The sequence below is a fragment of the Dasypus novemcinctus genome, chromosome 2, assembly GCF_030445035.2.
Source record: "Dasypus novemcinctus isolate mDasNov1 chromosome 2, mDasNov1.1.hap2, whole genome shotgun sequence".
In the NCBI taxonomy this organism is placed as follows: domain Eukaryota; kingdom Metazoa; phylum Chordata; class Mammalia; order Cingulata; family Dasypodidae; genus Dasypus; species Dasypus novemcinctus.
The window spans coordinates 86,757,359-86,901,537 of record NC_080674.1 but is presented as its reverse complement, the minus strand read 5'-3'; the positions used below and the strand labels follow the sequence as shown (position 1 = coordinate 86,901,537).

General features: G+C 34.7%; 1 pseudogene; it reads left to right on the top strand.

The window, feature by feature from the left end:
- The first annotated feature begins 58,258 nt into the window (after positions 1-58,258).
- LOC101439373 (dihydrofolate reductase pseudogene) lies at positions 58,259-58,817 on the top strand (annotated as a pseudogene).
- Positions 58,818-144,179: the final 85,362 nt, after the last annotated feature.

Sequence of the window (144,179 nt, the reverse complement as noted above, 5' to 3'; positions counted from 1 at the left end):
TAATCAAGAAACACCCTTTACTCTCAGAACAATAGACCCTCATAAGATTTCTAAATTACTGGAGAAAAGTCTGTTTGTTTTTCATCTTTTCACTTTTTTTTTTTTAATATTTTTTCACTTTCTCAGTGAATACATTTTTTGCAGTCACACTGTCCCTACTTTTCCCTCTGTAATTTAGGTGATTAGGTTAAGATAGCTTGTATTTTTAGTAAATATGTATCTGAGTCAACAGAATGAGTCCACATCCAGACCTGATACAGATTACAGCTGATAACCTACCATTAAGAGAATGCAGCTTATCAACCAGGAATCCTGGATTTCAAGCATGATGACTAGAGACAATAAAGGAAACTTTTGGTAGTTGCCGAGAATGTTTATTAATAATCCAGACACATAACAAGATTGTATGTCCCTGCCCTTCTGTGAAAGAAATGTGACTATCTGCCTTGATTTGATCAATGTAATGAGAGTGGAAGTGATGAATAACACTTCCAGGTGGAATTTTCAAGAGCTGTCAGCTTGGATGCCTGACTAACTTTGATCTGAGGTTTACAGAAATTTAAGTAAAATATCCAAGTCCAAACAATCTGTTACAATGCAGAGATGGGAACTGAACAGTTGAATCTCTTCAAAGTAAAAGTGTGTGCTCTTAACCACATTATTACAATAAAAAAATTTTGATAAATACAAGGAAAGGCAATTCACAGAGGCATTACTATAGTTGATCCAAAAGATATAAAATATTTATTTCAGTCAAAGCAAAGACACATGAAAAATAACACTATCACTCTAATGGCTATATTATATTGATAAAGATTACATGTTCACAAACACATGCCATGCACACAAAGTGCAATATTCAAGATAATTCTATGAAATGGGCAGTCATGTATATAGTGTTACATTGTATACATGTTCTAGAAGTAATATTGCAGTATTTACTCAATATCATAATAATGTGCATTCCCTCAGCTCCAGCAATAGAATTTCAAGTAAGTTATCATAAGCAGATATTTTAACAAGCACACAAAATTAGTATATATGGATATATAAAATGCATTGTCACTTCCAATCATTTTATAGGCCAATGCAATTCATATGGTCATGTCAAAATTCTTATAAAGAATGCAATGCCATCAAATGCATGAAAGGAGAATAAATGGAATATGCCGAAATGCCTTCCACAGACTGTCCCTCTATCACCAAATATTCAATACACGTTTTTCTTTTTTGAGTCATGCTTTTAAAATTACGGGATTCCTTTGTTTTCTTGCTTCTAAACCCTCAAATTAGATTGGTTAACTTGAACCTATAAAGTTCTTATGGAAAGCCATTGATTTAATTTCTTTCCCCTCATTTGACTTATCCAATTGAAAGAATTTATTCAGTGTCATAGCCATAGATGTGGGCCTATGCTTTCAGGCATATTATCATTTATTCAGAGTTTTTAAAAATGGATACAACAGTTTACCTCTTAATTTGACCATTGCATTGAGCACTGGTGACTGACAGCATTTCTCAAATTTACCTCTTTCTGAATGGTGTCTAAAATAAATAATTTTTCCAACATTTTTAATGCCATGAATTTTTGGAATCACTCTAATTCCTTTCATTTCTGCTTGCAAAGTAAATGATTATTTTCTGATTCCATCTGTTTCATATCATTTCTATCACATTTAACAAACAATATTCTATTTTCAAATTTTTGAATAGATCTAGACATTTAAGAAGAAAATTATCTGTTGCATAATTAATATATTGCTCAATCCAAGACACTTACTGGGACTCTACTGAGATAACATATTTGCTGTCCGAATTATGGTAGATGAAAGATTTTACAAAGTACTTAAGTAGTATATAACCAAGATCACCATTTTTCTAGCTTCCAAAGATAGCTTCTTCATTCTCTGAAATGACTGCTAATACAATGCCAAGTATTTTGCCTTTATGTGATGGTAGCACGCACCTTATATATACTATATTTTTTATCAGAGAAAATTAGCTAATTTATTTTTCAGTTAAAATCTTCAAACACACATATTTGCTAAACTGACTCAAGAAGAAATAAAAGACCCCAGCATAACAATAACAATTAAAGAGAATGAGTTGTCATCAAAAATCTACCCACAAAATACTTCCAGGGTGAGATGCCTCACTTGTGAAATTTAACAAACATTCAAAAAATTGCGATCAAACTCTCCAAAAATCAAAGAGGACGGAATACTTCTTAACTTGTTGCATGAGGCCAGCATCACTCTAATATCAAAGCCAGATAAAGATATCACAAGAAAATAAAATTGCAGACCAATATCCCCTTAAGAATATTAATGAAAATATAGTCCACAAAATACTAACAAACAAATACAACAGCACAGTAAAAGGACCACAACCAAGTGGATCTATCCCACAAATGCAAGGGTTGTTCAATATGTGAAAGTCAATTAAGGTAACATACCGCATTAATGGAATGAGGGTTTAAAAAAAAATTATCATCTCAATTGATGCACATCTAGCATTTGATCTAATCAAGCGCATTCAAGAAACTAGGAATGGAAGTAAACTTTCTCACAAATAAAGAGTACATGTGAAAACCTGACCAGTAATATGATACTCAGTGGTGAAAAGCACTAGGATCAGGAACAAGACAAGAATTGCATTCGCTAGTGCTATTCAGTACCATACTGGAAGTTCTAGCCAGAGCTATTAGGCAGAAAAAGAAATAGAAGGCATCCAAATTGGAAAAGAAGAAGTATGACTTCCCCTATTTCTGCATGACATGATCCCATATATGGAACATCCATCCCAAAGCATCTATAAGAAAGTTACCAGCATGAATAAATGTTTCAGCAAAGTGTCAAAGTACAAGATGAAACATGCCCAAATCAGTTCAGTTTCTATACACCAGCAAAGAATGATCAAGAAAGGATCCATGAAAACAATTCTATTTAAACTAGCAACTAAAATAATCAAATATATAAGAATAAAGTTAACCATGCAAATAAAAGACTTGCATACTGAAAACTCCAAATCATTGCTGGAAAAAAAGTAAAGTAGATTAAAATAAATGTATTCTGTATTCATGGATTGGAAGACTAAATATTGCTAAGATGGCAATATTATCCAAAGTGATTTGCAAATTGAACAACATCCCAATCCAAATTCTAACAGCCTTCATTGCAGAAATCAATAAGCCAGTCGTCAAATTCATATAAAGTAAAAAGAATTCCCAGTAGCCAAAAACATCTTGAAAAAGAACTACCTTGGAGAACTCACATTTCCTGATTTCAAAACTTATTACAAAGTTATATTAACCAAAACAGTGTGGAATGGCACAAAGACAGACATACAGATTAGGAGAATTAAATTGAGAGTTCAAAAATAAACCCATGAGGTCTATGGATAACTGATTTTTAATAAGGTACCTTATCCACCTAATGGTGAAAGAATAGTTTCTTTAACAAATGGTCTGGTAAAAAATTGGATAACCACATGCAACAAAAGAAAGTACATGCCTTCCTCACACGGTATACCAAAAATTAATTCAAAATGTTTCAAAAACCTTCATATAAGAACTAAAGCTATAAAATTCCTATAAGAAAACATAGGAGAATATCCTCAATACTTTGTATTAGGTAATTGATTCTTTGACTTTTAAAAAAAAGTATGAAACAATAGAAAAAAATAGATAAATTGGACTTCATTGAATTAAAAAAATTTTTGTGCATCAAGGACATTGTCAAAAAATTGAAAAGATAAGCTTCAGAATGGGAGAACATAGTTTGAAACCACATATGTGAGAAGGGTTTAATATCCAGAATATGTAAAGAACTGCTACAACTCAACAACAAAAAGAAAACAACCCCATTAAAAATGAGCCATGGTCTTAAATAGACATTTCTCCAAAGAAGATGTACAAATAGACAATTACGTACATAAAAAGATCTTCAATACCACTAACCATTAGGGAATGCAAATCCAAACCACAATGAGATATTAATTCATACCTATTCAAATGGCTATTAAAAAAAAACAAACAAACAGAAAATAACAAGTGTTAAAGTGGATGCAGAGGAAAAGGATCTCTTGCGCATTGTTGGGTTGGTGGGAGTGTAAAATGATCCTGTCATGTTGGAAAACAGTTGCAAGTTTCTTCAGAAAGTTAATTGCAGAATTACTCTATGACTTGGCAATCCTTGTTATAGGTATATACCCTAAAGAATTGAAAGCAGGTACTCAGATGTCCATACACATATTTCAGAGAAGCATTATTCACATTAACCAAAAAGTGGAAATAACCCAATTGTACATCAATGGATGAATGGATTAAAAAGTGTAGAATATACATACTATGGAACATTATTCAGCCATAAAAAAAAAAATGGAGTTCTGATATAAGCTACAGCATGAATGAACCTTGAATTTTTCATGTTGAATGAAATAAGCCAGGCACAAAAGGACAAATATTATGTGACCTCATTTATATAAAATAAGCAGACTATGCAAATTCATAGAGACAGAAAGTAGATTGCAAGGTACCAAGGACAGGCATGGGTGAAGAATGAGGAATTAATTTTTAATGGGTACAGAGTATCTGTTTGGGTTAATGGAAAAGTTTTGGTAATGGATTGTCATGATGGTAGCATAACATTGTGAATTCAATTAGCACCACTGAACTCTATCCTTCAAAGTGATTAAAATGGAAAAATGTTACATTGTGCATGTGCTACCACATGAATGTATTTTTTTAAAAAAGAAAACACCCAAATAATTATGGCTTAATGCGAAATAAGTTCATTTCTTTCATATGGTGCTTATCCATCATGGATTGGCAACAGAGCTCTGTCCTGTTGATGGAGGACACATCTGGCACAGGGGCTTTTGTGATCACTGGAACATGGGGACTGAAACATGATAATTCAAAAACTTCCTTCTAACAGAAAATTACATGCATCATTTTGTTTGCATTTCATTGACAAAACAAGTCATATGACCACAGATAACTTTAAGGGCTTAGGAAAGGCAATACTGCCATTTTCCCCATAATCCCCATCCCCACACAGAAAAAGAGCTGTAAATATCAATAACTAATTATGTTGAGTCTTAGGAAATCTACTGCACTTTCCCCTTGGAAAGAATAAACCTACATCTTTGCATTAATCTTTCTTAGTGCAAACCATTGTTTAGCCTTTATTTTACCAGTTTTATTTTTACAATAGATTTCCCCAACCAAGTTAAAAATCATTAAGACATGTATGCATTTTTTCTGCTTCAGATATATGGAAGAAGATAAGTCATATTTCTGAAGTTTATATCTGGCTTCCAATGATAGTTTTCTCACTGCTTGCTGCCTAATTGCTAAGCCAATTTAATTTGTCTATAATATTGTTAAAAATGTCAAGCAGATCATTATAAACATCTCAGTATCTATGTCCTAGTACTGTGAATCATATTTAACTTTACTATTTTCATTAATTTTTCTAGCCTCTAATATTTCCCCTGTAAACTGGTTGAAATGGAAAGGTAATAGGAATGTAAGTACCTTTGCATCCTCAAGATGTGCCTCCCTGAATTAGCCTTTTTATTTTAGAGTGTACACAAACACTAATTTTCCTTTTGCTTCATCTGAAGAAATTTCAGTAGGAAATGGAGTTTAGAGACAAAAAATTGGGTGTGGTTCACAAGCAAATGGACGTGGAGCAGAAAGAAGAGAATGGAAGCCAAAAGGAATATTTAAAAAGTGAGAAAAATGCTTAACTACTGAACTGAAATCAGAGGTGAACTGTTGAATTGTGAGCTCCTCTAGCCCATTCCCCAATATCTCTAGAGGTGTTAGAATGAGGGCTCAAGCTAAATTATCTGAAATTCAAAGGATATATTCTAACTTATCTAGATCATATTTATCTCTTCTCTTCTACAAAAATTGAATTCTACCATATAAGTTATTTGAAACTAGTGATAAAAATAAATTTATTTGTAGATTCATATAATCATGATAGTACAATAACTTTAGATATTATACTTCCTAAGTACCTCATTGGAACAAGTGAATTGTCCATATTTCCTGAGTTAATTAATTGAAAGGACAGGATGTAGCAATACTGGAAATTATTAGCAGGTTATATTGACTCTGAGGTTCTTAAAGTGTGATTATGTTTTTAAATCTCCTTTGTATTTACACAACATTGACTACATAATCATTGCTCAAAAAACACTTGACTATATAAATAAACTAATAAATGATCTATTTATAGTTAACATTCTGGAAATGGTATCTTAACATCAAGCCAGGGGTTTTAGGTCCTTTAATAAGCCAGGCACTTGGGGTCAGGAACATACTCCTGCACTTGACCTTGCAATGACTCTAGAAAAAATTGCCACTACCAGCATCGTAACAGGTCCTATGTGGATAGCAAATTACAGAAATTTCATTTGGTATCCCCTTCCCACATATTTTGAATTGGTCGGATGAAGCCTGATAAAAAGGAATAAATCCTAAATTTTCTGGGAAAATGGAAGATGAAGATGTTGTCTTGTAATAGTGCTGGAATTAATGCTTAGCAAAATCAGATATTACTAAATAGTCTGTATTCTGATTTTTTTTCTGAATTCTGGACTAAATTTCTATCGACTCAGTCAACCTTTGGTCTCAGATATGAGAGAGGTAGTTATGCATAAACGACAACTTTGAATGTAAAGGAATGTTCTTTCCCTTTCTGCAAATAGGACAACCCTATAAGTTGATTCCTAGTATATTAAAAAGGAAGAACAGATCCCATTAGGTTCTAAATGAATACCTGTTTTTCTCATAAGCATGTTTTATTAATCTTCTAAAGAGTGTTTCATTTCCATTGAAAAAACATTGAGTTTAATGTTACTTCAAAAGGAATTTTTAAAATATCAAACTACATGTATTGGTTTTAAGAAACTTTCAAAAACAAACTGAATTTCTCAAATGTTTGTGTTAAAAAAAGTGGCTAACAAGAAGACATTACCTTATATTACCAAATATATTTTTATTTGCCATTTATGAGAACATTTGATGACCTGTGTATAAAATTCTTTGGACAAGGAATGGCTACATTAAAAATATAGTTACATGTATAGATTTAGGTCATTTTTCCCACAAAGAACACTAAATTTTAAAATTGAAAATATATTTCTAATATAAATTTAAATGTAATTTTAAAATATATGGAGTATATACTCTGAATTGGTGTTTTCCCAAAGAGATATTTTAAAGAACACCCCTGTCAATTCTTAAAGACAAAACCTGGGGAAATTTTGAGAATTTTCTGTTTTATTGGGAAAAATAAATTTTTCTGTGTTCTTGTGGTGCCATAAATCCTTCCCCATAAGCTGAGTCACTTCAAATATAATGTTTCTACTTGCATTGTAATTTAATATGGTTTAGTACCAGTATACCATCCTTTTTTATTGAGTTGCTGCAGGCCACAAAGTGATGAACCCAAAATAATTTAAAGAAAATTTGAAACTTAGATGAATTTTGGGCATCCTACTTTCTGAAAGTTGTCAGAGATATATTATTTTTTTCTATGCCCTTTTCTCTGTAATGAACAATAATCCTTTCAAATAGTTCCTACCCCCGGAGAGGGTAAGCCTCATAAGTTTAAATCAGAAGTTTTATTATAGTTTTTTCTCCCCTTAGAGCCGATCTCTTCTCCATGATTGTTTATATCAGCACTTTGCTCCTCAAGCTATTTCATTTTGTTGTTGTTATTGCTCTTAAGATAGTATTGCCATTTTTTCAATAAATATTCTGATTTAGCCCATACTTAGCTTCCTATTTCCTGCTTGGCTATTATTTTTTTTTGGAAACCCAAATGAAAATAAATTCTCATTATTCTATGTTCATTTATATGGTGCTATGTCTTAATAAAAAATTACAAAACTGTTATCTGGGTAGTAAGTTGCTATGTGGTGCCTCATGGAAACACAATGACAGAACAACCCAAACTTTTAGCAAATGACCCCTTCATTACTTAGACAGGACAAAGGGTCTAAAAGAGCAGGAAAGAGATCCCATTGTGGCCGGTCCAGTGGTGGCTAACTGCACTGCTTGGGTCTGGGACAGTGGATGGCAGCTCCACACACCCCATATCATGTAGAAGGAGAGAGACAAGTCTGCACTACTACCAGAAGGTGAGGTATTTATTTAACTCCAGGAGGAAAGATTCCTGCCCACAGAGAGTTCCCACCCTGATAAGAAGCTGTGTCTGTTTCTTCCCAGTTTCTAGTTTAAGGTAAGGATAGGCTGTTCCATTATACCTAAAGTCTCCCCTGGACTGTTCCATTATACCTAAAGTCTCCCCTGACTGTGAAATAGCCAGTAGGTAAGAATGTGACTTCACCAGCATCATTGCAAATAAGACACTTATCAAGACCATCTATATGAGATGATTCCACATATTCCAAAGATATGAAATATTCTATTTATTCTCCTGAATGTGTGGAATTTGAGAGAAGACAGCATAACTTTTGATATGAGATACAGTCTTATATCAAAGCAAGACAATCTAACTTTTGGTAATATGAATAATCTGGAATCAGAGATTGGTAGTACAGTATATTTTCCAATGTGTAAATCCTCCTACTATGGTCATTTTCAAGTTTCCAATGTGAAGTTACTGAATGAGTAATTGTGATGAGATGTACATAATCTACTCTCTTGAGTAAGTACCAGCCAATTCCAGCAAATCACTCTTTCCTTCCCTCCCACTCATTCCCCTAGCTTGCTGCCCAAGAATTAGTTTTATAATCATATAACTTATACCTTTCTGAATTCCCTAATTAAAATCAAATTACTTACAGTCATTTAAACTTTTAATAAATATTGATATGCTATCTACTAAGTTATGTGCTAACATAATATTTCTGTCCCTAAGGAGCTCACAAAAATACTTAAATAAGTAGATACTAATTATATGGAAAAATAAACAAGTACTAACAAAATGTATTAGAAAGGTAAAGAACTCCTTCCACAAGAAATTTTATGCAATCAACAAAGTTTAACATGCATAGATCTTAAGTATATAGTTTGATAAGTTTTGACAAATATATAAATCTATACAATGATGTAATTGACAACCCTGTGAGGACATAAAAGGTCCCATCCATTCAGGAAGTTTCTTATGTTCCTTCTCAGAAATACTGGTCACCTTCTTGAAGAAATCACTGCTATGATATTTAAAACAAGTGATTAGTTCGCCTGTTATCTAAAGAGTCTCATAAATGCAACCATAGAATAAATACATACTCTTTGAGTCCGGCTTCTGGCAAAATATTTTTGAAATTCATCCGTATTGTTGAGTGTATCTGCAACTCATTTTTAAAATCAACATATTGCCTAGTTTTTTTTCTTTCTTAGATCTGTTATCTCGTCATAGAATATTTGATTTATTTCCAGGTCAGGCTAATAGTAATATAATGCATCTATGTACATTTATAGAAAACCCATTTTCCATATATGTTTTTTATTATTTTGGTATAAATTCCCAGGAATAGAATTATTGGGTCATAGGGTAGGATTGATACATATTAGCTTTGTTAAAAAATGTCAAGCTACCACACCCTGCTGCAATGAGTTAGATGCCACACCCACCACAACAAGCTAGATGCTGCACCCTGCCACAATGAGCAGATACCTAAATGACTAAATGCCACAAGCCAGCAGACATTACAGCCAGTGAGGAGCAGATGTGGCTCAGGTTCCATGTGGGAGGTTCCAGGTTTGGTTCCTGATTCCTCCTGGAGAAGGCGAGCAAACAGTGTGCAGACAGATGAGGGAACCATCTGGGAATGGGCAAGGGGGCTAAATTAAAAAATAAAACAACTGTCAAGCAAGTTGCCAGATTTGTTGTCTCATTTTTCATTCCATACTGTGGTTATTTGGAGCTATATACCCTACAAAACATGATATTATACTTAATCCATCCCTGTGGGTGGAAACTCATTGTAAGTAGGACCTTTTGATAAGGTTACTTCAATTAAGAGCAATCAAGATAGAACTTAATCCTATTACTGAAGTCCTTCTTAAACAAAATGAAATTCAAACATAGGAAGGAAGTCATGGGAAGCAAGAAGATGAAAGTCAGCAGAACCCAGAAAAGAAGGGAGAGACCAGAAACAGCTGCCATATGCATTCCTATGTGACAGAGGAGCCAAGGTCCATGCATCACTGGCAGCCACCTCCAGATTGTCACAGTTTTCTCAGAGAAAGCATTGCTTGATAATGCCTTGATTTGGACTTTTCCTAGCCTCAAATATGCAAACCAGTAACTTACCATTATTTAAGCCAAGCCATTGCATGATACATGCTTTGGCAATGGGGACACTAAAACACACCAACTTGCCAACATTGGTGTCACCAGTCTTTTTTATAACTAGCCATGCTGGCAGGCCTGTAATGGTTTCACACTTTAGTTTTAATTTTCATTTCCATAATGACTAATGGTGCCAAACACCATCTTGTTTGCTAAGGCTGCTATAACAAATACCATACACTGGCTGGGTTAAACAATAGGAATTTGTTGGTTCACAGTTTAGAGAATACAAGTCCAAAATCGAAGTGTTAGCAAGACCATGCTTTCGTCAATGTTTGTAGCATTGATGATGGCTTTCTGGCATCTACAGTCCTTATAATTTTTTAAATTAAAAAATGGATTAAATAGAGATCCTATCCTGAAGGAATTTCTAGTCTTTTGGAGGCATAAGTCAATACACAGATAATTAATATTACACTGCTACAATAGATGAAGCATAGGCAATGGAGAGAGTTCTCTAGCCAAACCCTGAAGAGTAGACAGAGATTTCACTCTTCAGTGAAAAGGGTGAAAAAACTCAAGAGGCAGAAAAATGCTTCAAATGCAGCTTCAAATGCTGCCAAAGGATGGAAGAGAATTGAGAAATGACATATGCTTCAATATAATGTTAAGGAAATTAATTTGGAATAGGTTTAAGAAGTGACTTGGACATAAAACTTCCATTTCCAGCAGTAACCCTGAAAGGGCTTTTTTTCTCAAATACAATCAAAGACTACAAAAATTAAAACAAGATAATATTTTAAGTATTTCCTGGCTTATGAGGAAATATTCAAAGGGAGGGGAAGAGGAAAGTGTGCTGTAATAAGGAACAAAGGGTAATTTTCTTTTGTTTCTCTTGCTCCAGGCAGAAGGTAAAAAGAAAAGAAAAAACCAAACCAAACCAGATAGTCCAATCAATAGGAGCTCAAAAGTAAATATTATCAAGCATATAAAGGAACTAACTGCCATTAGAGAGCCAGCAGAAAAATAAATAAAACAATAGATTTTCTCCTCTGAGTATTTCAGGCACTCAAATTTTTATGCATTTGGTTATAGAAAGCCTATATATGAAAATATTAATAGATTAAAGCATGAATAAAATGAGGAAAGTAGAAAGTACTATCAAAATTGGAAGACAGATTAAATCAGTATCTAAACTAAATTTTTAGAAATGAAAATATATTCACTGAAATTAACTTTGGATAAATGAAATAGAACATTAGATACAGCTTAAGATAGAATTAGTAAATTGAAAAATTGACATAAGGAATATGTATAAAGCAGCTTATAGAAATAAGGAGGTTCAAAATATGTTGAGACATACAAGAAAGAATATGAAAATACATCTACCTGTAATGTCAAAAGGAGATATTGTAAAAACTAAGGAGATGGAAATATTTGAAGAGAAGGTGGTTAAATATTTTCCAGAACAATTTTCATGAATCCTCAGTTTTATTAAATAAGACACACACCAGTCAAAATATATCAAAAGAAATTCACAGTTAGACACACCGTAGAATATAAAATTAAATCTTAAAGTATGTAGAGAAAAATATAATTCAAATATATTTCAAATATAATTCAAAAATTGAGCTTTGACCTATTATCACTCCTCTTAAACAATGGAAATCAGAAGACATTGCAATGATAGCTATGTAACTAGTGAAAATCTATTATTTTTTAAAAAGCAGTATAGATATTTTTGGATAAATGGAGGATGGAGAAAAGGGAAAATAATTAATTGTCATTTGAGATTTTAAAGCACAGGAAAGAGATGAAAGCCTAGCATACCATATGGATAAAGCAGGCCTAAGAGTAGGTTTTGTTTGTTAAATGGTTAATTTGCTTATAGAAGCAGTGAAAGAGAATTAATGAAGCTGTTTAAGTAAAAGTAGGTGTAACTGGGGTCAAGGGTTAATGAAATAATCAGTTATAAGATCTACATTAAGGATTTGAAATTACATTTTCTTTTTAGAAGGGCAGAGCTTTGACCATGAAGATGAGTGGAGCAGTGTTTATCAAATTTCATCTGAATAATTTCAGGGGTTTATGGATGTAATATTCAGTAGTCCATAAGTTATATAAGAATTGGTATTTTATTTGTGCATTCTCAGTTTTGTATTTTCATTTGATAATAGCCTATAACTTTTATTTCCCAATATTCAAGATAATTTGACACTCACTGGCATTCATAAACTACATTTTCCACTTTGTTGAATATCTTCCCAACTGATATCTTGGGGTTACTAGAACAGATCCTTGTAAATTTGGATTTTTTTCAGTGTCTGTACTTCACTCAAGTTTGAAAAACACTTGGATAAAATGTTGTCTTAAGATGGACAAGAGAGGCAGGGCAAGATGGCATCTGAGTAAGTACACCATCGTGTACTGCAGGTTTCTAACACTGAACTCGAGGGTCATGGGAAGGTAAATCCCTTCCCCCTAGGGGTAAGGGCCTCAGTGCTCCCTGAAAACTGCCAGTCACATAGCAGCATTCCCAAGCCCTGTGTTCTTCAAATGTGTGAACCTCAAGCCCATATTTCCTGAACTCCCGCAACCCACATTTCACAGACCTACATCCCCCAAGTCCACATTCTCCTGGGCCTCTGTTTCCCAAGCCCAACACTATCGGAAATCTGGGATTGCCCTATCCCTCTGGTCCCCGACTAATTCTGAGAGTTAGTGGGAAGAGGGGCCCAAGGAGTGCAGGTTAAATTTTCTGGTCCCCCCATTTTATTGAGTTTGGAGGAGCATATCAGCTGACTTGGGAAGAGCCTAGGAAGAAAGGAGAAGTGAATATGATGCAACAGCCTGAGTTACCTAAATGTCCTGGGATAGGAAACTTGGTCTGGGAGAAGGTGGAGTCAGAAAATTAACAGGACCCCCTGTAACACACCTAAGGGAGAGGGACAGTAGGACATGCTTTGCAGGCTTCCAATAACTTATTTAGGGTTCCTGGCAAGGGGTGTGTGCTCACCCTCAAGAAATTTCTGTGTGTAATGATTTTGGCTACCAATGCTATCTCCTTCCCTTTACATCATTCTACCCTCCATCAATTGTTTCTCTTATATTCCACCTCTCTTTGTTTAGCCCCAAATTTTCCTGACTTTTTATCTCTAATACCTCTATTCTGTTTTCTATCTTTTATTCAGTCTTTATATTATTGTCCTTTCTTTTCTCTTTCCTTCCTCCTTACCACATTGGCCATTTAACTCATACTATATTCCTTCCCATATTCAGTTTACTATCTCACTATAGATATTTCTTTTTTTTTTTTTTGCTGTTATAACGCTACACAGTTTACATGAGTTCAGTGTCCATTCTGCTAATGTCACATGGTATTTCTGCTAACATTCACTGTAAATATTACTATTATATTTTTCTTTTCTTAACCCTTTTGCTTTCTCTGGCCCTAATATTTTCCTTCAAGGGAACTTAGCCAACAACAAGGAAATAAAATAAGAAGAACAAAGTGACAGAATGAAGACTTAATATGAAAACAAAAACAACTAATTAAACCTCAAGACAAAGAAGCTAATCAACTGAATAAACCCAACAAGATAAAATGATGACAAGACAACAAAAAACAAAACAAAACAGCAGACCATACCAAAAATCAGGAAAACATGGCCCAATCCAATGAACAAACTAAAAACCAGGAAGAGGAGTGGAACATCAAACAACTAATTAAAGCTCTCAAAACATATATCATGGACCAAATTTAATGAAGTGAAGGAAGAGATTAACCATTTTAAGAAAACACTTGGAGAGCATACAGAAAATTGTGATCATGCACAAAAAGATAACAGATATGATGGGGGACTAACAGCAAATACAAAAAATAAAAAATACACTCTCAGCAAATAACAGCAGATGTAAAGAGGCAGAGGAAATAATTAATGATGTGGAAGAGAGTACATCTGAAATCAAATAGATAGTAGAATTGACCCATAAAAAGATAGAAAAAATCCAGCAAGGACTTAGGGACTTGAATGACAACACAAAATGCACAAACATATGCATTATAGGCATCCCAGAAGGGAAAGAGAAGGGATAGGGAACAGAAGGGGTGTTGGAAGAAATAATGGCTGAAAACTTCCCAAACCTATTGAGGAAGATGTATGTACATGTCCAGGAAGCACAACACACTCCAGACAGCATAAATCCCAACAGACCTACCACAAGACATGTACTTGTCAAATTATCCGATCACAAGACAAAGAGAAAATACTAAAAGCAGCAAGAGAAAAGAGAACCATCACATACACGGGAGGCTCCATAAGATTAAGTGCTGATTTCTCATCTCAAACCATGGAGGCAAAAAGGCAGTGGTATGACATAGTCAAAGTACTAAAAGAAAAGAATTTCTGACTAAGAACCCTCTATCCAGCAAAGCTAGCATTCAAAAATGATTGAGAGTTCAAAATATTCACAGATAAACAGAAACTAAGAGTGTATGCCAACAAGAAACCTGCCCTTCAAGAAATACTAAAGGGAGTTCTGCAGGGGGAAAGAAAAAATCAGGAGAGACAGAGTTGGAGGAGTATGAAAGAACAACTAAAACAATCAAAAGAGGGGAAAAAAATCAAGCAACATATGACAAACAAATCCAAAGGAATTATGACTAATATAAGTAATTCTTTGAAAGTAATAACACTGAATGTCAATGGATTAAACTCACCTGTTAAGAGAAAGAGATTGGAAGACTGGATAAGGAAATATGGCCCATCTATATGCGGTCTACAAGAAACACATCTTAGTGATCGAAAGTGAATGGGTGGAAAACAATCTTACAGGCAAACAATACCCAAAAAAGGGCAGGAGTAGCTATGTTAATATCAGACAAAATAGACTTTAAATGCAAAACGATTGTGAGAGACAAAGATGGACACTACATATAAATGAAAGGGATAATCTTTCAAGAAGAAAGAACAGTTATAAACATTTATGCCCCTAACAAGGGCACCTCCAACTACATGAGGCAAACACTGGAAAAACTAAGGGAAGGAATAGATGCCTCTACAATTATAGTGCAGGACTTTAACACACCGTTATCACCATTGGACAGAACATCTCAAGAGAGAATCAATAAAGAAACAAAGACTTTGAGCAATATATTAGAGTATCTGGACCTAATAGGCATATACAGAACATTACACCCAAATACAATAGGATATAGATTCTTCTCAAGTGCACAAAGATCATTCTCCAAGGTAGACCATATGCAAGGCCACAAAGAAAGTCTCAATGAATTCAGGAAGATTGAAATCATACAAAGTAATTTCTCTGACCACAGTGCAAAGAAGTTGGAAATCTGCAAGGGCCAGAGACCCAGATTTGGCACCAAGATATGGAAGTTAAACAAAACTCTATTAGAAAAACAGTGGGTCAAGGAGGAAATTTCAAAAGAAATCAATAACTACATTGAAACTAATGAAAATGATAACACAACATATCAAAACTTATGGAATGCAGAAAAACCTATCCTGAGAGGGAAATTCACAACCATAAATTCATATATCAAAAAAGAAGAACGAGCAAAAATTGAAGAAATTAACTGCACAATTGGAGGAATTTGTAAAAAAAGCAATGAACTATCCCCAAAGAAAGAAAAAAATAACAAAGATCAGAGCAGAACTAAATGAGATAGAAAATAAGAGCACTTGAAAAAATAAACAAAACAAAGAGCTGGCTCTTTGAGAAGATCAATAAAATTGACAAACCCTTAGCTAAACTAACAAAGGAAAAAGAGAGAAGATGCAAATACACAAAATAAGAAATAAGAAAGGGGATATCACCACTGACCTCACTGAAATAAAGACTATCATAAGAGGATACCTTGAAAAGCTATATTCCAACAAGAAAGACAATTTAGCACAAATGGACAAATTCCTAGAAATACATAAGCAGCCTACATTGATGAAAGAAGAAATCAATGATCTAAACAAACCAATCACCAGTAAAGAGATAGTCATTAAAAACCTCCCAGATAAGAAGAGCCCTGGGCCAGATGGCTTCAAAGGTGTGTTCTACCAAACATTCCAGAAAAAACTAACACCAGTCTTGCTTAAACTCTTCCAAACAATTGAAATAGAAGGAAAATTACCTAACTCATTTTATGATGCCAACATTACCCTAATATCAAAGCCAAACAAAGACACCACAAGAAGTGAAAATTACATATCAGTCTGTCTAATGAAACTAGATGTGAAAAGCCTCAAGAAAATACTTGTTAATCATATTCAACAATGCATTAAATGAAAAATACACCACTACCAAGTGGGTTTCATTCCTGGTATGCAAGGATGGTTCAACATAAGAAAATCAGTTAATGTAATACACCACATAAAAAGATTGAAGGAAAAAAATTACATGATCGTATCTATACATGCAGGAAAAGCATTTGAAAAAATACAGCACCCTTTCCTGATAAAAACCCTGAAAGGGTAGGAATAGAAGGAAACTTTCTGCATATGATAAAGGGCATATGAGAAAAACCCACAGTTAATATCATTTACAACAGTGAAATCCTAAAATATTTCCCTCTAAGATCAGGAACAAAACAAGGATGCCCACTATTACCCCTTCTATTTAACATCATGTTAGAAGTACTTGTTCAAGCACTGAGGCAAGAACCAGATATAAAATGGATCCGAGTAGGAAAGGAAGAAGTCAAAATTTCGCTATTTGCAGATGACATGATCCTATACATAGTAATCCCTGAGAAGTCTACAACAAAGCTTCTAGAACTTATAAATGAGCTCAGTAAACTTGCAAGCTATATGATCAATGCACAAAAATCAGTAGCATTTCTTTACACTGATGATGAGCAATCTGAGGAAATCAAGAAACAAATACCATTTACAATAGTAAATTAAAAAATCAAATACCTACGAATAAATTTAACTACAGATGCAAATGACTTATACACAGAAAACTACACAATGCAGTTCAAGGAAATCAAAGAAGACCTAACTAAATGGAAGAATATTCCCTGTTCATAGATAGGAAGACTAAATATTATTAAGATGTCTCTCCTACTAAAACTGATCTACAATTTCAATGCAATCCAAATAAAAATCAACACACCATTTTTTAATGAACTAGATAAACTAATTATGAAATTTATTTGGAAAGGAAAGAGGCCCCAAATTCCCAAAGACATATTGAAAAAGAAAAATGAAATTGGAGTAAGCTCACTACCTGACTTCAAACCATACTACAAAGGTACGGTAGTGAAAATGGAATAGTATTAGCACAAGGATAGACACACTGACCAATGGTACCAAATTGAGAGTTCTGATATAGATCCTCATATATACAGTCATCTGATATTCGACAAGACCACCAAGCCCACTCAACTGGGAAAGAAAGGCCTCTTTAATAAAAGGTGCCTAGAGAATTTGATATCCATATGCAAATGACGGAAAGAGGATTACCATCTCACACCTTACACATGTAGGAAACGATTAGATGGAAGCATAGGGATACCTTTGAGTGGGGCTTTGTGGGCTGGAGGAGGGCTAGTTTTGGGAGGGATGGGGTAACAGTTGAATATGGGAGATGGTCAGGTATATGGCTGAACCTATAACGTTGAGAAAACTGTTTAGAAAATATAATAAGTAAGGATTACCTGTTTAAGGTTCTTAAGGGGGGTTATCTGGTACAGAGGCAGGCTTCCAGGGAATACATGAGTGCTCATTTTGTCATAGTGTGTTATATCATTGGGTGGAGACCCTTACAATAAGTGTGAAGGTGTACCCATATCCTGGGGAGACCTGATGTTCTCAAAAAATGGGAATTGTGGTTCTTGAGAGAATCAGGGGCTCCCAATGGGTTAGGGCAGTCTAGTATGTCATGCCCTCAGCATTGTTGCAAGTATCTCTAAATCTGGTCCCTCAAGTAGTGAAGATTGATTATCACTGTGGGCCCTGAGGGGAGGGGGATAGAGGTATAGAATAGATGGAAGCAGGGCAATTGGGGGGCAATGAAATTGTCCCACAAGACCATGTAATGATGGATATAGGACTTGTTAATGTACACCAAAAGTTTACAAAAGTCTATAAGCTAAAATGTAAACCATTATGTAAAACATAATGAAACTAAAAATTTAAAAATGTGTACAGTCTAAAATGTAAACCATAATGTAAACCAAAAATAGAACCATGTTTTATTAGCTATGTTTCAAAACCTATACATCAGTTGCAGCAAATATAACATGACCATGTAAAAAGTTTTTGCTGGGGAAAGGGGAAAAGGGTTTGATGTTGGATATATTGGAGTCCCCTATATTGTATATGTTAATTACTGTGATCTAAAACTTTTTTGAAGACAAAACTGAAAATTAGAAAAAAGAAAAAAGAAAGGATGTAGACACTGAGGAAGAAATGAAAGAAAGTGCCTTGCCACTGCACATACAAGGCTACACCTATTACAGTGATGAAAGGCAAAATGTTAAAAACATAGATTTATAATATTTTTCATTTTTTAATGCAACAATTTACTTTTAATTTATTTTAGTACTTCTAAATTAGTATATAGTCTATTTCTAACCTTTAAACCCATCACTATAATTCAATTTCCTATTAATTGAATTTGGCAATATATTAGGCTTCATTGTTGAAGAAGTATCAGACCACAGATAGTTTCAACTATGGCAAAGGAGCAACACTGGTATTGGGTGCTATTGATGGGGGCACAAATGTGTGTGTGTGGGGGGGAGTTCTCCAGAGCATGTATATAGGGGGCATAAAAATGTTCTGATATATATTTTTATAGTAGTTACAATTATAAATGTCAACTGAGGGATGGCTGAGTTCTTACCCAGGGGTGCTCTGTCACATTCCCCAATGGAGCAACAATAATCTCCCAAGTACAATGACCCCTTGATACTAATGACTATGCTTATGAGCCTGTGTGCCTGAAATATAAACTAGGCCTAGAGCTGCAGGGTGCCTAAGACTTATCTCCTGAGAGCCTTCATGTTGCTCAAATGTGGCCATTCTCTAAGCCAAACTCAGCACGAAATGCATTACCTTCCCACCAGCATGGGACATGACTCCTGGGGATGTTCCTCCCTGGTGCCAAGGAATTACTACCAATCACTAGCTGGTGATGCAACTAGAAAGAGACCTTGAATAAAAGGGTCAACTCAGACCAGCAGAATATCTCAGCCTACATGTAGGATCATGTGTTAAAAACTGTTTTTTTTGATCCTGAATAAAAGGGAGAAATGGCAAAGACAAACAAGTATATATGGCTAAGAGTTTTCAAAAAATAGTAAGGAGGTCATCAGAAGGGTTGTGCTCATGCACGCCTCAGCTGAATCCCAGAAAAAGCCAAAGTAGATACAACCCTAGGGTATTTGTTTTCCTGAAGGCTATGGAGACCCACAGAGTATATGGTTATGGCAAATGGATTTGGAGTTCTGTGCCGTGTCATTGGGCCCTACTTTGGAATTTGTGCTCCTGAATGTGATGGAGCTGAACTCAGATGTGACCTTTCCACATATGCCTCTTCTGTCTCTTTTACTGAATCTGTGGTTGGCCCTAGGGATGGTGTATACTCAGGGCACTTGAATCTCTGGACTGCCCATGTGCCAGCTAGGCCCTGAGCCTCAGCAGAGTTGCAACTCCTACTCTCTGGTTCATTGGAGTTACCCAGGTCAGCTAACAGGGAGGTGAAAATGGTCAACCACCATACCAGGGAATCAAGAGTGCTTACAACTGCAAGAAGAATTGCATCCATCATCCATGTGGATCTAAGCTCCCTGTTGATCTAGAGGTGGAGTGGACATCACCATCCCAGGGTCCACAGAATGGAGGAATGAAATGTGGATTAGAGTGGACTTACTGATATTCCACTACAAAACTATTGTGACTAGGAATAGAAGAAATCATATCACTGAGGTGGAGAACGTGGCCACAGTAGTTGCTGAAGGCAGGGAGAGGGAAGAAGAGATGTGATGTGGGAACATTTTTGGGACTGTGATTTGTCCTAAATGATATTGCAGGGTCAGATGCTGGACTTTATATATCCTGCCATAAACCACTGAATGTACTGGGGGAGAATGTGAATTACAGGGTAAACTATTATCCATGTGGTACAGCAGTGCTCCAAAATGTGTTCACCGAATGTGTTGAGTGTGCCACAATGATGAGGGAGGTTGTTGGTGTGGGAGGATTGGGGTGGGGAGGTGGGGGATATATGGGAACCTCTTATATTTTTTTTTTTTTTTTTTTTTAAAGATTTATTTATTTATTTAATCCCCCCCCCTGGTTGTCTGTTCTTGGTGTCTGTTTGCTGCGTCTTGTTTCTTTTGTCCGCTTCTGTTGTCGTCAGCGGCACGGGAAGTGTGGACGGCGCCATTCCTGGGCAGGCTGCTCTTTCTTTTCACGCTGGGCAGCTTTCCTCACGGGCGCACTCCTTGCGCATGGGGCTCCCCCACGCGGGGGACACCCTTGCGTGGCACGGCACTCCTTGCGCGCATCAGCGCTGCGCATGGCCAGCTCCACACGGGTCAAGGAGGCCCGGGGTTTGAACCGCGGACCTCCCATATGGTAGACGGACGCCCTAACCACTGGACCAAAGTCCGTTTCCCATCTCTTATATTTTTTAATGTAACATTTTTTGAGATGTATATACCTTCAAAATATACAATTTACAAAAATGATGGGGGTATAGAGTGGGGAGTGGATTATATGGGAACCTCATGTTCTTTTAATGTAACGTTCTTTGTGATCTAAATTTAATTTTAAAAAATTGTAAAAATTTTAAAAAAGATGGATAATAACCAGGCAATTTTGAAGGTACACCTCAAATCACACAGCATAACTCTTTAGTGGAATTAAAATTGCATAAGGCCATAGTATTATTACTCAGCAGTATTATTCAGCACAGGAAAATGGAGAAGACAAATATTGTGGTTTTCCAAGATTTTCTGGTTAACAAAGGACATTTCTCAGAATATCCAGAATGTGGGAAAATATAAATGCTTGTGAAAAAATATGGCACTTCCCAAGAGATTAAAAAAACTGGAAACACTCAAAGATTTTTTTCTTTTACACAAAGGCAATAAGCAGGATCAGAGCAATTCAAGGAGAGTATGTAAATTCCCAAAATTAACCAAATGATTCAGCTCAGACCATCTCATCCGAAATCTGACTCCCAACTGACCACAAAGTATCCAATTCTGAAGCAAAAATATTCCATTTCATTGTGGTCTTATTTCTCAAATCTTTTATTCTTTTTTAAGTTGTTTTTATATATTTCTCAATCTTATAGCCATCTAAGTACTGTCTACTCCCTCCAAAGACATTTTAACAATATCACTCACTTCCCAAACTGGAACAATTTAGAGTCATCACAAATTGTCACAAATGGCATCATCATTCATTCAATTATTCATGCCAGAAAATGTGATAGCCTTAATTTCCTTCCCACATCATCATTCAATTCATCAAAATTCATTGATTTTCCTATCTCTAAAATGTATCTAAAATCTCTCAGTGTACTTCAATTTCTACTACTTCTATCCAAGCAGAGAAGTTCAAAATATCTCATGTTGACTGCTCTAACAGCCTCCCCTCACCTACTCTTTGGGATCTCAAATACATACTCCACAGAGCACTGAACATGCCATTAAATGTACATTAGGTAATGTTAATGACTCCACTAAAATCTTTAACAGCTTTTTTTGCAATTAAAAAGTGAGGTCTCCTTACCATGCCTCACCAAGTCATGCCATAATTTGGCCTGCACCTAATTTTTAACATAATTTTCCATGATTGTCTTCCCCAAGTGCTATGTTTGAGCTCAACTAATCATTAAATTATTCAATCATATCAAAAATTTTCCAGGCACAGGGCCAATATACATATTCCTTCTTCTGCCTGAAATAATCCACTTCCATTCTGCACGGTTGGTGACTTCTCAACCATTCACTTAAATGTTTACTTTTCTGGCAGATTTTCTCTAATAACCACCTTATCTTATTAGGTGTTATACCATCCTGTAATTTGCTCTACCTCATCCCATAATTTCATTCCATTATTGCAATTTTAAATACTTTATTTTTCTCGAATTTTTCTCCTTGATTGGAATACAAAATTAATGACAATAGCATCCATTTCTTCCTTATTTATATGATATTCTTACATCACACAGTTTCAGGTAAATAATAGGATCTTAAATATTGTTGACTGCTGAGTAAAATGAGATATTAGAAAGGACATTTTTCTGATTATATCCACCTCTGATGAAATAAAAGGAACTTAGTTTGGGGAGAAATTTTAAAGGTCATTCAGTCAAATATCTGACTTTACTGAGACTCCTCTGACAGTTCCACATTCAGATTTTGCTTAAATGACTTACCATAAGATTAGCAGAGACGTCTTTCTGTGCATATACAAAGACAGGAGAAAAGAAGAAACACTATTCTTCTCCCCATGAAGAAAATAGTATTTTTTCAAAGTTAAATAATAAGACCAAAAAAAAAAAAGGTTGGCTACAGGGGTCAGTGGTTTGTCTGCTTCTTTCCTAATGCTGCTATTTCAAATGCCTCGGGGAACAGGAGCATAAGAATATATAGGAGCAATATTTCCAATCACAGCTACCAGGACAATGGTCACTTACTGGCACTTAACTACGATTCATTCCTCTAGTGATATGAAGTGTATGTCTTTATACATTTTACCATTAGTCAAAAGCATAGGTTGTACCTTTTCCAAGTGAGAAAAATTCTGTCTCCTGGATTTGGCCCATGACACCATGAATTCTAACCCCTAGTTAGAATATGTTCGCACATTTTTTTTTTTTATTTCTTTGGAAAAAATTTCTTTAGTTCTGAATTATAAAAATGTTTATGTATTATACCTAGTATGTTCATTGTTAAATTTACTGTTGTCTGAGTTTGTCAGGGCTGCTATAACAAATACCATAAAACTGGGTGGCTTAGACAACAGAAATTTACTAGCTCACAGTTTGGAGGCTAGAAGCCCAAAATCAAAGTATCAGCAGGTTATGCCTTCTCCCTGAATTCTTTAGTGTTATGGTGGTGACTTGCTGGCAATCAATCTCTGCCTCTGTCATATGGCAATCTGTCTTTTTGGTTCCACCCTGTGATTTTCTTTACCTGTGCCCAATTTCCCTTGTTTCTGAGGACTCCATTCATGCTGGATTATGGCCAATCCTGTTTCAGTTTGGTGTCATCCAACTAGCGCTTTTGAAAATTCTAATTACAAATGAGTCTGTACCCACAAGACCAAGGTTTAGGACTTCAGTGTGTGTTTGTGGGGAACATAATTCAGTATACCACAACTATCATTAATTGTAATGTGATTTTTTGTAATTGTCATTTCATATAACATTGATTCATATAACATTGACTGTCAATTTGAACAATTTTTTATGTCAATAACAATACTCTAAAACCAGTGAAATTGATATTTCATGTGGTATGAGCATAAATTTGACATACTTCCTAAGATGTTTGACTAATCCAGGACTTACATGATAATAATTTTATTAAACCTGGAAATGAATATCATTAGGCTCTTTTCTATTATCTGTGTCAGAATAGATGCTTTATCTTTTAGATTCTGAAAGTTTTTGTTCTTGAATTTATAATTACTCTTGACACATCTATCTCTAAATGTTAGAAAATGAAGAGGCTGGATTTTTTTAAAAGTACTCCATTCTATAATAACATAAATCCTTCCAAAACATTTCTTTGACTTTCTGGTTATAATTTTTTTTAAATACAATGCTGGTTTTTCTCATTATTTTATGTCAGGATGTCCTCATACTGTCTTTTTTGCCTTACTTTTCTTCAAAAATAGCATTTATTAAGTATTTGTACCAGATACTAAAAAATTCAAATGCCGAACCTATTAAATTTAAATTTAATTTTTTTCAAGTGTTAAAAGAATACTAATCAGATACATTTGTCTGTTCTAATCATGGCTGTTTATCTGATGCCCAAACACCTGGCTAATTTACAAGCATTACAAAAATTTTTTTAGAAATACAGTGATTGCTTTACTTTCCTGGGTTGCTCAAGCAAATATCATTAAATCGCTTTGGTTAAACAATGAGAATTTATTCACTCACAATTTGACACTAGCAAAAAGTCCAAATCAAGGAATCATCAAGGTGATGCTTTCTTCTAAAGATTATACTGTTCTGGTACGGGAGTGGCAACTCTTGCTCCATAGCTTGTCACACGGCAAGGTACATGTTTGCATCTCCTGGTCTTTCCATTCTCCTCCGGGTTTGGTTGATGTTCAGATTCTTGCCTCCTATGGCGCTCTCTGTCTGTCTGAATTTCACTCTGCTTATAAAGGACCCACACCTATTCCGAAGTAACTTCATCAAAAGTTCCTACTTACAATGGGTTAATACCCACAAGAATGGATTAAGTTTAGGAACATGTTCCTCTGGGGTGCATATAGCTTCAAACCAACACAGCGACTAAAGAAAAACAAAATGACTGCTGAATGAATAACTATGATGAAGAAAACTTTTAATGAGAATACATATAAATGTGTGCATGTGTCTGAGAATCTTTATATATGTGATTAATGAAGGGAAAGATTGAATATCAAAATAAGAAAAATTCATGGTACAGCTGGAGGTTTGTTCATCTTGTTCTATTTTGTGTTTTTAAATTTTAAAATATGTCAGAAATAGTGTGCCTTGGCTAAAACAAAAGGTTGTTTGTTTTTTATCATTTGGGCATATGGATTTTTGGAATGCATATTATTGCATGCAAAAAATCTCTACTTCAGTGCTATTATCCACAGAAAGTATTCTCTAATTCATTTGAATGCATCAAGGCTAACAATTTTATAATGTAGTTGCTTTTTGAAATATTTATACCATTAACATTTTTAATTATATAATTGCGCATGTTTGCTTTTAAAGAAACAGCAAAAGAGACTTTCTGTAAAACATGTTTAAAATGTTCTATAAAATTTTATCAGAATAGTAAAACATCTACTTTTTTATATGCTTTATATCAGTTAATTCCTATTAATAACCACAGAAATATCAATGTTGATGAGATATGTAAATCAAAATATTTTGTTAAAAATAAAAGCCATCTTTGTAAAGGAATGATAATGTATTCCTGTCTTATTTATCCCATTTCTAGAATTTGTTTTGTGAGAGTTGTGGTTCCTAAGATAATGTCAAATTAAGTGAACATGTCAATATTTATGTCAGTTTCCACTACCACTTAATTAGGGATAGTCTAAAACTGAAAACTCAAATACAATAGTTTATGATATCTATCGTCATAAGAACATAGACAATTGCCATTCCCAGCTCTCCTGAACTTTTCATAGGATAATTTCTAGTGCTAAAAGATGAAGCTGTGGACTGCATTCACAGTGTTTATTTTATTCAGGGGAAGGGGACACTGCTTATGTGCTCAGGAACAAATATGATTTCCTTTTTTGAGATAAACTAATATCAAAAATTGTATTCATGTTAAGTGGCTCTGAACTATCTATCATTGTGTGATGCTTCTTTATTATTTTTAATTAGTATCAGGTAGAAGGAAGAAAGGGAAGAAGGGAGGAAAAAAAGAGAAAACAGAGAAGAAAGAAAATCTCAAAGAAATATATGTTTTGTAACTCATTCATTTCTTTCTAATTGTCAAGTGTTTCTAATGAGAAGGAAATCTTGGTTGTGCACTAAAAAGATAATCTTCCTAAGGCTGCTGCTAGAGAAAGCCTCATTTGGTGGTGAAGATATCAACTTTGTCATATGGAAATCTGCCTGTACACAGTACTATGAATACATTTGGCCAATATTAGTGCCATTAGGCTTGTTAGAAATCATACAGCATTAAATAGCAATGGACTAGTTATACATAGGCTTAACATTATAAAACATGGCCATTTGAGCCTTTATTATACAATGAACTCTAGAAATTTAATTTTAAATTAATAGATACATGCTTCTTACCCTATTGGCTATTGTGAATTAAAAGCCATGCAAATGATAAAATTCCTCTGATATAGAAATGGAAATAACTCTATGATAGCTATGTGAATATATAAAAAGTTATTTTTGTTTTTTCTTCAATGAATCTCTGGTGGGAAAACAATCTGGATGTGGAGGGTATAGTCTAGAATGCCTGGAGTATGAAGAATCAAACATGTTCATTAGTAGCATTACTAAATACACAGATTATATTTGCAGGGATTTTTTTAAAAATCTCATTTCTGGTAGTGATTGACTAAATATTTTGAAAACACCCTCCTATGAGAAGAACTAGAAGAGCTTTCTGTATGTTTTGAATATTTACTTAAATAGATCAGAAAGCTAATATGACAGCAAATAACTTTGCAGCTTAGCTATAAAAGGAAAGTCCAGGAAAGTAAGCTATTTGGGGCTTCATTTCCCCCCAGCAGGGAATGTTCCAAGTGAAAAAATGAAACTTACATCTTCAGATTGCATAAAAAATACAAATCTATACTGTTTAAAGGTGGCGTATTTTAAATATTAGTACACAGATAGGTTGAAATTAAAAGAGAAGAAAAAAATTACTGTACTGTTCCCCAGAAACACAACAATGTAGTTATAATACTATCAGACAAAGAATGTGCTAAGACAAGAAGCATTGCTAGAGATAAAGAGGCTGATTTCATAATGGTAAAAGGAACAATTTATCAGGAGGATACTCTAAATATGTACATGCTCTAAATATGTACATAATATCGCTTTGAATACAGAAAACAAAAATTCAAAAATAACAAAGGAGAAATAGAGAAATCACAAACAAAACAGAAAATTTAATATACCTTTCTCATTAGCTACTAGTGAAACAAACAAAATAAGAACAGTGAAGATGAGAAAAACTTGACTAACTGACAGGTGTAAAATATTATATCCAAAATTGAAATTAAAAAAAATATATACTAGGAACATTTTACAAAAATAAAACAAACAAAAGCAACCATATGCTAGGCAATAAAGAAAGCCTCAAAAGTATTTAAATATTTAAAATAATTCAATATACATTCTTGACCAAAATATAGCATGGCTGAAAATTAGGAATGAAAACAGTAACTAGAAAATCCAAATACTTGCAATTAAAAATACAATATAAAAAATTATTAAGATGAATTTGGAAACTATTTTAAACTGAATAATAATGAAGAAATGACTCATGAGAAGTGTGAGATAAAGCTGAATCAATTTGTACAATAAAAATTACAACCTTAAAATGTCTTTATTAGGAAAGACAAAAGACTGGAAATAATTTCCCTAATTTCCATTTCAAAAAGCCCAATAAAATAACTGCAAATCAACATCAAAGAAAGTAGAAACAAATGATAAAGATAGGAGACAAAAATCACTGAATATAGGAAAAAATATATAAAATAGAAAAGAATCAAAAGCAAACAGTTGATTTTATTAGATAAATAGAACTAATCAACTCAGACTTATAAGGAAAAAAGAAAGTAAAAGTTACCAATATAAGAAATGAAGAAGGGGACAACAGTGTAGGTCCCTTGGATATCAAAAAGAGAAAGAAGATAAAATTTGATACAGTAATGTGTATTAAATGGATATATCTTTCAGAAACACAAAAACAAATTCTGACAAAATGACAAAATATAAATAGGGAAATGTTTATCCTACAAATGAATGGAAAACCTTCCCATAAAGAAAACGTCTAGGCTCATATGTCTTTATTGGCAAAATTTTTTCCCCAAATATTTAAGAAAAGAAATAAAACACAGCTATTGTATGAGGAAACAATTTCTAGCTCATTTTATGAATCCAGCATAACTTCCACTTCAGTAATTAATGTAAACAATACAAAATGGAAAAATTTCAGAGCAATTTCCAGATTATTTAATAAGCTGGACATGGTAGTCTGTTGCATTCATGAATCCTGTCTTACTTTGCCAAAGCTTACCAGAAATCACTTTTACAATAGGAATTTTATTAGGGGAAAATCTTACAGTTCTAAAGTCCTGAAATGTCCACACCAAGGCACCATCAGAAATGCCTTCTCACCATCTTTCTCTGCTAGCAGATCTGTAGCCCTATCATGTGGTAAGGCAAGAAAGACGACCAATCTATGCTAGCAAGGCCGACCATCTCCTAGAAAACTCATTTGTGGGCAATCAGGCATATAGCTTGTCTCACCCTGGATGTCCTCTCTCAGTCTTGGCTGCTCTGAACTCTCCTTGAGTTCAGCTATGGGAGATCAGGCATAGGGCAGGGCTCATTTTCTCAGCCTTGAGCTGAATGATGTGCCCAGTCCCTTGTGGACCTTTGTGCTCAGCTGATTTGAGACTCTGGGACCTCTCTCAGACTCTCTAGGCTTCTCTGTCTTTCTGCGGTCCTCTTTCTCACATGGTAGGATCAAAAATGGAAGAGCTCCCTCTTCTGTGTGTCTTTCTCTCTGAGTATTCTCACTGATTATGATACCCAACAAGAGGGCAGAGACCCAACCTGAGTCAAGCTTCAGTGAAGCAGTCCAATCAAAGCGATCAAATCAAGTGAACTAATCAAGATCTCATAACAATCTAATGTAATCAATGGGTCTCACACCCACAGGAATGGATTCACTCAAAAATGTAATATTTTCTGGGATTCACAAAAGAATGTGAAACTATCACAGATCCCAGTGAACTATAGCTCCCAGTATCCATGCTCACATGGAATCTCATTTCCTTGGCTCTGTTTTGGATCTGCAATGCAATTTGGCCAATACAATGTGGTGAAATAATGTACTGCAAGTTCTAGGCCTAAGCTTCAAAAATGTCTGAAAACTTTGTTTTTACATTTTTTTAGGAGCCTTGGTCACTACCGAAGAAATCCATTCATTGTGCTTTAGTGACCACATGAAAAAACTATAGTTGACAGGGAGAGGTTCTGTGAGTACATGGATTTAGCTGGCCCATTACCCAGCTAAGTCTAGCCCCCACCAACTGATTAGATAACAGTTAATAGAGAGCTCTCCAACCAGACCAGCAGAAAACCTACCCATCCCAGAAACAAGTATTTTGAGGAAATTATGTGGTGGTTTAAAACTCATAAGCTTTGCGGTGATTTGTCAGATAACCTAGAATAATTAAAACAATAGGATGTATTCTATATGAAAACTTCTGCTCTTAGACATGTGGCCAACAGAAATGAGTAAATAGGTCACTAAATTACATACACTTGAATATTTCTAGCACTATTTTTTATAATAAACAAAAAACATAAAAAGCCCAAATATCCATTAACAATAGAAAGGATAATACATTTTGGTATATTTAAATAATGGAACAACACTGTACCACAATGCAAATGGACAATTTATAGTTACATCCAACAATTTGAATGACTTTCACAAATATAATGTTTTAGCAATTGAAACCAGACACAAAAGCGTGTTGAATTATTCCATTGACATAAAGTAAAAACACAGACAAATCTAAACTAACTACACTATAAGAAGTCAGAATAGTGACTGTCCTGGGCAAAAGAGAATGGATAGTAGAAAGGCAGGGAGTTCTGGGGTGCTAGTCCTGTTTTTGTACCAGTTCTGGTTTTGGGTGCTGATAAAAAGAGTGTGTTTGGTTAGAGAAAATTCATTGAGCTGTACACTTGTGTGCAATTTTCTTTTTTTATTTCAAGAAAAAAATAAAAATTTATGTGACATATAAATTGCCAAGAATAAGAAAGATACTCTTAAAGAACAATGTGGAAAATGTACTCTATCAAATAAGAAGACTTATAATAGAACTCTAATAATTAACTGTGGTGTTAGTGAAGCAATAGAAAAATAAACAAGGAAATAAAAGAGAATCAAGAAATAGACCTACCCATATAGGGATATTTGATTTATGAGCAAAATGTGCAGTGAGGAAAAGCATAGTCCCTTCATTAAACGGAGCTGTTTCAATTGGCTATACCCTGGGAAAATTATAACCTGACCCTTTATGCCTTATATTTAATCACTTCAAAATTGATTAAAAATCAGAATGTTAAAGTAAAAATAAAATATACTGAAGAGAATATTTTCTTTATTTTCAGATTGGGAAATATGTTTTAAACAGGATACAGAATGAATAAAATAAGAATAAAATCATTCATTGAAATTTCATTGAAATTTCATTGAAATTATGAACATGTGAAATGTGAAAATGCATTTGTAGCATATGTATAAGAAATGTCTCAGATCCATAATTAAAAAAATAAAAACCTCTATGGATTAATTTTAAAAAGACAAATTAATAGAACATGGAAAAGAGACAGGAACATGACTAACAATAGAAATTATTCAAATGAAGAATAGTAAATAAATGGAACTCTATTTCACCAGTTATCGAGAAAATGCAAATTAAAATCACAAGAGATTGCTATATATCTATCAGAGTGACTAAACCAGTTTGGTGTCTTGGAGTCATGTAACCCAGAAAAACACATTCTTAAACTTACTGCATTTACAATCTCTATGAATTCTTGTACATAAGACATTTTGATGGGGTTTCTTCATTTTAGGTGTGGCCCAGCTGAATCAGTGCATGTCTTAATCTTAAAACTGAAGAGACAGTCACAAAGACACTGCCAGAAGATGAAAGTCAATGAAATCCAGAAGAGTAAAGAGAAGCCAGGAGAGGCTGCCATGTGCATTGCTGTGTAATAGAAATGCCAAAGACCAAGGACCACTAGCATTAAGCCTCAGAATGCCACAGCCTTCTGGGAGAAAGCTTCATCTTGATGATGTGATTTTGGACATCTATCCTCAAGACCGTAAGCCAATAAATTCCCATTTTTAAGCCAACCCATTGCATGGTACTTGTTTTGGCAGCTAGGAAACTAAAACAACCTAAATTCATTCATATAAACAGTTTGGGAAAAAATGGTAATAGCTACTAAAATTTAAATTTAAATACCTTAAGACTTAATTATATCATATGTAGAAATTCATCCATATGCACTTAAAGACTTGTAGAAGAAGTTCATATCATATTGGAAATTGGAAATAACTCAAATATATAAGATCAAAAAATTGAACATATAAATTATATACATATGCATACATATATAGCTATCATTACTCTTATATAAAATAAATATTAGATTTATAATTGTGTAACACAGTAAGAATGAACAACTACAAGTGTGAGCCCAATCATGGATGACTCTACAAAACAATAATAAAAGAAAGTAGGCACAAAAATACAAAAGAAGATATAAGGAAAGATTCAATTTACTTAAAGTTTGAAGACAATTATGGTGTGTTAATCATTTTAGAATTCAGCTTTCCTTGAAGGGAGAAGGGGGAAGCAAAAAGGAGTGTTTCTGGAGATTTGTGAATATTTATTGCATAGATGTTTGATTTATGCTAATTCAGTAAACCTAATTTATACTTACTTTTTTTATGTCTATCTTTTACTATACTCAGAAAGTAAAGAAAAATCTGGGTTACAATCAATATTATCAATTCTGCTGCAAAACTTCTCTTTTGTCAGAGTATGATTTAATAATGTGGTGCCTATGTCCCTCTTGATACAATTTAAAAAGCCTCTAATAGCGAAAAAACAAAAGAGAAATTTAACCAGCTCCTTCTAAGCAAAACAATTTTAAATGAATTTACCCTTGTTTTACACAATCAAGCTAGTTTAAGAGCAGAAAAACTAGAATGTGCACATTTTTAAATGCTATATAATTCCACTTATGCATCAGCTTTCATACACTGTTAATTATAAATAAAACATCTTTTGACAAATTTAGTAATAACTATGGCAGTTACTCATTATAAATCCCAAACAGAAGAATTATCATTTCCTTTGTAAAATCTCTTTAAAGTCACTGCATTGGGAATTCTAAGATCATCCTGGTTTCTTTGCTGTAGCATATTGGTTATGTATTTAGCACAGATAAGTCCACGACTCTTTGCAATAAATAAAACCATAAGCACTTAAACTTTTGGGAATTGAGATTCTAAAGCAATTAAAATAGAAATAAATATGTGCAGCATATGAACAAAAGGTCTAGGGAGACTTCTTTAGAAAGCCATTATTGTCATTGGAATACAAAAATCTGAATCAGTATCTGCCCATGTGTAAACCCCATTCTGATCATTATGGACTATTTGAAAGCTATGTTAACCAGACTCTTTAAAAAAGAAAACAGAATGCTAATGTTACATGGATTCTTAATGAAATAATCTTTTGATTATGAAGGTTCTAGCTGGTTGACTCAGCTGAAATATGAGAAATGAGAAAGAAAATGATAGAAATTGAAAAATCATATCAAAGTAGTTTTTTTATCTAGTAATCTGAAAGAACGAATGTGATTTTTCACAATACATCCTCACCAGAATCCTGTTTTTCCTTACGTTTGCTTTGCCCAATCTCATTGATATATACCATTTCCTCATATCTGAATGGAATGTATATAAAAATCATGTTAACTAAATTAATGGCTCTGGATGCTGCGAAAGAGGGAGTGCATTAAGTGTGTAAACATATTGTGATATCCTTCTCCTTCTCTGAGTTACAGTACTAGACACTAATTAATAATCATAGGGAATACTGTCCTTTCAGGTTCCACTTTCCACAAAATGGACAAATAAATTAAAGGAAGGGCTAGTTCAGGAGATTTAGAAGACATAAGACAAGCTGACCATGGTTCAAACCTATGTCCTGTATGTTTTATATTATGTTTCCCCTTCCTTCCTTCCTTCCTTCCTTCCTTCCTTCCTTCCTTCCTTCCTTCCTTCCTTCCTTCCTTCCTTCCTTCCTTCCTTCCTTCCTTCCTTCCTTCCTTCCTTCCTTCCTTCCTTCCTTCCTTCCTTCCTTCCTTCCTTCTTTCTTTTCTCTCTATCTCTCTCTATCTCTCGCTCTTTTACTATTGTCATCTTGTAGCTTCAGTAACATACTTTCACAGACATACACACATACCTGTACACTGGGACCCTGTTTTCCCTTTCTTAAGTTATTAAAGGTTCCTTGATAAATGTTTATCTGCATGAAAAAGGGCACGTGTAAGTTAGTCAGAACTGGGGTCAAATAAGAATTTTGAAAAATAAGCTACAAATGGTGTGAGAAGTTGAGGAAGTTCATACAACTTGACTTTTATATAAAGAAAAGAAGGTAAATATATTTTTTACTTAGATAAAAAAGGACAAAAAATTTTAAGGAGTCTGTTTATTCAAGTTTTATGGAACTTGGAATCATCTATAAATGAATTATAGAGGTCTCCTTTATTTTGCAGTCAGCCAGGGAGCCATTTAATTTTATAGTTTTCTCCCTCAAGGTGGTAAAGCTCACAGGGCACCTTATAATTCAATTACATTGTAAGTACCCCTAGGAATTTTAACTACATAAGACAGATGAGCTTAAGTCTTGAATTTCTATGAGATCTTCTTTAATAAACGTGCATTTAGGTTTTGAGTCCAACTTTCCCCTTGAACAAAAGAAGAGATATGAATGATGGTTAAGCAAACCATTTTATGGTTCTTTTTCCAAGACTCTGAGGGAGTCTTTCCTCAGCTGACCCCACAAAAATTTTGGCAATCCTATTAAAGGCAGTTTCATCTATAATATATTTAAAAAGGAGGAAAACTGAGATGTCCTCTGGAAATTTCCAATTCTCAAACTTTTCATTTATTTATCCCTTCATAAACTAATAATATGCCACTGTCCGTATCAAAAAAATCCAAGAAAAAATATTATCAGAACAAACAGGTGACAGCCAGTACAATGTTATTAGAGAAAATAGTGTTCCCTCTCTCCTGTTTCCCTTTATATAAAGAACCTAATCTATTATGCAAACTGATTTCAAACCAAGCAAAAAAAAAAAATATATATATATATATCATTTTTTCCTACTGTGTTTGACAGAGTACTAGTTTTAATTGTCTCAGAATAAAGAAAATGAATTTAGAAAAACTCTATTCCACATTTAACTCTTTTTCTTCATAATGAAATTACTATATTAAAGGTTCTGAGGATTGCAGTAAAGAAATCTATTTACCTCTTTAACTCATTATCTCTCAAAATTATTTACCACAGAACTCTGTTTTTTTTAAGTACTACTTAAACAACAACTAAACATATTTTGCTTGATAGAGTTAGGATTTGACAAAATAGTTATCTTTTGAGAGAACATTTTTACTGTAAAATACTCATAAACAATTGATCACTTTATAATTTTGTATATAATAATCATACATGTCTTTCCTTTAAACACATATATTTACAAACTGTAGGTGTTCTTATGGTGAATTATGATTTAGTTCTTGTTGCCTGTATTAACTGATTTAGTCATTCAAGGCATGCAGTTATTAACCATGGCAGGCATTGTAGATGAAATAATAATAAATGAAATAATTGTTTCATTTATTGAATATTTTCTATTTACTTTATATGAATATCCAATTTCATCCCAAATATTGATCTGTGACATCAAACAATTATTGTCTTCATTTCCCTGATCACACTACCAATACAAAGGTTAAGCAATTTGCCCAATATCACATCATTATACTTAGCTGGATTTGAACCTGGCCAGTCTGGTTCCATAGTCTGTGCTTCTAACAACACTGTGCAATAGAAACTAGAATACACAAATAAATAAGATAGCCTCCCTTTTAAAAGTTTAAAATCCAGTGAGAGAGCCATGTTTCTAAACAGACATGAGGAAATACATGAACAATAACCGTTAAAGTGAAATGAGAAATAAAAATAATTGGCAAATTATGAGTTAGAGAAAGTGAGAAGTTCCCTGTTAGATATATCAGCCTACAGTGATAGGGGTTGTGGCAATTTGAAATTATCTTATGAATCCCCAGAAGAGAAATATTATGTTTATAAACTAATCTTTTCCTTTGGGTGTGATACCCTTTGATTGCATTAAGTTCAGCTGAGGAACCATTGATTAGATTACTTAATAAGATGGATTTAGAGCTTTTGATTGCATTACCTTAGTAAGGCATGGCCCAGGTGGAGTCTCTGCCCCCTTGCTGGGGCTGATGTAAACAGAAACATGGAGAGAGCCTCAAATAGAAAAAGAGAAAACTCTGATATTTTGGATTCTGCCATGTGATAAAAAGGAGATGTAAAACAGCTGAGGCCACAGGGAGAGATGAGCCATTTACCTGATAACTTACAGCTGAATTTGAGAAGAGAGCAGAATAGCTGAGACTGATAAAGGAGGCTTGGAAAGAAACAAGCTGTGTCAGGAGAGAGGGAACTACAGGATGGCTTAAGCACCAAGCCTCAAGAGATCAAGGCCATCAAACAACTCAAGAGGAAAGAGTTACCCCAGAGGGAAAGGTTGAAATCTGGGCCATGAGAGGTGGCTGGCTATCTTGCTTCACCATGTGGCAACACATCAGGATCAACAGTACCTGACTTTAGTGAGAAAGCATCTCTGATGGTGCCTCAGTTTGGACTTTTCATGGACTTGGAACTGCAAACTTTTACCTCAAATAAATCCCCTTAGTAAAAGCCAACAGATTTCTTATACTCTGCATTGGCAGCCCTTTGACAAACTAAAACAGGGATCAACATACACATTAGCTCAGGAAAGAAGTTAGGGTGAAAATATAACTAAGAAGTAGACAGAATTTAATTTCAAATCAAAATTATGTAAAGCAAGACAATTCTATGAATAAAGATAAATCCTGGTGAAAATTAACAATTACCTTATGATATTAAGAATTAGTGGATATTTTTTTTGTTAAAGCTCTCAATGAGCAGGAAACAATCAATTATTTCATATTATTATCATAATATAACTAAGTTAATGGGAAGCAATATAAATAATAAAATAAATATATTTTCAAAATCCTACAATGGCTTTGGCATGCCTTTTTATTTAATTCACTTTGAAAAATTTAATTCTTCACTTGGACAAATGTAAATTATAAAACAAGGGACCAGAATTTCTTATCAGTGTAAGACTATTTACAATGTGATCCGATCCTCTCTCTGTTAAGGATCAGTTCAAGAACAATGAACTATCATCTCAATGGTCACAGAGCAACTGCCAGAATGAAGAGAACTGAATTCTCAGGACTTTCAACACACTAAAGCAGTTGCTGCATAAAATATTTTTATTGGGTACAAAGTCACTTAGAGAGAATTGTTAATGAAGGTCATATTTTACCACAAAAGGCAATATAAATTCAAATCTTTTCTAAACTCCCCTATTAACTTTATAAAAATAGACTAAAGTTTTAAAAATTAGCAAGCGTGCGATGTTAGCAATTTGATTTAATAGCTCATTTTATTATACTTTAAGCTCTGAGTTGAGCTTTTTCTCTACTCTTACAGAATATTACTTTAAGTTCATCTAAAAACTGGCATTTGTACATTTGAAAGTGTTTCAGTGTTATGGAGGAGATACTGTGTATGCGTATCACTAATTCGATACAATTTTTTGACCACATGGTCATTAATGCAGTTTATTTTAAGTTTTCTTAAGTAATCTTTCCATTTCCTAAAATATGATATTGACCATTCAATTCTGATGCTTCAGACAATAGTTCTCTGCAGTGTGTATTTCCTACACTGAAAAAATACTAGTGTGTGTATTTATTGAAAACTATGCCTTCTACTATTAGTAGAGAAGAACCAGTATTTCCACCGTATTTCTTTTAATTTTTCTGGAATAACTCCCCCTCCCTCCCAATTAAGCTCCTTTTAAATTAATGCATGTAAGTTGTCCTTTTTTTTGTGGGTATAGTTTAGTGTCCAATATTTACAGAGCATCCCTTAAATTTTGAATTTTAAAATAGCATTCCAGTGTTTCTTGTTTTACATTGTTGAGTCTAAATATATAGTTTACATGATCCTTATCTTGTCATCCATTACATTACTCCCTACAATGTATATTTATAGAATCAGAATTCAAATTTGAATATTTCAGAATGGCTAAAAAAGAAATCCAGTGAATTTTATTAAGTGGTAATGGTGGTGAGAAAAATAACTTTTTGAAATGTATTATATTAGCAGTAGTAGTTCTTTGGGCAACTATGTTTAAAGATGAGTGTGGAATTTGTGAATACAGACTCATGTTATCGATGAGGATGTGGTGTTTTTCTTGGTAATGTATGTGATCTTCTGTGGACCAGAAATAAAGGATACTTTACTAGAAATAAAGAGAAGAAAACTGCCACATCAAAAATATAAGTTCCATCTATTTCACCATTTCTTATAGTTCATAGAAAATTTGTATGTAGAAAAAAAACCAGCTAGATAACAAAAAAGTACATTGACACTATGAGGTGTTTTTATTCAATAAAGATTACAATACTTTCAGAATGGCAAAATTCAAAACAATAAGATTATTTCCCACAAAAATAAAATACTATTAAAAAATATACTCAATGGATTGTGATTTCTGAATTCCAAGGCAAATAATCTGTTCACAGTAAATTAGACTTTGGCAGGTTTATCACTTTTTTAGTATGTAGACATGCAGGAAGAAAGTACAGGATGTTTCGGTTTAAAAAGTGTTCTGCTTTAGAATCGGTATTTATAAATTCATTGTAAACTAGCAAATTATCTGGTTCAGCTATATAATTGCATAAGTGAAAAAACTGACACCAAGAGATAGAAATGAATTGATTGTTCAGGGCTAAGTAACAGCAGTAGGTGTCATAGCCCTTAGACAAGTGTCAGTTTTAGTGTGCTGTGCTGCTGCTGTTTGTTTTTCTGAGGCCTTGAGCCTATGTAACACAACAAATGAGTTTTTAGAACAGTTAAACAGAAGAGAGACACCACTGACTTGGGGAATTTATCATTCTGCTGAAATGATCAAAAAGGAAGATTTCCTTTTTCACAGCATGTGGGAAATGGATTAGAGAGGATGGTACCAACAGAAGGGGCTGTTTTACCAGTAGATTGGAGTCATTCTCCATTAAAGACAAAATGCACTCGAAATTTTCTGCAGTGGATTCAGCACAAAATTTAGTCAGAAGACCCCCTCCAGTTATTTTTTTTCAACACCCAGAAATCAGCATGGCTTATGCTTCATAGCATCTGTAAATACTTAGGGGTTTTCTGAAGAGTAAAAAAAAATGATCATGGTGTTAGAAGCCTGTGAAGGGCTATATTCAGAAAAGGTGAGTCTCCTACTGTGCAAGGAAAGACATCTTGCTGTGTGAGCCTCCTTATGGCAGCACTTCAATTTTAAAGCAATCTATATATGTTAAGATACAGTTTCCTTATTTATCACAAATTACCTAAATTAAATCAATCACTAACACAGAATAATAAAATTGGTATATAGAAGCATTTTACATATTTATATATAAAAAACCATTTTTATGCATAGTAGAGTGTTTTGATTTTTTTTAGTATCTCGTGAGAAAGAGCGCTAGAGTCTGAGAAACCTACAGTGACAAACATTTGTTTATTTTTTGGAATAAATCTTGTCAGGCATTAACAGTCTTCTATGAACTGAATTAATTTTTTATGCTCCAGTACCACTTTTGCCAAATCAATTGCTTGACATTAAAAAGACTTGCTTATCTACAGAAATGATTTCTATAAGGGAAAAAAGAGATTATCCTATATTTTCTGTGAAAATGTGAGATTCCTGCACTTTTAAAAAATACTTGCCACAGTTTTGTAATTTAATCTGATTATATCCATAACTCTATAATAATCCACAAATGTTTCTGACAGTATGAATAGCTACTTATTTCATTGCACAGGTATGGAATATGAACCTAATTTGTAACTTGGAATTTGAGGATAAAACAAATAGTATTTGATCAAGGGAAATACTCTGAATTCTGAAGGAAATCTTTGTCAATCAATGAATAATATTATATGTAACATTCATTGATAATAAATTTTTTAAAAAATATCCTGATGATTTCAAAAACTAATTAGGCTTAAATGAACCCTGCGAGAGAGACTAGACTTGTCCCAGCCTATAGCCAATATTGGTAGAAACTGGGACCACAGAGCCTTGGAAGAGGAGGAAGACTGAGGCCTCTCAGACATCACCCACCATCTTGCATCAACATGTAACAACAGACTCTGGGTGAGAAGGTGCCCCTTATGGTACCTCGAGTTGGACTCTTTAAGGCCTTGTGACTGTAAGCTTCTACCCCAAATAAATACCCTTTGTAAAAGCCAAAGGAAAAAAAAAAAGCAAAACAAAAATTTAGGCTTGAGATATAACAAATAAATTATTCAACTCATCTTTATATAAATGTGTGAATAGTATCAGTTGTTATGAATCATTATCTTTTAATAATAGTTCAAATAAAAGTTCAGTACTAACATCTAGTATTACCTCATATGAAAACCTCTTGAAATCCTTATTTAAAAATAAATTATGACAAAATATATAGTGGCCTGTATCCATCATTGCAACATTACACAAGACAATTCCAATGTCCCAAAAATGCCCCATATAATACCTATTTTTCCATCTCCCTCCCCTCAGAAACTCAGAACCTCCAGTGGCCACGGCCTCCACATCAATGATAAAGTTCCTCCATTGCTAGAATAATAAGACTATAGTAGAATAATAGTAAGTCTACTTTAGTCTATGGTTCACTTCCGAATCCTGAGGATTTGGGGAGATGAGAACCACTCTGCTTCTGGGGCTGATGGATGGAACTCTGTTGTTTGCAGTTGCAAACTCTCTGTTCCTTGGGATGGACATTGTCCATCATCACCACCTTGTTAGTTGTCCTGAGTGAGTTCAATGAACTGGCAGTAGGTGTTGCAAGTGTGCCCAGTTGGCACATCGACACACCAAAGATTTAAGTCTCTTGGACATACACCTATCAAGTATAGTAATAAATAGAGGTTCAAATAGAAGGGGCAAAAGAGTCATGTGTAGGAAAACCACAAATGAGTTCAACTCTGTCATACTGGGGATCATAAATTCCAAGGTAAGGCCCACTGTCAGGGTGCCAATCTCCTGAGCTGTCTGCCCTGCCTATAGTGTCTGGATGTCTCTACAGCCCTCAGGAGCTCTGTTATTTGAGGAAATCTTTGCTGTGGCATTCAATGAGATACTTCTGAGACTTTCATAAGCATAACTTCTGGAATGACCTCCCAACTCACTTTGAAATATCATAGTCATAAAAAATGCATTTGTATTTACCATTTCCTCTTATGGTCAAGGTCTTCTTCCAGGTACATTGCTGGTTGGTGCTTAGTAGTAATATCTCAGTGCAAGGGAGGCTCGTTCCCTGGAGTCATGTACCAGACCTGGGGGAACATGATGAGCTTGGCTTAGAGAGAGGCCGCATTTGGGCAACAAGGAGGCATTCAGGAGGCAACTTTAAGGCACCCTGTAATACAAGGCTAAGTTTCAATTTCAAAAGAAAAGGTTCATAAGTACAATCATTAATAACAAGGGCTTGGCACAATGGTCCATCCTCCTTCACTAGTACTGCCTCTGTACTTGGGGAATTCTTGCTGTCCCATTAAAGAATGAAACAGAACTCCCCAGGATGGAAATCCAATATTCTTTTGTTTACTGTGTGGATCTCCACACATTGTGCCAATGCCCTATGAACAGTTTAATACATTCATGTCCGTAGAGGCTTGTCCCAGATGAACCCCCTTGCATGCATGCCCCTATCATTGACACCCCATGCCAATGTTCCTCCCCTGCCAAACTAGGGACCTTCTGTGATCCAAAACTTCTCCAAAGATGAAACAAAGAAGTAATCAAATAAAAATAAGAAAATGACATCATAATAATAGTTTCAAAAATAACATGTAAAATACAAAAAAATTAAATAAAAATTTTAAGTAAGAGAAAAATAAAACTTTTTTAGACAATATGTCTTTCACTGCTCTCAGATCTGTTGTCTTGTATGTACAGTGAGATTTTCTTCAATGTATTCCCCCAAGGTCTTATTTTTTTTCCATTTTATCATCAGAGAAGCTTTAGATTACAGAAAAGTCATGTAGAGAATAAAGGGGTTTCCCATATACCTTATTCCCCCCCCCCTTTTCCTCTCTCCCTTATTAATACCATTTTACATGAAGATTGTACATTTGTTATAATTGATGTACAAATATTGAAGCCTTGCTACTGACTATGGTCAATGGTTTACCTTATGATTTGGATTTTGGAGTGTATACTTTTATAAATTTTGATGAAATTTAAAATAGCCTGATTCATTATTGCGAGATCATGGAGAAAAATTCTAATGCCCTAAAAAAACCCTATGTTCCATCTATTCTATTCTCCCCTCCACTCAGGGGACCTATAGTAACCACTAAGTTTTACTTTTTGAAGAATAAGATTCATAGTTAGTTTCAACAATACTGAGGGTTTGACATATTTGTCTGTTTTCTTTTATTAGGGACTGCCTATTTTCTTGGGATACCCTTGCCTCTCTATCTGAGAACATAGCATGACTCCTAAGAGTGGGAGATTAATGCTTTTCAGTTTGGTGTGTGGGTCTCCACCCACTGATATAACACATTATGACAAGATGAACACTTACAAATTCCATAGAAGGCTGCCCCAGGTGCACTCTGTCATGTATGTACTTCCCGATATCCAACACCTTACTCCAGTAATCCTCTGCTACAATATTTGCCAAAAGAACATCCCAATGTTGTAGTTTTAACCTCAAACCTGCAAATCTCCAGAGTTCACCTGCTCCACCCCCAGTTCCATGGAGAGTCCAACTCAAACATCCCCACCCTACACACCTCACGGAACAGCACTGCTGAAACCAACAGCATCACTGCACCACTGTCACAACCATCTGCTACACAAATAAACCCTTCCACTTTATCAAAGATTTTGCCCATATGGACATTGGCTCACAATCCTCTACTCCCTTTCTGTCTCCTGAAAACCTGTGTCCCAGACTCTAGCTCTGTGAGTCCACTCAATTTGCTCACCTCACATCAGTGAGGTCATATAATATTTCTCCTTCAGTGCCTGGCTTACTTCACTCAACATAAGATCTTCAAGATTCATCTATCTTATTCTGTGTGTTAATACTGCATTTCTTCTTACAGCTGATTAATAGTTCATGGTAAGTATAAATAAGAGTTTGATTTTCCATTCATCTGTTGATGGATATTTGTGTTGCTTCAAACTTTTTGCAATAGTGAGTAATGCCACTATGAATATTGGTGCACATATATCTGTCAATGTTCCTGCTTCAATTCTTCTGGATATATACCCAGCAGTTGGATTGCTGGATCATATGGCAGGTCTATAGTTAGCTTCCTGAGGAAACACAAAACTGTCCTCTACAAAGGTTGCACCATTCTACATTCCCACCAGCACTGGGTAAGTGTTCCCTTTCCTCCACATTCTCTCCAACACTTGTAGTTCTCTGTTTTTTTAAAAGCCACCAGTCTAATTGGTATAAGATGATATCTCATTGTAGTTTTGATTTGCATTTCCCTAATAGTTAGTGATGTTGATCATCTTTTCATGTGCTTTAGAGCCATTTGTATTTCTTCACTGGAGAAGTGTCTACTTAAATCACATGTTCTTTTTTTAAATAAATTGATTTTTATTTTTGAGGTGTAGGATTTCTTTTTATATACTGGATATTTGACCCCTATTGGATAGATGGTTAATATTTTCTCCCATTGAGTAGAATACCTTTTCACTTTCTTCACAAACTCCTTTGAAGTGCAAAAGTTTTTAGTTTTGAGGAGGTCCCATTTATCTCTTTTTTTATTGGTTATAAAGTTTTTTTATTGGTTGTAAAGTTTATGAAACCATTTCCTACTACAAGATCTTGTAAATGGTTCCCTATCATATATTCCAGAAGATTTTTGGTCTTGGCTCATATATTTAGACCTGATCATCTTGAGTTAATTTTTGTATAGAGCGAGAGATGTTGATACTTCCACATTCTTTTGGATATGGATATCCAATTCTCCAAGCACAATTTGCTCAAGAGGCCATTCTCTCCCAGTGTAGTGGGCTTGGTAGCCTTGTCAAATATCAATTAACCATATATGTGAGGATTTATATCAGAACTCTCAGTTCTGTTCCATTGGTCAGTATGTCTATTGTTGTGCCAACAACATGCAGTTTTGACCACTATAGCTTTGTAGTATGTTTTAAAGTTAGGAAGTGTGATGTTTCCAATTTCTTTTTCTTTCTCAATATATCTTTGGCTATTTAGTGCCCCTTGCCATTCCAAATAAATTTCATACTTAGCTTTTCTAAAAATAGGAAAAAAATGCTGTGGTAATTTTTATTGGGATTGCATTAAATCTGTAAATCAGTTTGGGTAGAATAGATATCTTGATGATGTTTAATTTTCCTATCCATGAGCAGAGAATATTCTTCCATTTATGTAGGTCTTCTTTGTTTTCCTTTAACAATGTCGTGTAGTTTTCTGAGTTCAAGTCCTTTATATCTTTAAGTTTATTCCTAGGAATTTGATTCTTTTTGTTGCTATTGTAAATGGAATTTTTTTCCTTGATTTTTTCCTCAGATTTTTTCATAATTCATGTACAGAAACGTTACTGATTTTTGCTGCTTAATCTTATATCCTATCACTTTACTGAACTCATTTATAATATCTAGAAGCTTTTTTGTAGATTTCTCAGGGCTTTCCATGTATAGTATCATGCCAACAGCAAATAGTGAAATATTTACTTCTTCCTTTACAATTTGGATGCTTTTTATATCTTTTTCTTGCCTAAGTGCTTAAGCAAATACTTCAAACACAATGTAAGAGTGATGCCAGTGGGCATCCTTGACTTTGTTCCAGATTTTAGAGGGAAAGTTTTTAGGATTTCACCATTAAATATTATGTCCACTGTGGTTGTTCATATTAATACATTCCCTTTATCATGTTTAGGGAGTTTCCTTCTATTCCTATATCTTGAAGTGTTTTTATCAGGAATGGGTGCTATATTTTGTCAAATGCTTTATCTGCATCAATACAGAAGACCATGTGATTTTGTTCTTCGATCTGTTAATGTGGTATATTAAATTGATTGATTTTCTTATGTTGAACCATGCTTGCATAAAAGGGATGAAATCCACTTGGTCATGGTGTATAACTCATTTGATGTGTTGTTGAATATGATTAGCAAGTATTTTCTTGGAGATTTTAATATCTAGTTTCATTAGAGAGATTGGTCTATAGTTTTCCTTTCTTGTGGCATCTTTGTGTGCCTTTGGTATTAAGGTGATATTGGCATCACAGAATGAGTTAGGCAATGTTTGCCACAATTCTAATATTTGGAAAAGTTTAGGCAGTATTGGTATTAGTTCTTTCTGGACTGTTTGGCAGAATTCATCTGTGAAGCCATTTGGGTCCGGACTCTTCTTAGTTGGGAGGTTTTTGATGATTAATCCAATCTCATGACTTGTAATTGGTCTGTTGAGTTCATCAGTTTCTTTCTTTGTAAATGTAAGCTGCTTGTGTGTTTCTAGGAATTTGTCCATTTCATCTAAGTTTTCTATCTTTTAAGTATACAATTTTTCTAAGTATCCCCTTATGATACTCTTTATTTCTGAGGCATCAGTGATGCTCTTCCCTTCCTTGTTTCTTATTTTATGTATTTGCATATACTCTTTTTTTCTTTGTTAGTCTAGCTAAGGGTTTGTCAATTACATGAAACTTCTTAACAAAACAGCTTTTGGTCTGTTAATTTTTTCTAGTGCTTTCTTGTTTTCAATTTCATTTAGCTCTGATCTAATCTTTGTTATTTCCTTCTTTCTACTTGCTTTGGGATTAATTTGTTACTCTTTTCCTAATTTCTCTAAGTGTGCAGTTAGGTCTTTGGTTTTAGCTCTTTTTTCTTTTGGAAAATAGGAATTTATGGCTATAAATTTACCTCTCAGCACTGCTTTTGCTGCATTCCTTAAGTTTTGATGTTGTATTGGCATTTTCATTCATTTTAGTGTAGTTACAGATTTCTTTTGCAATTTCCTCCTTGACTCGCACATTGACTAAGAGTGTGTTGTTTAACTTCCATATCTTTGCACCAAATCTGTTTTTGTTTGTTTGTTTCTTACTGATTTTCCACTTCATTCCATTGTGATCAGAGAAATTACTTTGTATAATTTCAATCTTTCTGAATTCATTGAGTTGTTCTGTGACATAACATTTACTCTATCCTGGAGAATGATCTCTGTGCATTATAGAAGAGTGTACATCCTGCTGGATTTGGATGTAATGTTCTGTACATGTCTACTAGGTCTAGATCTCTAATGTATTATTCAAGCTCTCTGTTTCTTTTTTGATGCTCTGTCAAGATGTTCTGTCTAATGGTGATAATTTTGTGTTAATGTCCCTCACTGTAACTGTAGAGGTATTTATTTTTCTTTTTAGGTTTTCCAATGTTTGCCTCATGTATGTTGAGGTGCCATTGTTAGGTGCCTGAATGTTTATGATTGTTCTTTCTTCTTGATAGATTTACCCCTTTCATTAGTATATATTGACCTTTTTTGTTTCTTACAATAGTTTTGCACTTAAAGTCTATTTTGTCTGATATTAATATAATTACTCTTTTCCTTTTTTGGTTGTTGTTTGCATATAAAATTGTTTTCCAACCATTCACTTTCAACCTCCTTGTGTCCCTGGGTCTTGGATGAGTTTCTTGTAGACAGCATGCAGATGGGTCATATTTCTCTATCCATTCTGCCAATCTGTGTCTCTTGATTGGAGAGTTTAACCCATTAACATTCAATGTCATTATGCCAAGGAATTATTTACATTAGTCATAGTTTCTTTAATTTATGTATGTCATTTTTTGTTCTTATTTCTCTTTTTATCTTTTTTAGTTTTCTTACCAATAACCTTCTTTCCTACCTTCTCCTTCAACACCTTCTCTCCTGATTTTTCTTTTCAAGCAACAGAACTCCCTTTAGTAATTCTTGAAGGGCAGGTTTCTTGTTGACAAACTCCTCGATATCTGTTTATCTTTGAATATTTTGAACTCTCCCTCATTTTTAATGACACCTTTGCTGGATGGAGAATTCTTGACTGGAAGATTTTCTTTTAGCACCTTAACTATGCCATACCACTGCCTTCTTGCCTCCATGGTTTCAGATGAGAAATCAGCACTTAATCTTATCAGGCTTCCCTTGTATGTGATGGCTCTGTTTTCTCTTGCTGCATTCAGTATTCTCTTTGTCTTGAGCAATGGACAATTTGACAAGTATGTGTCTTGGGGAAGACATGTTAGGATTTATACTCTTTGGGATGTGCTGCAATTCCTGGACATGTCATACATGTCTCTGAAAATAGGTGGGAAATTTTCAGCCATTATTTCTTCCAACACTCCTTCTGCTCCCTTTCCCTTCTTTTCTCCCTCTGGAATGCCTATAATGTGTATATTTGCGTGTATCCTATTGTCATTCTAATCCCTAAGTCCCTGCTGGATTTTATTCTTTTTATCTTTCTGTTCTACTATCTGTTTGATTTCAGATATACTGTCTTCAACATCACTAATTCTTTCTTCTGCTGGTCTATATCTATTTTTTGTGCCTCAGGTGTATTTTTGATTTCTTATATTGTGCCTTTCACCACCATCATATCTGTTATCTTTTTATGTATGTTTACAATTTCTTCAGTATGTTCCCCCAGTGTCTTCTTAATATCCTTTACCTCTTCTTTCACTTCATTAAGTTGATTCATGATATCTGTTTGGATATCCTTAACCAGTTGTTCCACATTGTGCATCGCCTTCTGCTTTTTAGTTGGTTCATTAGACTGGGCCATGTCTTCCTGTTTCTTAGTATAACTTGAAATTTTTTTTTGTTGATGTCTAGGAATCTGTTTATCTTGATGTACTTATTTGGTTGTTTAACTTCTCTTTCTCCTCTGGCATTTTAATTTGTTGTGTGTGTGTGTGTGTATGTGTGTATGTGGTAAGCTTCCTTTTTGACACTCGGTTTCTCTTGTTCTATATCATTGCAGTTGTCTGTGCTCCCTTAGAAAAATTTAGGACCAGAGAAAAGGAAAGAAATAAGAAGAGAAAAAGAATAATTGTAATAATACCAATAATTTTTAAAATGTAGAAGAGGAACCATACAACAGCTAGGAAAATAAATTAGCAATATGAATTTAAAAAATCAAAGAAAGTATAAAAGAATAAGGATAAAAAAGGTGGAATATAAAAAATGAAACATGGGGGCATTTTCGGGACTTGGAGTTGTCCTAAATGATATTGCAGGGACAGATGCTGTACATTATATATCCTGCATAATAACCCACTGAATGTAATGGAGGAGAGTGTAAACTACAATGTAAACTATTATCCATGTGGTACAGCAGTCCTCCAAAATGTATTCACCAAATGCAATGAATATGCCACAATGATAAAAGAAGTTGTTGATGTGGCAGGAGTGGGGCAGTGTGGGGTATATGAAACCTCTTATATTTTTTAATGTAACATTTTTTGTGATCTATGTATCTTCAAAAAAAATACAATTAAAAAATGATTGGGTAGGGGTGGGGAGTGGGGTATATGGGAACATTCTATGTTTTTCAATGTAATGTTTTGTGTGATCTATTAACTTTAAAAAAAGATAATTAAGAAATAAAATAAAATTTAAAAAGATATAATAAAAACTGAAACAAGGAATAAAATAGAAAAAAAATAGAATGAATTAAAAAGTTAGAGTGATTGATGAGAAGAGAGGAAGATAAAGAAAAAAATGATTTAAAAAGGCCAAAGAGAGGTAAAATGAAAAAAAAAACAACAGAAAACAGAAGATAGAAAAATGAAGAAAAGAAAAGAAATAAAGTATGTAGAAAAAATCAGTAAAAGAAAAAGAAAGGAAAGAAAAGGGAAAGACAACAAACAAGAAACAACAACAAAAACCCAGGAAAAACAGCCTTCTCTCTCAAGCTGCTAAGGAGCTGCTCAGGCTGCCATTGCTCATCAATCAATCACCCTTGATCTACTTCTGCAGGTGATGTACCAGGTTTAGTAAATAAAATAAAGGGGAAAAAAAGGAACCAATAAAAATAAAAGAATAAAAAATAACAGATCCAAGAAAACGTAAAACAAGAAAAATTCTATCTATATATTTCCTGTCTTAAGGTACCAGTTGGGAGCCCGATAACCTGGCAAATCACTCTCTAGCTCTCTAGATCCCTTCTCTAAGGAGACCCAGGAGCCAAACCAGGGACCTTGTGTACTCAAGGAGGGAATTCCTTCACTGATCTACCCTCGCTCCACAGCTTAAGCAGGCTTCAGAAAGCTTATCTAGCTCTATCCACCCCCTTTCCCTCAGGTGGTTTGTTTCTTTTTCCCAAGCCAGGCTGTTTAGGCACCTGTCTCTGCCCTCTCTCTTTCATAGTTCCTCTCTCTCCCAGGCTGGCTGGGTGTGATAGCCTGTGTGATCAGATCTCCCCTCCCCTCTCCCTGTGGCTGTTTCAGTGCCAGTGGGTTGGAGACACTCCAAGATTCAAATGGGGCTCAGCAGGCCAAACTCACCAAAAAGAAACCGCTCTTCACCCTCCATCAGACGCCTTGTCCTCCTGGAGAACACTCTGTTCCATTCCATTGGTTGCAGTGAGTTAGGGCCTTTATCTAGGCTATTTGCCTTGCTGGTGGAATATATGTGCCATTTCCAGCCACAGGGGCATGTAACTCGCGGTTTTACTTTGGCTTCTTTATCTATCTAGTTTCCTCCTGAATGATGCAGAACACTTAATTGTTCTATATATCTCCAAAGCAGCTCCCTCAGATAGGTTTTTGCCCTTTCTCCATTCTTTTTTGTGAGGCAATTGGACTCAGCCTACTTACCTCAATACCATTTTCTCAGAAGTTCTCAAAGTATTTTTAACTCAAAGATAAACAACCATCAAATTATGAAGTTTGATTGCTAGATTTTTATCTCCTTTTTTTTGGTCACATTTCTATACACTATACCAATCCTTAATAACACAAACTAAAGATTTCTTAAAAATAGCATTCTGGTTTAATAAAAATTCTTCCTATTTTCTATACACTGTACCTTTGAAATTATAAAAAAAAGTGGAAGAATGAAATTATTTAGAAAATTATGTTACAGAATAAAATATGTATTTAATTGAATGAAATTGATCAATTGTCACTATTTCAAAGAATATCATATATTAGTTTAATTACCTTTTATAGATTTTTAGTTTTATGCATGTAACAATTTTTGGTATCATTTAAAAAGTCTCAATTATATTGTGAAAACTGTTGGGACTATTGTCTTTGTTATTCATTTAGAGTTGTTATTAATATGATTGCTTTCAATTCCTTCTCTGTTACTTCAAATGTCTGGAGGAATAATCAAATTTTCAAATTATTAAGATCTAATATATCATATTTATTTTTGCTTGTGTAATATGTATTTTGAGCCAAAATGGTTATTCCTGTGTATGGCCCATTACAACTGCTACATTATAATCATGCTGGTCAGTTTTTATATTTGAAAAATATTGTGATTTTCATCTAATCATTGGCTACCTTGTATTAATGCAACACAAAATACATTTAAGTAATTACAGACTTTAAAATGTTCTTTGGTTTAAATAGATATTCTTAATTTAGATTGTGTAATTTGTTATAGATATCTCAAAGTGAACTCCTATATAAAATGACATGGTTGACAAAGGACGAGTTCAAAGCTCTTTTACTGTACAACTGTGGGGTTTGGAGACTTCAAAGACCAATTTGCTCCATTTCTTTTGCCAAGAGTCTGTTTCTTTTCTGGACTAGCCCTCAAGTTTCCCATAGGTATCAGGAGTCTAAAGAGAAGATGGGTAGTAAAGAGAAGATCACATGCCCGAGGAGACTTTTTCATTGACTTAAAATGTATCAATGACTGTGAGTAAGCCTATCCACAAAGGAGAGGAAAGATTCTATATTGTGATCAGCACTTTAACAGCCTTAAAATATGTGCTCAGCAGCCTAACATGACCTGGGTTTCCCATTCTGGGTGTGGAGAAAATGACCCATGTTTCCACTCACAGTCAAATATGAGGATGATTGTTCAAGGAATGATGCTGATATTTTCTAGGCCTTGCAAATTGACAGTTTATGGCTTACTCTGTGAGAAATCAAAGAATGTCACCTTGGAGAATAACAAGTAATAAGTTGTCATTGGTTCAACAAATATGATGTAATGACACGTCTATGTATTTTTTTTAATGTAAACATCAAAAATCATACAAAAAGGGGGACCTTTGGGGTCATAAAAATTTCTGTAATGAGATTGTGGAGATGGTTGTACAACATTGTGAATGTAATTAATGCCATCGAACTGCACACTTTAAAATGGTTAAAATGGTAGATTTTATATTTGTGTGTATTTTACTACTATAAAAATAATGAAAAAAGGTGGAAAAAGTGGAACAGTTTCTAGTGTATCATAGAAGTGGTTCTCCTTATGGCAACTATCAAGACCTGGATAAGAATGCATAGGACATGAGAATATAAAGAACACAGATATTTGTATAAAAAATTTTAAGCTAATTGTGCTCCCTTTTTACTAACTTTTAACAAAAATATTTGTTCTACTTGAATAGGTTCTAATTTTATACAAACTTTACTTGCTTAATTACTTTTGCTTCTCAAGTTATTTTTCTAAATAATTTACTAGCAGTTTGGAAAACATGCTGTTCAGAATTGTTTTGACATATGTAGACAGAAAAAGTGATGCCGAAAATATCAAACAAATGCCTTTGGTTGGGACATTCATCCTTAAACAGCTGTTAATACAACTGGTATTGTAATAGCATAGAATGCAAACAAACAAGTTTCTCACTTTTGAACCCCACTTCTCTTGAAACACAAAATACATAACAAGTCAGATGAGCCTTGGTCTAAATTCCTAAGAAAGTTTTGCCCAGGCTAACCAAGAGCTTACTTGGAACAAAGAAAACTCCCTGCTGAAAACTGTGTCCTAGATTTATCACTTGAAAAGCTTGCTGTTTGTCTTATGCTTTAATTCAGTATTATTGTTTTGCTTTTTGACCATCTCAAATGACAGCTTTCAAAAACCATAAGTACTGTTATTCCTTACACATTACTAAAGGACCATTATCTCTGTTGAGTTCTTTGGAAAACAACTACATTATATTCACTGACTTTTCACTCTTATAGCTATAGGTTGTACTTTTGTCCTATGTTAGCTATAGAACTAATTCTTTCCCTCTTTCTCTCTCTTACCCACTACTTAAACACGTTTAGAAATTCCACCTTCATTTTTCTTAGAAAATACATAGAATAAATTTCTATCCAAATTCTTTTATTTTCTCTAAGGCTGTACCCAAATCAGAGGCATGCCTTTTGGATTCTTCTGTGACCCCATCATTCACAGTGAATATATTCAGGGAAGGTGTTTTGTGAAGCAAGTAGATAGAACTGAAATGAAAATGTCTCCCCAGCTGTCATCACAGGGTAATTGACAGGAACAACTTTTTTATTTTAATGTAGAAAATTGGATTCAACAATATATCATTTTAAAGTTGTATAAATTTTATTTTTTAAGATTCATTAATTCTCTTGTCTAAATAATAAACCCTGATTTATTGGATTTATTAGATGCAGTTAGATTTTCATATAGTTTTCAAAATTATCTATATTTGGTATGCTATTTTAACCCTCATTTCCTAAATACCCAATATCTGAATATAGTTTTGTGACCAACATTGATCACCCCAGTGTGGTGTCCAACTGAATTGACCCAAATAATTCCTCACCAAATTAATAACCAAAGGGTGCTAATGATTTTTATATTTAAACATTAAAATAACAAGTACTCACTTCACATTCCATTTCCTTTTTTCATTAAACAGAAACCTAAGCAAGCAGAATCATGTTCATTCATTAATTTAAAAAATGCTTAAAGCATTACTTTCCTATATTCCAAATGAGTTCCTATCTTCTGGGTGTCATAGCAAAGGAAAATAATATTTTAGTGCTTGGAACTATTGGCTCAGGCAACCAGATCTGACCTATCATTTATAATTAGAAAACAAGACCCTGAAGACAATGGTATGGATTCAGTGATGTCATCAGCAAACTATTTCATCTGCCATTTGGGTCTTAGGGTTATCATATGTTTAGTGTCATCCAACCCTATACCAAGGGAAAGAAATATGTGCATAACTCAAATTCTTATTTATTCTGAACTAGACTCCTAGGAGTTCAGAAGAAATATTTTGTTCCTACTTTACATGATGCTCATTTGAGTAGGATAGAGCTGAAGAGAGCCAGGGGAGTGGAGAAACTAAAAATTGACATAGAATAGGTTCTGACCTCAAAGCAACAAAGGAATGTGGGTTTTCTGGGGCTTGGCAAAGGAAAGCCAGAGAATAATCAATACATTGAAGCAGGGACTGGGAAAGGAAGAATCCCAAGGAGCCCAGAGACTAAGAGTCAATCTGAGATAAGGATTGATAGACTTTAATCAAGAATCTAAGAAGAAGGGAATATAAGAAAAGCCAACAACTGATACCCTACTTAATATAAAAGACTGAAAGCTTTCCCTCTAAGATCAGGAACAAGAAAAGGATGTCCGCTGTCACCACTGCTATTCAAAATTGTACAGGAAATTCTTACTGGAACCATTAGGCAATAAAAAGAAATAAAAAGCATTCAAATTTGAAAGGAAGGAGTCAAATGTTCTCTGTATGCAGATAATATGATTTTACATACAGAAAATCTTGAAAAACCCACAAAAAGTCTCTTTAAGCTAATAAATGAATTTAGGAAAGTTTTGGGGTACAAGATGAACAACCAAAATCAGTAATATTTCTCTACACAAGGAATAAACAATAGGAAGAAGAAATCAAGAAAAAAATTCCATTAACAGTAACAATTAAAAGAATAAAAGACATAGGAATATTATTAGATTAATGAAAATGCTCTAATATTGATAGAAGTGATGAAAGCAAAACTCTATGATTATACCAAATGCCACTGATTACACACTTTGGGTGGATAGTATTATCATGAATATGTATCAGTAAAATTTATTTTAAAAAGAGAAATAAATAAATAGGAATAAATCTAAGTATGTAAGGGAATTTTACACAGAAAACTACAAAACATTGCTAAAAAGTTAAGAACACCTATATAAATGGAGACATTCTCATGCTTATGGACTGGAAGACTTAATATCATTAAGGTAAAATACTACCCAAAACAATTTAAAAATTCAATGTAATCCCAATCAAAATTCTAAAAACTTTCTTTGCAGACATGGAAAAGGCAATCATCAAATTCATACAAAAAGGTAAGAGGATCCAAATAGCTAAAGCCATCTTGAAAAAAGAGAATGAAATTAGACGACCCACAGTCCCAATCTTAAAACTTATTACAAAGCTACTGCAATAAAAATAGCTTGATACTGGCTTGATACTTGATATAGAGACCAACAGAATAAAATGGAGCACTCAGAAATCAACCCTTACTTTTATGGTCAACTGATTTTTCATAAGGTGGCAAAGACCACTCGATAGGGGAAAAACAGTCTCGTCAACAAATGGTGCTGGGCAACCAGATCTCCATTTGGAAGAAAAAGAGGACTCATACCTCACCCCTTATACCATACACAAAACTCAACTCAAAATGGATCAAAGATCTTAATATAAGAGCTAGAACTATCAAACTCTTTCAAGAAGACTAAGGGAAGCATCTTCAGGATTTTACGTTAAGCAATGGTTTCTTAAATTTTACAACCAAAGCACCAGTAAGAAAAGAAAATATAGATAAATGGAGATCTTATCAAAATTAAAAACTTTTTTCCCACAGAAGAGTTGATCATAAAAGAAAAAAGGAGGAAATGTTTGGAAACCATATACCCAATAAAGGATTAACATCCAGAATATATAGAGAAATCCTTCAACTTAACAGAAATGAAAAAAAAAACACACACAATTAAAAAATGAGCAAAGACTTAGATAGTTCTCTAAAAAAGATAGACAAATGGCTAGAAAGCATATGAAAAGATGTTCGACATCAATAGCCGTCAGGGAAATGCAAATCAAGACCACAACAAGATACCATTTCAGACCCATTGGATTGGCTGCTATTAAAAAAATTGAAAATGATATGTATTGGAGAGGATGAGGAGAAACAGGAACACTCATTCATTGCTGATGTGCAATGTCAAATGGTGTAGTTGCTGTGGAAGACAGTTTGGTTCTTCCTCAGAGAGCTAAGTATAAAACTACCATTTGACCTGGCAATCCCAGTACTAGGTAATACCCAAAAGAATTGAAAACAGGGACTAGAATAGATATTTGCATATTGATGTTCATAGCAGCATTATTCACAATTGTCCAAAGATGGAAACAATCTGTTAATCACCTTCAACTGATGAATGTTATTCAGCCATAAATAGGAATGAAGTCCTGATGCATGGCACAACATGGATGAGCCTTGAAGACATCATGTTGAGTGAAGTAAGCCAGACACAAAAGGAAAAACATTCTCATGGTTTCACTGATTTGAAACAATTGGAATAAACTAAATCATAGACTCAGAATCTGGAATATTGGTTTCCATAGAATCGGGTGAGGATAGGGAGTGAGCAGTGGAGGCTTAAAACGTACAGGGTTTGTGCTCTCTCATGTGCTCTCTCACCTCAGGACCCTGACTCTGCTACTTTCTACCCCATTTGGATCACTACGTAAGTAAACCTGGGTATTTATAATCTATAAGGGGAAACAGTAGTCTGTAAATCAGCCTGCTTTATCACTTTTCAACCACTTCCTTTCTACTTGGGACCCCTGATCTGTTATTTTCTCCCACTTCTTGTCCTTTCCTGCCTGAATAAATTACTGGCCTAACTCACTCCGCCCCCCCCCCCAAAAAAAAAAGTACAGGGCTCCTATTTGGAATTATGGAAATGTTTTGGTATGGATGGGAGCACAACACAATGTAGCACAACATTGAGAATACAGTTAACAGCGCTGAAACATATATCTGAATATGATTAACAGGGGAAATGTTAGATTTTATGTATGGTAACAGAATAATACTTTTAAAAACAATCTTTGGAACTTCACTACATAAACAGTGTACCCTAAGTTAAACTACGGGCTTTAAGTAATAGTATAATTATAAAAATATGCTTTTATTAATTGTAATAAATGTTCCACACCAATGCAAGTTGGTGGAGTGGGGTAGTATATGAGAATTCTGTATCTTATGCATGATTGTTCTGTAAACCTACAACTTCTTTAATGAAGGAAAAATAGAAATTTAAAAATAAAGAGAATTTAGGAAGAGTAAATAGGGAGTAATGCAGCCTTTGTCAAACTCAATATTTTACTCTTTAGGTGTATTTAAAATGTATTTATTGTGTAGTATATTTAATTTTCATATTTTCCTTGAAAATGGGAAAAAGTTATGACATTCTTTGAATTCCAATTCCTGATACAAGCTCTCACCAAGATTAAATTTTAGTGAGGAAAGATAGTCAAAAAGCAAATATAATACATTAAATAAATAGATGGTTATGTAAGTCTTATGGAGAAAATTAAAGCAGAAAAGGAGAAGCAGAAGGCCAAGATGAGGTGGGGGAGAGTAGTTAAATTTCAAATAGGGTAATCAAAGTAGGCTTCACTGTGAAGTTGACATTTGAGCAAATACCTGAAAGAACTGATGAAAAGAGCCATTATAATATATGAGAGAAGGGTAATACAAAATTCCTGCAGTAAGCACAAACCTGGGGTGTGTGAGTAATAGCAAAGAAATCAGCATGTGTAAAATGAGGGGAGTTGGAGGGTAGGAGATGGAGCAGTTAGCAAGCAAACAGCTCCTGAAATACATGTAAGACCATTAATGAGGGCTTAGCCTTTTAATGCGAGATAGGAAGACAATTTAGAGATTTATGTGGAGAATTTTAAGCCAATTCAGGGAAATATTTTTAATATTTTTGTAAGTTTCTGTATTTGACAATTTCTCTTCAGTCTGCTTGATGATTTTAAAAATGTATCAAAATTGTGATCTTAGTAACACACATAAAGCAAATTAGCAGGATAAAAACAGAGAAATATTATAATTTATTTTATTCTTACTTCATGCTTTTCTTATTCTTTTGAATTAATTAAAATTATGTTTGATACTTTAAACTCATCTTCTAGGACTGAATTTTATCATTTTAATGCAATATAGGATTATTGTGTTAGAATGCATACTAATTTTTTGACAAAGGTTGTTGAGTTTCAAAACCTTGCCATAAACTACTACCTATGTGAGTTAGGACAAGTCTATGAGCATCTCTATTTCTTATTTCCTCATCTGGCAAATGGTGATAATATTAGTTTTATGAAGCCACTATACTTCTCATACCAAAATCTGACAATAACAAGGAAAAAAACAGAAAAAAATTGTGAAGCATTCAGACCAATATCACTCATGGACATCAGTACAGAATTCATAAACAAAATGTGAATAGACTGGGTACAGTAAAATGCTATAAAGATACCATATCAAAATTAAATGAGAGGTATTCCAGAAATGCAAGGTTGGTTAATATTTGAAAATCTTCCAATGTAATTCAATACTGTATTATAAGTCTTAGCCAATATAATAAAGGAAAAAATGAAAGATATACATATTGAAAAGAACATAATAAAATTGTCCCTAGTCATAGATAGCATAATTGCATAGACAGAATATCCTAAGGAATCTGAAAAATAATTCTCAGAACAAATAATTGAACTTAATATTTCTCAGAGTATAAGAATAATATAAATATTCAATTGTTTTCCAATACAGAAACTTTTTGGAGAAATATTTAAAATATTTGGAAAGTGTTTAAAAAACAGAAAAATCATACAATACTTTGAGATATAAAAAACATGTTAAGAATTCTGCAATAAAAATATAAAACTTGGTGACAGTAATTTTAGAAGACTTAAACAGGAAGATATATTAGGTGTTTGGGTTGGAAAACTACAAATATTTATGATGTCAGTTCTCCCCAAATTTACCAAAATACTCAAAACAATCCCAAACAAAATCCCAATAATTATTTTTGTAGAAATTAACAAGCTGCTTCTAACTATACATGAAAAGGTAAGATTGTTAGACAACCTTGAAAAGAAAGAATAAAGTTGGAGGCTTCATACTACCTGATTTGAAAACTTAGAATAACACTGTAGTAATCAAAACATTGGCATAAGAATGACACTGGTATAGAAAAGAAATTCAGATGTAAACCCATATACATGCAATAAATTGATTATTGACAATTGGCTGAAAGCAATTCAGTAGGAGAAAGGAAAGTCTTTTCAATAAATGGTGCTGGAGCAATTATATATTTTTTATGGAACCAAAATGAACAAAGTCTACCATCTCACATCACAGCCAACATTACTCATAAGTGAAATGTAAAATCTAAAACTATACAGATTTTAGAAGAAAACATTAAAGAATGTCATCCCAACATTGGCTTAAAGACAGAAAAGCCATGTAGCATAAAAGAAAAAACTAATAGTAAATTGAGTTTCATCAAAAGTAAAACTGCTGCTTATCAAAATGCACCATTAAGAAAGTGAAAACACAAACCACAGACTGGAAAAACAATCTGCCCTTTATATATATCAGACAAATGATTCATATGCAGAATACATAAAGAACCCACAAATATCAATAGTAAAATACCAAAGAATATTAAAAAAAATTTGTGTAAAATGGTGAATAGGCACTTGGTTAAAGAAGATATCATTTTGGTAGACAAAATAATGACGCTCCCCACAGATGCCCAAGTCCTCATCCCTGGAACCTATTAATATGTTCCTTTACTTGACTAAAGGAACATTGTGGGTGTGAGTAAATTAATGACTTTAATGAGAAGATTATAGTTAATTATCTGGGTGGGCCCAATATAATCTCGAGGTTCTTTTAAGTGAAGAAGGGAAGCAAGAGGGTCAGTATCAGAGTGAGAGAGAGACTGAGAAAAGCTATGCTACTGACAGTTTTCGCGCCAGCTTGACCGAGGGTCTGGTGGGACAAGCTAGCTCGGAAGAATTTGCTGCTGCTGTCATGGTTCGCCCGCTAAACGGCATTGTCACCCAGTCCCAGAACATGGGTATAGGCAAAAAAGGAGACCTGCCCTGGACCCTGCTCAGTAATGAATTCAAGTATTTCCAAAAAAATGACCACAATCTCTTAGTAGAAGGTAAACAAAATTTGGCGGTGATGAGTAGAAAGACCTGGTTCTCCATTCCCAGGAAAAAATCGACCTTTAATGGACAGAATTAATATAGCTTTCAGCAGAGAATTCAAGGAACCCCCACAAGGAGCTCGTTTTCTTGCCAAAAGTCTGGATGATGCTTTAAAACTTGTTGAGCAACCAGAATTACCAAGTAAAGTAGACATGATTTGGATACGGGAGGAAGTTCTGTTTATAAGGAAGCCATGAATCAGCCAGGCCATATTAGACTGTTTGTGATCATGCAGGAATTTGAATATAACTCATTTTTTTCCAGAAATTGATCTAGAGAAATACAAACTTCTCCCAGAATACCCAGGTGTTCTTTCTGATGTCCAGGAGGAGAAAGGCATTAAGTACAAATTTGAAGTGTATGAAAAGAATGATTAATGTGAAGATATATTTTTTCCTTAATTGTTGCCTTTCCCCTCCAAAAAACTATGTATTTTAATTAGAAAAAAAGGCTTTTGTTGACTTTAGATCTTTAACAGTTTCTATGCAATCTTTTTACTCTCCATTATTCTTTTTTTGAATAAAATTTTATTGAAGTGTATCATTCATAGATGAACAATGAATGTGTGGTAAAGGTTGTGAATTTGCAGGACAGGTATGCATATCATCATGCAGGGCTCCCATTCATCACGCCACCACCAACACCTTGCATTGTTGTGAAGCTTTTGTTACAAACTATAACTCGTGTCTTGCCTTTGGTTTGTTTTTCCCCAAAACTACCTTTGGTAGTTTGATATTATTTACAAATTCCAAAAAGATATTATGTGTATAAACTGGTCTGTTCCTCTGGGCTTGATACCGTTAGATTGTATTAAATTCACCCAAGATGCCTTTGATTTAATTATATTAAAATTAGGGCTTTGATTCAACCACGTCATTAGGGTGACTCAGTGTGAGCCCCTGACCCATTTGTGGGCTATATAAAGGGACACGTAACCAAGGAGATGCACAGAAGTAGATACACAGGAGAACACAGAAATAGACAGGAAAGAGGAGAGAACTTAGCTCTGATGCTGGATGTCTTTCATCATTGACAAAAGGGATATTGCAGGTGTGATTAAATTAAGGACTTTAAAATGTGGAGATTATACTAAATGCATCAGCACATATGTGTAAAAAACTACTGATGTCCAGCCAAAAAACATACAAAAAGAATTAGAATGAACAATTAATGCCATTAAAAACAGAGCCTGTTTTGATCAAGCCTGAGTCAAAAAAAGAAAAGTAAAAACCTTATAATTCATGAAACTTCAGAGTACCCTAAGAATTTTGTTCTATTGAAGTGAAAAGTTACTCCTAGGTCAAACAATGCTCTCTTCCCACCTAACAAAGTTTAAAGCAAACCCAAATCACATGATTTCCAAGTAACTTGTCAACATTCTGAAGCAAAGAGCAAAAATATTATAGGAATTTAAAAATAAATACTATCCCCAAAGGGTAGTGCTAACAATGCCAGACAACAAATAAAAAAATTACTGGACATGCCCCAAAACAAAAAAAAATATGGTCATAATGAGAAAAGTCAACCAATCAATATTGACCCATATATATAATAGATAATATGTTCAGTAAGGTGGAGGAACGAATGATCTTGTTAAGTAGAGACAAAGAAGCCATGAAAAATCCAAACTGAAATTCTAGAGGAGAAAACTACAATAAATGACCTGAAAAGTACACTAGATGGAATTAATGGCAAATTACACATTACACAAGGAAAAATTAGCAAATTTGAAGTCATACCAATTGTACTGCCAAAAATAAAACACAATAAAAAAGAGAGAGAATAAATTATTAGAAAATTAACAAACTAGGAGACAACATCAAATGTCATTGGAATCCCTAAGGTGAGAAGAAACAGGGATTCAAAAATTTTTTTCAAAAAATAATAGCCAAATTATTTCAATAATTTATGAAAACTAAAAAACCACAAAGCCAAGAAAATTAACCAACCAAAAGAACAAGAAACATGAGGAAAACTACACCAAGACACATCAAAATAAAATTGCTCAAAAGCAGTGATATATAGAAAAACATAAAAGCAGTCAGAAGAAAAAAGACATGTAAATTAAACAGAAACAAAGATAAGAGTGCATCACTCACTGGAAACAATACAAGCAAAATACAATGGAGAAATATCTTTAAAACAGTAAAAGAATAAAATCTGTATGTCTATAATTCTTGACTCAGGAAAATTATATTTCAAACATGAGGATGAGATAAAGCTGTTTTTCAGATGTTTAAGATCTAAAAGAAAACCATGCTAGCAGATATATAGAGAGGAAATGTTAAAAGAAGTACTTCAAACAGAATGAAAATGATATTAGATGGAAATCTGATTCAAAACAAAGAAATGGTAAGCAACAGAAATGGTAATGACAGGGATAAATATAGTTTTTAAAAAATTATTATCTAAAGCATTCAAATGATAATTCATTGTCTAAAGCAAAAAAAATTATTATGGGTTTATACCTTATATAAAATTAAAATGCTTGACAAAAATAGCACAAAGTCCAGGAAGAAATTGAAGCATACTATTATAAGACTCTTTCTGTGAAATAATATAGTTTTGGTTCCTGATATATTGTGAATATGGTAAAGATGCATATTATACACCCTAAAGAAAGCCACTAAACCAAACAATGAGTTACAATTAATGTTTTAGTTCTTTCTTCCTGCATAAAATCTTACTCCAAACTTAGTAGTTGTATACATACATTGTCTATTAGCTCACAGTTTCCTTGGGTCATGAGTGCTTGGCATGGATCCTCTTCACATGATCTCATAAGACTTCAGTGAAGGTGTTGTCAGAGTCTGTATTTTCATCTGAACGCTCATATGGTTGTTGGCAGGATTCATTTCCTCATATATATACAACTCATATAGACATCTATATACAAATGCAAACAATACGCATATAGCAAAATCTGATTGAACTACAAAGAGAAATAGATAAATCCGTCATTATGGTCAGAGATTTCAATACATCTCTCTCAATAACTGATAGAAAAAGTTGGCAAAAGATCAGTAAGATTGTAGAAGACTTGAAAGTGCTATTAAATAATTTTATCTAATTGGCATTTGTAAATATATTAATAGAACACTCCACACAACAACAGCAGAAAACATATTCTTTTTTTTTTATCCCCCTCTGAGATGGCTCCCTCATCTGTCTGCTCATCTTCTTTAGGAGACACTAGGAACCAAACCCAGGACTTTCCACTTGGAGGCAAGTGCCCAACCACTTGAGCAACTTCCACTCCTACATATTCTTTACTTTTTAAAAAAAATTTATTATTTATTTTTATTTATTTCTCTCTCTGTTCCCCTCTCCCCCTCCAGTTGTCTGCTCTCTCTGTCCATTTGCTGTGTGTCTGTTTGTATTCTTGTTAGTGGCCCTGGGAATTTGTGTCTCTTTTTGTTGCATCATCTTGCTATGTCAGCTCTCCATGTGTGTGGTGCCACTCCTGGGCAGGCTGCACTTTTTTCATGCTGGGTGGCTCTCCTTATGGGGTGCACTTCTTGAGCATGGGCATCCCCCACGTGGCACAGCACTCCTTGTGTGCATCAGCACTGTGCAAGGGCCAGCTCATCATAGGGGTCAGAAGGCCCTGAGTTTGAACCCTGGACCTCCCATGTGGCAGGCAGACACTCTATCCATTGAGCAAAATCCACTTCTCCATATTCTTTTAAATAGCAAACTGAACATTTTCCAAGACAGGCCATATTCTGAGGCATGAAACAATGTAAAGGAATTTAAGTAATGCACACATAGTTTTCTCTGAAGGTAATGAAATTAAATTAGAAATCAATAAAGCATAAAACACAAATTGCCAATATGAAGAATGAAACAAGTGTTTCATAAAAACAGAGCTTCAAAAATTGAAAATACCAACAGAAAAAAGAGAGACATATCCATAATCAGTTTCAAATTAAAACATTTTATATTTGGTAAATATAGCATGCTTCCAATAAGAACATACAAAACCACAAGAATTGTCAATAAGAATTAAGAAGATTTCAACACTAAAATAAATGTGAACAAATTGATGTTTTTAGAAAACAACATCCAACAACAGAGGAACACACATTCTTTAAAGTGAGCATGGACTTTTCAACAAAGCAGACTATAAGGTGGGCCTTAAAGGTCTCAATAAATTTCAAAAAGCAACTGATATATTGCAGAGTATGTGTTTCCTGGTAAATTAGAAGTAAGTAATCAATAACAAGTTATCTAGAAAAATATACAAGTTTTTGAAAATCAACTGATACACACCTAAATATCCCTTATGTTAAAACAACTATCACAAGGGAAATTATTTTGAGTGGAACATTAATGAAAATACATATATTATATTTTGGGAGGCAGAAAAGAAAAAATCTTTCAAAGGAAATTTTTAGATTTAAGTGCTTATGTAAGCAAATAAGAAAAATTAAAAAGAAATTTTCAGGGTCCATATTAAAAATTAATAAAGAAAAAATTTAAAACAAAGTAAACAGAATGAATAGAAGATTTTTTTTTAGTGACCCAATAACTGGACACCATCCATGGACAGGAAAATGGAAAATATTTTTTTCTATACCTATACAATAATGGTGATGTCCACTCCACCTCTAGATCAAGAGAGGGCTTAGATTTTACATGGATGATGGATGCAATTCCTCTGCTTGTAGTTGTTGGCATTCTTGATTCCCTGGTGTGGAGGTTGACCATCTTCAACTTCCTGGTAGCTGACCTGGGTAAGTCCAATGAACTAGAGACTAGAAGTCACAACTCTGCTGTGTTTCAGGGCCTAGCTGGCACATGGACAGTCCAGAGATTCAAGTCCCATAAGTATGCACCATCCCTAGCACCAAATACAGGTTCAGTAAAAGTGGCAGAAGAGGCATGTGTAGAAAGGTCACATCTGAGTCCAGCTCCATCACATTCAGGAGCACAAATTCCAAAGTAGGGCCCTTTGACATGGCACAAAGCTCCAACTCCATCTGCTGTGACAATATGCCCTGTGGATCTCCATAGCCTTCAGGAGAACCAGCACCTAGTGATGTAGCTACTTTAGTTTTCTCTGGGGTCCTGCTGTGCATAAACTTGACCCCTCTGATGACCTCCTCTTTTTGGAAGACTCTTAGGCATAAAAATTCATTTGTCTTTGCCATTTCCCCCTTTTATTCAAAGTTAAAAAGCAGTTTTTAACACTTGACCCAACATGTAGGCTGAGATATTCTGCTGGTCAGAATTGACCCTTTTATTCAAGATCCCTTTCTAGTTGCATCACCAGCTAGTGATTGGTAGTAATCCCTCAACACCAGGGAGGATCATCCCCAGGAGTCATGTTCCATGCTGGTAGGAAGGTAATGCATTTCATGCTGAGTTTGGCTTAGAGAGTGGCCACATTTGAGCAACACGAAGGCTCTCAGGAGATAAGTCTCAGGCACCCTGCAGCTCTAGGCCTAGTTTATATTTCAGGCACACAATGAAATATAACTATCAAATATCAAATATCAAGTATCAAATATCAAGTCATCAGTATCAAGTATAGTCATCAGTATCAAGGGGTCATTATTGGACCATCCATCCTTGTTGGTCTTTGCCATTACACTTGGGAGACTATTGTTGCTCCATTGGGGAATGTGACAGAGCTCCCCTGAGTAGGAATTCAGCCATCCCTCAGTTGACATTTATAACTGTAACTATTATAAAAATATCCAAAATATATCAGAACATTTTTATGTCTCCTATATACATGCTCTGGAGAATTCCTCCCCTCCACACTTTTGTGCCTACATCAATAACACCCAACACCAGTGTCGCTCCCTTGCCATAGTTGAACCTCTCTGTGGTCCAAAACTTCTTCAACAATGAAATCTAATATATTGCCAAATTCAATTAATAGGAAATTGAATTATAGTGATGGGTTTAAAGGTTAGAAATAGAATACATAATAATTTAGAAATAATAAAATAAAATAAAAATAAATTGGTGTATTAATAAAATGAAAAATATTATATAGCTTTGTTTCAAATATTTTGCCTTTCATCACTGTAATAGGTGTTGCTCTGTGTGTACAGTGGCAAGGCACTTGCTTTCATTTCTTCCTCAGTGTCTACATTCTTTTATTTTCTAATTTTTAGGTTTTGTCTTCAAAAAAGTTTTGAATCACAGTAATTCACAATACAGGGGACTCCCATATATCCAACATCAAACCTTTTTCACCTTTCACCAGCAATGGTCTCTTTACATGTTCATGTTATATTTGCTGCATCTGATGTACAGATTTTGAAACATAGCTATCAGACATGGTTCCATTTTGGTTTACATTATGGTTTATATTTTAGACTGCACAAATTTCTAAATTTTTAGCTTCCTTATGTTTTATATTATGGTTTACATTTTAGCTTATAGACTTTTATACACTTTTGGTGTAAGTTAACATGTCCTATATCCATCATTGCATGATCTTGTGGGGCAATTCTATTGCCCCCCAGTTGCCCTGCTTTCATCTATTCTATACCTTTCTCCCCCTCCTCTCAGGGCCGACAGTGAAAATCAATCTTCACTACTTGAGGGACCAGATTTATAGATACTGTATCAATGTCGAGGGCTGTATATACTAGACTGCCCTAACTAATTGGGAGCCACTGATTCTCTTGAGAGACCCAATTCCCTCTATTTAGGAACATCAGGTCTCCCCAAGATGTGGGTACACCTTCACACTTATTGTATGGGTCTCCACCCAAGGATATAAAACATTATGACAAAATGAACACTCATACACTCCATAGAAGCTTGCCCCTGTACCAGATGCACCCCCTTAAGCACCTTAAACATGTAATCCTTCCTTATTACATTTTCTAAAGAGATTTCTCAACATTATTGTTTCAAACATATACCTAACATTCTCTCATATTCAACTGTTCTCCCCGTCCCTCCCCCAGTTCCTTGGGCCATCTGACCTATCCTCCCAAACTTAGACCCTCTCAAGCCCACAAAGCCCTACCCAAATGTAACCCTAAGCCCCCATCTTATCCCTTCCCTGTACAAATACTTACCTCCAACTTATTATAAACTTCACTCATGAAGGCATCAGCTTGCAGCCTTCCTCTCCTCTTCAAATTCCTTTGTGGCTATTTTCTAGTCTCTAGCTCTCTGAGACAGCTTGGTTTGCTTGTTTCATATCACAGAGGTCATGTAATATTTGTCCTTCAATGTCCGTCTTGCTTCACTCAACATAAGGTCCACAAGATTCATCCATGTTATCACATGTGCTTGTACTGTATTCTTTCTTATAGCTGAGTAGTATTCCATTGTATGTATATTCCACATTTTATTTATCCATTCATCTATTAATTGGCATTTGGGTTGATTCCAACTTTTACAATAGTGAATAATGCTGCTATGAACATTGGTGTGCATATATAAGTTTGTGTCCTTATCTTCAGTTCTTCTGGGTATATACCCAGCAGTGGAATTCCTGGGTCATATGGCAAATATATACCTATCTTTTTGAGAAACCACCAAATTGTCCTCCAGAATGGCTGGATTCTTCTGCATTCCCACCAGCAGTGGATGAGTGTTCCCATTCCTCCACATTTTCTCAGCACTTGTAGTCTTCTGTTTTTTTGATAGCTGCCAGTCTTATGGGAGTAAGATGGTATCTCATTATGGTTTTGATTTGCATTTCCCTAATAGCTAGTGATTTTGAGCATTTTTTTCATGTGCTCTTTAGCCATTTGTATTTCTTCTTTGGAATAGCATCTGTTCAAATTGTTTCCAATTTTTTAAATGGGTTGTTGTCTGTCCTTTTTTTTTTTTTTTTTTTGGAGATACATGGAGAATATAAGTCTCCTATCATATATATGGTTACCAAATATCTTCTCCCATTGAGTAGGCTAACTTTTTATTTTCCTGACAAACTCCTTTGAAGTGCAAAAGGCTTTAATTTTGACGAAGTCCGATTTATCTATTAGTTCTTCTGCTCGTGCTTTGGGTGTGAAGTTCATAAAGCCATTTCCTATCACAAGGTCCTGTAGCTGCTTCCCTATATTGTTTTCCAAGGTCTTTACGGTCTTGGTTCTTACATTTAGGTCTTTGATCCATCTTGAGTTGATTTTTGTATATGGTGTGAGATGGTACTTCTTTTTCGTATTTTTGCATATGGATATCCAATTCTCTAGGCACCACTTGTTGAAGAGGATATTCTCTCCCAGTTGAGTGGGCTTGGTGGCCTTGTTGAATATCAGATGAGTGTATATATAAGGATCTATATCAGAACTCTCAATTCAGTTCCATTGGTCAGTGTGTCTTTCCTTTGTGCCAATACCATGCCGTTTTCACTACTGTAGCTTTGCAGTATGGTTTGAAGTCAAGTAGAGTGATTTCTCCAATTTCATTTTTCTTTTTCAATATGTCTTTGGCTATTCAGGGTCTCTTTCCTGTCCAAATAAATTTTATAGTTAGATTTTCTAGTTCATGAAAAAATGCTGTATTGATTTTTATTGGGATTGCACTGAATGTGTAGAGCAGTTTTGGAAGGATAGACATTTTAATAATATTTAGTCTTCCTATCCATGAACAGAGAATATTCTTCCATTTATTTAGGTCCTCTTTGACTTTCTTGAACAGTGTTGTGTAGTTTTCTGTATATAAGTCTTTTATCTTTAGTTAAATTTATTCCTAGGCATTTAATTTTTTAAATTTACTATTGTAAGTGGTTTTTGTTTCTTGATTTCCTCCTCAGATTGCTCATTATCAGTGTACAGGAATGCTACTGATTTTTGTGCATTGATCTTGTACTCTGCAAGTTTACTGAACTCATTTATAAATTCTAGAAGCTTTGTTGTAGACTTATCAGGGTTTTCTATGTATAGGCTCATGTCATCTGCAAATACTGAAATTTTGACTTCTTCCTTTCTTACTTAGATCCCTTTTGTATCTGGTTCTTGCCTCAGTACTCAAGCAAGTTCTTCTAACACAATGTTAAATAGTAAGGGGAGATAGTGTGCATCCTTGTCTTGTTCCTGATCTTAGAGGGAAAGATTTTAGGATTTCACCATTGTAAATGATGTTATCTGTGGGTATTTCAAACATACCCTTCATCATGTTCAGAAAGTTTCCTTCTATTCTGATCTTTTGCAGTGTTTTTATCAAGAAAGTGCTGTATTTTATCAAATGCTTTTTCTGCATCAAAAGATATGATCATGTGATATTTTTCCTTCAATCTGTTTATGTGGTGTATTACATTAATTGATTTTCTTATGTTGAACCATCCTTACATGCCAGGAATGAAACCCACTGGGTCAAGGTGTATAATTCATTTAATGTGTTGTTGAATATGATTAGCAAGTATTTTGTTGAGAATTTTCTTGTAGGGAGCCACCCGCTGTGAGACCTACTTACAGCCTCCCACAACATGGCGGATCTCACAACATGGCGGAGTTCACAAATCTGCCAGGTCATTTCCTTATTCTTCCTCCCTGCTTCTTTGTTCTCCCCTTCCCGCTACAACTCAGGTGACCACAGCAATACGCATGTGCGAGGCACGAAACTCCGCAGGTTTGGCGCAAACACTCAGCCAATCCCCAACTTGGATGCCTGTCACCTGTGAGACTAGCCTATCACCTGTGGACACGTTCCCTTCCCTCAGTATATATTCCCATGTATTACCCCCAATAAACGAGGCTTGATCAGAATCCTGTCTTGCCTCCATTCTTTCTCGTCCCCTGCCCCCACTTCTTCCCACAGGCCTCTGGACTCCGCCCCCGCCGGTTCGGTCATTTTCTCATCAAGATTCATTAGGGAGAATAGTCTTTAATTTTCCCTTCTTCTGGTGTCTTTGTTTGGCTTTGGTATTAGGGTAATGTTGGCATCATAAAATGCGTTAGGCAATGTTCCTTCTATTTTGATTTTTCAGAAGAGTTTAAGCAAGACTGGTATTAATTCTTTCTGAAATGATTGGTAGAATTCACCTGTCAAGCCATTTGGCCCAGGGATCTTCTTATTTGGGAAGTTTTAAATGAGTGATTCTATCTCTTTACTTAAAATTGGATGTTGAGGTCATCAATTTCTTCTTTCATCAGTGTAGACTGCTTGTGTGTTGCTAGGAATTTGTCCATTTCTGCTAAATTGTCTGTCATATTGGAATATAGTTTGTCAAAGTATCCTCTTATTATAGTCTTATTTCAGTGGGGTCAGTGGTGATATTCCCTTTCTCAGTTCTTGTTTGTGTATTTGCATCTTCTCTCTTTTTTCTTTGTTAGTCTAGCTAAGGGTTTGTCAATTTTATTGATATTCTCAAAGAATTAATTCTGTTTATTTTTTTGAGTACTTTCTTATTTTTTGTTTCATTTAGTTCTGCTCTGATCTTTGTTATTTTTTTCTTTCTTCTTTTTTGGGGGTTAGTTTGTTGTTTTCTACTAATTCCTCCAATTGTGCAGTTAGTTCTTCAATTTTAGCTCTTTCTCTTTTTTAAATGTATGAATTTATGGCTATGAATTTCTCTCTTGGTATAGCCTTTGCTACATCCTGTAAGTTTTGGTATGTTGTGTTATCATGTTCATTAGTCTCAAGGTAGTTATTGACTTCTGTTGAGATTTCCTCCTTGGCCCACTGTTTTTCTAAGAGTGTGCTTTTTAGCTTCCATATCTTGGTGCCAAATCTGGGTCTCTGGCCCTTACAGATTTCCAGCTTCATTGCACTGTGGTCAGAGAAATTATTTTGTATGATTTATTTTATCCAATATTAATATAGCTACACTTACCCTTTTTGGGTTATTGTTTGCCTATAAAATTATTTTCCAGTCATTCACATTCAATCTCCTTAAATAACTGAGTCTAAGATGTGTTTCTCATAGACAGCAAATAGATGGGTCATATTTCCTTATCCAATCTTCCAATCTTTGTCTCTTACAAGGTGAGTTTTATCCATTAACATTCAGTGTTATTACTTTCAAGGAATTACTTATATTAGCCATATTTCCTTTGGATTTGTGTTTGTCAAATGTTGTCTGATTTTTTTTTCTCTTTTGATTGTTTTAGTTGATCTTACGTTCTCCTCTAACTCTATTCACCTGTTTTTTTCTTTCCTCCTACAGAACTCCCTTTAGTATTTCCTGAAAGGCAGGTTTCTTGTTGGCATATTCTGTCAGTTTCTGCTTATCTGTGAATATTTTGAACTGTCAATCATTTTTGAATGCTAACTTTGCTGGATAGAGTATTCTTGGTTGGGAATTCTTTTCTTTTAGTACCTTGACTATGTCATACAACTGCCATCTTGCCTCCATGGTTTCAGATGAGAAATCAGCACTTAATCTTATGGAGCCTCCCTTGTATGTGATGGTTCTCTTTTTTCTTGCTGCTTTTAGTATTTTCTCTTTGTCTTGTGCACTGGGTAATTTAACAAGTACATGTCTTGGCATAGGCCTGTTGGGATTTATGCTATTTGGGGTGTGTTGTGCTTTGTGGAGATGTACATGCATCTTTTTCAAAAGGTTTGGGAAGTGTTCAGCCATTATTTCATCCAACACCCCTTCTGTTCCCTTTCCCTTTTCTTTCCTTTCTGGGATGCCTATAATGCATATGTTTGTGCATTTTGTGTTGTCATTCAAGTCCCTAAGTCCCTGCTGGATTTTTTCTATCTTTTTATGGGTCAGTTCTTCTATCTGTTTGATTTCAGATGTACTGTCTTCCACATCACTAATTCTTTTCTCTGCCTCTTCACATCTGCTGTTATTTGCTGACAGTGTATCTTTGATTTCTTGAATTTTGCTGCTCATCCCCATCATACCTGTTATCTTTTTGTGTGGGATCACAATTTTCTGTATGCTATCCAAGTGTTTTCTTAATATGCTTAATCTCTTCCTTTCCTTCATTGAATTGGTTCATAATACATGTTTTGAGAGCTTTAATTATTTGTTCAGTGTTCCACTTCTCTTCCTGGTTTTTAGTCTGTTCATTGGATTGGGCCATGTTTTCCTGATTATTGGTATGGTCTGTAGTTTTTTGTTGCTGTTTGGTCATCATTTTATCATTTTGGGTTTATTCAGTAGATTAGCTTCTTCATCTTGGGGTTTAATTAGTTGTTTTTGTTTTTATTTTAAGTCTTCTCTTTGTCACTTTGTTCTTATTCTATTTCCTTGTTCTTGACTAAGTTCCCTTGAAGGAAAATATTAGGTCCAGAGAAAGCAAAAGGGATAAGAAGATAAAATATAATAGTAACATTGATAGTGAATGTTAGCAGAAGAACCATGTGAAATCTGAGAGAATGGATATTGAACTCTTCTAATCTGTATATAGTTATAACTGTAAAAAAGTAGAATACCTATAGTGAGATAGTAAACTAAATATGGGGAGGAATATAGTATGAATTAAAAGGCCAGTGTGGTCAGGAGAGAGGGAAAGAGAAAAGAAAAGACAGTGATATAAAGAGTGAATAAAAGAAAACAGACTAGAGGTATTAGAGATAAAATGTCAGGATTATGGGGGCTAAATAAAGAGATGAGGAATGTAAGAGAAATAATAAATGATGGAGGATAGAATGATGTAAAGGAAAGGGATAGTGTTGGTAACCAAAATCAGTACACACAGAAAAGAGGAAATTGGGGATGAAGAAGCACAGCAAATAAGAAATGTTGACTGCAGCACCTAATATAAAAATTGAAAAAAGAAGAAATGAAAGAAAGGGAAAAAGAAAGGAAAAAAAGGCAAGCAAGAAAAAGAGAAAGGAAAAAAAGAAAAAAGGGCTGTAGGGGAATAGAGAGGAAGAAATAACAAGAAAAAAAATAACATAAAAGACCAGACAAGGCCTCAGGCCAGGATCCTCTTTGCAATTGAATAAACTGCTTAGGAGGCTCACCTTCCCCCTTTCTCCCTTCCTCACTTCTCTCTCACCCAGGCCAGCAGGAAGGCTGTGTGAGGGCTCCTACAGGAAATTCAAATGGTCCCCTGGTGAACCAACTCTCCTCAAAAATAATGTCTCTAAATTTCTTGAGAGAGAGCATTCACCCCTTGCCAAGAACCCTAAATATGATATTGGAAGCCTGCAAATCACATCCTACTATCCCTTTTCCTTAGGTGTGTTACAGGGGGTTAGTTAATTTTCTGACTCCACCTTCTCCCAGACCAAGTTCCCAATCGCATGGCGTTTAGGTAACTTGGGCTCTCTCAGCAGATTCTCCTCTCCTTTCTTCCTAGGCTCTCCTCACATCAGTTTATATGACCTTCCAAATTCAATAAAAGGGGGGGACCAGAAAATTTAACCTGCATTCCTTGGGCACCTCTGCACCTCCCACCTAAACCCTCCTATTCCCAGAGATAGGCTGCGAGTGGAGGGGTAGGGCAATGCCGGATTTCTGGGAGTGCTGGGCTCAGGAAACAGAGCCCCAGGACAATGTGGACTCAGGGTATGTAGGTCTGTGAAATGTGGGTTGCAGAGGTTCAGGGAACATGGGCTTGGGGTTCATGCTTTTTGGGAACATGGGCCTTGGGATGTTGCCGCACAACCGGCAGCTCTCCAAGAGCGCTACGCCCTCAGTTCTAGGGGGAAGAGATTTACTTTCCTGTGGCTTCCAACTTTAGTGTTAGAAACCTGCAGATCTACCTTGAGCAAGCACTAATTCTGCTGCAGTCTCTCCAGATCGATGTCCAGACACCTTCTGCCCTGTAGGTTCCCAAGACAGCCCACTCTGACAGAATTCCATCACCACACAGCTGGTCCTTCACACGAGAGGTGACTACAGTGCACTTACTCAGATGCCATCTTGCCCCACCTCCTCTGTAATATATGAATTATTTTATATGAATTTTAAGAACAAAACTTGAAATTGATCTCTGGTGATGAAAATCATTAACAATGTCTTCTTTTGGGATCGAGGACAAAGTGAAGTGGGAATATGGGAGCTCCCTTGGAGAGAAATATTCTACATGTTAATTAGGTTGTTGTTAACTTGTGTGTCTACATTTATCAAGACTTCTTAAATTATAGAATTAAAATGTCTTTATTCCCAACATCATGGTACTGGCATAAAGATAGACAGGTTGACCAATGGAAATGAATCAAGAACTTAAAAATTGACCCTCACATCTACAGTCAAGTGATTTTTGACAAGGTTCTCACGCCCTCTCAGCTGGACCAGAACAGTCTATTCAACAAATGGTTCTGAGAGAGATGGTCATTCATATCCAAAAGAAAGAAAGAGAACCCCTATCTCAAACCTTATATGAAAATTAACTCAGAATGGATCAAGGGCTTAAATATAAAAGTAACAACAATATAACTCCTAGAAAAAATGTAGGAAAACATCTTCAGATTTTGTGGTAGGTGGTAGTCTCTTAAACCTCACCCCCAAAGCATAAGCAACAAAAGAAAAAGTAGAAAATGGGAATACCTCAAAATTAAACACTTTTGCACCTCAAAGGACTTTGTCAAAAGTGTGAAAAGGCAAACAACTTAATGGGACAAAATCTGGAAAGCATATATCTGATAAGGGTTTGATGTTCATGGTACATAAAGAGAAAACTAAAACTAAACAATAAAAAGACAAAGAATCTGATTTTATGGGCAAAAGACTTGAATAGACAGTTATCTAAAGAAGAAATACAAATGGCAAAAAAAAACACATGAAAAAAATATTCAACATCACCAGCAATTAGGGAAATGCAAATCAAAACTATGAGATATCGTTTCATACCTATTAGAACAGCCACTATAAACTGTCAGAAAAATACAAGTGTTGGAGAGGATATGGAGAAATAGGAACACTATTCACTGTTGGTGGGAATTTTAAATGGTACTGTCACAATGTAGGACTGTTTGGCAGTTATTCCTAAGGAAGTTGAATATAGACTTGCTGTGTGACCTGGCAATATGACTATGAGATAAATGCCCAGAAGAACTGAGAGCAAGGACATGAACAGACATCTGCATGCCAATGATCATAAGGGCATTATTCACAATTTCCAAAAGATGGAAACAACCCAGGTGTCCAACAACCGATGGATGGATAAAAAATTGTGCTTTAAATACACATGAAATATTATGCAGTTGTAAGAAGAAATGAAGTCCTGAAGCATACGACAACATGGATGAAACTCAAGGACATTATGTTGAGTGAAGCAAGCCAGACAGAAAAGGGCAAAAACCATATGATTGCCCTATTATGAACAAAATATATATTGTAAGCTCATGGAGTTAGTAATTAGCATATAGGTCACCAAAAAATAGAATGAGGGTAGAGAATGTAAACCTGAGGGTTAATCTGTGTAGAATTGGTAAAAAGGTTGTTTGTAAATCATTGGGAATGAGTATAAATGATGAAACCACATCATAATGTTCATAACTAGCAGAGATACTATATGAGTATGAGAGTAGTTGAAAGAGAAAGTCTAAGGACATGTATACTATTAGATGGAAAGCTAAAAAAGGCAACATAACATAGTATAATAGTGAAACTTCACTTGAAATATGAATATGGGTAATATTGCATTTATAAGATGGGCTTTTACAAAATAAAAATACAAATAACCTATAAAGATGGAAACAGAATAACAGTTATGTACAGCAGGGAAAGTACAAAGAGATTGAGAGGTGATGAGTTGTTTATTTGTCTATTTTTTTGTTCTATTATTATTGGAATAATGAAAATGCTCTTATAATGATTAATTGATAAATTAACAGCTATGTGATTATACCAAATATCATTGCTTGTACACTTTGGATGGATTTATGCTTTTTAAATATGTTTTAACAAAATCGATTTGTCAAAAAAAGTCTTTGTTTAAATTTCACCTCAGTAAGATAATTTATATTAGTTTACTTTAAATAATGATTATGTTAAATGAGTGGTCTGAAGTCAACCTCTATAGAATCATTATTTTATATATTTGTCATTATTAATATTTCAATCAATGTTTTCAAACTCTCTATAAAATATTAGTAGATCTTTATTAGTGAAGCAACTGCCTGACTAGCTATACCAAAATAACTTTTGGGAATCAAAAGTGGGTCTTAGTAAAGAAATCAGGAGTGCTCATTTTAAATGTTCTAAAGAATTTAATTTTATTTATTTATTGGCCTTAATAGCTCTCTCTCTCTGCGTCTTTCTCTCTCAGGAAAGTGAACTGATCACTAGATCGTCAGTGATACAGCACAAAGCCCTTAACTCATTTAATTAGCTGTGGGATTCATTCATTCACTCATTTACTCAATTAAAAAAAACATTTGGTTTCCTATTATGTTACTGGCCTTGTTCAGGTACCCCAGACATACTGATATGCAAAATAAGAATATATCGTTGTGGTATCATCTTTAATCTGGATGAAATAAGTACAGTAAATCCTTAAAAGAGTAAATCTTTCTAAAGCTGAGACTTAAAGATAATAATATAGCAGATTTTTCTTGTTTATTAAAGCCTCCATGAGGACTAGATGAAATTATATATATAAATAATATTTTGTAACTTGAAACATAAAATATTAGATATATGTACATATTTGTGTTTCATCAAGTAAACCACTTGCTACTAATGTAGCATAAGTCTGAAGTGGTATGTAACAGGTTTTGCTACAGATTTCCTGTTACTCATTTCTAAAGGGATTTCGAAGTCTATTTGGGCTGTTGCACCAGCAGAAATAATATCACAGTTTATATTTATGAATGAGACGCTGAGTATATGTGCCTATCAGTCAAGATTGTGGTATCCCTTTATCTGCTCAGTCTGAATAAATTTCCTGTATTTTCATAGGATGGCAGCAACAAGAAGAAACAAACACTGAAGAAATTATGACTATTTTATAAGTTTTTCTCCATCAAACATGTTTACTATTCACAAATCTAGGTTTTTCTGCATAAGGAATATATGAATATACATTGTTTGCTATATGTATATTGGTGGCAGTAGCAAAGGTATATATGTGCACCTTTTTAAGTAGCTAAGGATAGTTAGTATAAGTACCCCCTAAAAATATCAATTTCCCTTTAAAAATATTTAACTTTTCAGGGAAAAAACAAACAAACATCAAAGAATGGAGTCAGACCATTTTTTTAAAACATGAGATCTGGAAAAAATAGAGTATGAAACTTAAAATTAGGAGATTTCAGTCTCTATTTGCAAATCTGTCCTTGGTATAATTATCTATGTCTTTTGCTGTTGTATTAAGACCTATAGATAAAAGCATTTTTAATAATTAATTTTTTTTTATTTTAAAGACGCTTTAGATTACATAATGTTACATAAAAGAATATAAGGGATTCCCATAAGCCCCACTCTCTCACCCTTCCACACATTCCCACATTAACAACATCCTTCATTAGTGTGGTACATTTTTTATAATTGATGAATCCATATTGAAGCATTGTACTAACCATGGACTAGTTTACATCATATCTTACATTTTGTCCCTTGCAATATAGTATGTTATGACAAAATATACAATGGTGTGTATCTACCACTGCAATGTCATGCAGGACAAAGTTAATGCCCTAAATATGCCCCCATATTACCCCTATTCTTTCCTCCATCATCCCTCAAAACCACTGGTGGTCATGGACTTTACATCAATTATAAGAGTTCTTTCATTGCTAGAATAATAATAACTCTATAGTAGACTAATAATGTCTGCTTAGTCCATTGCTCAATCCCCAATCTTGAGGATTTTGGGGTGGTGATGCCCACTCTGTTTCTAACTGAGAGGGGTCTTAGATCCCATGGCTCAGATAGATGGGGCTATCTTGCTTACAGTTACAGACACTCCCCTTTCCTTGGGATGTGTGTTGTCCATCATCATTTCCTTGTTAGTTGTCCAGAGTGAGTCCAATGAACTAGAAAGTAGGTTATGCAATTCTGCTGACATCCAGGGCTCACCTAGCACATGGACAAATCAAAGATTTAAGTCTCTGGGACACAAATTTATAAAGTAAAGTACTAATTATGGGTTCAAATAAAAGGGTCAGGAGAGCCATGTGTAGAGAAACTATAAATGACTCTAACTCTGTTATGCTGGGAAGAATAAATTACAAAGTAAGGGCCACTGACTGTTGGCCAGATTCTTGAGATTTCTTGCCTGCTTTTAGTTACTGGATATCTCTAGAGCCCTCAGGGGCCCCATTATTTGAGGCATTCTTTGCTGTGGCTGTCAATGAGATTCTGCTGAGACTTGCATAAGAGTAACCCGGAATGATCTCCTGACTCACTTGGAAATCTCTTAGCTATAAAAATTCATTTGTATTTACCATTTCCCACTTTTTGTCAAGGTTTTTTCTAGATGCATTGCTGGTTGGTACTCGGTGATAATCCCTCATGGGGGGAAAGGTAGCGTGTTTATGTGCTGAGTTTGGCTTAGAGAGAGAGGCCACGTTTGGGCAACAAGGAGGATTTCAGGAAATAACTCTTATGCAGCATATAATACTAGGCTAAGTTTCAATTTCACTAGAAAGGGTTCATAAGTACAATCATCAATGTCAAGGGCCTACCATAATGGACCATCTTCCTTCACTAGATATTGCTCTTGCCCTTAGAGGATTCTTGCTATCCTATTAGAGAATGTAGCAGAACTCCCCTGGATGGGAATTAAATATTCTTTTGGTAATTATGTGGATCTCCATCCACTGACACAAGGCACTATAAACACTTCAACATATTTATACATCTTAGAGGCATGCCCCAGATGAACCCCTTTCCATGTGTCCCCACATCACTGACACCCCACATCAGTGTTCCTCCCCCACTACTGCTGTGATCCTTCTGTTATACAAAACCTTTCCAAAAATGAAGTCACAAAACAATTGAATAAAATTAATAAGAAAATGAAATAATTTAAAAAATAGCCAATAAAATTACAGAAACTTTTAATACAATTTGAAATAATAAAAAAATTTAGACATATCTTTCATCACTGTAAAATCTGTTGTTTTGTATGTACAGTGACATTTTCTTCCATATATTTCCTTAGTTTCTTTTTTTTTTTCCTTTTTATCTTCAAAGAAGCTTTAGGATACAAAAAAGTCACATAGAGAATACAGGGATTCCTATTTACCCAACATCCTCCTTTCTCCCTCATCAACACCATTTTGCATGCAGATGGTATGTTTGTTACACTTGATGCACAAATACTGAAGCATTGCTATTAACCATTCAATAGTTTACATCAGTTTACATTTTGGACCTTACACTTTTATAGATCTTTCTTAGTTGCTTTGTTTTTTAAAAGATTTATTTTATTTATTCCTTTCCCCCCCTCATTACTTGTACTCACTGTCTGCTGTCTGTTTATCTATTTTTTACGAGACACTCGGATCTGAACCCGGGCCCTCCCATGTCAGAGGGAAGCACCCATTAATTGAGCCACCTCTGTGCCCTTAAAGCATTTTTAATATATAAAACTCAAGGAACAACATAGAGAAAGTATAGAATGTTTAGGAAAATCAACTAGTTAAGTCTTCCTAAATTTTACTCAGGAAAGGGAAAAAAGGAAAAAAACACTGTCACCAGGAATTTGTATCCACCAAAGAGTTTTACATTAGAAAACAAATCATATGGAGAAAATCAGTGTCATAATGCACAATATTGAAAATGTTTCAAATTTACATCTAAACTCCATGGTACTGAAGATGGCAACATGGGGTAGAGTGAAAATTACCACTTATGACTCTATTACTTCAGGATATAAAGGGGAATAAATTGATGTGGGTTTATAAAATAATTTCAAGCCATTCTGAAATCTTTGGGTAAAATATGACCTAACAGGGAATTTAAACTTCTCTTCAAAGAAATATTTTAGTAATGATCAGGCTATTTAGCCTAGGTTTGTGCAAAATAAAGGCAATTGTTGGCAATTACCCAGCAGGTTCAATACATTGCTTTTTGAAGTAAATCACCCAATTTGACAGGATATGCAGATAAAATTTGCCACATATTCACTGGCTCCACAATTCAGTCTGTGTCATATAAAAATAGCTAACGTGTACTGCTACTTCCTAGCCATAGTTTACTTCTTATAAGCAATTTAAACAGGCTAGAATATGGGCTAGACAGATTAAAAATTAGATCCAACAATGTTACCTCCTTGGAAACCATCTTTTATCATTTATAATTTGTCAACATCCTGCATTTCTCTGCATGCATTTCTATAATTGTCTCTGAAATATTTTAAAATTATTTATATAATATCTATCTACCTTTCTAAATTTTGAACTCCCTAAATATAAGTTTTGTGCATATCTTCATATCTTGTCTACCATTGTATTTCCAATGTCTGGCAGAATGCCTGGCACCCGAAAAATATATCAATAAATACATATTGAATGACAGATAACTAACTGAAATAGCATGAAATAATTTTTTTTCTTTTCTTTTTTTAAAGGAGTGTATCGTTAAGCTTAGGATAGATAGACTAGTTGGGATAATTGCTTTTCTGCACTACTGCCAACATAGAAATGGGGGAGGGGTGTCAACATTTAAAGATTTTAGAATTTAAAAGCTGACAGTATGGTAGGATGAGCAGTTATTAGTAAACTTGTCATGCTAGGGCCCTGTCCCCTGTATGAAAATATCTCATACACCAAACACCAACAGTCCACAGCATGCGGCAAGTGCTCCCAGAAGGCAAACAGAGGGCCAAGATTTCCTCATGCTCTTGCTACTTCTCTCTGTTTTCTGTTTTGGTTCTATAGATATGTGGCTCAGTGGTTGAGTGCAGCTTCCCACATTTCCAGGTTCAATCCCTAGCCCCTGGTACCTCAAAAAATATATATTCCTGTAACCACAAGAATTTTCTTATTTGTATTTTAAGAAGGATGCATGAAAACCAGAGAATTGTAGAAAATAAATATAATAAATTTTAAATTCAAAATGAAGGTTAACCAGAAATTAGACACATGAAAAATAATTTTTTCAATTTTATTGATAAATAATTTACATATAATAAGTGAAATTATTTTAAGTCTACTTTTTAATGAGTTCTGATGCACTCCAATGTAACCATAAGGACTGTTTTCATAGACAAAAAAGTTTCCCTTGTGACCGTTCCCAGTTATTACACCATCGTCCCTCCCACTCCCAGCTGCAGACAATGGCATATCTGCTTTCTTTCACTGTATAAATGATTTAACTTTTCTAGACTTCATAAAAATTGAAGCAGCATACACACTTTTGTGTCTGATTTCTTTCACTACAGCCTTGAAAATAATCTGTGTTCTGAGTATGAGTAATTCCCTTTTATTGTTGGGTCACCATCCACTGAGTATATGCACACTTACATGCTCACACAGGCACACACAAGTCCATTAATACAGCCACCTGTTGTTGGATATTTGCATTGTCTTTGGTTTCTGGATATTCAAAATAAAGGGCATTCTGATTTAAGTATTTGTGTGAACAGAGGTTTTCATTTCTCCTGGATGGAATTGCTGGATTGTATGCAAAAATATATAAGAAACTGCCAAAAAATTCTCCAAAGAGTTTGTAATATTGTACATTCCAACCTGGAGCTTGTGAGAGTTCCAGTTACTCCTCATCTTTGTCAGTCATTTATTTTTTTTGTGAATCCAGAAAGTGCATGTGTAGCGATATATCACTGGGGTTTTATTTTTCATTTCCTTGTTGACTAATCATGCTCAGATTCTTTTCATGTGTTTAGTGGCTACTTTTGTATCTTCTTATGAAGTGGCTGATAAAATCTTTAAGGAAGTTTTTGTCTATTCTTGTTTTTTTTAGTACTTTTCTAATCATAAATATGCATTGAATATAATTAATACTTTTTCTGAACATATTGAGATGATCAGATAGCTTTTCTCCTCTATGACTCTTTAGATTTTGATGTCACTATTAATTCCAAGAAGGATAAATTAAATCAGTTCCATACCAACTAAGCACAATGTAACAACAATTTAAAGTACCAAAAAGGAAAACATTTGATCTAAAAACAATCAAAGAGAAAGGAGAATTTGTAGATAGGGAACAGAAAATGTACACAGGACATCTCTTAATATTAATAATAAATATGTAAAGAAAAGACAACAAAAAACAGCTTCAAAGCATTCAGAGAAAATAAATGTCAACTTTTCCTTTTATTGACAGGAAAATATTGGTTGTAGGCAAGAGTAAAATGGAGACTAAAAACTAACAAAATAAAATTCTAAACTGGATCCTTCAGGAAGGAAGAAAGGGAAAGAGATACAAAAATTCTTGGGTTCAAGAGAAATAATCAAATGTCAACAGTATAGCACTAGCACAAGTAAAAAAGCAAACAAGACAAATTATAATACAGGATAAGAGTAAGCATAGTTTACTAAAGCATTCTAAGACTGCTATATTATTCAAGAGAAGAGATATGATAGCTATTATTTTTGGTTCTGATTGAATATATATTTAAATTTTAACAACACAGTGGATAGAAATAAAGTATATAACTTCTAAACTAGTAGGAGAAAAAGTAAAATCAGAAATCAATTAATTTAAAAAGTGCAGAAAAGGAGAAAAATATATGCAGAACAAAAGTTTAGGATGAAAGTAGGAAAAGTATTAGAGAAAACAGATGAACTAGAAAATATACATTAATGACTTATTAAGAAAACTAAATGTAATAGTAACTACTGTAAATGGTTAAGAAAGGGAAAATAAATTAAAATAGCTACATTTTGTTTAAGAAGAGATGGAATAAAAATGAAGACACTTAAAATAAAAAACAGATGACAAGATATGCCAGTCAAATACTAACAATAACGAAATTTTGGGTTTTAGGGCTAAAATGTAGAAAACAAACAAAAAAAAGTGAAACAAAATAAACAAAAAAATACAGTTTCTACTATAATGATAACGGTGAAGATTCAACTTAGCATGTTTAAGACCTGTCGGTATTACTCAGTGATGTTTTTAACTATCACATAGTATTTCATGGCGTATGCCAATAAACTATTTTTTCTTTCCCTTAATAAAGGATTTTCTCCAAAGTTTTACCACCATGAAAATAAATACCATTTTTCGTTATATACTTAGGAAAGAGTTTCTCAGAAATAAATATCCGGAAATGTATTTCTGAGATTTCTGAGGAATGGATCTTACTATATGCTATTTAGTTTTGTGAAATTCTGCATTTTAAAAGAGCATACAGCCTATTTACAAACCCACATGCTTAAAGCTGTGTCAAACAGACCATTTTAAAGTTTTTATTATTATTATTGTATTCATTTGCATTTCTGTTAATGTGAACTCACTTGTTCCGTTTTAATTTAATTTAATCTGAATTTTCTAGTTTAGTGTCTCTTCTTATCATATTCATGTACTTGGCTCAATCTCCTTGTGCTTTTCCTGTCTTATTAGTTGATTTGAAGAAGTTTCCCCTATATTCCTGATGCTAATCCCTCTGGGTTGTAGATGTTGTAAATATCAAAACCCAGGCTGTCATCCCATCTGTTAACTTTGTTTATGAGCTTCATTGAAGTGAAATTCATGAAACTTAAGATTTGTGCTCTGTATATTTTTTATTTAAAAAACTTACTTTTTCTCCACTCTAAGTTCAGACCTTCCTCAATCACAGCAAAGAGGAAAGATTAATTTCTCTTCACTTCATTGCTCAGTTAGTGCTCATTGCATTTATAAAGACAGCATTTCCCCATTTTTAATTACTCCCATCTTTCCCTCCCGCAGGACTCATCCCCCACATGTGAAATTCAGGTTTCTCCTCCAAGCTTAAAAGCCCTGGTTTTATAATATAATTTTAATGGAGAGTGCCAGGGAAGATGAAAACTTGGGGAGAAAAATAAGCTGCTGCTATGGAATACACAGTGCTATTTTGTGCCCTAGGTGGAGTTTGTGGAGTTAGGAAACACACAAACAAATCAATTCTACTCATACAAAAAAAGAGAATAATGAATAACTTTCTGCCTTCAGTTGTCATGTATGTGCAGGTAACTGAAGTTTACATTTCTGGAATTTACCTAGTTTCCACGTTAAGTTCCATATCTTCAAATAAATATGTCCCTTGATATAAAAAGCAATCTGCTTATTGAAAGAAGTATGGACTTGATAGAGAGATTTGTGTCTGGCTACTCACTCTGCCACTTACTAAGTAATCTTGGGCAAGTTACTTAACCTCTTTGATTATGAAATTCCCCGTACATAAAAATGAAAATAAAATAAAGTTGGCAATGAAGTATGGGAAAAAAGAATTATCTTTTATAGTAATATATTGTCCATCATAACCCTATTGCCTCCCCCCTTTGTTTTCCGATTGTCATGTAAATTACATGACGTTACATTTTAAGACTGTGGACACAGTTATTATTATTGCTTTATGCACGTATCTACTAAGTCAGATAAGGGAAGAAAAGTGTTACAAAATATATTATATTACACTATCATGTACATTCACCTGTGTAGTTACCCTATGTGGTGCTCTCTATTTCCTTGTGTGGATTTGAGTTGTCTGGTATCCTGCATTTCAGACTGAAGGACTCCCATTAATATTTCCTGTAGGACAGGTCTGTTAGCAAGAAAGTCTTTCATTTTTGTTGTTGTTTATCTGGGATGTCTTAATTTCACCTTCATTTTTGAAAGTTAGGTTGCTAGATAGAGAATTCTTGGTCGGCAGACTTTCTTTCAATACACTGAATTTGACATCTCACTGCCTTCTCATTTCCATGGTTTCTGACCTACTTATAACATTTAAATTCAACTTTTTACCACTGTTCTTTATGAGAAGACAAATTTAATCGCTCATGTCCCCTGAAAAGGTATTCTGTCCTCTTCATTTTTTTTCTACTTTTAATACTGCCTCAATTTATTGACACTTCTTCAAATTCTGGCCACCCTTGAAGAACCAACCCAAGTCACAACAAAACTTTCCATGTCACTCCAGATTCTTCATCTTTTCCCAGGTTATTCTCAAGAATCGTATTTTGTTCTACTCTATTACCTGGATCGTTATTTAGTTGTAAATTGTGACTAAAAAATATTTTTTCAACTATACAGGGTTATGTCTTCTTCTCAAAGGACACCAGGTAATTTTAATTCTCTGTGGAATTTGCCAATGTGTTTCTTTCTCCAGGTCATATTTTCTTGCTGTCTATGGAAGATACACTTTTACTCATGAGCTTAATTCACATGTCTCTTACCTGCAAACATTTTTTTGACCACAGAAACTTCCAATTCTTGTGAAATTAATCAGACATTATCTGGTTATGTTTACTATTTTGACTTGGATTTACTTATAGTACTAAACTTGTATTGTTAGCACAATTTTTATATGTTTTTATTTTCTGCTAGTCTGAATGTTCTTTAAAAGGTTAAATCACACCTGCTATGTCTTTGCCTATGGTAGGTAATTACAAATTATTGGTTCATTTAAATATTATACTAACACACAGAATAAAGTCTTGGAGGAAAATGACTTTTGTGTTATTCCTAGAACCTAACACAATTCCAAAGTTTGATTTATAAATATTTAATTAATCAATTAGCAGAGATATAAAGGGAGTTTCCCTTTATAAATGGCATGTTACTGCAATTATTGGAAAGAAAAATAAGTTATATGACTTTTTCTAAAATAGTTGAGGTATAAATATGTATTAAATGAATTTGTTCATTACGGACAATTTTTCTAGTTCCTGTGGGTTCAAATGCTAGCCAATATGTGGTCTAATCCATTAGGTAATGCTCATATGAGGCTATTCAGATAAAGCTAAGAGTAGTTTTTTAATATTGTATACTGTTAATTTTAATTTAATTTAGCCTAGTTATTCTACCTCCTTTGCTTTGCCATTCTGTTCTGTTTCTAAAACTATTGCCTTATTGAACCAAGAAGTGAAATGGAGCTCAAACTGAATTTATCCATAAATTTGTTTTGAAGACATAATTAACTCTAAAATATCAGTTGCCATTTATTACTCATATGTATGTGTAACACTAAATTGTTCACAAACAATAATATTAATATTATCTTGCCACCAGATAAAAAGTTGGAAGGTAGTAGGATTCCCCATTATCATTATCATTGTTAACATATACATATACACAAGGTGTTGCAAGTTAATTGACTAGCAACACCACCAAAATAATTCTCTGAAAAAAAAGTTAAAGACAGTGTCAAATTGTAATAATAATGTAGATAACAAAGATGGAGATTGATGCAATGAAAGTATAGGAATAAATTTAGATATTATTAAATGTAAAATTAATCAAATAACAGCACCATTTAAGAATCCTTGAAGAAGATCCAGTGAAGTAAATGCTTTTGAACCAGGCATTATGCACAGTGAGCATCTCCCAAGATGTGAGAGAACTACAGAAAAGCTACCTACATTCAGTTAGCCTTCTGTAGTATTAGGAAAATCCAGTATAGCTTAAAAACTAAGGCATTGTCTTATACCTTATATCAGAAAAATTCACTGTGACTCTTGCTTACAAGCGCATAGAACTACACTACAGATTTAACATTAACCAGGTTTGGCTCCACTAAAAATGCATATTATATACTTTCTCACTCATTATCTTTACTTCCATCTGTCAGTTATCTGTTTCTTCATAGGTACCTTCACATCTGTACCGTGCTCTCGTGTTTATCAGCCTGTGATTGCCCAACCCCATATGCCATGAATATTTTAAGATTAACTGAGGAAAGCAAAATCTAATATTTCTGGATCCTTCTTATAAATGACACACTAATGATCTACTTTCTTTATTTCAAATAATATAAAAGCCGTGAGAAAACCCCTTAATGGGCAGGTAGATTTGAGATACCCCATCTCATGTACTTCCACCAGCATTAATAAACCTGATTGCTCTCATGACCATCCAGTGTGGACTCCAACTCACCTGCTCTAAGCAAGAACCCAGAGGTACCCTGTGGGGTTTTCCTCACTTCAATCTATGCAATTAAGTTGGTAACCACAACATGGTACTCTCTCTACAATTAATTACCATTTAGGTGCCCATGTACACATTCACAGAGTCTCTGGGTTTGAATCAAAGATATACTACTGTTTCAGTATGTGAAAGTCTTTTATTTTTCCAGGTCCATGTTTTTTCCCACAGTAAAATGAGTATTAGAAGTCTTTTCCATCAGATTTTTGTGTGTATTAAATGAAATGTCGATAAACTATACAGAGCAGATAGCACATTTCCTATGTGCCATCTGGTGCAAATAAACATCAAATCCTTTGTCCCATATTTCCTTCACTGGGGAAAGGAGGGTTGGATACTTAACATCAGGAAGGATTAATGTTAACCAAGTGTCTCCTGTCCCTTCACACTCAGATAAAGTGATCTGCATATCAGTACTGTGTGGGCATTGCTGCTGCTACAAGTTAATTAACACTAATGGAGAGTTTCAAAGGTAGAGTCCACTCTTCACCTCTCTGATCCTCCTCATCTACGTGGCCAACCTGTCTGAATATGGTAGAAGCCTAAGGTATACATAGAGGCAGATGAAGATGGCAGCATTATAGATTTACAGCAAAAATGTCAAGAAGACTTCCTTTACTATATATTACTGATAAGAAAATAGTAGACCCTAGCTTCAAGGGGGAAACTTCCACACATGAATAAATTCAGCACTGCTGAGGCTTTCCTTAAATAAATGAGAAACTCTAGAAATTACCAGCTCTCTTGACCCTAAATTCCTCAAAGCCCAGAAAAAATTAAGGGACCACAACATACTTATTAATGTGAGTGTCTGTGTGTGTATAAATGAATGTAACTGTATTTTACTTCATCAATTTGGAAAGCAATATGGAGTGAGTTGGTTAAGGTACAAAGTTATGATGCCTATTTTCATCAAGTTTAAGCATCTACTTCTATGCTATAGATAGTATATCTATAATAAAATGGAAATGAAAATTAGCTGGTCCAAGGTGTTTCCTATAGCTTTACTTAATGAAAGCTGTATGCCATCCAAATCCAAACTCAGGGCTGCATTACCATTCTTCAAAAAGATGTTCCCTTTATTACAGGTTTTTAGGTTCACAGTTCTTCAGTAAATAATTACCCTTCACCAAAGATCTAGCCTTAACTCGAAGGTTATACTAGTGACCTTAAAGTAGGTTGTTGTGAAATACCTGTTCTTCTTTCAAACTACTTCTAATAAAATGAATCAAAACTTGGGCTGCAAGGTTACATTATAAATCACATACGCCACATATAGCCACAGGATGACAAATATTTTTTTTCATTTTTAATTAATTTATTGAAGTATATCACTCATTCATAAACTTACATAAACAAAAGTGTATAATAGCTGTGAACTTATAAAATAAACATATATAACATCAAGACTCCCATAACTCCCCCACTACCAATAATTTGCATTGTTGTTAAACCTTTTTAAACTAATGATTAAAGAGCATTGTCAAAATATTACTACTAGCCAAAATATTTTCCCCAAATAATTATAATTATTATTAATTTTATATCATTATATATGAACATAAACAATTTATTTTATATTATTTATATATTAACTCAAATTATTAATTTTATATCATTTATATATGAACATAAACAATTAATTGTATAGTAAAACTTGTGAACTTACAAATCAAACATGCATAACATCATACAGGGTTCCCATACACCAACCCTCCACCAACACCTTGCATTGTCGTGAGATGTTTGTTACAAATTATGAAAGAATATTTTCAAAATCTTACTACTGATCATAGTCCTTATCTTACATTTGGTGTGTTTTTCCCCCAACCCACCCTAATATTATTTTTAAAATATATTTTTTATGGCAGATAAAACAATCATGCACATGTCCAGAATTCCCAAACAACACCCTTCCATCAACACACCACAATGTGGTGGAACATTTGCTACAGATAAGGTAATATCTTATTGTTACCATGTCCATAGTGTATATTTGGCTCACCTTTTTCATACTGCATCATTATCAACACAGTACATCTTTTGCATAAATGCAAAAATATTATATGATTACTGCTAACCACAGTCCATAGGTCACTCCAGCTATGTTTTTCCCATGCTTCTCCACATTCCCAACACCCTGCAGTAGTGATGTACATTTGCTCTAGCTCACAAAGGACACCCTTACATCTGTACCATCAGCCACAATACTCATCCACCTCTTGGTTCGCTGTGCTATTCAGTTCCTAGATTATTCTCTAGCATTCTGTCAATTAGCATTTATTACCTAGACTACCATTTTCAACCACATCCCCATTTATAAACTAGACGTTATTCACTGTGTTACCATCCACTCTATATATTTCCACACTTTTACAGTAAAGCTAATTAAAACTTCTACATACGTTAAACATCAGAAGCCCATCTCAATCCTCCTCTTATCTCCTTTAAGAATCCACCACCTACCAGTAGGTCTTAAAGATATTTTCCCAAAATTTCTTCTAGAAGTTTTATGGTTCTTGCTTTTATTTTCAGGCTTTTGATCCACTTTGAGTTAATTTTTGGATAAGGTGTGAAAGAGGGGTCCTCTTTCCTTCTTTTGGCTATGCATACCAATTCTTTCAGCATCATTTCTTGAATGGACTGTTCTGCCTGAGTTGTGTGGCATTGACAGGTCAAAAATCACTTGACCATACATGTGAGGGTCTGTTTCTGAACCATCAGTTTGCTTCCAGTGGTCTATGTGTCTGTCTTTAAGCCAGTACCATCCTGTTTTTACCACTAGGCTAGGTAACATGATTTAAAGTGTGGAGATGAAGGTTTTCTTTTTCTTTTTATGATGTTTCTGGCTATTCAGGACCAGTGAACCTTCCAAATAAATTTGATGATCATGTTTTCAATTTTTTTTTAATGCAGGTGGAATTTTTTTTATTGGGATTGCATTGAATCTGTATATCAATTTAGGGCAACCTTGACATCTTTATGATATTTAGTCATCCAATCCATGAGCATGGCATGTTCTTCTTGTTATTTAGGCTTTTTTGGTTTCTTTTACTATTGAGTTTCAGTTTTCTGAATACAAGTGTTTTACATTGTTGGTTAAGTTTATTCCTATTTGAGTTTTATCTGTCCTATTTTATTTTCACCACTCTTTTGATACTTTTAGTTACTTTTTTTGATATAATCTTCATTTCTAGACTCTCTTCCAGACCCCTCTCTCTTGTCTTTTCTTTTCAGGCTCTAGCACACCCTTTAGTATTTCCTGAAAATCTGGTCTCTCGTTTAGAAATTCTCTCAGTTTCTGTTTATCTGTGAATATTCTAATTTCACCCTCATTTTTGAAAGACAGTCTTGCTGGATATAAGATTCTTGGCTGGAAGTTTTTCTCTTGTAGTTTCTTAAATATATCAGACCACTGTCTTCTTGCCTCTGTGATTTCTGGTGAGAAATCAGCATTTAATCTTATTGGATATCCCTTATATGTTATTCATTGCTTTTCTCTTGCTGTTCTCAGAATTCTCTCTTTGTCTTTGGCATTTGACATTCTGATGAATATGTGTCTCAGAGTTAGTCTATTCAGGTTTTTACAGATGGAAATATGCTGTGCTTCTGGACATGGATATCTATGTCAGAATTCTCTCTTTGTCTTTGGTATTTGAAATTCCGATGAGTATATGTCTCAGAGTTAGTCTATTCAGATTTTTTCAGATGGGAATACGGTTTGCTTCTGGACATGGATATTTTCTACCATTATTTCTTCAGATATTCCTTCTGCCCCTTTTCCCTTCTCTTCTCCTTCTGGGACACCCTTGACACACATGTTTGCATGCCTTCTGCTGTCATTTAGTTCCCTGAGACCTTGTTCAATTTTTTCCATTCTTTTCTTCAACTGTCCTTTTTTATGTTCACTTTCAGAGGCCATTTCTTCCGGCTCAACGATCCTTTCTTCTGCTTCCTCAAATTTGCTATTATATGATTCCAGTGTTCTTTAAATTTCATTTATTGCACTTTTCATTCCCATAAGATCTGCTATTTTTCTATGTATGCTTTCAAATTCTTCTTTGTGCTCATCTAGTGTCTTAGTATCCTTAATCTCTTTAGCCATCTCATTGAATTTATTAAGGAGATTTGTTTGAACATCTATGATTAGTTATCTCACCTCCTTTATGTCATCTGGAGGCTTATCTTGTTCCTTTAACTGGGTCACAGCTTCTTGTTTCCTGGTGTTGTTTGTAATTTTTTGTTGGTATCTTGGCATCCAGATTACTAGAGTATTTATTCTGGGTGCAGTTTTTCTCTTTAGTTAATGGCTTCCTGCACTTTCTCCCTTGCTGGTTGGACAGTAGGAGCCAACGTTGTAATTGGTGCTATAAGCTGTGGAGGCTCAGCCTGCCCTCATTGTGCCAGGAACCAATGAAGTTTCTCCCAACTTTCTCCTTTGCCAGAGGTCGGGACAGAGTCACAGCTGTGTGGAATAATCCAAGTCATGCAGGCCCAGACTATAGTTGCCCAGAGAGACTGATGAGGCTTTATGCCCCTTTCTCCTCTGCCTGGGGCAGGGATGGAGCTGCATGTGTGGGCAGCAATCTATGCAGTATGCATCCAAGATTACCACAGTTGCCCTGTTAGTCTTTAGATTTTCATTCTGTGCCAGCCAAAGGTGCCTGTAGTTTCCTGGATAGGCTGGTGCAGGGCCCACCAGCCTCCTTTCTGCCAGAGGCAGGGCTGAAACCAGTCTAAGACTCCAAGCTGATCTTTGTGAAAGAAACTGGTTCCTATTGTCACTGTGATTTTCGGTCAGCCAGCTTCCCCTCAGGTTGGGGGCAGAGTCAAAATGGCAGCCACTGGCCTCTTTCTGACCTGGGCAGATTCATACCCCACTCTTCCCAGGGTAATATCTTAGCCAGTCAAGTGTACCCATCAGTAGCTGAAATCGGCAGCCAACTCTCTCTTCCTCCCCTGTTTTTGGGAAATGTAGCTTCCAGTTCCAGCTTCAGAATAGTCCCTGGGGTGGCCCATGCAGCCATAGTAGGATAATCACCAGCCTCCACAGCTTGGCTGGTAATTTCCCAGAGGGGCTGGCACACATCCCCGCAGCTTCCTCCCTGCTGGAGGTGGCACTGGGGCCTAGACTAAAGATGCAATCTGACCTGGATGAAAAGAAGCTGGTCCCCACCAGCACTGTGATTTTCAATCTGCCCCACTTCCCCTCATGCCAGGTGTGGAGTTAAGATGTTGGCTATCGGCCTCTTTCTCACTTGGACAGGCTCAATCTTTAGCTGTTCTCAGGATTATACTTTAGCCTGCTGAATTTACTCATCAGTAGCTGGAGTTGGTGCCCAACCTTCTCTTCCTCTCCCATTTTTGGGAAATGGAGCTTTCAATTCCAGCCATGGAATAGCTCCCAAGGTGGATTGTGCCTCCAGTGGTGGATGAGCACTGGCCTCCATGGCATGGAATGCTCTACTTACAAGTCTTCTCTGAAGATCAGCAGCTTCTTCCTTCAATTCCTTCATGTATGTTGCAGGATGCTCTTCTGGTCTCCTGGAGCCCCTAACCAGGTGCTTTAGCTAGCTTCAGATAGCTCTTAGTGTTTACTAACTGGCCTGTATCAGAAACTGACTCTAGGAGCTCCTTACTCCACTGCCATCTTGCTGGTTGTTCAGACACATATTCTTTTTTGTTTCCTCTCCTTTTTCCCCCATCCCCCATTGTCTGCTCTCTGTGTCCATTCTCTGTATTTTTCTGTGTCTGCCTGCATTTTTGTCAATGGCACCAGGAATCTATGTCTCTTTTCGTTGTGTCATCTTGCTGCATCTGCTCTCCGTGTGTGCAGTGCCACTCCTAGACAGGCTCTCCTTGCAGGGCACACTTCTTGTGTATGAGGCTCCCTTATGTGGATGACACCCCTACATGGTATGGGATTCCTTGCGTACATCAGCACTGTGCTTGGGCCAGCTCACCACACAGGTCAGGAGGCCCTGGGTTTGAACCCTGGACCTCCCATATAGTAGGTGGATACTCTATCAGTTGAGCCAAATCCACTTCCCACATATTCTTTTTGAACAAAGAAAAAGAAAAGATTCTCTTGAAATGACTTCAAAATTGCTTCATAATTTTAAAAATCCTGTTTCTCTCATCTGCTTCTTTTCATGGGCTTTAATCAGATTGATCTTCTTATTCCAACTGCAGTCAGACTGTTAAATCCTTCTCAAGTGTGCATAGTTTTCTGCACATCTTTGTGGAAACTCCACAACACATTCAGGGATGGAAAACATGTGCCTGTATTTCTAACTCAGAATGAACTCTGGTTTTGAGCAACTGAATCCTGACCTCCATTTATTTTTATCATTTTGTTCTTTAAACACAAACACATTTATATGTTAACACATTTAGTTAACCAAAAGAAGGTAAAATAATAAAGCAGTCAAAAGAAACAATATAGCAGTGAAAGCCTGAGGGTAAGGAGAAGTACATTTTCAATCTCAGTGAAATATTGTTTCACCATGACTTACACAAATTGAGCAAAAAAATAAGGAAAAAGTCGCTAAAATATAACTATGTAATCTGGTACTGTTAGTACCAGTATTTGTGAACATTTAAATACCAAGGGGGGGAGGTGGTAAAAGAACACATTTTAACTTTTTGACCTAATATAAGATTCAGGAGTAGGGAATAGGAAGTAGAGATGGCAGACAGCCTTGAATATCTAATGAGAACTTCAATTCTTATCCTTTCAATTCTACTCTTGTAATCAGTAAATCGCTAAGCTTGGTGATAACACATGCATATGGAAAAGGACTAATTTATTTTCATGAACACTATTAAAAGGTTGCAAGAGAAGAAAAGTAATTAACTATTACCTCCAGCCTTATAATAACCATGAACTTATTAAATCTCAGTAATATTTAAAGAATACTGATGGCTTTTGAAGATCAAATTGTGCTGGACATGCATACAAATACTTTAGAAGTTAATTAAAATGTGACTTATCTTTTAACTCTGATAATGGTATATTGACAGAATAAATTGTAATTACTACTTAAGCATCCAATTTTTTTCTTCTTTTTGCCTAACCGCCATTGTCTGGTCATGTCTGTCATGTGCCATTGAAGTTAAATGCCTCTCACAGAGATTTTGGTTTGGATTGAAAAACTATCTTCCATGTTTTGTTTTTTTATCATTAATGAAAGTAACATATTTGTTCTTTATTATGGGTATGCTATATTTATTTTGTAAAATGTAATCTCATATTTTTAAGGTTCCCTTCAGACACTTCCATATTTCTACCCATTTTTAAGAATATTTAAGGAGCAGGTGAACATAAAGCCTACAACCACAATAGAGCAATTACTGGTTCCTAGTTATTTATTTGATCTATCTATACTATTTGTATTAAACCTCTAAGCCTTATTATCCATATTCTATAATTAGGACAAAATTAGAATAATATTAAACCTTATATATCAATAAAGATGATTGTCCATATATGTATAATTATAAACTTAAAATAGTTTGCTTCTTTGATGTATAAATTATCAACCTATGACTATAGGTTCCACAGTACCCATCATTCTACATATATTTGAGTTGATGTTCTAGAATCAATCTTTACTAGCAAATATTTGGGCAAAGGTCAATAATTAGCATTGTAAAGATACATATGTTCATTTATTTAATTTTATTTACTTTCATTTTTTATTATAGTTAAGATTTAGAAAATTAATTAGCAATGAAAGTGCTTGCATTTATGTCTAAAAATAAGCAAGTTACATAACTTAGTACTTTCACATATTTTCATGGGTATTAGTCAGCCAAAGGGGTAGTGATGCAAAGTATCAGAAATCTGTTGGTTTTTATAAAGGATATTTATTTGGCGTAAAACTTATAGTTACAAAGCCCTAAAGAGTCCAACTCAAGGTTACTTCCTTACCAAACTCTGTTGCCATGTGTTGAAGCAAGATGGCAGGCAATGTCTGTGAGGGTTCAGCCTTCCTTTACCTTCTTAAGGCTCTGTGGGTACAGCTTCTCCCAATCTCAGCTGTAGGCTGCCATAAGTCTCATCTCTCTTCCCAGGGCTCATTTCTTTCCAGCCTCAGCAACTCTGTACTCTTCACAAGATCAGGTGAAAACTATCAGACAGATGACCCATCTCTCTTGCTGAGGCCGCAAGATCACAGTTGACACGTTCTCTCCTCTTCTGTGTCTATGGACCTCTCTCTATTCCTCTGTGTATCTGTTTTCTCATCAGATGAGTATCCATTTATATAGCCCACAAAGTTGATGGGGACTCAAACTGAGTCACCTTAATGATGTGGTCAAGTCAAAGCCCTAATCTTGATTTAATCAAGTAAATTTAAAGCCTTTGAATTTAAATCAAAGGGTATCATGCCAAGAGGAAAAGATCATTTTAAAAACACAATGTCTCTTTTTGGAATTCATAAATAATATTAAAGTGCCACACCATGTGTTATTTTGTTTTGTTTGCAGACATTTGTTGTGCATCTCCACAATATGAAAGTCTTAGAAGAAAACAGAGATTATTGGAACAAGGTGCATATTAATGGTCTTAAGCTAAAGTTTTACCTGTTTTACATCTTAGCTTGTTATAAAGCTACTACTAAACATCCAGATTTGCCTTAATACCTGGAAAATTTTTTCACTTGAAGAGCTCACATTATCTCTACTTTTATAAGAAATACTAAAATTTCCCAATAATAGTGATTGACTGGTGTCAACTTATTCAACCAACATAGTTTGAGACCCAGCATTAAACTTTGTTCTGGGGATTTAAAGATAAATGTGCATAGCACTTGACAATTTTTTCCCTAGATACAGAAAGAAGGAATGAGGGAAGAAGAACTTAACCCCATTTCATTTCTACTATGGTCTGACTTGGCAGTTTTTGTTTTTGTTGTTTTTGTTTTGTTTTTTATAATGGGCACAAGATTCACTTTATTATAAAACTATATGAGTCAACCAACAACCTTATTTTACACATAAGAAAATTATTGCTTAGAGATGGAAAAGAGGTTTTACTTTTTTTTCAATCTTCATGTAGTCTGCTATTATTATAGGTTCAGAATGAAACTCCAGGTTTTCTAACTCACTTTCAATATTCCCATCCAACTGCTAACCTCTTCCTCCGTACCTCTCCCTTTATCTCACCTATGTCTTCTATAGATTTCTAGGAATCTAGAGCAAATATATGATTGTAAATACTAGGAAAAAAATTCTATATATAGAAGCAATCTCCTACTTTTTAGTGCTCTGATTTTTGAGACTGCATACTGTGTCTGACTGTGATCTACCTTGATACTATCATCTTGCTTGATGTTGGTTAAATATACAACCATTAGATTCACCTAAATTGTAAATTAAACTACCCTAATGTCTTCCTTTCTTTTCCTCAGTTTCTATTATTAAAGTATTTTCCAATCCATTTAAAATGGTGCATCACAAACTTTAATGTGCTTATGAATCACCTGGGCTATTAGTAAAATGAGGTTCTAATTGAGTAGATCTGGGATGAGACCTGAAATTTTTTTTTATTTTTCTTAATAAACTCATAGATGAAGCTACTGATGTAGTGTGAATATCATTATTTACTGAGTAGCAAGGCTTTAAAAGAGCAAAATGATAGAGATTTAGTATTCTTCTACTTTTAAATTAAAGCTGACTGGTCATTTCACTTCTTGTAGACATTTGGGATTTGTAGTATTTTACCTTGTGGGAAGATGTCTTAAGGAAAGAAAAGATGGACAACTATTGTTCATGCATAGGTATATAAAAGCCCATTACATAGTGAAAACTGGGAGCAAAATTAGTCATTGGGCTTCTATCATTCCCTTGTCTTTTTTAACATTAGACTTTTGACATACAGCTAATATTGTATAGCCAAGAGCAAGAGAATATTTCAGAGCATCAGTTCTAGTTTCTGGACTGATTTGACATGGATAAACCCTAGAATTATATTTGACTAATAATGTAGCTAGGAATGACTCAATCCATAAACATGTATAAGTACCAACTACATGAAAGACACTAAGAGAGAAAGAAAGTAAAATAAGAACAACAAATAAAACTATCCTTTCAGCATAAACGGAAAACAGTGTATTAGTCAGCCAATGGGGTGCTGATATAAAATACAAGAAATCTGTTGACTTTTATAAAGTGTATTTATTTGGGATAGGAGCTTACAGTTGCCAGGCTATTAAGCATACATTACTTCCCTCTCCAAAGTCTTTTGCCATGGGTAGGAGCAAGATAGCTGCCGATGTCTCCCAGGGTTCAGGCTTCCTGGGCTCCTCACTTCCTGTGGCTTTCTTTGCTCTGAACTCAGGTTTCCTCTCTTCCTGGGGTTTGCTTCTCTTTCCTTGCAACCCAAGCTCCTCTGTGTGCTTACTTCCTAGGGATCCAGCTCAAGACTCCAACCTCCCTTCTCTGTGTTGCAGTTTCTCTGTGAGTTCCCACTGACCAAGCAGGAGGGGACAGCCTCCTGTGATGTGGCCCAATCAAAGCCTTAATCATTATTTAATCAAGTAAAAGTAAAACCTCTGAATCCAATACAGTCTAGTATGTCCAGAGGAAAAGACCAGTTTGCAAACATAATCCAGTATTTCTTTTTGGAATTCATCAGTAATATCAAACTGCTACACAGAGTATATACTGGTTTTGAACTTATTATAAGGGGAAAAATAAACAACACATACCAGCAAGCTGTTGGTCATGCTCCCATCATGTTTTTTATGGAGAACAAGAGCAATCTGAGAAATGAAGAAGAAGGGAGTTATATGCTTTAGGGAAAAGATTTAAATGTGCACAGGAAATAGAAAGGTAGTCTTAAGAGATAATGCTTAGGGAAAAAAAAAAGTTAAAAGGAGAGAGGCATTCTTTGGAAACAATGCATTAGGGAAAAAGGAAGAAAGAGGGGAAATTTTAAAATCATACAAGAAAAACTAAAACTAAAACTAAAAGTATGGCATAGAGTTCATCTTTCCTGTATTCCCCAAGAAAATAAAGACACGCAGAAGAGAAATTATAAGTACTGCATGGAGAGAATAAAGGTTGCTCTTGAAATAGGGATATCATAAATCAGCCCATACTGCTAGCCCTATTCAAAGGTATAAAGGAAAAAAAGGAAATGAGTATCAAGTGCAGCTGATTTATCCTCCTTATACCCCCAAATAAAAAAACACAATAGCCAAACAGAAAAAAACTATAACACATCAATCCTAAAAGAATTCAATATCCTTAAGCCAGCATTTATATACATGAGAAAACACTCTGAATCAAAATTCAAAACTTAAGTGAAGATATGTAAGAAAAGTATAATAAATTAGACAAGAGTTACCGAAAACCTAAAAGGGAAAAATCAGAAATTAATACTAAATTGCAAGATTACCAAAGGAAAATAGATTTGAAAGAAAATTTATTAAGAAGTTGAGGAAAAAAACAAACAGTAAAATAACCAAGAGGTTGATAATGATTTGAAAAGAAATGTAAAAATAAAACTAGTCAGAAAACCTGACTGAAATGGAAGATAGGAAATGAAGCATCCTTTTCAAACAAAAGGAGCAACAAAAGAAGATAAATAAAATAATGGAATGAAATCAATATTTAAAACCATAAGCCAAAGAAAATTTTCAGTTATGAATTTACATAACATATCTGAGAAATACTCTAATAAATATTAGACTTTAAAACAAAAAGTGATCTTACTACCTCCAGGAAACCAGATGAAGAAATGTATAAGAATAAGAATATTAGATAGTCAAAGTATTTGTCAAAAATAACACAGAAAGCAAAGGAAAAATGGACATTTCAAAAAATTCAAGAACATTAATTATGAACTGATACTTTAATAATAAACCAAGCATTTTCTACCAATATAAAAATGTTTTATATACAACAGTTTAGGTAATTGGGTTCCCATGGCCCATTCTGGGGAAATCTTTTAGCAGATGAAATTCATCCAATCAAAAGTGATATAGGAAATTGCAAAATTAATATCAATGAGAATTATCTGCATTTAATTCAATATTGAAAACTAAACCAAATTAATGGATAAAGTTAGAAAAAAAAATCTTACATGTTATTTGTCAGGTGTTGTATGTTGAGAAAATAAAAATGCTGTAGTAAAAGAATGGAAGGAAATAGAGGTAAAGAACACTTAGAAGATGTATTGAATATTGTGTATGAAATAGCTATGCCATTTAAGAATAAATTTAGAAATCAACAAACAAGTTAGCAAAATGTTAAAAAAGTAAATGAAAAAATAAGATTATTAAAAATGTCTCCATACAATGACAACATATAAAACAAAAGTGGATACCCTCCTAAATGCCAAAAGAAATTAAATAAAGTGAAAAACACATTAAGAAATAAACATGTTTCCTAACTGCTAAAACAAACACTATTCAATGGGTTGGTTTAAACAACACTGTTTTGGTTTAAGAGAAGTTCAAAATTAAGTCATCGGCAAGATGATGCTTTCTTGCTGAAGACTGTGGCATTCTGGTATTGACTGCTGTGAATTCTTAGTCCTTGGCTTTTCTGTCATATGGAAAAGTTCTCTTTCTCCTCCAGGTTTCATCGACTTTCAATTTCTTCCCATGCCTTTTTCTCTCTATGCCTGGATTTCATTCAGCTCATAAAAGACTCTAGTAACTGGAAATAAAATCCAACCTGATTCAATTGGACCGCACATTAACTCATTTATGGCTGGTAGGAATGTAAAATGGTGCAGCCACTGTCAAGATAGTTGGCAATTCCTCAGAAAGTTAAGTATAAAATTACGATATAATCTGGCAATCCTACTTCTACGTATATACCCAAAAGAATTGAAAGCAGGGATTCAAACAAATACATGCACATCCATGTTCATAGCATCATTATTCACGATAGCCAAAAGATGGAAGCAATCTGTGTCCATCAACTGATGACTGGATAAACAAACTGATGTACACACATAATGGAATATTAGTCACCTGTAAAAACAAATGGTGTTCTGATACATTTGACAATATGGATGAACCATGAAGACATCATGTTGAATGAAATAAATCACACACCAAAGAACAAAGATTGTACGATATCATTGATAGGGATTAGTATAAGCAAACTCTTAGAATCAGAATTTAGAATATAGGATACAAGAATACAAGACAGGAGTACAAAATATGTAGTTAAGGCTTAAAATGTACAGAGGTTCTATTTCAAAACCTACTGCTGCTTTATGAATGAAATTTATGTGATATACTAAATTGTTAGTTGTCATTTCAACAATGTTCACAGCATCTTCACCAAGAATAGATTCCACCTCAAGAAACCACTTTCTTTGCTTATTCATAAGAAGTAACTCCTCATCCATTCAAGTTTTATAATGAGATTAAAGCAATTCTGTCTCATCTTAATGTTCCACTTCTAACTCTAGCTCTCCTATTTCTACCACATCTGAAATTACTTCCTTCATGAAGCTCTTAGTTGCTAGGTGAATTGTCAAAGAGCAGTAATAATTTGAAAGGAATATTTTTCTCTGAGCAGTGGGTCTCAACAGTGAGCTTACAACACTCAGAAAACCATGTTGCAAACAGGTGTGCTGTCACCCAGGCTTTATTGATCTATTTACAGAGCAGAGTAGATTTAGCATAATTCTTTGTTGATATATTTACAGGCAGAGTAAATTTAGCATAATTCTTAAGGGCTCTAGGATTTTAAAAACGGTTTATGAGCATTGACCTCAATGTAAAGAAACTAAGTTTCTTAGTTAACTCCTAATTAGAGAGTCAACTTGTCCTTTGAAACTTTGAAGCCAGGCATTGACTTCTCTATTGCTAGGAAAGTCTTAGATTGCATCTTCTTCCATAGAAGACTGCTTCATCTACATTTGATATCTGCCATTTTGTATAGCTGCCTTCATTAATCATCTTAGTTTTCCTGGATGATTTGCCACAGCTTCTATATCAGTACTTGCTGCTCCATCTTTTACTTTTATATTATATATGCAACTTCTTTCCTTAAACTTCATAAACTAACCTCTGCCATCTTCAAACTATTCTTCTGCATCTTTCTCTCCTCTCTCAGCCTTCATAGAATTGAAGAGGCTTGGATTTTTTTTTTTTTTTTTTTTTTTTTGGGAATATTGTGGCTGGTTTGATCTTCTGTCCAGGCCACTATAATGCTCTCCATATCAGCAATAAGGTTATGTCACTCTTATATCATTCATCTGTTCACTGGAGTAGCAATTTTAATTTTCTTAAAGAACTTTTAATTATATTTGCAACTTGGCTGACTGTTTGGCACAAGAGGCCTACTTTTTGACCTAACTCAGCTTTAGGAATGCCTTCCTCACTAAGTTTTATCATTTCTAGCTTTTGATTTAAAGTGAGAGACATGGGACTCTTCCTTTCATTTAAATACTTAAAGGCCATTGGAGAGTTATTAATTGGCCTTTTTCATTATCGTTTGGTCTCAGGGTTCCAAGAAGATGGAAAGAGTTAGGGGAACAGCTGACAGTGAAGCAGTCTCTGGAACACACACCTTTACTGATTAGGATCACTGTCTTATTCGCACATGTTCATGGTACCCCAAAACAATTACAACAGTAACATCAAAGATCATTGATCACAGATCACCATAGAAGATATAATAATAATGAAAAAGTCTGAAATATTGCAAGAATTACCAAATGTGACACAGAGACATGATGGGAGCACTTGTTGTTGGAAAAAATGGCATCAATAGACCTGCTTGATGCAGGGTTGCCACAAACCTTCAATGTATAAAAAACAAACTAACAAAGAAAAAACAAAAAAACAATGTCTAGAAGTGCAATATAGCAAAGTACAATAAAATGAAGTTTATCTATACTCTTTTATCTTTTCCCCCAGCAATCCCTACAGAAATTTATCCTGAAAATAAGTTTATTTATTGCAACACCATAATTTAAAAAACATTGGAAAAAAGTTGTGTGCCTTTACCTAAAAGATTAGTTGAATAAACTATGGTACCTTAACACATAAAAGTATTACACAGCCCTAAGAAAAAAGAAAATAAGAAACATCTTGTAAATAAAGTAGAGTGATTTCCAGGATATATTGTTAAGTGAAAAGAGTACATTGCAACAGAATATTGCAGTGATACCCTTTATGTGAAACAGAGGAGAATTTTTTAAAATGCATGTTATCTGTTCATTATTGCAAGATGAAACATGAAGGTTTTTTCCCATCGAGAAAGGGTGAGAATGGAATGGAAACATTAGAACAAAGGGGAGAAGGATGGCACTGTTTTCAGTGTAACTTTTTGCACCATTTGGCCATTTGAAACTAGGTTACCTAAATAGAATCAACAAGGGTGGTGAAAGTGTTTAAATGGCATTGTATTAGTCAGGGTTCTCCAGAGAAACTTTATCAGCAGGATATATGTATGCATGTATGCAAGTGTGTGTATATAGAGAGATTTATAATAGGTAATTCATTCATACAATTTGGGAGCTGGCAAAATCTAAATTAATAGGGTAGGATGGAAGCTAAAAATTTAATGAGTGCAATGCTGATTTCTTAAGTCATAAATTCTTAAGCTAGAAATTCAAGGAGTGGAAAGTATAATCTTGATGCAGAATTCCTCAGATCTCTGGAACCCTCAGCTATTGCTGTTAAGATTTCCAACTGATTGAAATGGAGTCGCCAACAATATGGAGGATAGTTTATTAAGGTCAACTGATTGTAGATACTAATGCTACCTATGAAATAGTTCCATGGTAACAGCTAAACCAATATTGGATGAAACAATAGCTAGGTAAGTTGATACATAAAATTAACTCTCATAGCCATACATCACATTTTATGTGCAGAAAAATATAGTATATGTAAACTACATCTGAGAGATCTTAAGATGTGTTCTGTATAGCTCCTTTTCTTCTGATAACTTTTATAGGTGATTGCCTTCATATTCCCAAAGGAGAAAGCCTACAGTTTTCTAAATAAAACCAGTAACAGCCCTAATCTATGCCTATAAATGCAGTAACATCAGAACTCTCTATTCAGTTCTTAAAAGGTAATAACTTGAAAATTGTTAGGTTGTGTTGCTGATTTAAAGTGAATGGAATAACAAATGCTGCAAACGATTTAGCTTAATGCAGATTTTATAGACTCTGTATTAGGGATTTCCAGGAAAATAGAACTATATGTAACTGTAATGTAAATATTATTCAATGTAAATATTATACGATTTAGCATAGGAATTGGCACCTTAAGGAAGGCCAGTCTGAGTTCCTTAGAGCAGACTGTCAGTTGGGAACTCCAATGAAGGTTTTTGATAGATTCCCTAAGAGAAATTGCTTGACTGAAACAGAGATGGAAATTTTCCATTCTAACTGCCGAAACCATCATTTCTCCTTCTAACGTTTTCAAATGATTAGATGAGACTTCTCTCATTGCTGAACAGTCTCCTTATTTGATTGTAGATGTAATCAGACATAGATGCAGTCAACTTACTGATGATTTAAATCCATGAAATATTGGACCATTAACAAACCAGAGCTTACTTTACCAAACAACTAGTCACCATAACCTTGCAAAGCTGACACATGACCTTAATTACCAGACACTTTTATCATAACATATAAACCATTTTTCACTAAGCAAAAACATTGTATAACTTTTTCCTATACACCAAAGGTATTTTCAAAATAATAGAAAAATTAAGTTTTTAATAATATATTTACACTTGGGAGAAATATTTTTAAAAATTTGTATTTCTTGGATACCATTATTAACAATATTGGTTTAATTATGTATGCCATTTTTTACATGAAAGTTATTTTTATTTTTCTGTAATCAACTTTGTGTAAAACCTTATTCTGTAGTTATTGCTCATTATTTATCACATTGCACAATGAAAGTAAATGTTATATGGAGATATTTTAATTCAAACTTTTGTAGATAAACTAAGCAATTATCTATGTTAAATACAAAATATATTTCTTCTCATATGTCTCTTTCTAAATATATACATTTCATTAAATTCTGAGGGATTTTCCCTGTCTTTTTACAGGAAAAGACATTGAAGATATACAAAAATTCTGTGACTATTTTACTATTAATCCTAATAAAAAAAAACAGGTCCAGAGCCCTGAGTTTTAAGAGTTCCTTAGATAAAGTAGGCAACAACCACGGAGTCGAGGCAAATATAATTCTGGTTTTTAATAAGAAGAACTTGGACAAAAACAAAAATTAGAGAGATATCTGAATTTCAGGATATGTTTCAGGGTATTTGTCATTAATTTAAAAATAATTAGTGCTAATAGTGGAAAAATATATACACTTTACTTAGCATGGGAAAGTTAGAAAAATCTTGAGCCAAAGGAATTTTAAATAGAATACTTAAGACATTAAAGATGTGTGTGATTTTTTTTTCATTTATCATTCAGGCCTAGTTCAATAACTCTATATCCAATATGAGCTACATTTGTTAGAAAGCAGCAATATGTGAATGTGAATGAGTTGTAAAAAGATCTTTCTGATCTTTTTTTAAAATTCTACTTTTCATATCATCACCTCTTTTTAGCACATTTAATTAAAGTCCCTCTGTAACATATCTTACCATTTATCTAAAAAATTAATCCGTGGTTTAATTTTTAAATGCTTTGAACACTTTATTTTGTCTCTTCTGGACTCTCTTCAGTTTCAGTAGAGTACTAATCAGTTCCAAGTAGAAGACACTAATTACTCTCATTGTGCTGATATATTGTATATCCAAATATAGGACTGAATTAATTACTATAATATTTTATTGAGTCTTAACTACTTGATTATGTTATTCTTCTTTTTATTATTATTATATTATTATTATTATTTATTTCTCTCCCCTTCTCCCCTCCCATTGTCTGCTCTCTGTGTCCATTTGCTGCGTGTTCCTCTTTGTCCACTTCTGTTGTCGTCAGTGGCATGGGAATCTGTGTTTCTTTTTGTTGCATCATCTTGTGTGTCAGCTCTCCGTGTGTGCGGCACCATTCCTGGGCAGGCCGCACTTTCTTTTGCGCTGGGCGGCTTTACTTACGGTGTACACTCCTTGCGCGTGGGGCTCCCCTATATGGGTGACACCCCTGCATGGCACAGCACTCCTTGCGTGCATCAGCACTGAGCATGGGCCAGCTCCATATGGGTCAAGGAGGCCCGGGGTTTGAACCGCGGACCTCCCATGTGGTAGATGGATGCCCTAACCACTGGGCCAAGTCTGCTTCCCTATTATGTTATTCTTATAGGTATATGTTCTAATATATATATTGGCCTAGATTATTCAGTATTCCCACATACTATACCATATGGTCGTGGGGTGAAGTGGTTCTAAATATTTCCCTGAATTTAAATTGCATTTTACACAAAAACCTCCATCCAGAAGTCAATTTAAGTAGGATTTTAAAATGTGATTAATTATCAGGTAAAAGGTGCAAATGACTCAGAAATTATTTTAAATTACAAGATTTTAAAAACTGCAAAAATCAGATTTTCTTGAAGGAAGTGTGATCTCCAGGGTGTATATTTACTGTGTGAGTTGCACAACATCAAACACCTTTTACATTTACTTATAAAATATGAATGATAATCACAATTTCTCAGATTCATGTTGATCATTTAAGCCTCTACAAACATTAGGAGATTCAGTCTCATTATTTAAGCTGTGATTATTAAAAAGAAAAGTGATTAAAAGATAAAGTTTTAAGAAGTATCAAAATCAAAGGAGTTTCTGCTTAATTTTAATGAAACTTGGATTTCCATTCTAATTCAACTGCAGCTCATTGAAAATTTTCTTTATATCCATTTGTTAATTCTTTTATTCAATAGACAAGCAAACAGTCTTAAGCTCTTCATTCTTCTTGTGACACCCACATTGAATTTTTTTTTAAAACACTTTGCGAGAAAGATCCATACATCCATGGTTTTGTGTACAAAGGATTAAGCTGATACACGATTAACACAAATCAGTTGAATACATTGAACTTCAAGGATTCTGAAAAGTGCTGAGATATAATTAGTATGAAGAGTATGATGAAAATGGTGAAGTTCTCTTATTTGTTATCAAGTCCACTAAGTCCCATAGGTTTTCAGTGCCTAGGAATATCTGACAGAATGAGGATGGTTTGCTGGATCTAATTCTATAAAAGGTGGAATGTTCTTACAAATTCTGGAAAGGCTTAGAGTCTGAAAAGATACCCACCCACATTGTCCTATGCTGAACATATAATTCCTATTATATTGATCATTGGAGGGCATATAAGACACCAAGATGCATCTGAATATATACATTTTATAAATATAGATTCATTTTGTCAAAATATACACTGAACAATTCATTCTATTAACACTGCTCTCATGAGGCTAGTAGTTCAGGCACTTACTCCATACCACAACTTATGACATATATAGTAGACATCTCCTATTTCTTTCTGTTGAACACACTGTGCCCCTTCTTTCTTATTAAAAAAAGTATTAAACTACATGCTATTGGCTGGTCTACAATTTTTCCTGGTCTGTTTACATTAGGGATGCATTTGTAGTCAGGATCATTATATTCACCATCACACAGGGTTTTGTTGGCTCAGGATACAAATATGACTCAAACCTGGAAAACCAGACTCCTCTCCAGGATTGTGAAGAAATCATTGAGGATGATGCACTTCATTCTCTTTTCTGGATTCACTATGTTTAAGGAAGATATGAAACTTCAACAGCTGTTGGGCCATCTTTGATACCAGATGGGAAGAGGCTGCTTGAGCATGAAAGACTTCAGAGAGGAAAGCTGATCTAAGAGAAAGAGGCAGTGATTTGATCAATCATTGTGACCCTAAATCTATCCATTCTTAAGTCAGGCTGTGTAAATGAACATGCCTATTATGTCTGTCAGTAATGTCTCAGTTTAAATTAAACTAGTTTAAGATAAACTTCTGCTATTTGCAACAAAAGTATTTCACATATTTATCTATGATAGTACTTTTTCTGAATATAAATTAATCCAGACTTGTTTATAAAAAATGAGCCAATAAACTATGGTATAACAAAACATTTAAAAGTCTTCTCAAATGATTAATGGTGTGTGTTAGAGAGAGAATGTGTGCAGTTTTATACTCCTTAATAAAGACTTCTCTCAGAAGAATTTTGGTTTTAAACAAACAGAAAGTCATTTATATATATAACATATTCACATAAACATTCCAGGCCAGGAACCTATACATAATCCTCTCTTCTAACGTTCTGAGGAAAATTACAGGTATCTAAAAATAGCAGGCCTAACAGGAAAGAAATTTAAATGAGGCATAAAGAAAAATAATAATTTGGTTGAAAATCAGCCTACTCTTAGCAGTCTCTACTCTTATTTTTATCTCCATATTTTTAAACATACCATAGATTTTATAAAACGGTTGCTTTCTATTTGATGGGAAGCTCTCTGGTAATAAAGGCAGAATTCCATTCATATATTTGTATTACCCAAAATTCAATAATAAGGAAGTAATTAAGAAATTCTTTTAATTTTCAGTAAAAACAAACATACCAGTCTTCCAGTTCCCATTCTGACATACACAGAGCTTTAAAATCATCACTCCCATACAAACAAGAAAAACCTAAACAAACAGTAAATCCATTACTTTTCTTGGACCCATCAGAGAAATGAAGCTGCATGGAAAACTATTAGCTTAAAATCTGCATATAGTTGACCTGAACAGCAGTATCAATCAAATAGATATAATTGACAATTATAAGATATTCTTCCTACTGTCAGTAGAATGTACATTCTTCTTAATCCCACTTAGAAAATCAAACAAGATAGCATTAGGGGACAAAAAACAAATATTAAAAAAGTTAAAAAATAGAAATGAAGTATGTTCTAAGACCACAATAGAATCACACTAGAAATCGGTTAGCTGGAAAATATTAAAATATTTGGAGACTAAAGAACACAGGTCTCAATAACACATAGGTCAAACAGTAGTCTTGGGATAAAATTTAAATGCATATATTGGAAAAGGGGATAGATATAAAAATGATAGCCTAAGCTTCCACCTAAGGAAATTAGAGAAAGAAGAGCAGAATAATCTTAAAGCAGGCAGAAGAATATAAATAATAAAATCGGAGCAAGAATCAAAATATCAAAAACAGGGAAAAGTAGAGATAACAACAAAAATGTGGGTTCTTGGAAAATATCATAATTGATTAATTCTTTCCAGTCTAACCAAGATAAAAATAAAAAACACAAAATTATCAATATTAGAAAAGATCAATGATACAGACATTAAAAGAATAAAAGAATAATAGGAAAAACTTTCACCCACAAATTTCATAATTTATATGAAATGGACTAATTCCTTGAAAGACAGAGTATAAAAATTCACATAAGGAAAATTGAATAATACGAATAGGCCTATACATACTAAAGAAATTGAATTAATAATTAATAATATTGAAAAAAAATAAAAGCAACAAGTCTTAAATGGTTTTATTGAAGAAATTTACCAAACATTTAATGAAGAATTGATTTCAATTTTCCATAATATCTTCTAAAATCAATGCAGGAAAAAAGACTTCTTAGTGTCTTTTGTGATATCAGCATTACCCTAAAGCCAAAACTAGATAAAGACATTACAAGAAAGGAAAATTTTTGATTAACACTTGTCATAAACTTAGAAACAAAAATATTCAAAAATATTAGCAAAGCAAATGCAAAATGTATAAAAATAATTATAATCCATGACCAAGAAGATTTATTCCAAATAAGTAAGGTTGGTTCAACATTCAAAAATTAATCAATGTAATCCACCATGACACTTGGTTTACGAAGAAAAATCATGTGGTTATCACAGTTGACTCAGAAAAAAGAAACATTTAATAAAATCCAACACCCATTTATGATTTTTAAAAAAATACATACACATCAAACTAGGAATAGAGGAGAACTTCCTCAATTTGATGAAGAATTCCTAGCAAAAACTTCAAGCTAATATTATAGCTAACAGAGAGGAACTGGACACTTTCCCTCTAAGTTTGAGAATAAGGCAAGAGTGTTCTCTATCACCTCTTTTATTCAAGATCATACTGGGATGTTTAGATTGTACAATGAGAACAAAAAAAGAGAAAATTAAGATGAACAGATTCGGGGGAAAAGCAGTAGAACTGTCTATATTCATGGATGACATGACTGTCTATAGAAACTCCCAAAAAATCAGCACACACATATATACACATACAAACTCTGGAACAAATAAGCAAGTATAGTAAGAAGATTGTAGAATACTAAGTTAATATAAAAGCCAATTGCTTTTCTATGTACCAGCAAAGAAAAATTGGCATTTGAGAGTTAAAAACAATATCATTTATAATAGCACCAAGAAAATAAAATACTTAGGCATAAATCTAACAAAATGTGTACAAGATCTATGTGCAGAAAACTTATGTCCACACAAAACCTGCACACAAAAGTTTATAGCAACTTTATTCATATATGCTAAAAACTGGAAGCAACCAAAGGTAAATGTACAAAGAAACTGGAGTAAAGCCACACAATGGAATATTATTCTGTGACAGAAAGAAATGAGCTTACAAGTCAGGCAAAGATCAGGATAAGTCTGTTTTAATTAGGTAGACTGCTCAAAGCAGATACCATGATATGAGTTGTTTTTTTATGAGTGGAGATTAATTAGCTTACAGCTTCCGGCCATGAAAATGTCCAAATCAAGACAATGCTTTCTTCCCAAAGATTGGCTGTCAGTGATCCTTGGGTCCTCTGCCACATTGCAAGGTACACGATGGCATCTGCTGGTCTCTCCCTTAAACTCTGGATTTCGTTGCTTTCAGTTTCTTGCTTTTGTGGCTTTCTCTCTGTGTGTCTGAATTTCATTCTCTTGTAGAAGACTCTGGTAATAGGATGAAGATCCACCATGGGCCATGCCTTAAATGAAGTAAATGCATTAAAATTTCCAACTTATACCCACAGATGGATTAGTCTTAAGAACATGATTTTCTAGGGTACATACAGTTCAAACCACCACAGAATATGAAAAACATATTACTTAGTGAAAGAAACCAGTTTGAAAAGGCTACATGATGTATGCTTTCAATTATATAACATTCTGGAAAAGAGAACACTTTAGAGATGATAAAAATGAATAGTGATTGCCCATGGTTTAGGAGGAGGAAATTTTTTATAGTGGTAAAACTATTCTATGTGATACTATAATTGTGGATACATGACACTGTGCATTTGTCAAAACCCGAAGAATTTCATATCACAAAGAGTGAACTTCATCGTATCAAAACATTTAAAAATAATTTAGGTGATCAGGGGATCCAAGAATGAAATACAGATTGTGATAATTTGCAATCAAATTGTATAACAAAGTATGAAATAACCTTACTTAAGAGGGTGGGAGAAAAGGATGCTGCAATAAGAATTTGGAAATGAATGGAGAGAGTAAATGTAAAGTTAATGAAAGCATACATTGCAACACAGGTTATTTCAGAACGTCATTTCCCAAGGTTGTATGGGGTCATAATTCTGATGATGCTATTCATGTATACTGGAATTAACAATCAAATAATTATACTGTGGGTTATGGAAGACAGTTTTCTCACAGTTGGAGTGGGAAATTATAGTTAAACAATAGAAGACACAAAATGATTATGCAAAAAATGAAAAAAAAATTAAAAAGATGAAAGAAAAAATTTTAAAAATTAAAAAAATAAATGATTAGTCAGAGATATTAGTATGGATTCATATTTAACTTAATATAGGTAACAGATGGTTACATATAGAAGTATTTATAGATATGTGTGTATGTACAGCTCTGCAGATAAAAGTTAGCATAGTAGTCCTTAGATTGCTATCATTTAAAAGATCTGTTTGGGGAAACGGACTTTGGCCCAGTGGTTAGGGCGTCCGTCTACCACATGGGAGATCCGTGGTTCAAGCCCCGGGCCTCCTTGACCCGTGTGGAGCTGGCCCATGCGCGGTGCTGATGCGGTCAAGGAGTGCTGTGCCACACAGGGGTGTCCCCCGCGTAGGGGAGCCCCACGCACAAGGAGTGCACCCATAAGGAGAGCCGCCCAGCGTGAAGGAGGGAGCAGCCTGCTGAGGAATGGCGCCGCCACACTTCCCGTGCTGCTGACGACAAAAGAAGCGGACAAAGAAACAAGACGCAGCAAAAAGACACAGAAAACAGACAACTGGGGGGGGGGGGGGGAGGGGAATTAAATAAATAAGTAAAATAAAAAAAAATAAAAATAAAAGATCTGTTTGGAGAGCAGGTGTACCTCAGTGGTTGAGTGCCTGCCTCCCATGTACAAGGTCCTGGGTTCATTCCCCAGTACCTCCTATAAAACAAACAACAACACAACAACAATCAAAGACCTGCTTGCATGGTTGGCCCTTGACTAGATTCTATGTACTAAGATTTCAAGATTTCCACCATTCCCTAAATATTAAAAGTAGTTCACTGTGCCTAAAATTTTTGAGCAAACAATATGATTTATACTAAATAACTGCTTTCTTCTGGGAATCTGGAATTTTGGTATATGGTAGGCAGAAATTTCTTATGAGGCAAGCCTTCAAACCATGGGAGCTGAGTCTCTAATGAGATTCCAGGGCAGGTGTGTCAATTTGAAATTATTTTATGAATCCCCAAAAGAAAAAGAATATGTTTGTGAACTAATCTACTCTTCTGGGTAAGGTACCCTTTGATTATATCCCTTGATAAAATTGCATTAGGCCTTTGATTGTACTACCTCAGTGAGGCATTACTCAGGTTGACCCCACCCCTTTGCTGGGTCTGATATGAGCAGACTCACACAAAGAGACAGAGGAAAACAAGGAGCTGCCATATTTGATCCTGCAGTGATAGAGGATTTCTTAAGCCCAAAGCCCGCAAGAGACTGGACCCATGGATCAACTCAAGAGGAGACCAGCCCTGCTATATGCCTGATAACTTACAGCTGAACTTGAGAAGATAGCAGAACAACCAAGACTGATATAGAAAAGCTGGTAAGAGACAAGCCCTATTCCAGCTGAAATTGGGAAGAAAAAGAGCAGCTGAGCCTTAGAGATGAAGCCCAGAGGAGAAGGCAAAGATCAGACAGAGGTGTCCCACCATTTGCTTCAACACATGGCAGCCGACTTTGGTGAGAAAGCACCTTTTATGGTGCCTTGAGTTGGAATTTTCATGACCTTGGAACTAAGCTTTTACCACAAATAAAAAGCCTTTATAAAAGTCAACACATATCTGGTACTTTGCATTGGCACCCCTTCGGAAAACTAAAAAAAGTAGGCAACATTTTTAAAAGCTTCCACAATTATTACCTCCTATGAGACTCCAATGGAAGACAATTCTTGGAAACTTGCTCCTGATTTCTTAAGGGTTTCATCCTTGAGTTTTTGCCTTTGTCAATTTTGTTTTATGTCTTTTTACTGCACATAGGCATGAGAATGACTATATGTTGAATCCTGCAAGTCTTCCTAGTGAGTCATTGGAACTTGAGGACCCATGACACAATGAGTCAGTGTAAACTTACATATTTCCTTGTTCTGTTGTCTGAGATGGCCTAGGGAACAACAACAACAACATGCCAATAGCAATGAGCACAGCTGCTGCCCAGATTCTGGTTCCTAATACCATTCTCAAAAACAAATAAACAAACAAACACACAAACAAAACCAAGTGCTCTTTGAAGAAATGATTAATTCTAGGACTAGGGCAAGTAATACACAAAATTAGGCAGGAGCATCTCTTAGAGGTAGAAAATAATAATGTTCTTTTATTTTAAAAAACTCACAATGATGGGGTTATGTCAAAGGAACACAGAGGCCAGCTAAAGAGGAGCTCCCAGTGGCCCAAGCTGGAACAATTTGAGCAAACAAAATAAAGGAACGTTGGATTATAACCATACATAAATAATAAATATCCATGAGTCCATATTTATATATTAATAGATTAATGATTAAATAAATAAATAAATGGAGAAAAGAGACACAATTATGTGCCAAAAAATTTTCAATTTTTAGTAGACACTCTATCTTTAAGGAGATGTAAAGTAACTAACCACTTCAAAGTGTGGGCTGACCATAGTGACTTTCTTCAAAAGAATGATCATATTTTTTCCCCCAAAAAGCATGTTCAAATCTAACTTCTGGTCTTGTGAATGTAATCCTATTTAGAAATAGGATCTTTGAAGATGTTATTAGTTAAGATGAGGTCAAATTGGATTATGGTATGTCCTAATCCAATATAACCAGTGTTCTTTTAAGGAAGGAAAATTTGGATAGCCAGTAGGATACAGGTGGAGAGAGATGGCCAGGTGACAGAAGCAAAGATTGAGAATGCTGGGGGTTGCCAGCAAGCCACCCCTGCAATTATACAGACTTCACAGGAAGCATGGCCCTGTTTACCCCTTGATTTTAGACTTCTAGTCTCCAAATCTGTAAGACAATAAATTTTCTTGTTTAAAAAAAAAGGGAGAATGAGGAGAGTGAGGAAAAACAGCATAGCAGTAATTTTTTAAATATTTTGCAGCAATGGCAACAAGATACTTTTTCAATGCTCAGGGACAATAAAAGGGAGGTATAAAGGGGGTAGGGGTTTTTCCTTTTGGATGATGAAAATGTTCTGAAATTGACTGATGTGAAGACTGTACAACCTCTATGATGAAAATGAGAGCCACTGAGTGTGCACTTTGAATGGATTGTGTGAAGCTTAAGCTGTATAACACAGGGAATCCAGTGGTAGGTGCTGGACTGTGGTTAACAGGACAAATATGAGAATGTTTTCTCCTGAACAACAACAAACATATAATACTAATATAGGTGTTAATAGTCGGATTGGTTGGGGGAAAATACACCAAATGTAAGATATGGGCTATAGTTAGTAGTAATATTTTGATGATGTTCTTCCATAGTTTGTAACAAATGTTTCACAACAATGCAAAGTGTAGGTGGTAATAGGGTAGGGAGACATATGGAAGCCTTGTATGATGACATGCATGTCTGTTTTATAAATTCAAAAATTGTACTATACATTCATTGTTTGTGGTTTTTCAGGTTTGAATGTTAATCTTCAATAAAATTTTATTTAAAAAAAAGAGCCATCCTGATTCATTTGGTCACACCATAACTTAAAATGTCCTATTTACTAATGGGTTCATACCCACAAGAATGGGTTAAGATTATTTTTTTTTTCTGGGCTACATAACTCGATCTGCCACATTTTCATATTATTTGAATAAAATAATACTTTGCCTATGTGGCCTGCCTTTCAAAAATCCATAAGCCCAGTCTTCTCGAAAGAAAAACATCAGACAGATCCCAGTTGATTGTCACTCTACAAAATACCTTTACCTGTACTCTCAGAACAGTCAAGACCATCAAAATCAAGGAAATTCTGAGAAACTGTCACAGCAAATAGGAACTTAAGAAGAAATGATGAATAAATGTATTATGTTATCCAAAACTGAAATTAGATATTAGGTCAAAACTAAGGAAATATAATTAAAGCATAGTCTTTTCTTAATAAATCAATATTGGTTCATTAATTATAATAAACGTACTATACAAATATAGGATTTTTAAAATAGGGGAAACTGGATACAAGATACATGAGGACTCTGTATTATCATCACAATTTTGCTTTAAGTTTGAAGTTGTTCTAAAATAAAATGTTTATTTTTTTAAATTAGTATATAATATACTCAGGATATGCTTTAGTTCAGATTCAATGTAAACTTGATTAGAGTTAAGAATACCCAAGTATCAATGAAGTAAAAGGATCTAAATATCTAATTCTATGTCTGCAATTCCATATTAATATAAGGTCTTAACATGAATGCTAAAAAATGAAATTAAAATTACTCCAAAATACCTAATGTATTCTGGAACACATACACAGTACAGGTATGTATTTCCTCTGTAGAGCTATTTATTTTACAATGAAAAAGAATAAAGGAACTTCTCATAGCTATTTGCTTAGAGGTCAATAATCTTATAACATGACAGAAGGTAATGTGTTTACTAGTCAAAACACTACAGCAATATTAATCAAATGTGAAGAAATAAAAAAATCTAGTGAGGGCCATATGGTATGTTGAGAAAAGTGTTCCAATTGTTGGAGGCAGGGGAAAATTGTCTCCTAAGAGACAGACAACATAATTACAAGTGATAAAAATGCCCTCCTCATACAAAAAGTAATTTGTAAGAGCAAAGAACGTTCAATACAATTTCAAGAAAATTTGTTACATATACTCTGTATGGGAATAGGGAGAAATATATCATATTAGTAAATGTCATTTAGAAATAGATATGAACAATAATTAAATAGAATGACTAAATGATAGCAAATGAAAAAAATATATATAGCAACAATATTCTTTGCTTTTAATAGCGATAGCACAAAACACTGGAAAGAAAACCAAGCCTCTCAGATTAGAAATAACTGTAACACTCATGCAATTATTCTTTGAAAAATGAGTCAAAGAAATCTGCTAATATGTATTTTTAAGTTAATTTATTAAAATATATCACCCATACAAAAACATACATAAACAGTAAGTGCATAGCAATAGTTGCAAGCTTACGAAACAAACATATATTACACCATACAAGACCCTCACAACTCACCCTACCACCAACAACTTGCATTTTGTTAAACCTTTGTAACTAATGATTAAGGAACATTGTCAAAATATTACTACTAACTGAAGTATTTTCCCCCAACCCTCCCTATTATTATTATCTTTATATCATGTATATATGAACATACATAAACAATTAAGTGTATAGTAAAAGTTGTGAACTTACAAAGCAAACATGCATAACATCATACAGGAGTCCTATACATCAACCCTCCACAAACACCTTGCATTGTCATGAGACGTTTGTTACAAATTATGAAAAGAATATTGTCAAAATCTTACTACTAATTATTGTCCTTATCTTATATTTGGTGTGTTTTTCCCCCTACCCACCCTATTATTGTTTTTTAAATATATTTTTTTATGACAGAAGTTGTAACCTTATAAAAACAATCATGTGCATGTGCAGAATTCCCAAACAACACTCCTCTATCAACACACCACACTGGTGGAATATTTGTTACAAATAAGATAATATCACCTGATTATTTCCACGTCCGTAGTGTAAATTTGGCTCACATTTTCCATACTGCCTCATTAACAACATAGTACATCTTTTGCATAGATACAAGAATATTGTAATGTTACTGATAACCACAGTCCATAGGTCACTCCAGTTGTATTTTTCCCATGGGGTCCCAACACCCTGCAGTGGTGATGTATGTTTGTTCAAGCTCACAAAGAACACTGTTACATCTGTACCATCAACCACAATTCTCATCCTCCTCTTGGCTTACTGTGCTATTCAGTTCCTAGATTATTCTCGAGTATTCTGTCAAATGGAATTTATATCCCAGATTACCATTTTCAGGCACATTTCCATTTATAAACTAGCTGTTACTATTTGTTACCATCCACTCTACACATTTCCACACTTTCACAGTAAAACTAATTAAACTTCTACATACATTAAACATCAGTTGTCCATCTCAGTCCTCCTCTTATCTCCTTAAAGAATCCACCACCTACCATCAGGTCTTGAAGACATTTGCCTACAATTTCTTCTAGAAGTTTTATGGTTTCTTGCTTTTATTTTTAGGTTTTTTATCCATTTTGAGTTAAGTTTTGGATAAGGTTGAGATAGAGGTCCTCTTTCCTTCTTTTGGCAATGGATATCCAGTTCTTTCAGCACCATTTTGTTGAATGGAATGTTCTGCCTAAGCTGTGTGGGTTTCACAGGCTAGTCAAAAATCACTTGACCATCCATGTGAGGGTCTGTTTCTGAACCATCAGTTTGGTTCCCTTGGTCTATATTTCTGTCTTTATGACAATACTATGCTGTTTTTACCACTATAACTAGGTGATATGATTTAAAGTCCAAAGAGATAAGGGTTTTCTTTTCCTTTTTATGATGTTTTTGGCTATTCAGGACCCTTGACCCTTCCAAATAAATTTGATAATCTTGTTTTCAATTTTTTTTTAATGCTGTTGGAATTTTTATTGGGATTGCATTGAATCTGTATATCAGTTTGAGTAGAATTGACATCTTAATGATATTTAGTCTTCCAATCCATGAGTATGGAATGCTCTTCCAGTTATTTAGGTTTTTTCAATTTCTTTTAATGTTGAACTGCAGTTTTCTGGATACAAATGCTTTACCTCTTTGGTCCAATCTATTTGAGTTTTATCTGTTGTATTTTATTTTCACCATTCTTTTAATATTTTAAATTACTTTTATTAATATAATCTTCATTTCTAGACTCTCTTCCAGACCCCTTTCTCTTGTCTTTTCTTTTCAAGCTCTAGCACACCCTTTAGTATTTCCTGAAAATCTGGTCTCTTGCTTAGAAATTCTCTCAGTTTCTGTTTATCTGTGAATATTCTAATCTCACCCTCATTTTTGAAAGACAGCCAATTCTTGGAGGAAGTTTTTCTCTTGTAGTATCTTAAATATATCAGACCACTGTCTTCTTGCCTCCATGGTTTCTGGTAAGAAATCGGCACTTTATCGTATTGGGAATCCCTTATATATTATGCATTGCTTTTCTCTTGCTGTTCTCAGAATTCTCTTTGTCTTTGGAATTTGATGTTCTGGTTAGTATGTGTCTTGTAGTTGGTCTATTTGGATTTTTTCAGATGGGAGTACATTGTGCTTCTTCGACACAGATATCTATGTCCTTCAATGAAGTTGGGAAATTTTCTACCGTTATTTCTTTAAATATTCCTTCTGTCCCTTTTCCTTTCTCTTCTCCTTCTGGACCACCCATGACACCTATGTTTGCACCCCTTTTGCTGTCATTTAGTTCCCTGAGACCTTGTTCAATTTTTTCCTTCCTTTTCTTCATCTGTTCTTTTGTATGTTCACTTTCAGAGGCCATTTCTTCAAGCTCACCAATCCTTTTTCTGCCTCCTCAAATCTGCTATTATATGATTCCAATGTTTTTTTAAAATTGATTTGTTACCCCTTTCATTCCCGTAAGATCTGCTATTTTTCTATGTATGCTTTCAAATTCTTCTTTGTGCTCATCTAGCATCTTCTTAATACCCTTAATTTCTTTAGCCATCTCATTGAATTTATTAAGGATATTTGTTTGAACATCTATGATTAGTTGTCTCAACTCCTTTATGTCATCTGGAGGCTTATCTTGTTCCTTTAACTGGGCCATAGCTTCCTGTTTCCTGGTGTGTGTTGTGATTTTTTGTTGGTGTCTTGGCATCTGGATTACTAGAGTATTTATTCCAGGTGCAGTTTTTCTGTTTAGTTGTGCTATAGGAGCAAAGGATGTAATTGGTGTTATAAACTGTGGAGGCTCAAGCTGCCCTCATTGCCCCTGGGGTGGATGAAACTTCTCCCAAATTTCTCCTTTTCCAGGGATAGGGACAGAGTCACAGCTGTGTGGAATAATCCAAGTCATGCAGGCCTAGACTGTAGTTGCCCAGAGAAACTGATGAAGCTTCACATCCCTTTCTCCCTTGCCTGGAGTAGAGATGGAGCTGCAGGTGTGGGCAGCAATCTATGCAGTGTAGGTCCAAAATGGCCGCAGTTGCTCCGGTATACTTCCTATTATTCAGTTTGTGCCAGCCAAAGATACCTGAAGTTACCTGGATAGGGTGGTGAAGAGCTTGCCAATCTCCTCCCTGCTGGAGGTGGGGCTGAAGCCTAGGCTAGGGCTGTAAGCCTATCGGGGTGAAATAAACCAATTCTTCCCATCACTGTGATTTTTGGTCAGCCTGGGTTTCCCTCAGGCTGGGGGCAAAGTCAAAATGGTGGCCACCAGCCTCTTTCCTACTTGGACAGATTCAAACCCCAGCTGTTCTCAGGGTTATATCTTAGGCAGCTGAGTCTACTAATCAGTAGCCAAAATCAGAAGCCAGCCATCTCCTCCTCCCCTGTTTTTGGGAAATGGAGCTTCCAATTCCAGCAACAGAAATGCTCCTGGAGGAGCTCACACTGCCAGAGTAGGATAATCACTGACCTCTGTGGTTTGGCTGGTAATCCTGGAGAGGCTGGCACAGGTCCCGCAACTTCCTCCCTGCTGGCGGTGGTGTTGGGGCTTAGGCTAGAGCTGCAATCTAACCTGGATAGAAAGAAGCTGGTCCCCACTAGCACTGGGATTTTCAGTCTGCCCCACCTCCCCTCATGCCAGGTGTGGATTAAGATGGTAGCTCCTGGCCTTTCTGACTCGGACAGGCTCAAACTTTAGCTGATCTCAGGATTATACTGTAGCCCACTGAATTTACTCATCAATAGCTGACATTGTGCCCAACTGTTTCTTCCTCCCCTATTTTGGGGAAGTAGAGCTTTTAATTCCAGCTGCAGAACAGATCCCAAGGCAGCTTGTGCCTTCTGTGGAGGATGGGCACTGGCCTCTGGGGCATGGAACCTTTACTTACAAGTCTTCTCTGCAGATAGGCAACCTCCTCCTTCCATTCTTTCAAGGATGTGGCAGGATGCTCTTCTGGCCTCCTGAAGCCCCCAAACAGGTGCTTCAGCTAGCTCTAAAGAGCTCTGGGCATTTGCTAACTGCCTTGTAGCAGGAGCTGATTCTAGGAGCTCCTTACTATGCTGCCATCTTGCTGGTTGTTGCCAATATGTATTTAAATAATAGTTCTTAAAGCAGGAAGATGGATCTTGGATCATGTCCAGCATTCAGTGTTGGAAAGAAAATGAATCGGATATAATATATATCACGTGAAGGACAACCTTATCCCTATTCAGGGTAAAACTTTATGTAGAGGAAAACATAATGGCAATGATGTTTTAATTCTAAGTGAAAATGTTGTATCCTTGAATAATACCTTTGTTTTCCAGTTTATATTGCCAATCCTCTAAAAAGCTTTGGAATATGATCTTTATAGTCTGTGAAAATTACTCAATGACAATTTTCATAGAGAATCCAAACTTGCAAAAATATAATACACATAACAAAATTGAGAAATTATGTCTTATTTCACGGGTTCCATTAGGTTATAAAGATTATTTAAAACTAATTTCAGAAGGATACCATGTTGACATATTAAATAAAGAACCCTAGCCTAGTCTTCAGAGTACCCCATATCATTTGAATTTCTTCCTTCCCAATATATTTTAATTTCTCCATTTTTAACTAGAAATATTTGCATCAGCCTTGGAAATATAGCCTTGGAAGGAAATAGTGCCTAATGGAATAAAACAAGACTTTATTGATTTTGAGACCCAGGTACAGAAATATATATTTTACAGAAACTATCATCCATATTTATTTTCTTTCCACCCATGCCTACTGGCTGGCAAATTGAGAGAAGTGAGGGCCAATATGAATTGAAGGCTTTCCCTCAAAGAGAAACTGCACATCTCAGCTAAATTTGACAACATCAGAAGCATACTTGGGAGAAAAGAGTAAGTGTTGGAGATTGTCCTGTCACAGTGTGAAAGTTAACTCAACATTGAACCTGGAAGTTGCCTGAATCATCATCAGTAGAGACTTCTCACTGACATTATTCTGCCTATTACCTACTGATCTTCCATTAAGGTGACTAATTTCTGTTTTCCAAGAATATCTTCTTGCCTACCTGCTCTAGAAAACTCCTTCATTCAATGGTCCAGGATATGTATAGGTTCTGGTATGTAAAGTGGGTCCCTGGACTCATTTAATGGTCATGTTGGTTGGAAATGAAAAGCCCATGCATTTAGACAAGGGGGAATATGTGGAAACACCTCTAGACCACCAATGGAAGAAAAACTCTGGAGAACTAACCCCCACCACCATCCTTTTCCAATTAATGAAGTATAAATACAGAAAGAACATTTGCACTGAAAATTGATACATGCCACAAACATCTTGAAATTTTATATTCAAAATCCCAAGAAGACCACAGTGAAAGTAAAGCCAAACCATGACTTCTTTCTAAATATACAGTATTATATCCAGGGCTTTAGTAGATGGGGTTCTCATAAGATCCAAGGTCTAGAGAAGAGGCAGAAAATGGACCTCTTGGATTTAGTTAGTGACTTTGGACAACCCTTTTGATGCCAGTGGCTACAGTGTTTGATATAACATGGTGATTCTCCCTCCCAGTTTATTCTCTTCAGGTAAGATGAACTAGGCAAAGAGCAAAATCATTGCCAATTGTCTAAATCCATAATGGCTTCTGTGATAGAAAATTGGTGATTCTTTTTTTGTATTATATCTAACAAGGGAAAGAAAAACAAACACTACTTTGGTCAAAAAGGCAATCCTGTTTGGTAAGATACCTATGACATAGGTATCATAGATTTCTGCCCTTCCCTATGTTACTGTGGAAAGAACATGGAAATGTACATGTTAAAAATATTTTAGGAAAGCAGATATGGCTCAACTGATGAGTGTCCACCTACCAAATGGGGGTCCAGGGTTCTATACCCAGGGCCTCCTGACCCATGTGATGAGTTGGCCTACACGCATTGCTGCCATGCTTAAGGAGTACCCTGCTATGTAGGGGCTCCCCCGCATAGGCGAGCCCCACGCAAAAGGACTCCACTGTGCAAGGACAGCTGCACCACGTGAAAAGTGCAGCCCACCCAGGAGTGGGGCTGCACACATGAAGAGTTGATGCAACAAGATGCCGCAACAAAAAAGAGATGCAGTTTCCCAGTGCCACCTGATAATACAAGTGGATGCAGAAGAACACACAGTGAATGGACACAGAGAGCAGACAACGGGGGGAAAGGAGAGAGAAATAAATAAAATAAGTCTTTAAAAAAACCCTATATTTTAAAAAAAGTATTTGAAATTACCCTAGCGCTTCCTTCCAGGAATTTCTCAATTTACACACACACATATGCTTATATACCTTCTCACGAAGATCATAATCTACAAGCTATTTCTGTATTTTGTACTTGAAATACTTATTACAATGAAACTTAATCTGAGCAAATAAAAATTGTTAAATTGACTCAAGAAGTAGATACTTGAACAGATAAATTACAAGGAAAGAAATTTTAAATTTTATATTATTTCTAAAATGTTCCAGTTTCAAAATATTTGAGTTAATTTAAAATATGTAAGAAAATGGAATTCTACAACAGATGCAATCTGCATTCTACCACAATTGCCTTGCAGTCTACCCCCTCCCCACCAGTTCACCTGCAGATAATGCTCACGTAGCTAGTTTCTTGAATTTCCCTGCCTAAAGCTATTCACTGGATGTGGAAGAGTACTCAGCTCTCTCACAGGGCAAGTTGGAAAAGCCAGTTAATAACACCAGAACAATCAATTTATAAGGAATGGAGGTTTGTGGATAAATATCCAACATTTTCACCTTAATGTGAAAACTCTGAGTAATGCTTTACACAGTCTTTTAATGGGTCGCCAATGGGATTGAGTTCCAGTTGACTACAGCAATAAATTGTGTGTTGCTGCATCTTTTATTGTCCTTCCTTACTTTCACATCTCAGTTTCTTACTCCCTCATCATATTTCCAAAACTTCCAAATAAATCACTTACACTTAATCCCAGTCTCAGGATTTGCATTTGAAGAAGCCAGAATTTGCTTAGTTGGTATGAGAGTAACTTTAGAAAGCAGACACTCAAGATGAGATTCTGAATTTGGATCATTTACTGGTCAAAGTGTAGCAAAGATTCCATTGCTAATGACAAATGAAATGAGGTTACTCCTATTCCTTTAGCATCCAAATTAATAATATGTCACCCATGGCTTTAGGATGTGATGTGGGTAGCAAAAGAATCGTCAGTTTTTGCAATAGCTCCAACCATTGAAAGAAATGGAGTCCATGGTAATCAAATGACTGGTGTCATTGGTTGACCCCAATTACTTGCATAGGGGTCTTTTAAAAAATGATAAAATTATAAGCTTACATCAGTCAACTATCAACTCAGACCATAATGATAATGATATAAAGAAAAGTATTCTTAAGATTTGATAATAAGAATGTCATAGTTATAGTTACAGAGAAAACTGAATTCAAAGTCCTGGCAGGTCTCCTATACTAAAGTCAGGGCCCTGATATGGACTTAATGGTTTAGGAACTGAATAGCTTAATGGGGACATTAATGAAAGTTTTAGAAATTCTTGAAACACCAGATTCTTCTGAAACTCTTGGACTGGCAGAAGTGAACCCCTTTCCTGTTTTCAGAGAAGACCAGCTTCTCAATGCCTAACATGCCTAACTAACATGAAAAGGTATACCAAATCAGATACCCTTCATGATATGAATTACCCTCATGAGAATCAGTCCCAACTTCCCTTCAATAGCTCTATTATGGGGGAGAATGCATTTCCTGCAACTGCAAGAAACAGATTATTTACTAAAAAGCTGCAGGACCTAGCAAGTAAGTTTTATCAGGAGCTGGGAAAACACATAAGGCAGTGCAGCTTGAGTCTGGAAGACAAGGAGACAGGTTAAATACAGGGCTGAATAGGGGAGAGTTTACTAATGTAGGGTCATTCTCTAATGACTCAAGATTTGGTAACCTCAGAAGGGTGGCTGAAGTTAGTTCTAATTCTCTGCTAAAATGGCTCATTGAATCTGAGAGATGATTTGGGCCTGCAAACAATGAGTTTAAGATGCTAAGTTGCTTCTGCAGCCTTTTGAAGAAAGGGTCAGAAAACTGAGAACTGGCCATGCTAGACTAGATTAGTTAGGTTAGATCAGAGAATTTACCAGCAGATTATGCCTTCCAGGAAGGGAAAAGAACTCTGATATCATTGGGAAGATAAGTAGTGAATGTCTTCTGAAGATTGGGGTCAATGGTAGAAGATATTGCATTGGCACTTCTTAGTGTAAATGGGAAAAATAGAATTCTATAAATGTAGTAACTTACTGGTTACAATATTTATTGTCACTTAACTTGGTAAAATTACTCTCATGGGCACCAACTCTGGAAGTGCAGCTAGGTAATTGCATAATTTATGGCAATAGTAATTGCACATGATGTTAAAGGAGACAGAAAAATGACTGACCATGATGCTATTAACTGAAGTATGTATGTGCATGTGTGTGTATCTGTGTGTATTTATATAATAAGAATCTGGCAAGGAAAAAGCTGATGTCAATCACAAAATGGAATGTCATTATCTCACACCCAGTTTTCACATATGAGTCCTATCTCAGCCCATCATTGAAAAGGAAGCCAAGTCTCTTTAAGAAAAGACCTTTAATCATCATAGCAGGTGACACCAGGTCCTTCAAGAACAGAGTTGGAACTAATAGCAGGTCACCCCCAAAATGCAAATGTGACCCTACACTACGTAGGCATTTTTAGGGGACAGGTGATAAGTGACTTTCTGTACCAACTCTCTCGTCATTTGTCTAACAGGCCCATTGAACCACCCTATGCTCATTGCTCTGGTGAGGAGTCCATGTCTCAAAGGGATTTGCATAACAGCTGTCAGAACTCTTGCATTGATTTGATGATCTGTAGGGTAAGAGTAATTATGATCAAAAGCACCAAGTGAAAACAACTATTAACATTCCCCACCCAGCAATGAAAACAGTATATCAGAAGCAGATAAGATGGAAGAGAGTGCTTAAATTCTCAAAGATAAAGGATAAAAAGGGTTTGAGGTAGTCATATAACGATTTAATTTACTGTGATGACCCTTCAAAAAACAGATTGGATATAGAGGATTATGGTAGACAACTATAAATCTAACAAATTTAGGAAGCCAAGTACATTTTCTGTGCCTAACATAGTTCCTTTATTAAAATAGCTCAACACAGCCTCTGACTCTTGGTTTTGCATCTATGATCTGACAAATGTTCCTTTCCATCCCTTTCATTAAGGTATATCCATTTACCAGGGATAACAGAATACATTTGCTCTCTTGTCCAGAACTATGCCTATTCTCATTCATAATAGGGCTTGAAATAATTTTAATACTTTCAAAAGTACAAAAAACATAATCCTGAACATTTTTAGGGAACAGGACCCAAATCAAATCATAATAATTAATGTGTCTTCAGTACTTACCATATCTTAGACACGGTGCTATATATCCTCTATAATATTATTTCATTTAGCTCTCACAACAACCCTATGATCCAGGTGTTAATGTAATATCATTTAATTTTTACAATATATCTATGATATAGATGCTATTAATATCACCATCTGATAGACCAGTGATTCATAACCACAGTTGGTTTTGCCTCCAGTAGAAGTTTGACAATATCTGTATATATTACTAGTTCTCACAATAGGGGAAGGGGCATAAGCGTCTTGTGGGTACAGACCAGGAATGTTGATAAACCTGATAAAGTGCACAGGACAGTACCCCCAAACAGAATTTTCAAAGCCAAAATTCAATAGTGCCCAAATTAAGAAATGCTATCATAGATGAAAACACTGAGACACTGGAAAATTATCTTTGCCCAAATTCACCAGGAGATAATGGCACTCTAATAACTTGTGGAGAAATTTTTGAAGTCAAAAAATAGTATTAATCCTGATAACAATTTTCAATATTAGTACTTTTAAAAAAACTACTTTAAAATATCTGAAATAATGTTTGGACTCTTTTGCTCTGCCTTCTTTTCTTTTTATATATAGTTTAGGAAATAGATTTTTCATTTATACCTAAGAAATTAATTTCCTCACTTCTCTTCTAAATTAAACTCTGTAAAATCCTTCCCATTTGGTACTAGCAAATATTTGAAGATTCTTATTACATGCTTGATTTAAGCACCACTTAATGTTTTTTAATCACGTTTCATGAGAAAGCATTGTCATCTTTAACGTCCCCTGATCCAAGAATGCATGATCTTTAAAAATAGCCTAAATTAGACATATTGTTTTTTCTTACCTCTTTGTTTTCTTGATATATCTTCTTTGCTAGTGTTGCTTTCTTGTTGTTAATACCCCAACATATAGCACATTTTATATCAGAGATAATTTGCATTTTAACATTTTTTTCTCCCACGGTAAATCAATAGTGTAGTAAGGATGTGAGGCATCTGTCAAAAGTTACATTTATTTCAAGTATATTGAATTCTGCAGCCTTTTCTATATTTATTTTTCATTAGAGATAGTCTATTATTGAGAAAAAGTAGCAGTATCCAGTGGATGAGAATCAGTAGTTGGAGACTGATTTTGAGCTAATTGGTATTAGCCCATTGGTGACCCTTGTCCAGAGAGTTCAAGACTGAGGGAAGGGCACAGATTATTCTCCAATGTAATATAGAATAAATAATGAAACTGTTGTACTTAAACTTGTCTGGTCTTCTTATTGAATAATTGGATTTTATAAAGAAATGTTTAATTTAGAATCATTTTAGGTGGCATAGTGGTCCTACCAGAGATGACTATTCTCGTACATTAGATAAAGATAAATATTGATTATATCATTCCAAGAAGCCTTGAAATTTTGATAAATCCAAGTTTCATTGTCTATTTTAAATTTCAAAAAATAATCCTTATTGACTTATTAGGATTATACAAATAATGGATGTTGTCAGGTAAAGAAAAGAAAAATAGTTATAGTTATTTATATAACTATATCAATGTCAATCCAAATATATAGTTAGTTCACAGAAAAGGGACAGCAAATCAAGTATAGTAGCTTAATTCTGATTAATTCATTTATAATTTTATGATGTTGTGTTTGTTCATTCAATATTTTAAAAAAATATATTTTAATGGCTATACAATATTTTGCACAGTTCTATTATATTCTTGTACTAGATTTATTTAAACTTTTTCATTACTAGACATACATTTTTTTCAAGTTATTTGCTCTTTAAATTCTTTAATTATTTTAAAGTGTTTTCCCAATTTTTTAATTTATTGAGGTTGGACTTACCATGTAAAATTTTTGAAACTTTCTTTTTTAGTCTGTATTTTCCCACCATGAGATCTTAATAAATATTTGCCTTTTATTTATTAGGATTTTATTTTCTTGCAGTTAACTGTTTTATCCATCTGAAAATTATTTTCATAAAGACTATAAGTTCAAACTATAACTTGATGTTTTTCAAATATATAATCAAACTTCTCAGACACAATATTAAATAATATCTTCACTTACTGATCCTAATACCAATTACTCAGGTACAAAAGTCTAGTAACTTCATATTCCACTATCACACTGTTTAATTGATTTTTAAAAATCAGGTTTTAATTTCCTGTAATATCTCTTTACTACTTTCATTTTTCAAAAATTTATTCACAGTTTTTACACATTTCTTCTTCCAGAATAGCGTGTAATTAGCATTATCAGGTTCTTCCATAAATAAAAGATGGATTTTAATTGACTTTGCATTAGAAATCAATACTTTGAGAAAATGTTTCATCTTTACAATTTTTACTCTTTTCCAAAAGAAATATTTATTCAGTAAATAGTTCCTTAATGCAACATGGCTTTGTACAATTTTAAATAGTTCTCACATTTCTTGCAAATAATTATTAGTTCTTGTTAATTACTACCATGATATCATGAATACACATTATGCTAACCCCTGTCCTTAAATATAATACATTTAACCATCCCTACAACCTGATGGTGTTGGAAATATTTGGAAAGCTACTTTTTGGGAAACAATCAAAATATTTTTCTAATATTTAATAATTGGAATGTAAATACATTCTTCCTTAGTGTATTAAAAACTAAAATCTGGGTGTTAGTTATGCTTATTACTATTGGGGTTTCATTGAAAATCTGGCTTCCACAGTCCACCATCCATTTATTTAATTTTTCAGTTATTGATAAATGTGCAGCAGTATCAGAATTAACTTACAACTTCATGAAAAACAACATTATCAACTAGTGGATATGCTTATGTGCCGATCATATTTGTCTTTTAGTCTTACAGAATCCACTTTCCAAAGTTACTTATATCAGCACTTTCCTCCCTACCACTTCAATTACTTTATTTCATACATTCATGAAACAAAAGGATTCTCTTTACACAGACTGCATTCCTTCCTGAGAGCTGTAGATCTACTAAATGTTTTATTTCAGTTGCACATATTAATATTCAATCTTTTTGCTGTAAATCCTAAGGGATTTGACTAATATATAATGCCATGCATTCTCCACTGTAGAATCACAGAAAATACTTACACCACCTTAAAAACCTCTGTGCTTCGCTTATTCATCCTTCCATCTTTCTCCAAAATCTTAGCAACAACTGATCATTTTACTGTCTCTAGTTTTGCCTTTCAAGACTATCATAATATTGAAATAATACATTATGAATCTATTCTGACTGGCTTCTTTCACTGAGCAATATGCCTTCAATATTTACCTGCATCTTTGTGAAGCTTGATAACTAAATAATTTTTATTGATGAATATAATCCTTCATCTATTGAAAGACATACTACTTGATTTTTTGTGGATATGCATAAAGCTAATCTAAACAATTACATGCTGTTTTTTTGCATGTGGATGTAAGTTTTCAAATCATTTCCGTAATTACCTAGGAGCTCAATTACTGAATCATCTGGTAAAACCTTGTGTAGTTTTGAAAAAAGAACCAAGCTGTCTTGCAAAATGTTTATACCATTTTACATTCTCATCAGAAAAGAGTACCTGTTTCTCTGAACAATTGCCAGTAATTTGGATTTCTATATCCTAAGATGTATATACTGATATATCATTGTTGCTTTAAATTGAAATTTCCTAATGATAAATTATATTAAACATTTTCCCATGTTTATTTGACCTATGTATTAGTCATGGTTCTCTAGGGAAACAGAAATAACAAGATATAAACATGTATCTTATATATAAATAGGTTTTTATAAGAATTGTCTCACAAATCTGTGAGGGTGGGGAAGTATAAATTCCATATGGCAGACCATAAGCTGGTAATTATGATGAAGGTTTTTGATGAATTCCCTATGAGAAGCCGGCTGGCTGAAATAGAGATGGAAATATTCTCTCTTGACTATTGAAGTCATCACTTGTCCTTTTAAGGGCTCCATTGGTTTGGATAAGACTTCTCTCATTGTCGAGGGAAATCTCTTCAGTTGGTTGTATATGTAATCAGCCATAGATGCAGTCAACTTACTGACAATTTAAATCCAAAAATATCCTCACAGCAACAAACAGGCCAGTGTTTGCTTGGCCAGACAACTGGACACTATAACCTGGCCAAGTTTAAACTTTATCATGGTCCACCCCTTTTAAACTTGACACCCATACACAACTCCTTAAACCATATGTAATCTCTAAATAAAAACAAAATATTCATATTTTTTGCCTAATAATACTTAACTGACCTGCATACAACCAGAAATTCAGTAACTTTCCCCAGAATATGGTTCAAGTCCTTGATTAATGTTCACTTAAACTTGATATGCTATAACTTAAATACTATAACATCAAGTTAATACAACTTATGTCATATAAATGGATAAGACAGGGATAAAACAAAGATATTTGCTTTATGCATGTATACAAATGTACTCATAACAAAACAGGGAGGAAATATTCATAACTATTGTAGTCCTTGTTTCTGTAACTGGTGAAATGGTCATAGCTCATGTTTTAGCTACCTTCTTCCACTATCAATTCCTTATTCCTTTTACCATCAGCAAGTACCTTAGCTGGCCATGGTACTTTGACTGGTGTGGTAACCCAAAACTTTATCCCTGAAGTTTCTGGGTGATTGGTAGACTGCCTGGATTGAGTTGTTGGAGTTTTCCATTGACTTTAATAAAAGACACGGTAGTGCAAGGAGATGCTTTAAGGGATCTCTTGTATTTCTGACAAACTCTTCTTTACTGCATTGAGTAGTTGCCATCTTATTTCCCCTTGATAATCAGAATGAAACACCCCAGCCAGTACTTTAATTCCATTCTCTCCCTCTTGATTCAGAGGCATGAGTAGCTCAAAGTGGCCAGATAACAACTTTGAGTTCATTGGAATCATTGTTGTGAATGTGGATGAAAGCACTTGTTTTTTTGGAACTAAGACCTGTAGACCAGCAGAGTTAATTTGTGGGTACAGGAAACAATTTTTTTTTTCTAGAGGATCACTAGGGGTAGTAGAGAATGGTGCTAGTCCCATTTCTACCCCTTGATTCCTGGACTCTGTGAATCCTGGCTATAGGAGAAAAAACACCATAGTGGATACTGATTAAGCATACACATAACCTCCTGGAGAGCATTGCCCCAGCTGTAAGGTATTGCTACCTAACTGGCACTGTAATTGAGTCTTCAAAAGGCCATTCCAAAATTCTATTAATCCAACTGCTTCAGGATGGGGACCAGAGAATTCCATGAGCATGTGCCCATTACCACACTTCAGTTGCAGAAAAGTGGGTTGCTTGATCAGAAGTAAAGCTGTGTAGAGTACCATAAAGTTGGATAAGGAATTCTTTATCCAATTCACAGATAGTAATTCGCGCAGAATCATTGCATACAGGGAAGGCAAACTGATATCCAGAGTATATGTCTATTCTAGTAAGAACAAAACACTGACCCTTCTATTATGGAAGTGGTTCAAGGTAATTAACCTATCATCAGAGAGCAGGCTGATCACCTCAGGGAATGGTGCCATATTGGAGACCGTATACTGGTTTCTGCTACTGGCAGATTGGGCACTCTGTAGTGGCTGTAGTCAGGTAAGTGTTAGTGAGTGGAAGTCCATGTTGCTGACATAATGTATAACCTCTATTTCTATTGGGCAATGACAGGAGTGGCTGGGAAGAGAAGCTGATTGGTATCCACAGAATGGGTCATCCTATCCACTTGATTATTAAAATCTTCCTCTCCTGATGTCACCCTCTTATGAGCATTCATTTGGGACATAAATATATTCATGTTTTTTGCCCACTCAGAAAGGCCCATCAACATACCTCTTCCTTAGACTTCTTTGTCACCAATTTCCCTAGACCACTTTGTCAGCCAGATTTCTTCCAAGTTCCTTATCCAGCCAAACCATTAGTGACAGCCCATGAATCAGTACACAAATGCACCTCTGGCCATTTCTCCTTCCAAGCAAAATGAACAACCAGGTTCACTGCTCAAAGTCCTGTTCCTGAAAGGATTCCCCTTCATCAATGTCCTTCAGCGATGTCCCAGAAAAGGTCTGTAGTGCTTCAGCTGTTCACTTTTAGGAGGTACCTGCATATCAGGCAGAACACCTGTAAATGAATTCCATATTTTCTCTTTCTCAGTCAACTTATTGTAAGGAACTCTCCAAGAGACCATAGCTGTTGGCTGGGAAAGAGAAGGTAATGCAACAGGAGAGGTGACAAGGACATTTAGACCACTTCTACATCTAATTTATGTGTGCCTTCAAGACCTACTCAAGTACTACCTTATTTATACCACTTTCATTTTATGATGGAGTTCTGCTGTGCAAACTCAACTTTATGGCTTGCTGGGTCAGACAATACCCAGTTCCTGAGAGACAGTTCAAGTCTTATGGTAATTTAGTGACTCAAGATTAAGTCTTTGGTCTCTGCTATGGACCATTAACAGGTCAAAAGTTCCTTCTCAAAGGAGTAGCGGACCTCTGCATGGGATACAAGGTTTTTCTACAAAATCTTAGGGTCTCCATTGTTATTCTCTTATAGGTCCTGCTAAGAACCCCAGACATCATCTCTATTTGCCACCAACACTTCCAGCATCATTGAATGTACTGGATAATATGGTCTAAGTGGCAGAGTAGCTTTCACAGTTTGTCTTGCAGGACCTTCTTTTGTTCTAGTCCCCACACAAAACTAAAAGCTAATTGGATTGCTCAGTAAAAGGCCCAGAGTAGCACACTAGAATCAAGAATATACTGCTTCCAAAATCCAAAGAAACCAAATATGCATTGTGCCTATTTTTGGCTGTGGGAGGTCCAGATGCAGCATCTTATCCTACATGCCCCATACCACTGGACACCTAGAAATTTCAGAGTTGGAAGGACCCTGAATTTTCCTTGGATTTATCTCCCATTCTCTGACACACAAATGTTTTACCAATGAGAATAGAGAAGTCTTCCATAAATTGCTGTGGATTATAGTTAGCAGAAATATATTGATGTTCTTCATAATTTTTAATAAACCACAATCATGCAAGGTATTGGTGGTGGAGTGAATGTATAGGAATCCTCTGTTATGCATTATTATTTTGTAAGCTCATAACTTCTTGATTTAAAAAGAGGCAAAAAAAATAGTAGAGTAGTTGCTACTTCTTGTTTTCTAGGTCAAATCAACACATATCATCAATATAATGGACCAGTGTGATGTCTTGGAGAGGGAGAAATGATCAAGTTCCCTGTGAACAAGAATATGACATAGGGGTGAAGAGATGCCATGTCCCCAAGGTAAGATAGTGAAGTGGTACTGCTGGCTTTGCCAGATGAGAGCAAACTGTTTCTATTGATCTTTACTAAAAACAATTGATAAAAAACCAATTGTCAAGTCAATAGCTACATATCAGGTACAAGTGTTTGGGCTGATTTGCTCACGAAATGATACCACATCTGGAACAGCAGCTGCAGTTGGACTCACTACCTACCTGGTTACATATATGATAATCTCCTGTCATCCTCCAAGATTTATCTGTTAGCTATACAGGCCAAATAGGAGAGTTGAAATGGGTATTTGGTGGGAATCAACACCCCTGTGTCCTTCAAGTCCTTGATGGTGGTACTGATCTCTAAAATGTCTCCAGAATGCCATCTTGCTCTAGATTTACAATTTTTCTAGGTAGGAGGAGTTTTAGTGGCTTCCAGTTGACTTTTCTACCTCCTAACCCTCATGCCAGAAGTCAGGAAACCAATATGGGGATTCCATCAGTTGTTGAGTGTATCTCTTTCAATTACGTACTCTGGAATGAGTCTGGGAACCCACTAGACAAACTGTGAGATGGACCTGAGCTTAAACTCCATGGATCACGTGATCTCCATATGCCCCTCACTGACTCATGGACCACAGTGATGTTTAGGATCTCCTGGAATTAATAAGACTTCCAACCCTATATCTAATAATCCCTGAAATGTCTGTAATATGGTAAATGGCTGTAGCTCTCTTCCTATACTGAGGAAGATTAACAATATAAGTTTTTAGCAATGAACAAGGGTCTTTCTCCAAAGAGACCTGGCCTTCCCTTCATTCAAGGGACTCTAGGTCTGTAAACTGTCTTAAGTATGGGAAGTAATTAAGAAGCCATGACTCTCTAATTTTGTATTTCAAGTTAGACTTTTGTTTAATTAACCTAGGATTCTTCAACTTATACAGATCAAGTTAGAATTCAGTAGTTCACCCATCTATTTTACTTTTAGGAACCTCATAATCTACTAGCTAATACCATAGTTCTCTGTGAGTCAGACTAGTTTGATTACTGTTTTGAGTCTGATGTCCATTATGACAGTATGATACCCATCCCTACAATGTCTTTGGTTATTAAATGCTGCCACTTGACTTCTGTCAACCCAGTATCTAATCATTCCCATTGTGTTTAAGGATACTTTAGTGACAGCAGTTTCCACAGTAATATCTTACTTACAGAGAAGAGCAACCACAGAAGTCTTCAGCAATGATGGAGTTAATCTCAAAAAACTTTCCCTCACAGTCCTGGTGAAAGGTGTGTCCTCTGGACAGTTCTGTGTTGGGTATACAGGTCTTACATGATAAACCCACTCTAATATTATGGTCTCTCTAAGTCTTTGTATCCCTTCATCTACTTTATATCAGGGCAGCTCTGGCATTTCAACCTCAGACAATGTAGACCAACTTTTGGTCCATGCTTTATCCAACCACCCAGAGAAACTGTTAGAGGCCTTTCTAACCCCTAAAGCTATACCATAGAAAGCAGAATCATTGCTTAGTGGACCCACATTAATAAATTCAGCCCAATCTGACTTTATATTCCTTCCACCATTATTCCATACCCTTTTACTAAATTCCCACATGTATTCCATGAATTCTGTCTATATTCATTGGAAAGATTATGCAGTTATTTGTTGTGTAGCACACCTCCTCATGGGTCAAACTTTGTACATCACCTTTTTTGGGACTTTGATCTAGTTTAACATTCTGGAAGAAAAGAGGTTGGCAAGGGTGGGTCATCTGAAAAGTCTGGCATGCAAACTCCCTCAGGGCATTCCATTGAAGTTTTATCTGCTGAAACAGGATTAATCTCTTTAGACAGAAGAGTGAGGGCTGTTTTGCTGAGAGGAGGTGCTTACAGGTTTATCAGGCAAATCAGGGTTAATCTCTTCTGATGGAGGTTGGATAACAGACTCTGCAGCACAGACTGGAGGTACAGAAACAAGTTCCTTAGGGGCAGACCATTACAGAGTTATCTGGCAAAGGATCACAATTTCTAGTGTTTCAGTATCTCTACCACCATCATTATAATCCTCTATACCCCAATGCCAATTTTCAGGATCCTATTCTTTTCCAATCAATGTCCTCACATTAACAGCAGACACCCTGCAATGTTGGAAATCTAATTTTCATTGTAATTCTGTCACTTGCACAATGACACACTCTGAGTCTGGTTTTCAGAAATCTCAAGTTTGAAGCTTCAGCAGGGATAATTGTTACTATACTGAAACTTTGTTGGTAAGGGGTAGGAGAGGATTCATTCCATGATTTCCTTACTCAATCTCAGTCTTTTAGTGACTATATTTCCCTGTATTGTTGCCTTTGTAATTGTTTTTTAGCTCCCCTCCACCCCCACCCCCCATATTTGAGACAGCAAGGCTCGAATTGTATACATTTTCTCCCTAGATGCGATTAGATTCTGATAAATTCATTTTCCCTAGAGAGTTAGATCTCTTTCATGTTGAATGTGCTGTGTGTATTTCATCATGATTACTTTTACCTCCCCTTGAAAGAGCCATGAGGCCTCTAACACTGGGGTCCTGTTGTTTTCTACTCTCATGCTAGTCCACACCTAAATTCCAGCAGTTCATCAACATTACCATTTAAGTGTTCTTATCCACTTATGGTTCCAGTGTCTTTTACTCCATGTAAATTAATCTATACTTGATTATCTGTATTTGACTGTCTTTCCTGAGTTTGGGATGGCTATTTGTTCTGTGACCTCAAATACTTTGATGTATCCAAGAAGAGTCACTGATATTCAGTTAATTCAAAACTGAAATCCCACTTTCAATAATTACCTTTAGGACTTTTACTTATTAATGTATTGTTTTTTGTACTTTCTTGCCAAGATTTTCTTTCAGAGAAATATAGATTTGTAGCTAAAGTGAAAACTTTGCTTCTTTTTAAAACATTTGATTTTGGTTTAGCTTGGATTTCACTAAATGAAGACACTGAGAAAGCATTTGTAAATATTTATTTGGGATGTGATTCTAGGAACTCTGATAGTAAAGTAGAAAAATAAGGCAATAAGGAAATAAAGCAATAAAGCATACACTCATGAATTGGTTAACAACACTGGTAAACTGGGACTCAGTCCCCCTGGGAACACTATAATAGACTGTCACATATACCTCTAAATATCAACTAATGGTGAAGACACTAGAGTATTTATGCACCAGTCAGTTTCCCTTTTTGGTTGATGGTTGCTCCAGAGTTCTTAATACTCCTAACTTTTGTACTGCTGCATCCATCAGCAAAATAATTCCACAGCAGGAGAACATCTTCAGGCAGAAGAACTTTTTTTTTTTTTTAAGTTTGCTTGAAATCAGTAGGCAGGTACAAAGTCAATACAGGAAGTTAGGCACAGGCTTTTTTACTTCATTTCAGAATCGTCCCTTCATAACTCAAAGTAACTTAAGTGGAATCTTGTAGATATGTGCCACGTAAAAGTGCCTCATCCAAACACCTCACCATGCCCCATTGCAGTGACATTCAATTGCAATGTCCAATTTATAGATTTTCTCTAATTCCAGTTAGAGGCTTCTTTTATACCACCCCTTAACACTGTATCTTTGGGAGATAGCAAATAATAATCAGAGTATATCAAACTTTGATATAATAATGGTATATTATTATTAGATGTAAAATAATATTATCAAGATAATAATCAAATAACACATAACTTATATGTGAGAATGGCACTCATTTTTTTATTTCTTCACTTATTAAATAAATATTATTAATAAGCTCCCACATGTAAAGCAAGTACTCTTGTTACTGTTGCATAAAGAACACTAAAAATTAAAAGAAAATATAAGCCAGCATGGCCTTATATTCTGGGGATGCTAATACATTTATCATTTTGGAGTTCTGAAGCTTCATCAGATTGGGCTACATAATTTTCTTCATTGAACTGGTTCATTATTCCTTAGACATTTTTATTTAAGGACTTGGTTTTTTTCTTTAAGAAGGGAGTAGTTCTACTTAATTTCCATCTGATGTAAGACTTTTAAGATAATTTGTTCATGTCAACTTTTTTTCACATATTTTCTATCTTATATCCTTTTTTGCTATTCCAGGATATATATATTCCAGGATAATGTTCAACTGCATCTTCCAGTCTACTATTACACTCTTTAAATATAGTAAAATATACATAAATTCTTACACTCATTTTCCTTTAAAAAGTTTAATCATAATGTACATATCATTTTAAAAATGGTATAACCCTCTAGCCTTACATCCCATAATTGTTTAGATAGATGGTAGATAAATGGATAGATAGATATATAGATATGATAGCTCAATAGGGCTCAAATTCAGCTTCTTTAATCTATTTTTTCTATATTATTAATTCAACAAAATTCGTTCAATTATATTTTATTGATGGATATTTAGATTGCTTCAATATTTGTGGCCACCATAAAAAATGCTTCAACTTTTGTTTCAGTGAGATGGATTCCCCAAAGAAAGTATATAGGAAGTTTATTGCACAATTTTCATTAAAGTATTGTAAACTTTAGGTCACACTTGCATATATAAGTCTGACTTCAGACAGTTTACTTAGGTCAAAATATTAGGACTCCAGGAAATAGATGTGGCTCAAGCAATTGGGCTCCCGTTTACCAAATAGGAAGTCTAGGGTTCAATGCCCAGGGCCTCCTGGTGAAGGCAAGCTGGCCTCTGCACCAAGCTGGCCCATGCAAAGTGCTGGCCCACGCGGGAGTACTGCCCCATGCAGGAATGCCACCCCGTGTAGGTGTGCTGACCGACAAGGAGAGCTGGTGCAGCAAGATGACACAAGAGACACAGAGGAGAGCCAATAAGAAGACAGAACAGGGAGCTGAGGTGGCATAAGAGAATGATTTCCTCTCTCCCACTTCAGAAGGTTCCTGGATGGGTTCCTGGAGCCGCCTAATGAGAATAAAAGCAGACACAGAAAGAACACACAGTCAATGGACACACAGAGCAGACAGTGGGGGGTGGGCGGAATATTTATTAGGGCTCCAGATTAAATGTTGCTTAGCTCAGTTAATAAATTAAACCAACGAGATAGGTTTAAATCAGCACAGTAGGCTATTATGTTTTAATCTGAAAAAGTAATTTATATTTCTTATAATTTCAGCTATAAAATCTAGAAAGAGCTGAGGCTTATGAAAGACTAAATAAAGACAGCAGCTAGGGTCTTTTAAATGAAAGGTATTGCCTAAAAAAAGTGGTGAGTTGCTTATTGTCAAGAGTATTCAAAGTTTAACTGGACATCTATCAAGCTTCTATTAGAAGAAGTGTTACATTTTTACATAATGCAATGAACATTACACTAACAGACTTAAGTATCTGTTCTCTACTATTCCAACCGTTTCTAAGGTTGTGAGGTCTAATAAGTAATATAGAATCGGAAACATCTGTTAGTCATTACTTTATAGAACTAGATTACACTCCTGTAATTAGATAATGACTCTTTTTTCCCCTATGGCCATTTTAATTTTACTGTATTATAGTTATTATAGAATTTAGCAAGACGTCGTATGACTAAAGTTTTTGAGAATTGCACACTGAGTTATAATTGCACTAAACTTCAGGAATTCCATCAGAAAGAAATTGCACAGAACAAACATGAATTTTAAGTCTAACGTATATGTAAGAGTATGGGCTTTGGCATGAAACCGTTTTACGTTCTGGTTCTTCCACTAATACTAGTGTTGCCTTGCACAGTAATTTAGCCTATCTAAGCCTCAGATCCCTTATATGCAGAGTGAAAATTAAAATTACCTACTTCATGTAGGGATGAAATAGTTGATTTTTGAAACTCACTGTTAAGGACTGAATTGTGTTACCCTCCAAAGTTATGTCCAATCGTTAGTAACCCCTGGTCCTAGAATATGACCCCATTTGGAAATAAGATCTTTAAAGATTTTATTAATAAGATGAGGCCAAACTGTAATACACTATAATTGCTGTCCTTAAAAGGAGAGGAAATTTAGGAACATACACCAAGAGATAGAAGGTGACCATGTGACAGAGGCAGAGACTCAGAGATAAGCCAAAGAGCCGCAAGGATTGCCGGCAAGCCTCCACGAGGTTCCTGCAGACCTCAGAGGACGTACCCCATCGACACGTAGACTTCATGCTGCCAGTCTTCAGAACTGTGAGACAATAAATTCCTGTTATTTTAAGTCACCTAATTGGTGGTACTTTATTACAGCAGCCCTAGAAAATTAAGACACTCACTTAACAGTGTGCAATGAATAATTGCTGTAAGTGGTAACTAATATTATTTTTGGCACTTAAATATGATCCCATGTGATAACTTTTTCGCAATAAAATATTTCATTTTTCAGAAGGTCTTTTTAAAAAGCAAATTGAAAGATATAAAATATACGCTAGGGATAATGAATAAGAGAATAAAAATGTGCTGATAAGGCCCCACCCCTCCTCTCCAGGTCCGCTTCCTCTCCCTTCCTCTACCCTTTCCCCTGATCCCTCCTCCCAATCCTCCACTCACCCCTCCTCTTCTTCCCCCAATCCCCTCCCCTGCAAAAGTCCAAATGCACAGTCCCAGCAGAGTGAGTCAGTGTAGACATCTGGACCTGGCAGAGTGAAGGAGCCAGAAGGAACTGAATAGGCACCTCCCATGTGGGAGGCAGGTGCTCAACCACTTGAGCCAAATCTGCTCTTCTGTCTCATAGTTTGTTATTGTTGTTGTTGTTGTTGTTGTTTTTCCAAGCCAAACAGATTCCAGCTTTATCAAAGGCAGTTTTCATAAAAATCATGTTATTTAAGGCAGGACAGACAATGTTAACTGTATACTACAACGTTCAAACTCTGTTCTTCAATGGAATACCAGAATCAGAAAACTACTATAAAACCCAATGAAGTCTTCATTTCATGTCCTGAACAGGGGAAGTTTAGAGTGAGGGCTGACATTTCACTTTTAGTTTGTTGTTTAACAACTGCTCATGAGCTGACCCTGACTTTCAGGAAATGAAATGAAAATAGCAAAATTACCCATAACCTAAGAAAATAAATTGCTGCTCTTTTGAGGGATGCCATTTCCATGACCTCACTGGAAAGTCCAGATTGCCTGACATCCCAGTAACCAATTTTTTGGGGGTCAGGCCCCAACAGGTCTCTAGGTTTAAGGGAGTCAAGTATATGCTGAAGGCAGAGAGAGAGATGTCATGAGAACATGAAAATGAATTATAGTTTTTCCACACCACAGGCATCTGTGCCAAGGTGAATAATGTTTATCAACCTCAGGGATTCCTGTCTCCTGGGAGTAAAGAGGAAGTCTCTCAAAAAAAAAAGTAGAGGGAAAGGTGTTCTCTCCCTTATCAATCCAACTTTAGAGACAGTCTATTAGTGACATTTGTCCCTTCCCCCAAAACAATAATGAAATGTTCTGTGTGTTAACAACATAGCTTAAAATATATATATATAAAACAAAATTCTGCATTTTTATAAAAATTGATTAAAAAAATAGTATTTCAAATTGTACAGTTACCAGAAGTACACAGTTATCAAAAATGCACACACTTCACTTGTCCTCCCAGCACCTTCTGCTTTCTGTGCCTGGTCTGTTTTAGCATCTCCATTTTCTACAGGGTTGCTCCCATCCTTGCCAGCATCAGCTTTCCCTTTTTTCCCTTTGAGTACATGCCCTCTTCAGCCTTTCTCTTGAGTATGGTGGCAGCATTTGGTACTGGATGCCAAGATGCATCAAAACTTGAGCTTTGGTCAGTCTGGAGTTGTTCTTACCTTTCCTTCTTTGCACTGTTCCTATCCCATAGTTTTGAACTTTGGCAACTAGGATCTGCCTCAGGATGGACCTGTTGCATCTAAAAAGTAACAGATGTTTTAACTCACAGACTTGTATTTTAAGCCATTGCTAACCTCTGATATTTTGCAATGTAAACCAAAGAAAATACCAATGACTGATAACTTGCTGAATTATAACCTCAATGCCTGTTAGCCTTTTGAAGTAGCCAGAAGCAGTTATCTGTAACTGTTGTAAATCACTGAACTGGAACCCAGATGTCTTGTTTCTTTAAACTGTTGCTATATATTGAAACTGCGCGACTTGACTGAGTAACTGGACAGTGACGAGACAATTCATTATTATCCCCACTTGTATCACCTTATCTTATTTTCCAGCCCTGCAGTGGAGTGTCCTTGCATGTGGTGACTATCTCTAACCTTGTTATCATCCTGAACCTGATGACTTTGAATGCTATAAAACATTTCTCCAGTTGGGGAGGCAGATTTATGACCAATAGGTATTCTGATCTCCTTGCTTTGAGTTTAGCAATAAACTCTTTCTCTTTTGGGAAAAAAAAAATCCTGAGAAGGTTAAAGAAATCTTATAAAGCCTATGGTTTAAGATGATAAAATGCACTCAAAAATCAATCTCTATAGGACCTCATAGTTACTTTATTCGTGTTCAGTCATTATTTCTTTAAAAGCATGTTTCTTTGTTTCCGGCACAAAATTAGTTCAAAGTGGGCAATTAAAAGTATAGTTTGAGAGGAATGATGTCTGTGCTGGTCCAATGACATCACAAAGAAGGGACATTGAGGGAGATACTCTTTTTAAGAAGACATCAAATGAAAGGAATCTATAGTTTTGCAACCACCATTATTTTGAGTGACTCTGCTGCTGTAGCCTGCTGTTATTTCGCTCTTGTCTGCGACTTCCTTTTCATGTCTCTTTTGTTTGCTTTTGCTTTTAGATACTTCACTATCCTCCCATGGTAAGGTTACTTTCATAAGCAGAATTCCAGTGTTTGAGTATTTTTTTTTAAGTTTTGAAGGGAGGATAACATGCAATATAAATCTTTTAGGAGCCTCCTGTGCTTAAAATTTTTCCTAACAAATATTTCCTTCCTGAAAGAATGAAATAAACTCCTCTCAAGTATATCAATTGTAGTTTTCAAATAAATCAATTTTATTGATGCATATTAATAGAGCATACAATTTATCCAAAGTGTGCAACCGATGGTATTTGGTACAATCATGTAGTTCTACCTTCATCACTTTATTCATTATTAAAACATTTTCATTATTTCAATAATAATAATAAACAAAAGACAACAAAGAAATAAAAAAAATTTCTCACCTCTCAATCTTTGTTTCCCCTGATGTATATAGCTGCTATTTCTGGCTATTCTTGCACAATTATTTGTTTATTAAGGATATTTATTGAGATACATTCACATATCATATGATCTAACCAAAGTATAAAATCAATGGCTTTTAGTATAATCACAATATTGCACATTCATCATCTCAAAATTTTTTGAATAATTTCATTTCCCAAAAAGAAGACTCCATGCACCTTAGCATTCCTTCCTCAGTCCTACATAACTACTAATCTCATTTCATCTTTATAAATTGATTTACATTTATATTTTATATAAACGGCATCATACGATATGTAATACTCTGTGTCTGGTTGCCTTCACTTAGTATAATGTGGCTTTTTAGTCTAAAATTTTGTAGTATTAACCTACATTTTTTTCAACTTCAAAGAAAAACAATCTTATATATTCAGTTTTACCCATATTCATATTTCACATAATGCATTCATATTTCACAATATATTTAGTTCATAATAGGGCAATCATACAGTCAATTATATTTTAATATACAGGTAATGATTATTTCTGAAAAGATTCAGGGAAGGGCAGGGTATTATAAAGGAGGCTACTAACAGGAATAAAACAAATCTATCAATTGAACATTACAGAAAGGTTGATCACTGTAATGTATACTCAATATATTAATTTTAAATTGAGGTCACTTTGGTATTCAATGTGAAGGCTGAGGAAGGAAGAATTCTGAAATGAAAGTTAAAAATTCTATGTCTATGTTCTGGCACTGTATTTGCAAATGACTTATGATTTTTGAACCACCTGTCTAACAGCTTAGGAGAATAATGGTTTTTTTTTAAACTGTAAAATAAAAGTATGTGTCTCTCCAGTTTGCCCTCCTAATACATCACTATTTATTAAAATATTGAAATATTTTAGGAAGTATCAAATTGAGTGGGAAATACATCAAAATCATTTTGATTAAGTTATAAACTCCTCAAGAGCAAGAACTATGCAGCAATGTAATATCTTTAAGATTTAAATCAACTATTCTTCTTCTGGTTTGGGACCTTTGATGAATTGTTTCACCATGAGAATTAATTGTTTTTACCTCTGAACTATGAAAAATATATGGGTCTATGGTACTAAAAGATATAGTTTATGCTACAGTTATATTAATACAATTCTGCTTGTCTCCTCAACTCTAGATTGTCAAGCTCCTTGAAGTAATCAATGATGTCAAATTGTATTTGAAGATTTCTTTGAAATTTAGGTGGAGCTGAACAAAAGTTTCCTGAATTTAATTCACATTATCATCATCATCATCATCGTAATCCTCCTCATCTAGAAAATCTATGTTTATAGAGTTTGTCATTTCCTGATGATTGCACTTATATATAATTCTGGATTTATTCTTTCCTAAAGGCTATATTGTGAGTTTAGGGTTAACATAACTTGCTCACTGATAATTCAATTAATTTACTTTTTGACAGGCAAGATACTGCCAGAATTTCCAAATCAACTTTAATTTGTTGGGTTACACAATTAAAATTTAGGCCTTGGAATTGTTTGCTTTCATGATATTAGCCCACTAAAAGGAACAGTATCAGATAATTATAACTTTTTAAATATGATATTACTATAAATTGAATCATTTTCCCCTTTAGTATCTTCTTTGTTACCACTTTAACTTGAAAATCTTTTGAAATCTATTGTAAATCTATTGACTGTGATGTACATAAGTTTTTTTTTTGTTTTGCTTTTTGTTTTTTAATTGTATTTTTTTGAAGATACAATGTTACATTAAAAAAGATAAAAGGTTCCTACATACCCCACACCACCACCCCCACTCCTCCTACATCAACAACCTCCTTCATCATTGTGGCACATCCATTGCATTTGGTGAATACATCTTGGCGCACTGCTGCACCACATGGATTATAGTTCACATTGTAGTCTGCACTCTCCCCTAGTACCTCCAGTGGGTTATGGCAGGATATATAATGTCCAGCACCTGACCCTGCAATATTATTTAGGACAACTCCAAGTCCCAAAAATGCCCCCACATCACATCTCTTCTTCCCTCTCCCTACCCTCAACAACTACCATGGCCACTTTCTCCACGTCAATGCTACAGTTTCTTCCATTACTAGTCACAATAGTTCTATAGTAGAATATGAGTAAGTCCACTCTAATCCATGTTTTAGTCCTCCATTCTGTGGACCCTGGTTGATGATGTCTGCTTCACATCTATATCGAGACAGGGCTTAGAGCCCACATGGTTGATGGATGCGATTCTCCTGCTAGGAGTTGTAGTTTTTGACAGGACAATTCCAAGAGATTTGCAGTGGTTTTCTTTGAGTTTTCCAGATAGATAACTATGATGTAGGTAAAGTGTGATTATTTTTTCTCACTCTTTCTTCAATATTTAAGCCTGACATTGTTTTCACATTTAATTGAATTGAATAAAACTTTTAAAAGATCTGTAAAAATATAGTGGTAAATGAGAGTACAATTATTTACTACCTGTATTTAATTACAATGAATGACTTCAATGACTTATAATTGAAGATGAGGTTGATTTTTGATCTGAGAGAGTACCCCCTTTCAAATTAAAGAATTATTACCTTATTATTTTTTTAAAAGATTTGAATCACCATTAATTTTAATCTTATACTATTTTTAAAGTCCGTTGAGATCATATATGTCTGTTTCTCTTTTCACCTACTAAATGAAAGCTATTTATTATAGTATACTTGTTAAACATTTCTTACATACCAGTATTAAAGGCTTCTTGATATGTTCTATTACTTTTATATATTCCTGCATCCATATTTATATTATTTCATAATATAGATACTACATCTAAGGTATTTTTTGGTTTAAGTCCCATGTGTTCCAATGCTGCCATCTTTATCAAAGAAGAACATAATGATACAAGTTTCCTGCCAGCAATAAACTTTCACCATCTATATATTTTAGGGTTAACTCAGACAATTTCAGACAAAAGTATGTATTATTTTAGTCAGAGTTGTAAGCATCATAAATTAATTCAAGACTCTCAGGTGTAATATAACTCATTACCCAGGTTCTGAAGAAAAAAAAAAAAAGGAAAGAGAGTACATGTACTGTCATTATTATTTATTATTATTCCTTCTGAAAATACATCAAAGTACCACATTCTATAAGGAGGATGCAGCAAGATCTGGTCTTCTAAAGTGTTGTAAAAAAGAAATTGACTATGACAATGATTGCATGATGAGTTTTTTTGTTTTTTAGTTCCAACCAAAATCTCTATTAGTATCCTTTGTTGGGTTCTTGCTGAAGCACTTCAGTATCTGAAGTGATACGTATTAGGAAAAGAGCAGGTTGATTTCAGCTCATAGGGTTGAATGGTGAAGGAACTCATGAAGGAACTGATTTTTACTCTTTCTTGAGGTATAGAAATGAAATGACATAAACCACCTAAAGTGGGATAGTAAAGTTTTAATTTAGAATGTAAACTTAGAAACAATATATGTCCAGCATTGCTGTTTAGCCCTTAAGATAACTCAAACTCTGCCTCGAAGGCTTTTATTACAATGGTGAAAATATGTATGTTTGTAAATGTTTTGTCCCAGTTCCATTTATTCAATAGTGTCTCCTTATATGTAGATATAACCACATGTAAATATTCTTTCCAGACTTGGGTATTTTAAAATTTTAGACATAATAAAACATATATAGTAAAGGATATTCTTTAAAATTTTAATTTGTTAACATTGTGTTTGCTTTAGCACTGACATAATTATCCAAGTAACTACAACTGTCATAAGATTATTATCTAAATAAAAATAAATGTCTGCCTTTCAGGTCTATGCTTGAAACTGATATATACAGCCATATTGTCACATGGATGCATTACTAGAAATGATATCTGATATCTAATAACATTATTGATATTGAATATTTTTTACTTATGTCTGTGTCTACTTAGGCATCCATCTAAAGATCAGATAGTTAACTTTTCTTTTATTTAAAGTGTATTTTTTATGAAGGACTGTTTATATAAATTTTCTGAAAAACTTTTTATATAACTGTGGCAGTTTGAAATTATCTTATGAACCCCAAAAAGAGAAATTTTTTTTTTGTAAGCTAATCTATTCCTCTGGGTATGATACACTTTGATTGCATTAAATTCAGTTGAGGAATCTTTGATAAAATTATTTGATAAGTTTGCTTTAGGGCTTTGGATTGGACTAAATTAGTGAGGTGTGTGACTCAGGTTGAGTCTCTACACTCTTGCTGGTCTGATGTAAATAGACTGTGAGAGACAAAAAAAAAAAAAAAAGTGAGGCGGAGCCAGCATATTTGCTTCAGCAATGTGAGAGAGGATTGCTTAAGTATGAAGCCTCCAAGATGCTGGGCCAATGGAGCAGCTCAAGAGGAGGCCAGCCCTGTTATATGCCTG